Consider the following 144,179-nt stretch of genomic DNA (forward strand, 5'->3'; position numbering starts at 1 on the left):
AGTTGCGTACACTCCATGTAAACATGTACATGCACAATACATATATACCCAAAAATAACATATAAACATGCCCTAGCCTATAACCTTTTTTGTACACGAATTTGATGTGGTGTTTTGCATGTAGGCTCTTTTCTCTCTCCTCTTTACATACACACAAACAAATGATATAAAGAAACTAGGGTGCTACACAATGGAAGCTTTTGTTAGTTGGGGAATGTAAGGGAAACTAAAAGTCATTAAATTTTGATTTATTGTGTTATAACTTATGACTCCACCTAGTTTTTCCATTCATTCATTCATTTAGGATTCAGGAGTAAACATATATTTTGTCTCTTGTTGCACCCTTGTGATCTATGTCTCTACAATGATCTTTCTTTATGGAGAAGGAAAAAAGGGAAAAGGAAAAGGGAGGGTCTCATATACACAATGTAGTACAAGTGGCTTACATGCAATCATGTTAATGACCAATAGGAGCAACAAGAGGCCCCAAAAAAAAAATCCTCCCCTCCCCCTCCTTTAATGATAATGATATGTACAAATACTCCTTTGAAACCAAGCAAGCGTGTCTGTAGTGATGCTTTTCTTATACATGTATACACCAGGTTGAGGGAATCAATTATAGACTGGCAATAGGATTCATCCATATTCATCTTTGATTTGTGTGTCTCTAAACATCCCATCCTATCTTATTTTCCCACCTCTCCTAACACCCATATAAGAAGTCAACACAACATCTCCCCACAACCCACATATTAGATTTTATGAAAGGCTAAATAGGTATCTAGAAATTTGGGTAAGACTACCCTAGCCTATATAGTGGAGGGCAGTTGAAACAATCCATTTGTTCTCTTGTATTTTTTTTAGCATATTGGGAAGCAAATTCAATAATGGAGGCTCATAAATTTGGTTATAGTCATGATAAGGGTAATGCACAATTGCCTCCTAGATTCAGGTTTCTATTGGAATTACAAGTGGGAAAGGTAAACTTCTAAGAGGAGGGGGGTGAATCAAGATTTCAAACTTGGACCCATAAAACTTTCACCATTCATACATCACATGCATTAACATACTCAAATAACATGTAAAGTAAATGCATCTAAAACATTTAAGAAATGAAACACACACACTTAACACCAAATATGATTACCCAGAAACCCTCCAATGAGAAGGGAAAATTGGGTTGGGGATGACACCCACAAATCTTCACTACTATAGCAATAAAGTGTAGCCAATTAAGGTTACAAAGGTTTGACCATAAATCATGATCTAAATTGTGAAAGGCTCGCCCTATTAAAGGGTTATAGAGATTGTTAAGTCCCACCTTGTTAGAGTATTTCAACACCCTGTTAGAAGTGTGCCTGGTTAAAGGACTTCAGAACACTCACTTGGAATGTCACCTTGTTAAAGGATTTGGTAAGGCCTATTAGGACCACTCTGCTTAGGAGATTTAATTGAAGCCACCTGTCAAATGTCTCAACATAGATCTTGGGTTGGCACTTGCTTGCTTGATAATAGATCACCTCTATTCAGTCTCTAATTAATACTTCATGATCTAATGTAACAATGCTATATCCTCTATCCTCTATTCTTCACTTAACTAATTCTACAATTCACTCTCACTATTAAGTCACCTTGAATGCTTTGTAAACTGTCTTGTTTGCACCTTCAATTTGATCATCCACCCCTTCACAATGTTCATAGTTCTCTTCTCTCTTATAAGAAGTTTAGGGATTCATCCTCCTTAAGAAGATTGAGGTGGCTTAGGGTTAGGTATGAATCTATAGTTGAGATTCATCCATTTTTCCACTTAAACCTTCCTATTTTCTAATTGGTTGCATGTAATTACATAGGGAATCTAAATGTAGATTTGTCCTTATCTCTAAAGAATCAAAATCTAACCTTATGTTGGCCGAAAAATGGTTTACATAGTTGTTTGTGTCATAACAAACAAATATGTCCAATTTTTCTTACTCGGCATATGTAGTCATTGATGCTCGGTATATACTGGAATTCTACTTCTAACTCGACACTTGAACTACTTGGCATCTACTGTTCACTCGACACTTGAATCACTCAGCATGGTCTATCTACTTGGCACTTGAGTGACTTGACACACATTGCAACTTGACATGGTCTTGTATTTACATATTATACTCGACATGCATTACTAGTTCAGCATGAACTAAGTAAATGTCTTAACTATGTTGACACTCAATTGTCAAAACCAATCTGAGATCAACAATCTCCCCCTTTGACATGAGTTTCAAAAAAACTTAAATATATACAAGCAATTTGATCTTCTTGAATATAACATATCCATGACTTAGCTTATATATAGAACTTCAAAAAAATTAAAATTTTGCAATAATCCATGTACCTCAAAATGTATAACTCCCCCTGAGTTAATATTTTTATTATGTATCCAAAATTTGTTCTCCATTCTAAGTAGATTTTTCTCTACTGACTGATACTCTTTGACTTCAATGCACTTATACTCTTTATGCTCTACCTTTGCTGATATCTACTCTGCTCCATTTCTATCTCTGCATTGTATTTCTCAAAAATGTATATCACTAGGATCAAAATTTAATTACTCTTGATTTCTCTCCCTTTGTTCAAGCTTCCCCTTTTTCTTTATTCTCTCTCCATATTTCCATTTGTATCTCTCCCCCTTTCTTCTTGCATATTTACTCCTTTTAATCTATCTCCCTTGCTTCTTTATCTCCCCCTTGCTTATTTATCTCCCCCCTTTTTGACACTTATGTCAAAGGGTCTATACACTTATAGCGTATTTCTCCAAGAATGATTTATGGACTTCCATGATTATTTCCAGAGTTGCATCCTAATTGTCACATGCAACATCCAATGACTTAACTTGGATAGCGAGCTCAACTGCAAGGTGCACTAGGCCATCAAGTGTAGAAAGATTGGGATCTTTCTTTAACAATGTTTCTACATAGCCTAATTCTTTGTGGAGTATTTCCATGTGCGGGGTGAGAGAGGCTTGAATTTGTGTCAATTTGGCTCTTATATTAGCCTCTTCTACTGTTAACATAGATAATTGACTCTATGATTGAAGCAATGTATGGAAATGCTTCTCACTTTGAGCTAGGTTCTTAGGTAGCTGTGTACTTGATATGCTTAAATTCCTCTCCAGGCTCAATATTCTATGTTTGTTGTCTTGGGTGAAGAGTGTCAGATTACATAGTTTGGTGTATAATGAGAAGATATTCTCAAGTACCTTCTTCACATACTCAACCTTGGTTGCTAATGCAACTTGTGTCAGTGCTATATCACCAGATATTTTTTCATTCACTTTTCCTTGAAACTTTCTTTCAAACCATTCCAAGAGTTTGGCATTTGTATCTAGGTCTTCATTATTAACCTTTACCACAATATCTGACAATTGTTCCAATAGTGGCTTGGATTCTTTAGGAGTAGGCAAGTTGAATGCATCTAAAAAGATGTCTTTGATTTGTTGCAGTGCTTGCTTTTGCCTATACTCCTTTCTTAGCATTTCTTGATGCTTCTTCTTCTCTAATACTTTTTGTAAAAAGCCTATTTGATCAATAGTCATTATGTCATAATCAAATGTAGTAATCGTTATCTCTTTATCTAAAGTGATATCACCATAGTGGATTAACTTTTCAACTTTAGAAGAGCTTGATCCTGGCACTGAGATTTGCAAGGCTATTACTTCTATGCTTAGCTTCTAAAGAAGTTTTGTAGGTGAGGAGCCTGATGTTGGTAAAGTTACCAATGCTTGAATGGCCTCCTACTCCTTTACCTTTGGTGTTTGTTCACCTTCTTCAGTCTTATCCTGATCTATGACAATGATATGAGTTGCACCTTGTGTCTATGCTTTAGGTACAAATGTATCTATTTGTCCTATTTGCTTTGTTGCTATCTCCTTTTCCTCTTCTTTGGTAGTCTACCCTTGCTCAACTATGTCTTCTTTGGCACTTGTGTCAATCTTAATTGATGTGTCTACTATTGTTGGAATCAAAGGTTGATCATTAGTAACTATAGGGATGGCAAAAGGTGGTTCTTGTGTATTCACTTTATCCCTTGTAATGTCAGTTACTGCATTTTGGAGTTCTTCTACACTAATCAAAATTGGATTTGTACAAAGTTGAGCTTGCAGTGTAGATTGGTCTAAGATCTTTTTCAAATCTTCTGTAGTCAATAGATTGATGTTCTAAGTTGATGCATCAGGGACATCCTTGACTACTGTAGTATCTACATATATACTTGTGTCATGAGGAGGACTAGCACTTGGCATTTGTGTGTCATGCACACTCTGTTCCTCATGTTGCTATTAGTTGTTGTTGTATCAGTGTCCATCTTCTTAGTCTCCTCCTTTGTATTTATCTCTTCCTTGCTATCTTCTTTGTCATCCTCTTCTTTATCATCATTTATTCCCTCAAAGGGGTTCTTCTCTCCTTGCTTCATAGTTGTTAATCCATAGATTAATTCCACATTTGAGTGGATTTGTTCACAACATCTTCAATGTCATTTTGGAGAATGCTAAAGGCTCTATACTTTGGTGTAAGCCTTCCTCCATATTTCTTATTTGCCTTAGAAATTTTCCCTTTTGTTAGTTCTGGCATTACTTGGGCTAGAGTAGTCTCCCTTATTTTCTTTTCCAAATTTAAACAATAATGCCATTTTTGCTCAACTAAATCATACAATGGCTTGGGTACTGAGTTGGCAAATTCTAATGATGTATTCTTAAATTTGGACATCATTCTGTATAGGGATTCTTCTACTACCTTTTTCTCCTCTTTTCCCAAATTATCAAGATTTGCATTCTTAAGACCAGACAAATCTACATTATTTATGATGTTTTCACATATATTTTCAAGATTAGAAAGTGGTTTATGACTTACCACATTGAATTGACTTGTATCTTCTGATTTAGTTCTCTTTTCATCTGAGTCAGGTTGAGCAATGTATTTCCTTCTCTGCTTCTTCTAATTTTTGCCTCCTTGTTTTGTCTACTTTGTTTTTTCCTTGGCCTTTTGAGTGGTAGCTCGAGTGCTAGCTCTGGTGGCTGGTGTTGTTGGCTTTGCTGGACTAGGTTTTGCAACCTTCTTAGCTTTGACCATAAGCAGTGCCTTGGACTTTCTTTTTTAGGCTTAGAATGTATTGGTGCTTCTTTGGCTTCTTCTTCCTCAACACCCTCTTCTTCTTCTTCTTTATCCTCACCCATGCCTTGTGTCAATGCAAGAGGTTCTTTAGTTTGTTCTTGTTCTTCCTCTTCATCCTCTTCATCACCTTCCTCTTCTTCTTCTTCAGCACCTTCATCAAATTTTGCCTTAAGTTTCTTCACTAGTTTGTCTTTCTTCTTTAGTGTGGAGGTTGTCTTCAACTCCATTTCTACTTGCCAAATATTTTGGTTGTTTTATCAACTTCCTTTGCAAGAAGTGTAGCAATGGCAGCTGAGGCTTCATCAACATTTATCTCATAACCTAAGGGTCTTAGCCATCTTACCCTAGGTATAGCAGCCTGCACATATGTGTAATCAATATCTACAAGAAAACATATATCATTGTAGTATTGCTCAACCAAGGAAACTGGTATTCTAATCCTTGGCTTCATAGACTTCTTAAAGTCTTCAAAATAGCTTGTCATGATAGTTTCAAAGTTCTCACCCATATGCTTAATGTACTCATTTATCTGAGCAGTAACTATCTTGTTTGTCTTCCATCCTATTTTTCCAAAAGATGGGAATGTATTCTGTACATAGAAAAATATGAAAATTAGAATTGATCCAAATTTGCACTATGCACTCTTAGTCTTCCTAACTACTCCAAGGTTCTCCATTATCTATTCTAGTTGAAGCTCAGCTAGATCATAAGTATGATCTTTCTTCACAATTTTGTATCCTAAATCCACTTCAATACACATCACACTGTTTAGTCTGCTTGATTGATAAAACTTGTGAGAAATAACCCTTATTAAAAATTTTATCAGTGGATTTTTAATGATTTCAATTATCATTCCATATTTATTCCACTTTGCTCCTATATTCTTTTCTATTGCCTCTTTAGAGTCACTTCACGGAGTCTTTGGCCGATCTAGAGTTGGAAAAGTAGTCACCCTATGTATTATTCTCTTGAAAATCTTTATTGGTCTTCCTTCCAGCCATAAGGATCCATCATGAATTCAGCTTAAGACAATTCTTATCCATTCAGTTTTGAAAATAGTGGGAAATTCTAGAGCACGTGTCAAACCCTTCCTTTCAACAATTTTGAACTATTCTTTTAAGACATCATTTTCACACAATCTATCATAGGCTTCCCTTATCTCCATATCTCCTATTCCACCTATTTTGTAGTTATAACATTTTCTAACATCTTGGACCATAATAACTTTTAGGGGAATCATGGATAACGCACCTGATAAGTCTTGTTTATAAGCAACATCTAGAATTGCTTTGAAATTTGGTTGGTTTACCTTATTACTGACTAACTAGACATTCAAGACCTCTTTTCCTTCTACATTTCTTGAGCTAGACATCATTATGAAAAACTAGGGTTTTTACAAATGCAAACTACTTAGCTCGGCTTGTGAATAAATACCTTTAAATTCAAAGAATGGGAGTGAAATTGTTGCTAAGATCTTTGCAGTCACTTCAAACAAACTTCTAAATCATCTTTTTCTCTTTTAGCTCTTGCTCAAATTTGAAATGACTAGAAATGAGCGAAAAACAACTATATACCCTTCAAAAACCCTTGCAATTAATGCTTAGTGCTTGTACAGCTGTAAACTCAACATCAACATGATTTTAGATTCATTCGACATCTATAAATATTACCATCACTCGGCAGCTACTATAGACTCAACATCAACTAACTAGCCTAGTAGCTTGGTACCAACTATTATTTTACTCGACATCCATTGAAAACTTTCCTTGCTCAACAACAACACAAAAACTTAAAAATTTGATCTTGAATTTTCAACAACATCTTGCATCTTCATTCATACTAATGTAGTATTTTCTGTACTAACTTCTTTTTGAACTGATGTATGATATAATACTTTGAATATCAGTCCCACATACCTCTTATTTTCTTAGTTTGATGAGGTCTGATCACTTGACCCATTGGGTGAAGTGATCCCTTCTCCATTTGATGTACAACAACCATCTTTCTTCTTCCATGTCTTATTCATCTCATTCCTAGTGTGTTCAATATCTACCTTGCCTTTGCCTTTATCAAATTCACAACTTGGTTCCTTTGACCTAGTTGGACAATGCTTACTAATATGACCAATCTTGAAATAGCTAAAGCATGTGGTTTGACTCAACCACCTTTTGTAATTACCACTAAAGTGAGTCCTAATACAATTCTCAGGAATATGTCCATATTCTTGACAGCAATGGACTCTATATCTCATATTATAATCCCAATTATAAGAGTTTCCATAGCTTCTTACCTTTGCTAGCTTGTTTGATGACCTCATGGAGTTGGATCTGCATTCAAAGGCTCTATGTCCATACTTCTGATAGTTGTAGCAATATCCTTCAAATTTTGGTGTATGCATGGTTTTGGTTTTGCATTCATGTACCTGATGACCTTGTTTATTGCACTTATGAAAATGAGTCATGTCCTTAGGCTTAGCATTTATATTCTTTCTCCTACACACATTAGTAGTATGTCCTTTCTTACCACAACTATGACATGTAGGTTCAAATGGAATTCTTACCATTGTTCCTTTCTTCAGCAGCTTTGGATGATTCTCCTTCTTCATTGCTTGTGTAGCCCAGTCCTAATGTATCTTTGTTAGATCTAGGGGATTTCAAAAATTTCTCAAAGTATTTGATGGCTTTCTTGTTGAAACTTTCAACAAATTCCTTTTCTATTTTCAGGTCATTCTGCAGTTGTTCATTCTGCAACTTCAATGTTGTTATCTCAATGTCCTTGACATTCAACTCATGATGATAATTCATAATTTGGCTCAAGGTATCCAATTGCATCTTTGAGATCCTAGATAGCTCTGTTGACTTCTCTTCAGTGTTTTTTCCATAATTCTTTTTTCTTCTTCAATCATGGCTTTGTCTTCCATGGCTTTCTTCTTTTGTTTAGTTACTTCACATAGCAGTATAGCTTGTGATTCTTGCTCCATCTCGAGATTTCTAATTTCTTTAGCTTGTGCTCTATTCTTTTCCATTAGATCTACAATTGTTGCATCAAATTCATTGGAGTTACCATCTACAAATAGGTTTGTGGTGTCAATCTCTTTGTATTGTGTGTCATTTTCTGCAATGGCAATTTCTTTCCTTCTCTTCAAGGAGCTCTTTAAGGAATCTTTGGATTCATTCAATTGATGTAGTATAAGATTTATTTCAATCTCCTAGTTCTCAATGGTCTTTCTCAAGTTCTAGACTTCCATTTCAAGATCCTTCCTCTAAGCTACAAAGCTTCTTCTTTTGAGAACTTGGCTCTGGGGTGAATCAAGAGTTTAAACTTGGACCCATAAAACTTTCACCATTCATACATCACATGCATTAACATACTCAAATAATATGTAAACTAAATGCATCTAAAAAATGTAAGAAATTAAACACACACACTTGACACCAAATATGATTACCCATAAACCCTCCAATGAGAAGGTAAAACTGGGGTGGGGATGACACCCACAAATATTCACTACTGTAGCAATAAAGTGTAGCCAATTAAGGTTGCAAAGGTTTGACCATGAATCATGATCTGCCCTGTGAAAGGCTTACAAAGACTGTTAAGTCCCACCTTGTTAGAGGATTTCAACACCCTATTAGAAGTGTGCTTGGTTCAAGGACTTCATAACAATCACTTGGAATGTCACCCTGTTAAAGGATTTGGTAAGGCCTTTTAGGACCACTCTGCCTAGGAGATTTAACTGAAATCACTTGTCAAAATGTCTTAGCATAGATCTTGTGGTTGACACTTGCTTTCTTGATAACATATCACCTCTATTCAGTCTCTAATTAATCCTTCATGATCTAATGTAACAATGTTGTATTCATTATCCTCTATTCTTCACTTAACTAATTATGCAATTCACTCTCACTACTAAGTCACCTTGAATTCTCTACAAACTATCTTGTTCACACCTTCAATTTGATCATTTAGCCCTTCACAATGCTCATAGTTATCTTCTCTCTCTCATAAGAAGTTTAGGGCTTCGTCCTCCTTAAGAAGACTGTGGTGGCTTAGGATTAGGTATGAATCTACGGCTAAGATTCATTCATTTTTCCACTTAAACCTTGCTATTTTTTGATTGGCTGCATGTAATTACATAGGGAATTTGCATGTACATTTATCCTTATCTCTAAATAATCAAAATCTAACCTTATGTCAATTGAAAAATGGTTTGCATAGTTGTTTGTTCCATAACAAACAAATATGTCCAATCTGTGTTACTCGGCTTATGTAGTCACTGATGCTCGACATATACTGGAATTCTACTTTTGATTTGGCACCTGAACTGCTCAACATCTACTATTCACTCGGCACTTGAATCACTCAACATGGTCTATATGTTTGACACTTGAGTGACTTGGCACACATTGCAACTCGGCATGGTCTTATATTTACATATTATACTTGGCATGCATTACTAGTTCGACATGAACTAAGTAAATGTCTTAAGTGTGTTGACACTCAATTGTCAAAACCAATCTGAGATCAACAGTTTCGTCCCACTAATAAAGAGCTCGTAATACATTATCTCATGAGAAAGGTTTTAGACAATAATTTCATGGGAGAGGGCATTACTAAAGTGTCATCCTCATTGCATCATAGGGTACTTGTAGATCTTTTAGTATCAATAAATCTTGGTCTTTTATCAAGAACATGTAATACACATGTGAGAAAACTCTTATCATCAAGGTTAAAGTGTGACCCCACATATATCTTATCAACAACTTATGGGTTTAGTATCTTTATTATTGATAGAACTATCAGAAACAAAGGTTGAACTAATAGTGCACCCTATGAATATCTTTATTGTTTCCTCTTGCATCAATTGTCTTCCTCTTTTTGAAATCATTGTGCTTATTTTCATATCAATATACTTTTTAAGTGCTTGTAGAAATTGTGGCTCATTAGCCAATGTGACCTCTCTAAGTGTACTTCCAAGTTGTTTACGTGTGTGTGTGTGTGTGTGTGTGTGTGTGTGTGTGTGTGTGTGTGTGTGTGTGTGTGTGTGTGTGTGTGTGTGTGTGTGTGTGTGTGTGTGTGTGTGTGTGTGTGTGTGTGTGTGTGTGTGTGTGCGTGCGTGTGTGTGTTTATTTATTTATTTATTTATGTATGTATGTATGTATATATATGTATATATGTGCAAAAAGACCCTAAATTATAATGTTATCACAAAAAATGTTTAAACTAGAAAAAAAATCTCTGCAAGCAACTTTCTTTGTATCATCACTTATGTCATATGATTATTGGCCTATTATTATCATTATTTTCAATGTGGTATAGTATAACCCAAATTCTAGTTAAGGGATTTGATCAATTTGAACATTGAAAAGATCATCTTCATCCTATAGAATGAATTCTTCTATAGAGATATTGACATCTTAATGAGGGTTGATGGGAATTGTGGTGAATAGGATTGAGGGGTATAGGTTGACTAATTCAATGTTTGGAAAGGTTCCCAATAGGTTGTAAAGAAGACAAATCATAGAATCCTTCTAGATTGTATAATAAGTGATTTCATAAATAGATCAAACTCTGATCACAAGTATTTTGGACAGGTAGCAAATTATAATTAAATAACAATCAAAATCCTTGTGCTGATATTTATTTTATCCCTGAACAATCCCAAAGTGTAGATGTTTACATGTGAACAAATGGAAGGGAACACAAATCTCAATGGGTTTTTGGCCTTGGATGTGTTTTGATATGGGAACTTTATTAACATCTAGCATTCCTATGTTAAAATGGGAACTTTGGAATAGGTTATATATACCCATCAAAATATAAAGGTTAGAGTAATTTTGTGAGATGTTGTAGTTGCAAATACCCAGGTAAACAATGATGCAAATTGTGGAAGCACAGACATGGCATATGAATAACTTGAGGTACACACTCACATGAACACAAAAGTATGTATATCAAATTGAGTCCAAAATGGAGACGAAAAAGTATTTAGGTTTTTACATACTCACACTATTTTGGGTATATATGCACGTGTTTACAAGGCAAAATAAACCACTTGCATAAAATATAAATATAGCTAGCATAATGAAATAAATAAAGCTTAAAATAAAAATATTTATAGGGTAATGAAGTAATAAAGCATTTAATAAACAATCAAAGTTGATATACAAATAGTAAATTAGATACTTAATTTATTGTTGAATGTATATGAACATTTAATCTCTAGTTGACTTTAATGTGTGTGTGTAGTATCGATGTGTGAATGTATGGGTAAGTATACCCGTTTTAAAAATATCTTAGATGTATGATAATTTAATAAATATATTTTTTATTAAATAAATCCCCTTAGATAAATGAGCAAGGGATATATTGTTCACAGTACAAGAATCTTATTATTTGTCTAGAATTTCTCAAAGCCTTTTAAATGACTAAACTTTTCTTGAGTTCACCTACATGAGGAGGTAAAAGCACAAACACGAGTCACCTTTTATAAAGAAAAAGGATCCGAGAACACAAACTGCTCAACTTTAATGACATAAAAATGGTATTTGTGTTTGGAATTTGAAGATGATGTAAACTGATGAAATGTGTGAAATTGGACAAATTTTATGCCTATAGAATTTTAATTTTTTTGAGTAATAATTTATTCATTTATTTTTCATTTTTAAGTCATTCTTTAACTACGAAAAACATAGGTTGTAGTTCCTATCAAACAAGTATATGCAAATCATCCTTTTTTGCTCTGATTTGGAAATATGTTGTAGATGACATGTATGTCTAGGCCACAAAAAAGAAATATGAATTTTTGATATATATTTTCTTTGTTATAAGTACTTGAGGTCAACCTTATAAAAAACCAACAATTTTTTCCTTGTGTCAAAACTTCCCTATCAAATCTACGCCTTGTTGAAAGAAATTTACATATTCTTGAAGACCACTCTCTCTTCTAGGCCTAAATATTTATTTTATTTTATCTTATTCAATTTACTATTTATTTTTCCTTTTTGATGGAGCATCTTCTCAAATGTTAAAATACCTACCTAGAATATTTTGAAGTTATAACATATTATAACTAATGAAAATACCTAGGCAAGAGCCTACAACGCAATGGTAAATTGTGAGTGTCTTATTGAAGAGGTCTTAGGTTCAAATCTACTCATGCTTAACAAATAATAATAATTAATCTTGGCTTCGGCCTCTTACTATAAAATAAAAAATAAAATTTAAAAAAAATTATTCAAAAAAAAAAAAAAAAAAAACTAATCAAAATACCATGAAATTTATATAATGATGATATTGACTTCGAGATCTATAAAAGGGTATTTCTAGTTTTTGAAAAAAGCTGAGTTTTGATAGAGAAATGAGATTTGACCAAAACATATTTAGAGGTCCTAAAAGGTGACACAGATCTATGCTTTTACTCGAGGACATAGCTAATATTCTAAAGTATTAAACTAAAATTTATGTATTAATTTGAAATTTAAGCTATAATAGGGCTTGTTTAGATAATTTTTGAGGTCCTTTAAACAAATCAAACATTTCTCTCATTAACCTACATTATCTCAAAATTGGTCTTCATAATTGTGAAACTGAATTTGATGCATTGATCCAAGTTGTAAGTCACAAGAATAATTTAGCGAAAATTTGACTACTGGAATTTGATCACTTTGGTAATTTTATGTTGTAATTTGGTAAGGAACTTGAGTGTTTACAATCACATTTGGAGCATCGAATTGATGCAAAGAAATATAGGGCTTGCTAAGTTTCAATGAAAAAATTGCATAAAGTAGTGTACTTTCCCCAATATTCTCAATGCAATCTCAAGGCTTACATAGCCCAAATCAAATTCCCAACCTTCCTAGTGACTCAAAAGGCCCTATTATAGCTAGTGTGAATGGGAAAGAATGAATGAACGTTAGATATTAGCTTCAAATATTATGAGATTACTTTATAAATGCTCATTATTATTTTTACTTCATGTGTTTATATTTTATTAATGGATGAAAGATTGAATGAATGGTAGATGTTAATGAGGAATCTAGAGTTGTGTTAGGGGATGGGGTCAGTTAATCTACCACCTTCATGTGGTTGGCCTGCTTATGTTGGTCTTGGCCAGTATTGAGAGGGAGGAGAGGTGAACCTGTACTAGTTCCAAAACTAGATGCTCCTTTAACCAATCTAAACAAACTAAGTGCAAGCCACTTAACAACTAAAGCCAAGATAAGTGCACTAAAGTAGAAGCAAGTAAGTTTACACACAAAAGCATTCATCAAGATGACACAAAGATTTATACGTTGAAGACCTTGATTAAAGGATGAAGACCATAGTGGGGATAATGTACCCACTATCCCTTACACTACATGTAAAGAGTTTCCTTATTAGGAGCTAAAATTGTTTCTTTTGGAAACACATCCTGTTAGGAATATTTGTAACCTGTCAGGTTTACACAAGCATGTAAAAGCTACATTTTTATAGGATTTAAGAATCTCCTACTGGGAGACACCTTGTTAGAGGATTTTACAATAATTTTACTACAAAAGCTTGTCCTATCAAGAGCTACAACTAGATGCAATGGTAAAAAAATATCAAATGTATAAGACCTGAAATGTGGCACTGACTTGCCTTGTATATCTCTATTATGTATCCTCAAAGATGCATTGATCTCCTTGTTAAATTATTAAGTTCTCTAGTCTCACCTCTCCCCTTGGTTGTTTCAAATAGCCTATCATTGTATCTTCTTTCTCTCTATGGCTTCTTTGTATTCTCCCAACAATAATAACAACCAATAACAACAGCCAACAATGACATTCTCGTTTTTTTTTCTAAGCACTTATATTCATTTTGAAATGTCAGGAAATAGATACCCATAAAAAATATCCTACTTGGATTCAAATTCAAATTTTGAATTCCATGTCTAGTCTTCTCATGTGAGACCCATGACCCCTACTCCTGGGGTCTAGACTAGTAGCCCTACCAGTCTGTCTATGAACCAATAGTAGCCTTTGTGCTTTCCTACATACAACATTTTGATCTTTTCTTCTGTCACATCCATTCTTCCAATTTATATCTCATGTCACATCCATGGTGTCTCACTTTATCATTGAATTGGATCAACTTCCCTTCATTCTTATCTATTGGTGGTGGTGTAGTGTATATGAGTGCATACCAATTTACCCTTCCACTAGTGATCATAATACATTGTGACATATTCTTTATTTGATCAGTTGCCGATCAATTTTCCCATCAACAAGAAGACTCTTTATATTTCACAATCTTCGTGCCAATAAGACTTTTAGGATCAACAATCTCCCCTTTTGCATTGATGGAAAGACCTATTTTCTTATTGTAAAAACCACATGTCTTCTTGTTCTCCTAGTCTAAGCATTTTTATCATTACTCTGTGAGTATTCTTTCACCTATAGTGGTGAAGACTATTTTTTCGATAGGTTATTTTGGCATCATTTTATTACAACTTCCCCTTACAATGTGCTTGTCTATTTGTTTTATTGGATTCATTCCTTTCACTCTTTCTTGATCTCCTTTCTTTTTTATCTCCCTTTCTTCATGTCGAAATCTCATCTCTCCTACACATTCTTCTCTTTATTTCATCATCTACACACATCTCATCCTTCTTTGTTCTCCCCTTTGTATAAATTTATCTACATTATATCTATTTCTCCCTTTTTTGTCAATTTTATCTTTCATTCTATGTATTTATAATCTCCCCCTATCTTCTATCTCATCTATTCCTTATATCTCTCCCTTGCATATTCATGTTCTCTTTTCTATTTAATTCTCCCCCTTTTTGTCATCAATTAAAAAGGGTTCTATAGGTTGTCAAATATATCTTTGTAGTGACCTTGTGTGCTAGCAAGATGGGTATCCCATGATGTTTCAAATTTGGTGAGAGAAATTGTCTCACTCCTAATGTTTGCCAAGATCATTTCAAGTTCACTCAATGTGTTTATTGATGCTCTTGCAACTAGTGTATCTGCATCTACAATTTGGGCTTGGATGATGCATGTCATGGGGGATAGCATGCATTGTACTTCCATCTATCTTATTGCTCTTTTATCTTGTTCTTCTTTGATATGATGAATGAGGTATGATGTCCCTTGAGTCTTGAACAAATAATCAACTATATAATCAATGACTACATTGAAAGTTCCTTTTAGTGCTGATATCTCTTGGCAAGATTGTTGTAGTTTTAGTTGTAAGTCTGGTGCGAGTGCACTAGGATCGTATTTATTTTGCATGATCGGTGCAGTAGATTGTAGTATTTCTATCATTTTTCCATCTTGTTTAAGCAAAAAATGCACTATTCATGGCATGCCATTGAAAAAGTGTGCAATAACAAGCCATGGTATGCAACAAAATAGCAAGATAAACATGAATTGACAATCAAAGTTGAAAATGTCTACTTACTTGGAGATCAAAGAGCCAAATATGGAGGAATATCGATAGGTTTGAATGATTGAATTTCCTCCAAATTTGAATCCACAAACAACTATATTGACTCCTTCAACTTTGTAAGTGATGGATATTGATGAGCATTGAATGGATTTTTTGGCATGGATAATGCCAAAAATGTGGTCTCTTTCCTTCAATACACAAGCCATTTTTATTGAAAACTCCAAGTAGAAACCATTTTTGTCTAAAATGTGGTCTTAGAAAGCCATTACACATCATTTTTCCCATGTAGGGGCAAAAACATATTTATTGGAGGCAAATTCTAGGGCCAAAAGAACAAAATGACTTGCATTGGAGGAAAAACATGATAAAAAAGCACCAAATCTAGGCATTTTTTCTCTAAAATGTAGCTCCAAAAGATCATAAAATACAACATTTTTGGCATGGATTTGGACACCTAAGGCATGAGAATGCCCAAGGAGGTAAAAATGACCATAGATTGATAGATTCCAAGCCATAACATGGACGGATTTGGAGTTTCTAAAGAAAAACATGTTCTTGGAGAGCAAATTTACACAAGTTGTTTTGCCCTTGGAAGCAAAATTGGGTTCTTAGATTGCCAATGCATGTATAGAAGATGAAAAAACACATTCTAAGATGGTCAAAACATGTTTTAAATGACATTGAAAGGAGTCTTTCATGCAAATCACACTCTTGGAGTACATTTGCAAATTTAAAACTTGTATTGGGATTCCTAGATGCAAATCACACTCTAGGAGTGATATTACATGTTTTAAAAACTTGTCAAAACAAGCCTATAGTGCATTTTTGCACTCTACAAGGGTCACCACATGTTTTAAAAAGGCTCTAAGATGTAATTCACACTCTAGGACACCCATTGCACATTTTTAAATGCATGCCTTTGCATGCTTGGATGTTTTAAAAAATATTTTTAGTGCAAAATCGTGGTCTCTAGAAGCATTTACATATTTACATCTAAAGAGGCTGAACAACTTAAGTGATCAATTAAGCACATGTCTAATTGATTTTTGAGGAAACTTTACTTAATTGGGTCAAGAATAAAATTTACATAATAGAATTGACAAATGATGTGCAAATATCATTTCAAAAAGTAATATTTACCTTTTATTTTTAAATAAAACATAAATATACTCAAAAATAAATCAAACTATATAGTTAATAAATTCACTTATGTGAAAAATTTAAAAAGCAAGTCAACTCAAAAATATAAAATAAAATGCTTTATACTTAGTTTAAGTGATAAATTTAAATGATAAATTAACTTAGAAACATAACATAAAGTGATTTTATGTTATATTTTTCAAAAAGTGAATGTTAACATTAAACTATAACATGATTTTTTAAATCATCCAATTGCATCTTGAGAGTCCACCTTTTGGAGACTAAAATGGTTATATGTTTTGATTTCCAACTCCAATTAAGCCCTAAGATAGACCAAATCAAAGGGAAAATTGAAAGCAATGATTTGAGTTATGTGCACAAGTTCTTATGCGCAAGTTCTTATGTTTCATATTTCTTGAGTTCTATGTCATTATTTGCAGTACTTGTTTCCTATTATTTTCATCTATTGAGGTGTGTTATATCGAATGGTGTGATTCCCTATGCTTATGCGACATCTTGTTTTATTAGGAGTTGACTCCTAACACATGTGTATACCTATCTTTATGTGCACGTGACTTAATGTTGTCCTTTTCTTGGATTTTGGTTTACTCTTTAGGGACTGGACATATATTGTAATTAAATGCTTGACTAGTTGACTTGTGACTTAGCTAGATATATAAGAAGCTTGGTTAGATGTAGGAAGAGGGAGCATTCTTAGAGAGATTAGAGATGGAAGATGCGAGCTTGGACTTTGAATTGCAATTCTTATTCTACATAAGGCTGCAACTCAAAAGGTCTCACAACCATGCATGTTGTTGTTTTATATGCGAAGTTAAATAATTACACCTATGAATATGCTACATATGGCCTTGTGTTCCCTATTGTTATATAATTTATGTGTGTAACTCTGACTGAGGAAATGTTGGTAGGTTTCAGTTGAGTTATTTCTCCCTTATTCCACTTTTCACTAGATCCTTGCATCATGAGATATCTATTATGAGATATGAATGATCTTGGATATATTTACATTGAGATGGATATTAGATTCTTGTATGGATGTGATAATCTCTTCTATGCTCTATTATTATACTTTTGTAAATTTCAATCATTTTTATTTTATGAGATTCTTTTGTGAAATTGATTAATCATTATATTTCAATTTTCTTTGAATGAAACATTAAGGTAGTTTATCCAAGTGTAGGGGGAAGTGGCTTGCAATGGGTATCAAGGCCCTAAGTGACTGCCAAGACAACTCATTGTATGTTGAATTAATAAGTGACATCTTAATTAAATTTGGGAAAATTTTCAAATATTAATAAGATAATTATTTTCCTCATCATACCTTGAGTGCTATTAAAGGCTGGGATGGAGCTTGAGATGATACTTGATTATGGTCTTGCATAGTTGACACCCTTATCTGTATGAAAGGATATTTGGCTCCACATAGAGTCACTAGGGGGATGAGGTTCAAAGAGGCTTCCAAGTAGCCTTAGAGTTGACTTAGGTGATGACAATTCCCTATATGCATATTAGATTCCTATGTTTCTATTTATATTTTTGTGTTAATTACCTCTGGGATAAGTTTTGTTGTTTGTATAAAACCACTTAAGATAGAGAGTTTTCAAAATCCCTTGTCTTGAAATGTATTGTTGGTTCTATGGTTTAATTATCCCTTGTGGGACTTGACATTATCTCCTCAATGTGGTGGGATTGGGCCCGATTAAGTTACCAAAAAGTTGGGTGGTGGTGATTCTTTTATCATTGAGGTTTGATAGATTTGTATTGGTGGTGGATGTTTTATTGTTGTAGTTGCACCATTCTATTTTGTGTCTTTTGGAGACTTTCTCTTATCCGTAGTGAATGTTTTCATGTATCTAGTACTTTATATCTTGATATCTATTGTAATGATGTATTGTATTGCATTGTACTCGTCTTATTATTGCACATCCTACAATATGTGCAGTTGATGAGTGAGTTGGATGTACTTTATTGTATTAGTTGAACTTTATATATTTAGTTATGAGACCATGTATTTTTTATTTCTTTATGGATGTGGACATTGTACTTATGATCAAATCTAATTAATAAATTTGCACAAATGTGATTCAATGTTAAGGAAACCAAGAGTGAAAATATAAATTGTATTTGTATTGCTTTATGTGCATGTGACGTGTTTTAATATATTGCTTCCACATTGATATTCATTAATGTTGTATAAAATTTTAATTATTTTTTTGTTAGGCAAACTTTGTAACATGTTTAATTTAGTTTCTCTATGGTTCACCAGTAGGGCATTACACTTTCTTCCCCTTCTTCCTTACATATCAACCATTTATCTATTTCACACATCAAATGGTGAGAACTAGTCTTAAGTTGGTGTATGATCATTTTTGTTCTCCATTTGATATTTGCTCCTTTATATGTTTTTTCTCGTGGTATCTGGTGGGGTTAAGTTCTTTGATATATTAGGATAATTTGTGTTCGAGTTGTTTTGACCATATGATGTTTCTGAATTTTTGCCTAGAATTTTTTAATTTTTTCATTGATTTTCGAACATTCTTGTATGTTTGATGCAAGAGCATCATCGATTGCATTGCTATCCTGCATGTTTCTTTTCTTGTTGCTTCCAAGCTCTTAGCCTTTGTCAAGTTTGTAGTTGCTTCCAAGTCCACAGTTGATGTCAAGTTCATGGTTGATGCTGACTTCACAATGGTTGCCAAGTTTGTAGTTGATGTTGAGTTCTTAGTTGTTGTCAAGTGCATGTTGCTATCGAGCTTGTCTATGTGTCGAACATTGTCATGTGCTAGTTTTTCCTTGGTCCTTTGACCAAGTTGTCTGTGTCTAGTTCTAGTTTGGGTTGGCCTTGCATATTTAATTCTGTGATATGTATTTGTTGAGTGCCAACTTGTGGCTTGGTTTGCATTTAATGTAAAGGTTTATTTAGATGGTAATTTTTAATAGGCCGACTTGCGTCCGTGCAAGTATTTAAAGGGGCCTTGGGTAGAATCTTTCGACGATTGGTAGATATGGAAGGGTAGAAGTAGAGTGAGAATGTGAAGATCACGATTAAAGATTGAAGTTTGAATTGCAATGTTAGTCATAACCTGGAAGGCCTTATAGATGGGCATGTATGTTGATGATTTGATGAATCAATAATGTGTTTTTCTCTTCTATCTCCTTTGGTTATTGTTCTTTGTGTGGTGTTCCCACTGTGTTCACTCTTGTAGGTGGCTTTGGTAGCTGGGTGTGCCTTTGGCCCTAGTTATCCAAGTCCTCCCTATGTCAAGTGGTAGTAGAGCTTGAGGTTTGTCCTTGTGGAGATGGGATCATGTAGAACCTTGAGTTGATTTGGTTGTGGGGTAGTAGATCTGAGGATTTGACCTACAACTTGCAGAGGGTTTTGATCTTGCAAGAACCTAAGTGTAAAGATGGTTTGAGGTAGAGGAAATGTTGACAATGTTGTATTGGACACACTGAGACAAATTGTAGCCATATTAGATGTTGTGGAGACAACCTAGAGGAGAGGACTGCATCTTGATGATGTGAGTGATGATGAAGTAGTAGCACCAAACCCTAATCTAGAACCTAAAGAAGATCAAGATGAGGCAAGATTATTAAGAGTATTACTTAGGGAAAATTCAGAGCCTATTGTAGAAGTTGTTCCTTATGATGAAAAATTGGATAGCAATGTTGTCTTGGATTGGATCTCTGATATGGAGAAGTTCTTTGCGTATGAAAACACTCCTGGTGATAGGAAGTTGAAACTTGCAATTACTAGGTTGAAAGTTCACGCCTCATTATGGTGGGAGAATTTGCAAACTGATAGAAAAAGGAGAGGAAAGGAGAAGATCAAGACTTGGCCAGAAATGGTGAACAAGGTAAAGAACAAGTTCCTCCTTGTTGATTACCAAGTTATCTTATTAAGAAAGATGCAAAATTTGAGATGAAGAGACATGACTATAAAGGAGTATACTAAGGAATTCAATAGATTGGACATTAGATCTAGACATATGGATGATGATGTTGAGAAAATTGCAAGGTACATAAATGGATTGAGATCTAGGATTCAAGATGAGATAAGTTTTGTGAAATTGAAGAGTATCAATGAAGCATATCAATATTCCTTGAAAGCTACGAAGATCTTGACAAAGAAGAGTGAACAAAGACAAAGAGGTAGAGGTGGTAGATTCCAAAGAGGTAGATGTAGAGCTTATGGAGAAGGTGGTAGATTTGACAATTCTATGCAAGATAAGGGAAAATCTGAATGGAGGAATGATAATAAAGGCAAGACTGAGTGGAAAGGTGGTGATTCTTAGTAAGGAGGCACCGGTCCTTACCGAGGAAGAGGTAATTCTTATTCTTGATGTAGTTTTCATGGTAATTGTTTCAGATGTGGTAAAGAAGGGCATAGATCCTTTGAGTGTAGATCCTCTAAAAGTGGGCAAGGTTACAAAAATATTGTGGTTCAAGGAGACATTGAGGGTTCTGTGAGGCCTCGCCTCGACCCATCGTAGCATAGTGATACCTTATTATCATTTTGATACTCACGACTTGAGATGCTGAGACATTATCTGATGCTTTGAACATATTATATTATTTCATGCTGTGTGATGTTATTTTCAGATATTTGATGTTTGTCATTTAATGTTTTATGTATATGTATGTTGATGAAAACAGTAAATGTAGGATTGATACTTTGATTTAAAAGATTTTAAATGGTTAAGAATTAAGTAGGATGAAATAAACCCTAATTGATCTATGTTTCAATTTATGTGAATTTTTGATACGTATACATATGTACATGTGATTTTACGGGACTACTGATGTGTGCAATGAGTGTGCAGATATTTTTAGCCAAGAAAATCGATGGAGGAATAGAACTGATCCCTATGTGCTAATTTTGGAAACCTTGTTGTTCGTAATTCAAGTATTGTATTATGAGATGTATGTATGTATCTTTCTGTGTTCAGTGAATGTTAATGTTCGTAACTATGTTCTTTTAGTGTCGCTCGACACTCGTGAATTGTTTATGTTCTTCAGTGTGCTGATTTGGGTTAGCTGTGTAACCTTTGGGCCTAAGTCGAATTAAGTTAGTATCTTTTGCTAATTTGGTTCTTAATCGAGTTTAGTCATCCTTAATCCGAATTAGTGCTTAATCTACATTTTAGAGTTGTTAGTTGGTCCTAATTGATTTCTAGCTTTTGTTTGGTTCCAAACCTATTCTTAAGGCTTTAAAACATGAAATATTTATACCCAAGGGGTATGGGTATGGGTTGGGGGTCTTTTCCAACCCCCAAGCCCCTTTTATTGACTTTTGAGGTCACTCAAAAATTCTCTTTTTGCCTTTGAGCGAAAATTGACTATGGCTACCATGAGTTGCTTCACCTCACCTCCACTTAGTGGTTAACCATAGTATGGGTTGAGTTAGGAGCTTCTAAAATTGTAAGTGGGTGGGAGAAGTTATTGATCCTTTTGGTGGTTGAGTTTGAGGCTTATTTAGAGGCCCTTCTTGGATTAGTGGAGGTTGTTACCCAATCTCTACATTTAGAGAGGAGTCTTGGAAGATTGAAGCAAGGAAGGGAAAAGCTCTACTCAAACTTGTTCATTTGCCATTACCTCTTTGTGAAGGTAGGAATTCTCATCTCCCTTGTTCAGAATTCATGTTTGTTTCATGCTTATGCTACCTTGTTGTTGTTTGAGTGTTTGTATGTTTGTGGGTATGTTGGGAAGCTTTGAAAAGCATGTTATTTTGAATGATTTCTTTTCATGTCTATGTTTGAATTTTGAGATGTTCTCGCATGGGTGTTTTGGCATTACTCACCCTTGGAGAGGGTAGAAGTGGCCAATTTCGGGAAAAGGCATTTTAGTTGGACTCCAACAGTGTAGAGTCTCTTCTCAGGACGAGAAGAGGGAGAGAGGGTAGGGTGTTATGGGCCCCTACCTGTCAGCACAAACCACGTATGAGTTTTGGCATGTAAGAATGGAAGAATGGAAGTTCTTGATTTATAGCCCCGATTGGGCACCTAGTTTGGTGTTGTGTCTGACATCTCCTATTGGAAATATCCACCTTTTCCTAGTTTTGATTCATTGTGAATCCTATTGTGAAAACCTTGTATGAATATGCATGTTTGATTTGTCTCTTGGTCATGCTTGTTGTCACTTGATCAGATTCTGTTTCCTCCACGATTCGTAGAAATGTGTTGCAAAATTTTGATATGAAACCCTTGATGAGGGTCATGAAGGAAATTTAATTTAAGTGTTGTAATTCATGATTGAAATCCTATGTAATTTGTATCTCAAAACCTTGTTGTAATGGCAACGACGTCGGGTTTTCTTCCTGGTTCTTTCCCGACTGAGCCTTTGAATTAGGTTTGCCAATAAAAATGGTGATTGAGTAATGTTGCTTACCATGAGATTTAATCATAATTTTTCAATTATATGGATGCTCATTAAAAATAGGATGAATGATGATGGTTTAAGTAAGCAAAATTTTCAAGTTCCTTATATGTTCAAAATGAAAATTATGTTAAGGAAAGAAAATAATGGCTATGGTTGATTTATTGCAATTCAAGTTGTATAGGAGATCATATAAATATGGTGTTAATGTGCTACAAACTATTGTATCCATGTTTTAATTCTATTCAAAATTTAGACCACAAAATATATATATATACTTTGCCTTGTAATTTTATACTTAGAAGATATTTCAAAAAAATGTTGCAAGAGAGTAAAAACTCTCTGTCTTCTGTATGGGATAAGAATTGTTACCTTTTTGGTAATAGAGAATCTAAAGATTCCCTCTTTATACCTTTTTCTTTATTGTTAATTAAATTTAAAATTAAAAACAATATTAAAATATCCATCGAAAAAAAAAACAAAGAAAGGAAAAATATAACTAAATATCCTAGTCTTACCTAATAAACTTTATAACTTAATGCTTACCCCCCCCCCCCCCCCCCCCCTTAGTCTTTATCTACCCATGCTTCTCCCTAGGCGTTGACTTGTAAAGTGTCATCATGTTGTTGATGATGTCACCTATCCCCCATCTTCATCCTAAAAAATGGGCGCTCAATCTTGAAGGGGGAAAGTATTAAAGTTTGGGTTTATGCAAAGTATGTGCCCCCACAAAAAAAGAAACTTTTGTTCTCTCTATTGTCCCATGGATCGCCTCAGTCCAGGAGGTCAGCGTACCTTGTCCCCTCACTTGGACAGCACGCTGGACCTTGGGAAGCGTAGGGGGGGGAGTAGGGTGTAGGGTAGGTGTTGTAGGGGAGCTTAGGGATGGAAGAAAGTTAGCTATAGAGTTAGATAGGGTAGTTAGTATAGGTGTTAGTGTTAGTAGCTAGTTAAACTTAGTTAGTTGTAATTAGTTTAGTTTATTAAAATTGTATTTATTATTTAGTTTATTATGTGTTGTTATTTTAAAGTTTTAAGTTAGTATATGTTAAAGTTAATTTATATTCATTTAGTTAGTAAGTAGTTAATTTAAGATTTGTTTTAGATTTTCATTTGTTTTGTTTTGTTAGATAGTTTATATTAGTTTATGTTTTATGTAGTTAGATTTTTATTGAATTTAGTTATTAAGTTAGTTGTTAATTATGTTTGTTTAATTGTTATTTGTTTTAAAGTTATTTGTTTTAAATTTTTAACATATTTAGTAGTAATTTTAGACATTGAAGGTTTTAGCAACTTATTGTGAACTATTATCTTGTTTCATTACGTTAGTATATGTTAGACAAATAGAAAATGTTGAATTGTTTTTTTTTCTTTATCATCTAGTCAAAATTTAAGTATAATTTATATTGTTAATATCTTTAGAAATGTTTTATTCTTAAATAGCATTATGGGTTTAAGTAAAATTGAGATTTGAGTAAAGTTAATTTAAGTATATATATATATGAATGGGTAGACATGATATTTCTTGTAATTAGTTCTTGATTAGATATTTCAATTAATTTTAATCCAAATTTATTTAAATTGTTATTTGAATAACTTTAGTATGTTATTGTGAAGTTAATGTAATAACGTAACTTATGATCGATATCAATCTAATAACGAAAGTTTCAAAATCTTAACGATGTATTTCCTCCACAAGAGTTTATAAACTTATGATGTAATGAAGAGAATCTTTTCTTGAATTCTGATCGTAGACTTATCAACTTGAGCATTATAATAATTATTAATTCAGAAAAAAAAAACTTGTGTGTGTTTTTGCCCCGCGGTTTGGGCATGACAAGTTCACCAAGTGGACCTGAGGCTGGAGAAAATCTAATGGTGTGAACAAACTTATGTAATAAGGGATGTGATGAGGAACCTGTCCTAAGGAGAAGTCTTTTCAAGACCAAATGTAAGATGGCTAGAAATAATCGCAAGGTGATCATTAACAGTGGAAGTTCTACAAATTTGGCATCTGAAGAATTAGTTACAAAGTTGTAGTTGCAAAAGTTGAAGCATCCTAAACCCTATCATGTTTCATGGATCAAAGATGAGCATTAGGTATTGGTAAGTGAACAATGTATTATGAAGTTCAAGATTGGACATTACTTTCATGAAGTTTTGTGTGATATTATGCCTATGGATTGTTGTCATATTTTGTTGGGTAGACCTTTTCAATATGATATAAATGCTATACATGATGGAATGTTGAATCAATATACTCTTTGGGTGAATAAGAGAAAGAAAATATTGTTTCCTTTGATTGAAAGTCCAGATGAGGTTAATTGTACTACTGTGAGAATTTGCATAGTTACTAGAAAGCAATTTGAAAAGGAAATGAAGAAGAATCAAGTCTATTTTGCTATAATTCCTAGGAAGTTGAGTTGTACCAATAGCAGTTGAGTGATAAAAAAATAGTGGTGACCGAATAACAACTAGTGATGGCCGAGTAGCAAAAACTAGTGAAAGTTGAGTACTAGTAGAAATTGAAAATTTGTTGAATGAGTATAAAGACATTGTTGTGGAAGATATTCCTAATGGTTTTGCCACCTATAAGAAGTATAAGTCATTGTATGGATCTGATTCCTGGATCTAGTTTGTCGAATAAAGCCCCATATTGATTGACACCTACAAAGAATAAAGAATTTAATAGACAGTGCATGACTTGTTGTAGAAAGGTTTGATCAGGGAAAGTTTGGGTCCATGTGTTGTGCCTACTAAATTAGCACCCAAGATGAATGGAGAATGGAGAATGTGTACTAATTCTAGAGCTAGTAACAAGATTACATTAAAATATAGGTTTCCTATGCTGAGGATGGATGACATAATGGATTGTTTGAGTGAAGCAAAGTATTTTACCAAGATTAATTTGAAGAGTGGTTATCATCAGATCATAATCAAAGAAGGTGATGAATGGAAGATTACTTTCAAGACAAAAGATGGTTTGTATGAATGGTTGGTAATGCATTCTGCTTTGACTAATGCACCTAGTACTTTCACGAGGTTGATGAATAAGGTTCTCAAGAGATTTTTGGGTAAGTTTGTGATTGTTTATTTTGATGATATTATGATATTCAGTAAGACTAAAGAAGAACATCTTGAGCATGTTAGACAAGTATTCTAGAGATTGAAAGAGGAAAAGTTGATGATTAACTTGAAAAAATGTTCTTTTATGCAAGAAGAAATTGTGTAATTGGGATTTTTGATTTCAACTAATGGGTTGAGAATGGATCATGAGAAGGTTAAAGCAATTTTAGAATGACCTACACTTGAGAATGTGGGTGAGGTAAGATCATTTCATGGTTTGGCTAGTTTTTTCAAAAAGTTTATAAAGAATTTTAGTTTTATTTGTAATGCTATGACTAAGACAATGAGAGGATATAAAAAAGATTTCAAGTGGACACATGGAGCTGATAACAATTTTGAGACTTTGAAACAAAAGGTTGCTAAGTTACCTATATTGGCTTTGCTTGATTTCAATAAAGTATTTCAAGTTGAATGTGATGCAAGTGGTAGTGCAATATGAGTTGTATTGAGTCAATTGTTGGAATTACAATAGGAAAGGTAAACTTTGGGGGGGGTGTGAATCAGTGCTTTAAAATTTGACCCATAAAAATATTCACCACACATCCATCTCATACATTCATTAAGTAAACTAAAATACCATGTAAAGCATATATATCTAAAGCATGTAAACAAGTAAGCATTCACACATATATGACATAAGATATGATTACCCAGAAACCTTCCAATGAGAAGGTAAAACTGGGGTGGGGATGACACCTACAAATCTTCACTATGATAGTAATAAAGTGTATCCAATGAAGGTTACAATGTTTGATCATGAACCATAATATACCCTATGAAAGGTCTGCCTTATTAAAGGCTTATAAAGACTGCTAGGTCTCACCTTGTGAGAGGATTTCAACTCACAATTAAGTAAGCACCTTGTTAGAAGTGTGCCTAATTAAAGGACTTCAACTCACAATTAAGTAAGTACCTTGTTAGAGGATTTCAATACAACTTGTTAAGACTACTTTGTTAAGAGATTTAACTAATTCAACTATTAGAATGTCTCAGCATTGATCCTCCGGTTATCACTTTGTTGCTTGATCACATATCACCTCTATTATATTGTATACTTGATCCTTCTTGATCAGATGACTCTCTACTATTCACTGATTCCTTCCTTTGTTCTCTTTTAACTGATTTTGTAATACAATTCAAATCATAATACCTTGGTCAACATGAACATCTTGGTTTGTGCATGCAAAACTCTCCTTGATCATTCATTCGTTCCCTTTCATGCTCATATAAAGTTTAGGGCTTGTCCTCCTTAAGAAGACCTAGATGACTTAGGGATAGGTATGAATTAATGGTTGTGATTCATCCATATTGTCGCTTAAACCTTCCCTTTACCTGATTGGGTGCATGTAATACATAATGTTGAAAATCTTTTAGAATAACTAGGGGGGGTGAATTAGTTATTCAAGGTCTAGATGTACAAAATAAAACCTTTTTCACAATTTAGTAAACCCATAAAATATTCATACCCATGCATGCATTCATTGTGTGTCTACTAAAACTTATATGTTACTGTCAAATCAACTTGCAAAAATTTAAAGAATGAAACACAACACATTTGACACAATGATTTAATGTGGAAACCGAATTTGGGAAAAACTACCAATAACATGCTACTCTTTTTTCACTCTTCTGAAGTGATGCCCTGTAAAAGGCCAACCCTGTTAAAGGTTACAATACACACTGTTAAATGTGACCTGGTTAAGGGATTTCAATCACCTTGTTAAAAGTGAGCCTTGTTAGAGGACTTTAGGCAATTCACTTGGAATGCCACCCTATTAAAGGATTTTCCAATGACTGTTAAGTCAACCTTAATCCAAAGGATTTACCCTAGACTGATAAAATTGTTAGAGAGTAACAATAGAGCTTTGATCTGATACAACTTACAACTTCGCTTGTAGATCATAGATCTTTGTTTAGTCCTCAATTATGCTTGGCTTTCATGCTTTTCAACTCTAATAGCTTGTTCACCCTTCAAGCATTCATCTCCTTAAGCCTTCTTGCTTAGTACACCATTGCAGACACTTCTCTTGGGTCACTTGATGAAGCAAAACCCTTAATTCCTTCTCCTCCTTAGGTTCTTGCCCCAATCTCTCTAACTCTTTTGCTTCATGACCAGACATTCCTATATATAGGAAATTAGAATATTTTCACACTCATTATCCATCATCTAAATTAGGGTTTTGGATGGATTAGGTAGGATACAATGTATCCACCCCATATCTTGTCTTCTCTAGAAACTTCTCTTAGAATCCATTTGAATTCGCCTAAAAATGGTTTACATAAAATTATGTGCCACTAGCTCATCAATCTTTTCTTCCTCCTAGTTCACAAGTTTCAAGAAAACAAACTTGTCAGCTTTTATTTTGTGAATCTTTGATCTTTGTCATAATGCAGCAACTCGACATTATCAAATTTTTAATGCTCGACACATACTGCATCACTCAACATCAACTATAAAATCACTTGACATCAACTGGATTTTACTAGTGCTCAGCATCTACTATCTTGCTCAACATCCACTAGAATTTTCTTTCACTCGGCTCCAACTGATTTTTTGCTTAGCTTGTACAAACTTTTCTCGAATACCTACTATCCACTTGGTCAAGTTTAGCATATAAACTTTTTTTAACTTATTCTTTTAAACTTTCTAAATGTACCTAGCCATTTTGTAACCTTAACTAGATCATCAATACATAATGTCATCACTATCTTAACTGATCCTTGTACTTCATTACATAATCATAACTCAACCTTTCCTCTAGGTGCTTTTGTTACATCTTGTTGATCAAATCCTCCTCATCAATCAACTAAGTGATAGTACTTGAAACATATAAGCAATTATCTTACCAACAAATAGTAGGTTTGACATCAGTGACAAAATAATGATTGAAACACATAGTCTTCTTCAACAATCTCCTTCTTAATAATACTATTTTCAAATGATCTTTTCAATCAGATATCAACACATAAGGATTCCAACTTAAGATTTGTCCTTATCACCAAAATATCATAATTAAATCTTTAAGTTGGCTCAAAAATAGTTTACATAGTAGTTTGTGCCAATACAAACAACTATGACAAAACTATGTTACTTGACATTTGATGTCTCTGATACTTGGTATCAACTAACTTCAATACTGTCACTTGGCATCTGAATGAATCAGCATGCACTACTTTCTTAGCTCCTGAATCACTTGACGCATACTATCTGTTAGATTAAATTATTATTATTTATGCTTTTACTTAAGTTTACTTAGGATAAATGCATTCATTTATTAGTCATCTAGGAGTTGTTGACAACACGGGAGTTTTTTCCTACCTAGTCATACTTATCTTCTCACCTACATGGAGGATAATCCACCTTTTTTGGACGTATGTTTAGTTGTCAACCTTATCTCCTAGTGCTTTCTAGCTTGTTCTACAAGCTTTCTAGAGGCCTTTATAAATGGGCTCTCCTAATGTACTTTCATATCATATTGTACAACAATTTCATTTTTCGTTATTGCAATATAATTTCTCTCACTCTTTTGAGTTTCTCCAAGCCCTTCCTTTCCTTCTTAAGTTTCTCTTCAGTAGGTTATTTGTATGCAGGTGATCTTGGTGAGCTGTAAAGTTGGCTTTCATCAACTTCTACACTGTTTGGTTGGCACTTGAGTGACTCAACACATGAGTGACTTGGCACTCACTATTTACTCAACATGCTCTAATCTTATATGTTGTGCTTGACATATGTTACTTGTTCGACATAAACTAAGTAAATGACTTAAGTGTATAGATAGTCACTAGTCAAAACCATTTTGAGATCAACAATCTCCCCCTTTGACATGAGTGTCAAAAACACTTGAGCATACATTAATACTCTTATTCTTACAAGCATAACATAAATGACTATTCAACTTCTATAAAAAATTTCAAAATATCAAAATTTTGCAACATGACTTATACCTCAAAATCTTATAACTCCCCCTCAGTTGTTTGATCTATTATGTATCAAAATCTTACTCCTGCTAAGTAGGTTTGCCTCTATTGATACTCTTTCTCTATTTTTTTTCTTTTTGCTCTGCCTTTTGTGTCGTTTGGGGTTTAGTGCTTGCTTGCTTGCTTGCTCGTTGCTCCCCATTTTTCTCTTACTCCCCTATACTTGTTCCCCCATAGCTCTTCCTCCCCCTTTTTGACACTGATGCCAATGAGTTATAAATGAATAGTGTATTCTTCTAAAAAAGATTTATGGACATCAAGTATTATTTTAAGAGCTACATCCCAATTATTACATGCAACCTCCAAAGACTTAATTTGAATGGCTAGCTCGGCAGCAAGGTGTACTAGGCCATCTAATGTAGAAAGGATGGGGTCTTTCTTCATAAGAGTTTATGCATAGCCTAACTCCTTGTGTAGAATTTCTATGTGAGGAGTCTATGTAGACTTGATGCTTATTAGTTTAGCCCTTATGTTGGCTTCATCTACTTGTAGTGTTGCTAACTGACTTTGGGTTTGCAACAGGGTCCTAAAGTGTTTCTCACTTTGAGCTAGAGTGATGGGAAATTTAGCTTTGGATGACTGCATTTGACTTCCCAAGCTCAAGATGTGATTCCTTATTTCTTGTGTGAAGAGTGTAGGATTACACAGTTTGGTGTATATAGAGAAAATGTTCTCTAGTACCTTCTTCACACTTTCTATCTTAGTTGCCAATGCAACTTGTGTTAGTGTTATATCACTAGATATCTTCTCATTTACTTTATTTTGAAACTTCTTCTCAGACCATTCTAATAATTTGGCATTAGTTTCAAGGTCTATATCACTTACTCTTTCCATTATGTTGGTCAATTGTTCAATGATCAACTTAGTTTCATCTAGAGTAGGTAGACTGAATGCATCTATGAAAATGTCTTTGATCTCAACCAAAGCTTTCTTCTGCCTATGCTTCCTTCTAAGCAGTTATTGATGTTTCTTTCTTGCTAGGTCCTCTTGAAGTATACCCATCTGCTCAATTATTATTGTGGTAAGATCAAACTTGGGCAATACAATTCCTTCATCTAGGCTAACATCTCCATAAGCTATTACCTCTTATGCCTTAGATGAGCTAGGACTCAACACTAAGAATTTCAATGGTGTTGCATCTATCCTTGACCTTTGAAGAATTTAACTGGAAGGAGTTCCTGATGCTGGTAATGTTACCAATACTTGTATTACTTCTAGCTCCTTCGGCTTGGGTGTCAAATCTATCTCTTCAGGCTTGTCCTTTTCTGTCTCTTTTATTTCAATTGCACCTTGGACTTGTACTGGAGGTACAAGTACATCAACCTAACTTGTTTGACCTGTTGACCCATCATTGACTGGTGTTTCCACCTTATCTTCTCCATTTGTCAACACCTTTTCATTTTTAGGTTGATGAACATTTACTAAGACTAGAGTGTTTTCCATGTGTGCACTAACAGTGCCACCTACTGTCTCCTTCCTTTGATATACAACTAATGGTTGTGAAGGCTATACACATGTGACTTGAGGAGTGATTGTAGTTGTTTCTTGTGTTTTCACTTCCTCCCCTGTAGTTATAGACTCTAACTTATGAATTTCATCAACACTTACCAATACAAGGTTGTCACATAATGTGAGGCCTCGCCCCGACCCATCGTAGCATAGTGACACATTACCCTTATTTTTTTGTTATTCACGACTCGAGATGTCTAGACATTATCTAATGCTTAGAACATATTTTATTATTTCATATTGTGTGATGTTATTTCCAGATATATTTGATGATTGTCATTTAATGCTCATGTATATGTATGTTGATGAAATTAGTAAAATGTGGGATTAACACATTGAATTGGAATCTTTATGATTAAGGATATAAGTAGGATGCAAGAAAACCCTGATTGATGTATGTTTTAAATTATGAAAAGTTCTAATACGTATACATATATGTACATGTGATTTTACGGGACTACTGATGTGTGCAATGAGTGTGCAGATATTTAGCTGAGAAACCCTACAGAGGAACAAAACTGATCTCCATGTGCTAAAATTTGGAAACCCTGTTGTTCGTAATTATGTTCTTTCAGTGTCGCTTGACACTCGTAAAATGTTATGTGCTTCAGTATCCTAGTTAGGGTTAATTTTTTAACCTTTGGTTTCAAGTTAGTGTCAATTTTCTATTAGGTTCTTAATTAGGGTTAGTTATCCTTATTTCAGATTTGTGCTTGATTTGCAAGTTAGAGTTGTTAGATAGACCTATTTTTATCTCTAGATTTTATTTGACTCTAACCTCTTCCCTAAGGCTTTAAAACATGTTTTTTTTCTAACCTATGGGTGTGGGTATGGGTTAGGGGTCTTTTCCAACCCCTAAGCCCCTAGCTTTGACTTTTGAGGGCACTCAAAAAGTCCCTTTTTGCCTTTGTGCGAAAATTGCAAGTGGTTGTCATGAGTTGTCTTACCCCACCTCCTTTTAGGGTTTAACCATGGTGTAGGTTGTGTTAGGAGTTTCTAGAGTGGCTAAGTGGGTGGAGATAGTTATTGCTCTTTTTGGGTGGTTGAGTTGGAGGCTTATTAGAGGCCTTCCTTGGTCTAGTGGTTTGGTTACCCAATCTCTACATTTAGAGAAGATTTCTTGAAGCTTGAAGGAAGGAGGGATACTCTACTCAAATTTGTTCATTGCCATTACCTCTTTGAGAAGGTAGGAAACTCCCATCTCCCTTATTCAGTTTTTATGTTTTGTTTCATGTTCTTGTTACCTTGTTGTTGTTTTACTGTTGTATGGTTGTGGGTATGTTGGGAAGATTTGTAAACCTTGTTATTTTGGTTGTTTTCCTTTCTTGTTTATGTTTGCAATTTTGAGTTTCCTTGCATGGGTGTTTTGGTATTACTCACCCTAGGAGAGGGCAGAAGTGACCAATTTTGGGAGAGGTCTGTTTAGTTGGACTCCAACCTGTGTAGAGTCTCTTCTCAGGATGAGAAGAGGGATAAAGGGTAGGGTGTTATGGGCCTCTACCCATCAGCACAAACCTGGTATGAGTATGGCAAGTTAAAATGGAAGAACGGAAGTTCTTGGTTATTGGCCTCGATTGGGCATCTGAATTGGTGTTGTGCTTGACTTCTCCAGTTGGAAGAATCCACCTCTCCCTAGTCTTGATTCACTGTGAATCTTATTGTGTAAACCATGTATGGTTATGCATGCTTGATGTTCTTTTGGTTCCGCTTGGTTGTCACCCGATCAGTTATTGGTTTCTTCCATGGTTCTTGAAATGAGATTTAGAAGACATTACAAACCCCTTGATTTGATCATGAAGAAAATTTGGTAAAATTATTGAAAATTGGGATTGAGATCCTATTGTAAATTGTATTTTTTAAACCTTATTATATATGGCAACGAAGCCGGGTTTTCTTCCTGATTCTTTCCCGGCTGAGCCTTGAATCAGGTTGATAATAAAATAAGTGATTGAGTAAATTTACTTCTCTTAAAATTTTTGTTTCCTATGTTGTCATATGAATGTGTATCAAAGATAAGATGCAACAATGATGTTCAATTATGCAAGATTCAATTTGTGATGTATGGTGATGCCTCTATTCATATGGACGGTAGAGAGAGATGTTGCTAATCCATGTAAATGTATGGTGTCTTTATCAAGTTTGAAATGATTTAGTTCATGGTTGATTGTGTTGAAAATAAATTTGCAAGAACATGTAGGAAGAATTATGTCAAGAGATCCAAGCTAAAATTGAAATATGATAGAGAAATAACCTTGTGTATTTTGATACTCCCTTCAAAATGAATGGAGCATTATCATTTTGATCTCTTATTTTCTCAATTGCCTTAAGACTAGTTTAGTCATTATGTTGTTCCAATGTTGATCCATCAGTTTTATTAGATAGTTAAATGAATACGTAGATGGTTATTTCATGAAATGTAGTTTCATTGAAATGCATGGCCATTTGAGGTTCATGGAAATAATAAACTAGAAATTTATAAGAGAATGCATACACCTATTGTGGTAATATAGTTGCAAAGAGAAATATACAATGAGTTTCAAGAGAGAGAGAGAAGACAAACTGTCAAATATCCACCTACAGGATGCTGGAAATTGTATGGGGGAATAATTTATTCTCTTGTTCAACAGAGAATATTCCATTTTGATTCCCTATTTCAAATTTTATTAATAATCAATAAATTAATTATGAATAACTAAAGTAATACTATGCTAATTCCTAACATCCTAAATATCTATGTCTTACCTAATAAACTTTTTAACTTAATGTTACCCCCCCCCCCCCCCCCCCCAGTCTTTATCTACCCATGCTTCTCCCTAGGAGCGAACTTGTAAGGCGTCATCATGATGTGATGACATCATCCTGCTGTGCCCCCCCCCTCACGCTGGACGATGCATTGTGTGGGTTTATATCTTTATTCACCCTTTTACCTTTTTCCTTAGAAAGGAGGCGTTGAATTTTAGTGGGCATGTCTACTTGACCAAGGTACTTGGCCTACGTTTTGCAGACCTTGGGCGGCGTGGGACAACCTTGAGATCCACTCAGGCTTGTTTGAAGGGACAGCTAGGTTAGTTAGGGTAGATGTTAGGAAGTTAGTATAGGTTAGTGCAAGTTAGTATTAGTTTCAATTTTTTTTTGTTGTTAGTTAGTTGTCTTTGATAGTTAGTGTAATTTTGATGCATTATGTTTCTAAGTTGTGTAATTGTTACTATTTAAAGTTTTAATTTAAGTTGGTAGCAATTTAAGAGTCTTTTTAATTAGTATGGGTAGTGTTAGATTATATTGAGCAAGTTAGATGTTAGTTTAGTTTAGATTGGTAAGAATGTAAATGAAGCCTTAAAGTGTTATTTAGTATGAAGTTATCAATTTTAAATGAGTTTAGTTAACGTGATGAATATGTAGTTTTAATTCTATTTTCGTTTAAGTACTAGATAGTATTAGTGTTATTAAAAGAAGCTTGGTATTTTAGTTTGTTTACCCATTTATACTGAATGAATAACTAAATGAAATTTATGTTTTATTTATTTATCATTCAAGTTAGTAAAATTTAGTTTATTAAAATGTGATTATTAGAAAGCGATAATAATTAAATTAATATGGATCAAGTATTTTATTAAAGTTATTTTGATTTTAAATTTTGCTTTATAGAGTTAGTTTATGATTTGGTTAGTGCTTTAAATATTTAATTAAATATAATTTTGTTAGCTTTAATCATGTTTGGTTAGTAATGGTTACAATTAGATTCTGAATTAAAGAAATTTAGGTTTAAGTGTAATTATGTAGAGAACTTGCACTAAAACTTTTATCTATCATTTCAACATCAGCATGCTTAATTATTAATTATTATTCAAAAAAAAATTGGAGTTTGTTTTTGCCCTCGTAGTTTGGGCATGACATTTTGGTATCAGAGCCTGTGTTTCAACACTAGAAACCTTAAACCATTATGCTTCCTAAACTTAACTCAAACTTTTAATTGTGTAGATGCCGCCTGTTACTCGCAACCAGCGAGGCAAAGGTCATAAGACTGGGGGTGGTAAAGCGGGATAGGAGGGTGGACCTCCACCTCCACCACCACCTCCACCTCCACCTCCACCACCACCAAACCCAAACTAGGACATAATTGATGCACTCCAGACTTTGATCGGTGTAGTTAAACAGAGAGTGGTACCTATAGTTCAGCCAGTCCAGTAGATTCCAGTAGTGGAAGCAGAGGGACCCGGAGGAGGAGGGCCCAAAGTTAGAGAGAGGACTAGGAGTCCCCCACCGAGACAGATAGAGGGTCAGGGTGATCACGAGGAAGAGTCCATACACCAGAGAGAACCCCCTTTTGACAGACCTCCTAGACATGTAGGGGATGACATCAGGGAATTGATTCGACTCAGACCACCATTGTTCACCGGTACCACGGAGGGTTCAGTAGCCGAGGCATGGTTGCAGAGCTTACAGCGGTGCTGTGGGTTATGCCCTTATGGGAGTAACCTAAAAGCACGACTAGCAGTTCATCAGTTGAGAGGGGATGCCTCCAACTGGTGGCATCAGGAGGAGATCATTGGCGGAGTGAGGATGGACACCCTCACATGGGAATCTTTCTTAGAAAGATTTCGTGAGAGGTACTTGTCAGAGCATTTTCGGCAGAAGCGGATAGAGGAGTTCCATTCTCTTTATCAGAGAGGCCTTACAGTGGCTCAGTACGAGAGTAGGTTTCTCGAGCTCCTTCCCTATGTGGAATACATGAAGGACGAGAAACTTCTGGTGCATTGCTTTATCATGGGTCTGAATTTCTCTCTTCAGGGCCCAGTTAGGATGGCCTTCCCTACCACCTTCAGATAGGGAGTGGAGATAGCACTAGTTGTTGAGGATACTCAAGGGAGGCAGGAGTCACGAGATCGGCCTCAGAACCGAAACTCCTTCCAGCAGAAACCCCCTTGGAAAGGGAATCAGAATTATACAGCAGGGTCCTCTAGGGGCCAATAGTCTCAGCAGCCAAAACTCCAGTAGCAGCACCAACAGAAACCTTCTCATGGTTATCAGGGCTCTAAGCCCAAGCAGTGGCAGTCACAGGGTCCTAGGCAGGAGCAAAAAGTACAGGCCCCACAGTCTCAGTTAGTGAAGACTCAGCAGTCTTCTAGGGGAGGATTCAACGGATCTAGCAGATCAGGAGGCCCACAGTAGTCTGGGTCACAAGGTGCATGATCTTATACTCGCAGACCATGCTACACTTGTGGTGGCATGGGTCATATAGCTAGGGAGTGTCGGCAGGGACAGGCATCCAGTGGTCAGATTAGGGCTTTTTCAGAACCGACAGTTGGTGACATGGGTAGATTCCATAGAGTTTTTGCAGCGGTTGACAACCGCCAGGCTAAGCATCAGGCCACAGTTATCGAGGCTAGAGGTATTATACAGGGCCATATGGTTGCAGTTTTATTTGATTCCGAGGCTACTGACTCTTTTATATCTCCATTTGTGGTGGAGCATTGCGGGCTAGTGGCAGTTAGACAGGATGTTAGATGGGAGGTAGAGTTAGCCTCAGGAGCTAGAGTGTCAGTTAGTTCCATGGTGCGGAGTTGTCAGATGCAGATTGGAGACATGTCCACTAGGACTGACCTACGCATTACCCCTCTAGGTTCTTATGATGTTGTCCTTGGCATGGATTAGCTTTGTGCCCACAGCGCCAAGGTGGATTGTCGACAGAAGAGGGAGGAATGTGTGGATGATGATGGTATCTCTAGGGAGATCTTCGGAGTGAAGAGGCCAATGTCCCTTCGTATGATTTCCACTATGCAGCTTAGACGGTGCATGCGAAAGGGTTGTCAGTTATTTGCTATCACTATCAGTGACCGAGAGGAAGAATCAGAAAGGGAGCCATCCCTTGATGATTTTCCAATCCTTCAGGAGTTTGCAAATGTGTTTCCCTCAGAGCTTCCTGGTATGCCTCCACCGCGGCCAGTGGATTTCCACATAGACCTAGTGCCAGGAGCTGAGCCAGTTTCAAGAGCACCTTATAGGATGACTACTCATGAGCTTAGTGAGCTAAAGGCTCAGTTGGAGGAACTCTTGGAGAAGGGGCATATTCGACCTAGTGTGTCTCCTTGGGGTGCACCCGTGATTTTTGTCAAGAAGAAGGATGGATCACTTAGGTTGTGTATCGATTATCGGCAATTGAACAAGGTGACCATCAAGAACCGATATCCTCTTCCCAGAATCGATGATCTCTTTGACCAGTTGCAGGGTGCCCAAGTATTTTCAAAGATTGACCTAAAGTCAGGTTACCATCAGTTGAGGATTGTGGATAGTGATATCCCCAAAACAGCTTTTTGTACTAGGTATGGCCACTACGAGTTCACCGTGGTACCTTTTGGTCTTATGAATGCTCCAGCTGTATTCATGAGCCTCATGAATGGAGTATTTCATACCTTTTTGGATAAGTTTGTGGTTGTGTTTCTTGATGACATTCTGATTTATTCTCATGATGAGAGAGAGCATGAAGAGCACCTGAGACAGGTATTGCAGAGGCTGAGAGAGAATCAATTGTTTGGCAGCTTGTCGAAGTGTGCATTCTTTAGACCCGAGATACATTATTTGGGTCATGTCATATCAGGTGATGGTGTCTCAGTAGACCCATCAAAGATCAGGGCTATCATGGATTGGCCAGTACCCACCAGTGTTACCGAAGTGAGGAGCTTTATGGGCTAGCAGGTTACTACCGACACTTCATTTCAGGATTCTCTAGGTTGGCACACCCCATCACTTCTCTTCAGAGGAAGGGGAAGAAGTACAAGTGGATGGAGAAGTGTGGTAGAGCTTTTGAAGAGCTCAAGAGAGCCCTCACGAGTGCACTGATTCTCGTCGTACCAGATCCTGTTGCAAATTTTGTGGTGTGCACCGATGCATCTTTAGATGGTTTAGGAGCAGTCCTTATGCAGGAAGGATGGCCTATTTCCTTTGAGTCTAAGAAGTTGAAGACTCATGAACTCAATTATCCTACTCATGACCTAGAACTAGCGGCAGTGGTTCATGCCTTGGTGAGATGGCGACATTTCCTTCTGGGTCATAGATTTGAGCTTCATTCCAATCACTAGAGCTTGCAGTACATATTTTCTCAGCCGAACCTTAATGCTAGGCAAAGAAGGTGGATGGAGTTCCTATGTGAGTATGATTTTGATGTTCATTACATCAAGGGAAAGGAGAATGTGGTTGCAGATGCCTTAAGCAGAAGGCGCCATGAACTTTCATCTGTGACTACTTGCACCGACTTGAGAGAGCGGATCTTGCAACACTTACCAGCTGATGAACTTTATGCAGAAGTAAGTCAGTTAGTACATTCTCAGAAACCCTTGGAAGGGAAGTTTGTAGAATATTCTTTGGAGTCCGATGGACTTTTGCGTCATAGGGGACGAATGTATGTACCTTCCATTGGAGGTTTGCGCGAGCTCATTGTACTTGAGGCTCACAGAGCACCTTATGCAGCGCACCCCGGTGTTAAGAAGTTACATGCTGATTTGAGGCAGTTGTATCATTGGCTAGGCATGAGAGTGCAGATTGCTAGCATAGTTGCGAGATGTCTTGAGTGCCAGAGGGTGAAGGCGGAGCACTGTCATCCTGGCGGGCTTCTCCAGCCGCATGAGATTGCAGTATGGAAATGGGACACTATATATATGGATTTTATTGTTGGTCTTCCTATGTCATCTCGTTGCCATGATGCCATTTTGGTGATAGTCGACACATTGACCAAGGTTGCCCATTTCTCACCCGTGCGTACTACATTTACAGCATGAGACATAGCTCAGGTGTTCTTGCGGGACATTGTTAGACTTCATGGTGTTCCCCGTAAGATCATATCTGACAGAGACTCTTTGTTCACTTCTTCATTTTGGAGAGAGTTGCAGTCGTCTTTGGGCACTAGGCTCAATTTTAGTACAGCGTACCATCCTCAGACCGATGGCCAGACCGAGCGAGTGAATCAGGTTTTGGAGGACATGCTACGTATGTACGTAAAAGACCATCAGGTGAAGTGGGAGGAATACCTTCATCTTGTCGAGTTTGCCTATAACAATGGGCATCATTCTTCCATAGGTATGCCGCCGTATGAGGCTTTGTATGGGAGACCGTGTAGGACACCCTTGAGTTGGGATAGGATCGAGGATCGAGTATCTATTGGTCCCCAGTTAGTAAAGGAGATGGAGCAGCAGGTGACCTTGATTAGACAGTGCCTGAAAGAGGCACAGGATAGGCAGAAGAAGTATGCAGATGCGAAGAGGGTAGATCAAGAGTATCAGGTTGGTGATAGAGTGTTCTTGAGGGTACGACCACACAAGAGTCCGATTTGATTCAGAAAGGGCTCTAAGTTGGCACCCCGATTTGTTGGGCCGTCCGAGATCCTTGAGAGGATAGGACCTCTTGCATACCGTTTAGCTTTGCCACCTAGCCTGTCACGCATCCACGATGTGTTTCATATTTCAGTACTTAGAGGATACATTTATGACGAGTCTCATATTATTGATTGGGATGCTTTATAGGTGGAGTCAGACGGGCAGCTAGCACTGGAGCCTATCCGCATTATTGCCTGACGGACCCTAGCACTTCGAGGCCGAGAGCTGGACCAAGTTAGGGTCCAATGGGATTGTTACGATGAGGTCACAGCTTCATGGGAGGATGCAGCGCAGATGCGATCTCAGTACCCGTACCTTTTTGATGAACTCCAGGAGGAAGTTCATGCCTAGTGGGGGAGGATGTGAGGCCTCGCCCTGACCCATCGTAGCATAGTGACACATTACCCTTATTTTTTTGTTATTCACGACTCAAGATGTCGAGACATTATCTGATGCTTAGAACATATTTTATTATTTCATATTGTGTGATGTTATTTCTAGATATATTTGATGATTGTCATTTAATCCTCATGTATATGTATGTTGATGAAATCAGTAAAATGTGGGATTAACACATTGAATTGGAATCTTTATGATTAAGGATATAAGTAGGATGCAAGAAAACCCTGATTGATGTATGTTTTAAATTATGAAAAGTTCTAATATGTATACATATATGTACATGTGATTTTATGGGACTACTGATGTGTGCAATGAGTGTGCAGATATTTAGCCGAGAAACCCTACGAAGGAACAAAACTGATCTCCATGTGCTAAAATTTGGAAACCCTGTTGTTCGTAATTATGTTCTTTCAGTGTCACTTGACACTCGTAAAATGTTATGTGCTTTGGTATGCTAGTTAGGGTTAATTGTTTAACCTTTGGTTTCAAGTTAGTGTCAATTTTCTATTAGGTTCTTAATTAGGGTTAGTTATCCTTATTTCAGATTTGTGCTTGATTTGCAAGTTAGAGTTGTTAGATAGACCTATTTTTATCTCTAGATTTTATTTGACCTCTAACCTCTTCCCTAAGGCTTTAAAACATGTTTTTTTTCTAACCTATGGGTGTGGGTATGGGTTAGGGGTCTTTTCCAACCCCTAAGCCCCTAGCTTTGACTTTTGAGGGCACTCAAAAAGTCCCTTTTTGCCTTTGTGCGAAAATTGCAAGTGGTTGTCATGAGTTGTCTTACCCCACCTCCTTTTAGGGTTTAACCATGGTGTAGGTTGTGTTAGGAGTTTCTAGACTAGCTAAGTCGGTGGAGATAGTTTTTGCTCTTTTTGGGTGGTTGAGTTGGAGGCTTATTAGAGGCCTTCCTTGGTCTAGTGGTTTGGTTACCCAATCTCTACATTTAGAGAAGATTTCTTGAAGCTTGAAGGAAGGAGGGATACTCTACTCAAATTTTTTCATTGCCCTTACCTCTTTGAGAAGGTAGGAAACTCCCATCTCCCTTATTCAGTTTTTATGTTTTGTTTCATGTTCTTGTTACCTTGTTGTTGTTTTACTGTTGTATGGTTGTGGGTATGTTGGGAAGATTTGTAAACCTTGTTATTTTGGTTGTTTTCCTTTCTTGTTTATGTTTGCAATTTTGAGTTTCCTTGCATGGGTGTTTTGGTATTACTCACCCTAGGAGAGGGCAGAAGTGACCAATTTTGGGAGAGGTCTATTTAGTTGGACTCCAACCTATGTAGAGTCTCTTCTCAGGATGAGAAGAGGGATAAAGGGTAGGGGGTTATGGGCCTCTACCCGTCAGCACAAACCTGGTATGAGTATGGCAAGTTAAAATGGAAGAACAGAAGTTCTTGGTTATTGGCCCCGATTGGGCATCTGAATTGGTGTTGTGCTTGACTTCTCCAGTTGGAAGAATCCACCTCTCCCTAGTCTTGATTCACTGTGAATCTTATTATGTAAACCATGTATGGTTATGCATGCTTGATGTTCTTTTGGTTCCGCTTGGTTGTCACCCGATCAGTTATTGGTTTCTTCCATGGTTCTTGAAATGAGATTTAGAAGACATTACAAACCCCTTGATTTGATCATGAAGAAAATTTGGTAAAATTATTGAAAATTGGGATTGAGATCCTATTGTAAATTGTATTTTTTAAACCTTATTATATATGGCAACGAAGCTGAGTTTTCTTCCTGATTCTTTCTCGGCTGAGCCTTGAATCAGGTTGATAATAAAATAAGTGATTGAGTAAATTTACTTCTCTTAAAATTTTCGTATCCTATGTTGTCATATGAATGTGTATCAAAGATAAGATGCAACAATGATGTTCAATTATGCAAGATTCAATTTGTGATGTATGGTGATGCCTCTATTCATATGGACGGTAGAGAGAGATGTTGCTAATCCATGTAAATGTATGGTGTCTTTATCAAGTTTGAAATGATTTAGTTCATGGTTGATTGTGTTGAAAATAAATTTGCAAGAACATGTAGGAAGAATTATGTCAAGAGATCCAAGCTAAAATTGAAATATGATAGAGAAATAACCTTGTGTATTTTGATACTCCCTTCAAAATGAATGGAGCATTGTCATTTTGATCTCTTATTTTCTCAATTGCCTTAAGACTAGTTTAGTCATTATGTTGTTCCAATGTTGATCCATCAGTTTTATTAGATAGTTAAATGAATACGTAGATGGTTATTTCATGAAATGTAGTTTCATTGAAATGCATGGCCATTTGAGGTTCATGGAAATAATAAACTAGAAATTTATAAGAGAATGCATACACCTATTGTGGTAATATAGTTGCAAAGAGAAATATACAATGAGTTTCAAGAGAGAGAGAGAAGACAAACTGTCAAATATCCACCTACAGGATGCTGGAAATTGTATGGGGGAATAATTTATTCTCTTGTTTAACAGAGAATATTCCATTCTGATTCCCTATTTCAAATTTTATTAATAATCAATAAATTAATTATGAATAACTAAAGTAATACTATGCTAATTCCTAACATCCTAAATATCTATGTCTTACCTAATAAACTTTTTAACTTAATGTTACCCCCCCCCCCCTAGTCTTTATCTACCCATGCTTCTCCCTAGGAGCAGACTTGTAAGGTGTCATCATGATGTGATGACGTCATCCTGATGTGCCGGCCCCCCCCCTCACGCTGGACGATGCATTGTGTGGGTTTATATCTTTATTCACCCTTTTACCTTTTTCCTTAGAAAGGAGGCGTTGAATTTGAGTGGGCATGTCTACTTGACCAAGGTACTTGGTCTGCATTTTGCAGACCTTGGGCGGCGTGGGATAGCCTTGAGATCCGCTCAGGCTTGTTTGAAGGGACAACTAGGTTAGTTAGGGTAGATGTTAGGAAGTTAGTATAGGTTAGTGCAAGTTAGTATTAGTTTCAATTTTTTGTTGTTGTTAGTTAGTTGTCTTTGATAGTTAGTGTAATTTTGATGCATTATGTTTCTAAGTTGTGTAATTGTTACTATTTAAAGTTTTAATTTAAGTTGGTAGCAATTTAAGAGTCTTTTTAATTAGTATGGGTAGTGTTAGATTATATTGAGCAAGTTAGATGTTAGTTTAGTTTAGATTGGTAAGAATGTAAATTAAGCCTTAAAGTGTTATTTAGTATGAAGTTATCAATTTTAAATGAGTTTAGTTAACATGATGAATATGTAGTTTTAATTCTATTTTCGTTTAAGTACTAGATAGTATTAGTGTTATTAAAAGAAGGTTGGTATTTTAGTTTGTTTACCCATTTATACTGAATGAATAACTAAATGAAATTTATGTTTTATTTATTTATCATTCAAGTTAGTAAAATTTAGTTTATTAAAATGTGATTATTAGAAAGCGATAATAATTAAATTAATATGGATCAAGTATTTTATTAAAGTTATTTTGATTTTAAATTTTGCTTTATAGAGTTAGTTTATGATTTGGTTAGTGCTTTAAATATTTAATTAAATATAATTTTGTTAGCTTTAATCATGTTTGGTTAGTAATGGTTACAATTAGATTCTGAATTAAAGAAATTTAGGTTTAAGTGTAATTATGTAGAGAACTTGCACTAAAACTTTTATCTATCATTTCAACATCAGCATGCTTAATTATTAATTATTATTCAAAAAAAAATTGGAGTGTGTATTTGCCCTCATAGTTTGGGCATGACACATAATTTGGCTTGTAGTGTGGATTGGTCAAGTATCTTTTTCAAATCTTCCTCTATTAGGGGATTGATGTTCTGAGCAATAAGATTAGAAACATCCTTTTTTGTAGCAAATTTAGCACATACACTTATTATTAGTGGAGGGCTAGCACTCGACATTTGTGTATCTTGTACACTCTGGTATGGTTGTTGCACTTCCTTAGTTGTTTCTTGATCATCAATGTTCATATCAGTGCCTTCTCCAACTATGCCTTCTTCATTTTTATCCTTTTCATCATCTTCTACCTCAATAGGTTCTTTCTCATCATCTTTGGTTGTGGCTAGTCCATATGTGATCTTCCACATTCGTTTGAACTTCTTTACAACATCCTATATGTTGTTTTGCAATATGTTGAATGCCCTATACTTAGGTACAAATCTCACAACATATTTCTTTATGACTTTAGACATTTGTGCCTTGCTAATTTCTGGCATAACTTGAGCAAGGGCTATCTCCCTAATTTTCTTTTTTGTGTCTAGACAATAGTTCCATTTCTGCTCAACTCTATCATATAGATTTTTAGGTATGAAGTTGGCAATTTCTAGAGAAGCCTTCTTAAAATTAGCCATCATGCCATATATTACCTCATCTAATTGATTCTTTTCATTCTTTCCAAGGTTATCAAATTCTGTGTGAGAGAAACCTAGCAAATAAACATTGTTTTTGATGTTCTCACATAAATAATCTAGGTCTGAGGAGGGGCTATGACTCACCACTTGGAATTGGTTGTTGTCATCATAGTCAGTCTTCTCCCCATCATCTAATTTAGCCTGAGAAACATACTTCCTTCTTGGTCTTTTCTGAGGTCCACCTTCTTATTCTTTAGGCTTCGTGATGCAGGAACATCCTGGGTTGCACCACTATCCTGCATGTTTCAGTTTTTGAACCATTTTTGTCTTGCTGTTGGAACTGTGTTTTCTAGTTTATGGATTCCTGTTGCAAGCTATGTAAATAATTTTCTGTAATGAGTTAGAGGATTTGAATTTTAAATATTGAAGAGGGACTAGATTAATATCTATGATCCAAGGTGCAAGTCCTAATTCATTATAAGTTAGGAGATATGGTAATTTTACTAGAGTATCAATTTCTGGTAGTTCTATGTGACAATTTTTTGTGCTTGACTTTCAGGATGGATGTGCACTTATCCTTGGTGAATCAAACTTTATGCATTTAAGGGGTTGTAGAGGACCCAAAGTACTACCCATAGTTCAATGTGTGAGTTCTAATTCAATCAAAGCTAGGAGATATTGTGATTTTTTCTTGGATATCAATTTTTAGACATTTAATTGTTGATGCAGGCCGACTTGTGGCTCTTCAAGTATTTAATTTTAGTTTTTAGCATTCAAGGCCAACTTGTGGCTTAGATTAGTATAAGTAGGGGTCTTGGGTGGAGTCTTAATCATAATTGGAAGGTAGATAATTTTGGGGAGAGAACCGAGGGTAGATATTTGATGGAATTTGAACTTGAAGCTAGATCTTGGATTTGAATGTATTTTATATCTGGTCATAACCCAAAAGTCCTTACAATTGGGCATGTATGATGATATTTTCATGAATCAACAAAGAATATTACTCTCTCTCTCTCTCTCTCTCTCTCTCTCTCTCTCTCTCTCTCTCTCTCTCTCTCTATGGTGTTGTTCTCTTTTGTGTTTTCTTCCATTGTGTCAACTCTTGCATGGTGGTTTGGGTAATTAAGTGTGCCTATTGGCCTTAGTTACTCTTGACCTACCCTACATCATGTGGTATCAGAGCTTGAGGTTAATCCTTGCAGTGATTGGATTGTATAGAACTCTATTTTAGATATCAGTTGTAGGGTTTCAAATCTGCAGATTTGACTTACAACTTGCAAAGGGTTACAATCTTGCAGTAACCTAATTTGCAAAGATGGTTCATGGCAAAGGAAATGTTGATAATGCTATATTGGATCAATTGAGACAAATTGCAGCCAGATTAAATGTTGTGGAGACATCCCAAAGGAGAGGAGCACATCTTGATGATGAAGTAGTAGCACCAAACCATAATCCAAAACCTAAAGAAGATCAAGATGAGGAAAGATTATTAAGAGTGTTGTCTAGGGAAAATTCAAAGCCTACTATAGAAGTTGTTCCTTATGGTGGAAAATTAGATACCAATGTTGTGTTAGATTAGATCTTGGATATGGAGAAGTTCTTTGAGTATGAAAGCACTCCTAATAATAAGAAGGTTAAGATTGCAGTTACAAGGTTGAAAGGTGATGCTTCACTATGGTGGGAGCATTTGCAAGCTGATAGACAAAGGAGAGGAAAGGAGAATATCAAAGCTTGGTCGAATATGGTGAACAAAGTAAAGAACAAATTCCTTCCTACTAATTACCAAGTTATCTTGTTGAGAAAGATGTAAAATTTGAGACAAAAGGACATGACTATAAAAGAGTATACCAAGGAATGTTCAAAATTTGTAAAGAGTTGTGGAGTTTGTCAAGTTGAAAAAGGAGTGAGTCAAAATACTGGTTTGTATACACCTATTACTATTCTTTAGAAACCTTAGAGTGACATCATTATGGACTTTGTTCTTGGATTACCTAAGACAGTGAAGGGGTATGATTCCATATTTGTTGTATTGGACAGATTTCCTAAGATGGCTCATTTCATACCATGTAAGAAGACATCAGATGTTGAGCATGTTGCTGAACTTTTTTTCTCTAAAGAGATTATGAGATGGCATGGACTACCAAGAAGTATTATTTCTGACAAAGAAAATAAGTTTGTTGGTTATTTTTGGAAGACTTTGCAGAAGAAAATGGGTACTGAGTTGAAGTTTAGTTCTACATTCCATCCATAGGTAGATGGACAGACAAAGGTTGTGAATGGAAGCTTGGGTAATTTGTTGAGATGTTTGGTTAGGAATAAGCCAAGTAATTGGGAGATGGTATTGGCATAAGCTAAATTTGCATATAATAATTCTGTGAATATGAGTATAGGGAAGACACCTTTTGAGATTATTACTGGAATGAAGCTTAGAGGAGTATCAAATTTGAGAGATATTGCTTGTGCAGAAAAGAGAAGTGTTGCAGGAGAAGAATTTGCTAAATTTATGAAATCTTTACATAAGGAAGTGAAGTTGAGGATAGAACAAAGTAATCAAAAGTATAAGGAGAATGTTGATCAGTCTAGGAGACATCATGATTTTCAAGTTGGCGATGAGGTGATGATTCATCTGAAGAAAGGAAAATTTCTAGTTGGAACATATAGTAAGCTAAAGATGAAGAAGTTTGGACTTGTAAGATCTTGAAGAAGTTTGACAGTGGAAACACTTATGAAATTGAGTTACCTGATGACATGGATATATCTCCTATATTCAATATTGTTGATTTATACAAGTATCATGAGTCAGATGATGAAGTTATTGTATCAGAGGACTATCTTAAGAAACAGATTGAAGAATTTGAATAGATATTAGATCAGAGAGTTGGGAAGAGCACAAGGGGAAAAGATTATTATGAATATTTGGTGAAATGGAAGAATAGACCTATGGAAGATGTCTCGTGGATTTCTCAATCTGAATTGGATTCAGCTCAAGTTGTGACATCTCAATGATTCTGGAGAATCATTTCTTCCAACCCTAGTTGTCTGATGTAGGAGCATCCTGGGTTGCACTACTATCTTGCATGTTTCAGTTTTTGAACTTTTTTTGCCTTGCTGTTGGAACTGTGTTTTCTATTTTTTGGATGCCTATTGCGAGCCATATAAATAATTATTTGCAATGAGTTAGAGTATGCACATTTCATGGACTGAAGAGGGCTTAGAGTACTATCTATGATCCAAGGGCAAGTCCTAATTCATTATAAGTTGGGAGATATGGCAATTCTCCCAGAGTATCGATTTCTAGCAGTTTTGTGTGACAATTTTTTGTGCTTGACTTTTGGGATGGATGCACACTTGTCCTTGGTGAATCAACTTTTGTACATTTAAGGGGTTGTAGAGAACCCAAAGTACTATACACAGTTTGAAGCGTGAGTTCTAATTCAATTGAAGCTAGGAGATATTGTGATTTTTCTCGAATATTGATTTATGGACATTTAATTGCTAATGTAGGTTGACTTGTGGCTCTTCAAGTATTTAATTTTAGTTTTTAGCATTCTGAGCCAACTTGTGGCTTAGATTAGTATAAGTAGGGGTCTTGGGTAGAGGCTTAATCATAATTGGAAGGTAGATAATTTTGGGGAGAGAATTGAGGGTAGATAATTGATGGAAATCTAAACTTGAAGCTGGATCTTGGATTTGAATGTATTTTATATTTGGTTGTAACCCATAAGGTCTTATAGCTGGGCATGTATGATGAAATTTTCATGAATCAATAAAGAATATTGTTCTCTCTCTCTCTCTCTATGGTGTTGTTCTCTTTTGTGTTTGCTTCCATTGTGTTAACTCTTGCATGGTGGTTTAGGTAGCTGAGTGTGCCTATTGGCCTTAGTTACTCTTGACCTACCCTATGTCACTTGGTTATCTCTTTAACCTTCTGTGCAATGACTTATGTACTAGCCCTTCTGGTAGGTACTCTTGGTTTGGGTTAACTTGATTTGCAACCTTCTTTGGTTTTGTCACTACAAGTATCTTTGCCTTTCTTTTCTTGTTATCAGTAGGAGTAGGTGCTTCCTCAACTTCTTCTTCCTCTACACCTTCTGCAATTTTAGTTTCTTCTTCTTGCTGATCCTCCCCCTGACCTTGTGTTAGAGCCAATGGTGCTTGAGCCTATGTGTTTTCTTCTTCTTCTTCATCTTCTTCTTCTTCCTCTTCCTTGACTCCTTCACCAAATTTTTCTTTTAGTTTCTTCATCAATTTGTTCTTCTTCTTTATCACAGAAGCAGTCTTCAACTCCATAGTGATTTTTGATTTGGCTAGTTCATAGTTACCAAATGCTTTGGCTTCTTTGTCCACTTCTTCTGCCAATAATGTTGTGATTACTGCAAAGGCCTCATCAACATTTATCTCATAGCCTAATGGCCTTAGCTATCTCACTCTAGGAATTGTTGCTTGAATATATGTGTAATCAGTGTCAACTAGGAAGCAAACATTATCATAATGTTTCTCCACTGGTGAGACTGGTATCCTTAATCTCTTCTTCATAGATTATTTGAAATCTTCAAAATAACTAGTCATTACTGACTCAAAATATTGCCTAATTGCTCAATAAATTCTCCTATTTATACTACAATTGATCTATTTGTCTTCCATGCAACCTTGTCAAAAGTAGGAAATGTGTTCTACACATAGAAGAAAATACATGCCAAAATAGATCCAAATTTGCATTGAGCACTCTTTGTTTTCCTTATTACTCCTAGGTTTTCAATTAATTGCTGCAATTGTAGCTTAGCAAGATCATAAGTATGATCTTTCTTCACAATTTTATAGCCCATGTCCACTACAATGCAAGGTACATTGTTTAATCTGCTTGATTGATAAAACTTATGTGCAATTATCGTCATTGCAAAAGCTATCAAGGGATCTATGATTGTATCAATTTTCATTCCCCTTTTCTTCCATACAACCCTTGTGTTCTTTTTAGTGACTTCCTTCGATTCACTTCTCATGGTCTTTAGCTGATCTAGGGTTGGATACCCTATTACCCTATGAATAATTTTCTTTGTGATTCTAAATGACCCATTATCTAACCATACTGATCTGTCATGAATTTTTCTTAAGACAATCTTGATCCACTCAATTTTGAAGACATTTGGAAAATCTAGGGCATAAGTTAACCCTTTCTTCTCAACAATGTTGTATTCTTCCTTCAATATTCCATTATCACATAATCTTCCATGTTCTTCTCTAATTTCCATGTCACCTATGCTAGAAATCTTGTTGGTATAACAATTCCTGACGTCTTGTATCATTAAGACTTGCGGTGCTATCATAAACAATGCACTAGAGGGATCCTGCTTGTATGCTATGTCTAGAATAGCCTTGAAAATAGGTTGTTTTATCTCATTACTAATTAATTGAACATTTGAAACTTCTTTACCCTCTACACTTTTTGCTTTGGAAGAACTAGATGCCATCACATAAATCTAGGGTTTACAAAATTTGAAACTGCATAACTCGGCACACAATAAATACCTTACAAATTTTGATAAAATGGTGTTGAGCAGCCATTCAAATCTCATCCAAAAGCTCAAATGAAATTATCCAAATCGCCTTTATCTCTTTGTCTTCCTCCTCAAATTCAAATGAAGTTAAATGAGCATAAATTGATCAAATATCCCTTAAAACATTGCAATTAATGCTAAGTGCTCACACAACTGTAAGCTTGGCATCAACTAATTTTTGGCTCACTCGGCATCAACATGTCTTTCTATTCACTTGAAAACCATTACAAGCTCAGCATCAACTAACCAATTTTGTTAGCTCGGCATCCACTAGCGTTTCACTTGGCAGCCATAGGAAACTTTTCATGCTCAATAGTAACATGAAAACCTAACTAAACTTAAAGATTTTTCCTTGTTTTCTAATAACACTTTGCAGCTTTATCCATGCATATGTAGTCTTTTCATAACTAAATCCTTTGGAACTAATGAATGGTATAACTTTTAAGTATCAGTCCCACATACCTCTTGATTTCTTAGTTTGATGAGGTCTGATCACCTGACCCATTGGGTGAAGTGATCCCATCTATACTTGATGTGCTACAATCCTCCTTTCTCTTCCATTCATTGTTCATCTCATCTCTGACATTTTCAATATCTGCCTTGCCTTTTCCTTTATTGAACTCACAACTTGGTGCCTTTGACCTTGTTGGAAAATATAGACTGATGTGACCAATCTTCAAACAACTAAAACATGTAGTTTGACTCAACCATCTTATATAATCACTTCTGAAGTGTCTTCTAATACAATTCTCATAAACATGTCCATACTCTTGATAATAGTGACAACTATAACTTGTATTATAATCCCAATTATAAAAGTTGTCATTGTTCTTTATCTTTGTTTTCTTGTTTGATGACCACATGGGTTTGGATCTACACTCAAAAGCTCTATGTCCATACCTCTGATAGTTATAACAATATCCTCCAAATCTTTGAGTGTGCATGGTCTTGGTTCTACATTCATGTGCCTGATGACCTTGTTTGTTACACTTATGGCAGTGTCCCATGCTCTTATGCTTAACATTCTGATTTGTAATCTTGCTCCTGCACACATTAGTAGTATGTCCTTTCTTACCACAATTATGACAAGTAGGTTTTGAGTTCTTACCTTTGTTACTTCTTTCTTTAGCACTTTTTGATGATTCTCCTTCTTCAATACTTGTGTATCCTAGTCTAGATGTATCATTGTAAGATCTAGGAGATCTCATCAATTGTTCAAAGTACTTCATAGCTTCATTTGGTTTATTGAAACTTTCAACAAACTCTTTTTCCCTTTTCAGATCATTGCTCAATTGTTTATTCTGCAACTTCAGTGTTGTTATCTCAATGTCCTTGGCATTCAGTTCATGGTTGGCATTCATCATTTGACCCAAAGTTTCTAATTGCATGTTAGCAATCCTAGTTACTTTTGATGATTTATCCTCTAGTCAACTACTTAAAATTCTTTTGTCATCTTCAATCATGACTTTTTCTTCCATAGCTTTCTTTTTTTATTTGGTCACCTCACATAGTAATATGGCTCGTGATTCTTAGTTTGTCTTAAGATATTTGATCTCTTCAGCTAGGGTTCTATTCTTTTCCATTAGATCTACAACTGCTACATCACATTCATTGGAGTTTCCATTTTCAAATACCTTAGTAGTGTCCATCTCTTAATATTTTGTGTCATTCTCCTCAATAGCAATTTCCTTCCTTCTCTTCAATTATTTCTTTAGATCTTCTTTTACTTCATTCAACTGATGTAGAATCAGATGTATTTCAATCTCCTGGTTCTCAATAATCTTTCCCAACTTGTAGACTTCCATTTCAAGATCTTTCCTCAAAGTTGTAAAGCTTCACTTTTAGAGAACTAAGCTTTGATACCAATTGTTGGAATTACCATAGGAAAGGTAAACTTCTGCACGGGGTGGGGGGGGTGTTTAAATTAGTGCTTTAAACTTTGACCCATAAAAATAGTCACCACACATCCATCTCATAAATTCACTAAGTAAATTGAAATACTATGTAAAACATATATATCTAAAGCATGTAAACAAGTAAGCATTCACACATATATGACACAAGATATGATTACCTAGAAACCCTCCAATGAGAAGGTAAAATTGGGGTTCTTCACTACTACAATAATAAAGTGTATCCAATGAAGGTTACAATGTTTAATCATGAACCATGATCTACCTTGTGAAAGATTTTTCCTATTAAAGGCTTACAAAGACTGTTAGGTCTCACCTTGTTAGAGGATTTCAACACCCTATTAGAAGTGTGCCTGATTAAAGGACTTCAACTCACGATTAAGTAAGCACCTTGTTAGAGGATTTCAATACAACATGTTAGGACTACTTTGTTAAGAGATTTAATTGATTCACCTTTTAGAATGTCTTAGCATTGATCTTGCAGTTAGCACTCTGTTGCTTGATGACATATCACCTCTATTTTGCTATATACTTGATCCTTCTTGATCAAATGACTCTCTGTTGTTCACTGATTCTTTTATCTATTCTCTTTTAACTAATTTTGCAATACAATTCAGATCATAATATGTTGGTCACCATGAATGTCCTAGTTTGTGCATGCAAAACTCTCCTTAATCATTCATTCATTTCCTTTCATGCTCATAGAAAGTTTAGGGTTTGTCCTCCTTAAGAACACCTAGGTGACTTAGGGTTAGGTATGAATCAACGACTATGATTCATCCATATTGCCACTTAAACCTTCCCTTTACCTAATTGGGTGCATGTAATACATAGAGATTCCAACTTAAGATTCATCCTTATCACCAAAATATCATAATTAAATCTTTAAGTTAGCTAAAAAAGGGTTTACATAGTAGTTTGTGCCAATACAAACAACTATGACAAAACTGTGTTACTCAAAATTTGAAGTTCTTGATACTCGATAGCAACTGACTTTAATACTATCACTCAGCATGCACTACTTTCTCAGCTCCTAAATCACTCGGCACATACTATTTGCTTGACACTTGAGTGACTCAGCATATGAGTGAATCGACACTCACTATTTACTCGACATGCTCTAATCTTATATGTTGTGCTCAACATATGTTAGTTGTTCGACATGAACTAAATGACTTAAGTGTATAGACACTCATTAGTCAAAACTATTTTGAGATCAACATCAATAAGGTAACCCGTTGCTTTCTTTAGTGAAAAATTGAATGATGCTAGAAGAAAGTATTTTGTGTATGATCAAGAGTTTTATGCAATTGTTCAAGCCTTGAAGAAGTGGAGACATTATTTGATTCCTAAGAAGTTTGTGTTGTATACTGATTATAAAGCTTTACAGTACTTGGGAAGTCAACATAAGTTGAATCAGAGACATATGAAGTGGGTTGAGTACTTGCAGAGTTTCACATTTGTGATTAAGCATAAGTGTGGAGTCACTAACCTAGTTGCTGATGCATTGAGCATAAGACATTCTTTGTTGATCAAGATGAAGGTTGAAGTTCTTGGTATTGATGAGATGAAGGAGTTGTATGATACTAACCCTAATTTTTCTGAGGCATGGAGAGTTCAAATCACCAAACCTATCAGATCACATGAATAAGTATGATGAGTATTTCATTCAAGAAGGTATGTTGTTCAAAGGAAATCAATTGTGTATACGTAGAAGTGATATGAGAATTAAGCTGATTAAGGAAAAGCATAGTGGTGGATTGGTTGGACATTTTGGAATTGATAAGACACTGATTTTGTTGAAGGATAAGTATTATTGGCCACAAATGTATAAGGATGTTCAAAAATTTGTAAAGAGTTGTGGAGTTTGTCAAGTTGCAAAAGGAGTAAGTCAGAATACTGGTTTATATACACCTATATCTTTTCCTGAGAAACCTTGGAGTGACATCAGTATGGATTTTATTCTTGGATTACCTAAGACAACAAAGGGGTATGATTTTATATTTATTGTTGTAGATAGATTTTCTAAGATGGCTCATTTCATACCTTGTAAGAAGACATCATATGCCGAGCATTTTGCTGAGATTTTCTTCAAAGAGATTGTTAGGTTGCATGGATTACCGAGAAGTTTTATTTTTGACAGAGATAGTAAGTTTGTTGGTTACTTTTGGAAGACTTTGTGGAAGAAAATGGGTATTGAGTTGAAGTTTTCTTCTACATTCTATCCACAAAAAGATGGAGAGATAGAGGTTGCGAATAAAAGCTTGGGTAGTTTGCTGAGATGTTTAGTTGGAGATAAACCACATAATTGGGAGTTGGTGTTGACACAATTTAAGTTTGCATTTAATAATTCTATGAATATGAAGTACAGGGAAAACACCTTCTGAAATTATTATTGGAATGTAACCTAGATGAATATATGAATAGAGGGATGTTGCTAGTGAAGAAAAGAGAAGTGCTGCAAGGTTAGAATTTGCTAATTTTATGGATTCTTTGCAAAGTAATCATAAATATAAGGGGAATGCTGATAAGTCTAGAAGACATCATGATTTTAAAATTGGTGATGAGGTGATGGTTCATTTGAAGAAAGACAGATTTCCTAGTAGAATGTATAGTAATCTAAAGATGAAGAAGTTTGGACCCTATAAGATCTTGAGAAAGTTTGACAGTGGTAATTCTTATGAAGTTGAGTTACCTAATGACATGGATATATCTCCTATATTCAATATTGTTGATTTGTATAAGTAGCATGAGTCAGATGATGAAGTTGCTGTATCAGATGATTATCGTAAGAAGTAGATTGATGAGGTTGAATAGGTATTGAATTAGAGAGTTGGTAAAAGAACAAGAGGAAAGGATTACTATGAGTATTTGGTGAAGTGGAAGAATATACCAGTTGAAGATGCTACATGGATTTCTCAAATTGAGTTATATTTAGCTCAGCTTGTGGCACTTGCATGATTTAGGAGAATCATTTCTTTCAAACCCGGTTGCCTAATGTAGGAGCATCATGGGTTGCATTGCTATCCCGCATGTTTCTTTTCTTGTTGCTGCCAAGCTCTTAGTGTTTGCCGAGTTTGTAGTTGTTGCCGAGTTCATAGTTGCTGTCGACTTCGTGGTTGATGTTGAGTTCACAGTGGTTGTTGAGTTCACAGTTGATGCTGAGTTCTTAGTTGCTGCCGAGTGTCTATTGGTGCCGAGCTTGTGTATGTGCCGAGCATTGTCATGTGCTAGTTTTGCCTTGGTCCTTCTATGACTAAGTTGTTTATGTCTAGGTTGACCTTGCATATTTAATTTTGTGGTTTGTATTTGTTAAGAGCCAACTTGTGGCTTGGTTTGCATTTAATGTAAGGATTTATTTAGTTGGTAATTTTTAATAGGTTGACTTGTGGTCGTGCAAGTATTTAAAGGAGTCTTGGGTAAAGTCTTTGGATGATTGGTAGATATGAAAGGGTAGAAGCAGAGTGAAAATGCTAATATCATCATTAAAGATTGAAGTTTGAATTGTAATGTTGGCCATAATTCAGAAGGCCTTATATCTGAGCATGTATGTTGATGATTTGATGAATCATTAAAGTGTTTTTCTCTTCTATCTCCTTTGGTTGCTATTCTTTGTGTGGTTTTTCCACCGTGTTCACTCTTGTAGGTGGTTTTGGTAGCTGGGTGTACCTTTGGCCCTAGTTATCCAAGTCCTCCCTACGTCAATGTTAACCTCCCATTTTTTCATCCATTTGTCATCTTGCTCCATCCACATGTTCTTTCTTCCATCTAGATTTTCTCTCATAATCAATTAAGGCTAGCAATGTTGTTATGTAATTAGGTTTCTTATAAGTATCTTAACCATACTATAATTGAGGCCTCTAATAGAAAAATACCTATTTCTACCAATATGATATCATGCATGACAATAACTTTAATCTCGAGGCTACTGATGATAAGATGTTTTTAAATTCTTTCTACTTGCTTCCACTTCTAATTTGACATGTTGCTTCCTCAAGTCTCACATCTATAAAGTATCGTCGGTAACCAACAAATTGAAAAACATCTTCTTGGTTTTCCAATCTCATAACTTTGCACTCCTACATTTGTTTAAGGAATATAATGCCTTCCAACCTTTTTGAATTCTTTTGGTTCTGCATGTTTCCTTACCGAGTTTGTTGTTAAAATTGATTCCCAAATACTTGTACTCACTAACTATCTCTAACAGATTGCCTTAAAAAAGGAAAGTGTTTTGAGTCTTCTTGTTTCTCTTTAAAGATAAGACAATCACTTTGGTTTTACTTGTATTCACTTGCATCCCAACCTCATGACAAAAGATTAAAGGGTCTTCAAGTGTTCACATAATCCATCTCTTGTTTTTACAATTAGAATAATGTCATCTACAAATAGAAGTAATTTTATTACATATTTTACTAACTAAACTCCTTCCCCATCTGTTTTGTTTAATTATTTTTCTAATTTATCAATATATATTAAAAAAATTACCAGAGCGAGTAGAAAATTTAATTCTTTCCAAGTTTTCTTCTTTGGACAAACAAAATATACGACTTTGTTTTTTAGTTAAAAGTAAAAAGCTATATTGACATTGGAGGCTTTTGCATAATACATTTTATATAAAAAATAATTTTCTGAAATTGTTCTCAGTTAAGTTGGGAGTAGTCAAGCGTTTAAATACCTAATACTCGAGAAAATTCAAACCCTATGTGCCCGATTTCAGTTAGAAAAGTAACTGCTACTTTGAATTTCAACCTTCCAAGAAAGAGCTTTTCTCGATCCCAATCGTACGGTTCTTGGCGTGCATATGCCTGGCAGCGACCTTGATGGATTGTGCAAGACATCTTGATCACTAGGTATAAGATAAGTGGGGGGTTCACTCCTGTTCAACTTAATTCCTTTCCACATATTTTTTCATGCCTATCAGTCTGGGAATTGTTCCATAACTAGTTTTTTAAGTTGATTATAATTTGTAAGGCTTTAATGTCATGACAAAATCCAATATGTAGAGAGCTTAGGTTTCACTGGTATATGAAGGATGTGTGGAATTTCTTGGCTCATCTCTCTTGTTTTTTCCCTGTAACAATTCGCCAAGCGATCAACTATCAAGAATAGTTGGTGCTACATGTTAGTGATGTGATTTTATTTGACACGTTACTTTTTAGGATGCTGAATTACAGACAATCATCAGGAATATATGGTTTTACATCTTAGTGATCTGCTTTTCCTTTGACCCGTTAGTTTTTATTATGCCGAATGCATTCCCAATTCGCCTTATGTCGATGGTATTAATTGGAGGAGGATTTGGACGCGGTATTTCTATTTAAGTGTCTTCTCAAATGTACGCTCTATGGACTCGGTTGCAGCCTAAATTCCATGTACTTTAATCCTTAAACAAATGCAGTGTATTCCTCATCCCATGGAACAAGGTTTGCTGTTGGATGTATTAAAGCGTGTAAATTTTGTTTTAAGCAACGTGTGTTATAGCACTTTTTGGTCTCTTTTGATATAGTTTAACTTTAAAATTTAAAATAGATACGAGATATTTTCATTCGGCAGGTTTTGATTAGTGTAAGAACATAATTTCACTGTTGCCTGATTTTCTTTTTCATGTTTGCTCTCATATTGTTAATTCGTATTGCTTAAAGACCATGAAACACAATTAATGTTACTTTGCTTTTCGAGTAGTTGGCATAAGTTCTTAGTCCTCATTAATTACCATTGCCAGTTTATCCAATCATGAATCATTGCATCGGGGCTATCTGCTCTGTTTCTACTGATCTAATTATCGGAGGGCTAGATTAAGTTTTACATACCGGGATAATTGTCAGATATAGATAATTTTATGTTGAATATTTCATGATAGAGAGGCGAAACAATTTGTTCAGCATACAAATAGCACGAGCAAACAGACAATTTTCATTCACTTCTAATAACAAAAATTAAAAACACTGGGCACAGATACACAATTTCAGCTCTTCCTGTGTATAATACTATAATGTGAAAGAAGCCATATTGAGGTTCATGCCTAAATAAAAAAAGTCACATGTTGAAGCAATCGTGACATCTCACAAAACTTGGACCAGATGATCATCTAGGAATCTGTCTCATGTGAATATCTTATTGGTTAGTAAATTGATAGACGGTTTCGATGTTTTTAGTTATTGCCTTATATGATTCATGAGGTATCTTATTTTTATTTTTCATGTTTTTTTAACTGACGCCAATTTTGTATCTTATTGCATGTAAAATTTCAAAAACAAATTGAGAGAAGAAGATTATTTCCATGTTTTTGCAAATTTAATCACTTTGCACATTAGGGAGAAACTTAAACTGTTATCTCTATGCAAACTTACTGGTTCAGTAATTTTTTAGGTGCAGTCATTGGTGATATCATTTTTGTATGTTGAAGATCAGAAAGATGCAGGACTGCAGATCACAAGGCCAGCGTCCAGTTAAATATAATTACATGCGTCTTTGCTTGTAAGTTATTATATTTAATTAGTTCTGCTATTTTGACTCTATGGAATCACTTTGTTTTTTGAACAAATGGGGTAGCCATTCACATGCTTGTGCATAAGGTTATAATATGACGAACAGGAACACTTAAATAGTGCAGTTCTCTTTATGCATTTTTAGAAAAAAAGCACGGAATTTACTTCTACAAAATCACAATTAGATCTTCAAGCTTCTTCTATTTTTAATAATTAGTGGCTCTAGTGATATCCAGAGCATTAGATATTATGAGGAGAAAATACTAATTTTACATAGCTCTCTCGTATCTTGGGGCTGGGGCAATGGTATTGCAGCAATCTCTTTTTGAGAGATGAAGACAATGTTTCCTCAAAGGAGATATTTTAAATTGCATTGCTAAGTGATTAACCCCCACCCTGTTTAGGTCATACCAAACTTTAAAACTTCTTGAATATGTACGAATTATATGTAGACTATATTTGCACGTCTTGGTAAGTGGCTAAGTTGTGGTTTCCATCAATAATTAGGTCCACTACAATTATCAGGCATTAACAAGAAGAACCTTTCAAGACATTGAACAAAAGGCATATGTTTTTTCTTTATTTTATCAGCTCAATTCTAAACATCACATTATATGTGAATCTTCCCTTTTTGTGGTCATACACTTAATGAACTATATAGTGTTGTGTCATTTTTGGGAAATACTTTCGATTGGACCATGTTGCTTTGTAAGGTTCATTTTACTGTACGAGTTGTTTTTTTAGAACTTACAATCTAATGCTATAATAGATGGTCTTTAGTATTGGAATATTGGATGTTTCTTTAATGGCCCTCTTAGTTAGTCTTTAGTTTATTAGGCAGTTTTTATTTTCGTCTTTAGTTCACGATTGTTTCTTTTAGAAATATTGACTTTGTAAATTTCTATAAGGAGCTTTCATCTCGTCTGTTTAATAAAACCTTGATTTACCATAATATGAAATCAGAGCGGGACGATGGGATTTCATAAAATTTGGCGATTTTTTAAAGAAAAATTCGAGCCTCTCTCGATTTGGATTTTTTTCGTTTTTTTAAAAATAAAAATTGTTGGGGGTATGATATGAAACTTTTTGGTTTGTCTTTGAATATTTTTGTTGAAAATCCCAAGCCTGGTCAAGGGCTTTGATTGTGAGATTTCTTAGTTTGAGCAAAAGTCTTTGATTTTGAAAGGTTGCATGTAGTTGCATGTGCATTTTGTGAATTACATGTACTTGCGTTTGCTGTTTTACCACGCGAATTCTCTTGTTTTGCCGCATGAAGGTTTCTCTGATGGGTTTTCATACTTTTTTCCCTCCAAAATTTTCTAATGGGTTTTCATAAATTTTCCCTTAAAAAATTATTTGTTGGGTTTTAATAATGTGTTCCTCAAAAATTATGTCAGATTTTAATAATTTTTTCTTCTGAAATTATCTTATGGGTTTTGATATTTTCCCCTTCAAAAATTATGGGTGTGATGCAAGGTAGATTGATAATTAGGACTAATGACTTAGCTAATCATCAACAACCTCGCACAAACAACATAGGATATAACAGAAATCGAACTCCTATTATTCATCAACAATTGATTACATGCAATGTGCTGGGCTGTAAGGCCTTCCCGGTTACATTCAATTACATAAGCAATTACAGTAACAGTTCTGCAAGACCTCGCAAGATCCAAACAAACCCTAGCTAGTCTAGATCTGTAACACCACAACAATCTGGTAGAAACCCCAAGAAAGATCTAAACTTGTGTTCACAAGCCACCAAGCAATCTTTTTGTTTCCCATGCCCACACTTAGCTACTAGCTTTGCTCATAGATTCACAACTCCATATTCCTTCCTTGAATCTCTGCTACTACTCACTCACTTACTACAATACTACCCAACCCCTCCTTTTATACTTGCACAACCAAAAGCGGCTTGCTGCAAATAGAATCATCTAGAACCCAAATAAACACAATATGCCTTAGTCGGCTTACAACAATTATTAAATGCACATAGGAGAAAGAACCAAGACCACAAATAGGTCCACACACATCCCACGATCAATCCACGTCATGATCACACGCAAAACGAATTAAATACCCAAGTTGGCTGATCAAATCTCTTAAGAACACCTAGTCGGTGAGCTATCCCTCCGAGCAACAACAACCACCAAGTGTGCCAAGTATACACCGAGCAACCACGTCCACCAAGCTCCCTATTTATTCAACACGAGTTCCATTGAGCATATCATCAACCTAACAACAACATGCTCACTGAGTTCCTTCAGTCACCGAGCTCTCTGGGTGAAACTACAACCAAGAACTACCCCAATAGTGACCGAGTAGCATCACTCCCCTCTCCAAGAGCCAAAGCATACAGGATTGCCAACTACCTAGGATGCTCCTACATCAGGATGGGTGTTAATAAATTTTCCCTCAAACAAACTGGTTGTTAATAAATTTTCCCTCAAAAATTATATGTTGTGTAACAACCAGTTTTCCCGAGTCTTAATTAACAACTATCATACTCAAAAAATATAGTTATTACTTTATTTTCATAGGAAGACAGTTATATCACTCATGTTCATGTGAATGAGATTGATGGTTAAAATCAGTTAATCAAAATTTCTTAACTAAGAACTTAAAACACCATCAATGAATTACTATAGAAATTAAAATCCACATACTATTGAATTTGAACCGATAAATCATTGTAAGAAGGCTTCTGCAATCACCTAGATTAGTCCACAAATACCACTATAACAAATTCATATAACGACTACCATCCAATACCGCTATATCAAAATCAAATGACAATTACTATTAAAAATTACTATATAAAATTAGGGCATCACAAACCATTGTATCATTTAGGACATCGATTACCATTGTATCACTTAGGGCTTCCAATACCACTGATTCAATTAGGGCTTCCAATACTATTGATTCAATTAGGGCCTTCGATACCATTGTATCATTTAGGGTTCCAGTTACCACTGAATCAATTAGGGCTTTAGATTCCTTTCCTTCCGATTATTTAACTGTGGCAATAACTTAAGATTAGAAAATATGCTCAAATTCGTTATTCATATAAATGAAAAACAATCCATAAATCTATCTCTCGCATCTAGGCATAAAATATCTATAACGATGAAATAACTCAATTAATTTTACTTTCTTGCATATACATCATAAAAGTGATAATATTTGTTTCCGACAACCATTTGAATGTATGGCTTATCTTTGTTTGTTGTACATCCGACAACTTGGGGAGAGGCGAAACATTGTCAAGGGCTTAACCACTCAACCTTGGACCTTAACTTATTCCCCTCACAATCTCTGACAAGAAAGGCCCTGCCTACTCGGAATTGGACTTGAGAACATCTGCCATCTACTGAGCAATCCTGGTATCTACACCACCCGACTTGATAGTAGGAGTTACATTAACAGGATCATGCATGAGCTATTAAATAATTCATATTAAAAAAAAAAATGATAAACATTGATATGTCATAACTGATTACTGTTTCATGTTATTGCAAATTCCTTTCTCTCACCTCATCACCCATTTCTTTGGCTACACAGCCGGGTGAGTCCTAGGTGTTCGGAATTCTCAAAACAATTGATTTTGTCAATTATACAAGAAGATTACATGCATCCAGCATTTCACAATCTGTGATTACATGAATATGTTCTTTAAAGATTCCAAAATTTGATTCTATTATCCAATGGCAAAATGATTTATGGATCCATACCATGGTTACTTGGTTATCACCTATCATGAACAAGGCTCATTTAAAGAAGTTCAATTTGTAAATTCAAACAAGATATCAAACTAGATATCATCATGATGAATGCTGAAACTTGCTGCAACTACTTTATGCATAGATTCGCTGATTAGTATGCTTATCACAATTGTGACCCGAAGATAATGTTCTTGAGACAATATGGAAAATATCATTGGATAGTATACTTCATTTCAATTTTTATAGTACTTGGAAAAACACCTTCATAAGGGTTATATCTACATTATTTTGAAGGCTTAAGGAAGAGGATAGCAAGGAACAAGAAGTATGCAGCAAACTCATATTGCTGCTCTGAGATAAATTTGGAAAAGAAAGAATCTTGTGAATCTATTTGGCTATTATAAAATGATATAGATATGGCATTGCATGACCTGATGAAGTGTGGAGTTGTCTGAGACTTATAATTTGATTTGAATCAGTTTCCCTCCAGTTGCCTAAAGACGTCACCTCAGTGCATTTGATCTTTTATTCATAGCCGAAATATTGGTACGACAGGAATATCAAGTGGCTGCTCGAACAAAACTTTTCAAGAGATATTACAGGGGGAACGTCACAAAAGATTATGGAATCAGGAATGATGAAGATGATAGAAATAACGCTGGAAATTGTAAATCCAAGCATACAAGAGTTCGGATATGAATATATAAATCTGTCTGCTACACACAGCTTCAATAGCATTGCAGATATGTGGAAACGAGTAACAGGTATCGATTAGGAGGAGGCCGTAATAAGCAAAGAAGGATTTTTACCTTCCAAAAGGAATTCGGCAATGAGCGTTCTGTCCTTTGTCTTACCCGACTCAATACATTAAAAGGTCTAAGGAGACTTTTTGGCTTCCGAAACTTACAAGATTATTAGCCCAAATAAACGCCAAGTGCTAAATCAATTAAAAACAAGGGAAGAATAAGGGATGGAAAAAGAAGAGTTGGAAGGTTATAATTCAAATATTATTATAATTTATATTTACATACGTATATGTAAATATATTAACGTGGTGACATCATTTTATTATCTTATTATAATATAATGGTGCTGTAATGTCCCTGCTCAAATCTGACCTCAAAATGCTGATTGGAGGCTCAAGGAATTTCATCAAACAACTCACATGCAAGGGTCATACGACCGATATAACATTTCAGTTTGCTACAATGACTCTTTTCTTCAATTAGCACCAATGAGAATGCTTACAAATGACTCTAAATTGACTAAACAATGTCCTAGCACAAATGTGCAACTTAATTTGACAATATCCAATGCATATATATGGTCTAAGCATGAGAAATGAACACCTACAGCCAACTGGTATATTCACAAACAGTTGGTATGCATACTAAATCTGAGTTTGAATAATAATATGGAAATGCTTATTGACAACTTATCAACTACCAGCAACCTATATCTCCAATTTGCAATACAAAGACTCAATACAATGCTCATTAAATGATTTTTACATGTGAAATATCCACCTACAGCCAAGTGACTTTTTATCAAACACTTGGAATGCATCCATCTAGAATCTAGAAGACTATGAATAATGTTACTAATCCAAAGTAAACTCCAGCACTTGTTTTATAAACCAAAATGCAAAACATTGCCAAGACTCGACAATTTACAACTTTTCCGAAGTTTGCTAATTTCTGAGTACAAAATCAGACTTCAAACATATACAAATATGACATGTAAATGAGCTCCAAACAATGCAAAGAAACTTGGAATGAAGTTTCTTTGGATTGGGGATGAAGTAGCAAACAAGAACAAAGGAGAGTGCACCTTATGAGTGATGGAAGATGTCTCAGCCCTAGCCGCCCCTGCTGGATATTTCAGACTTCAAAAATAAAATAATAGCAGCTGCAACCTCTAATTTTAATCACCAAACATCATTGTCCATCCTCTAGAAATTGATTGCTCCAATACCCATAAGCCAAAAACAAGTATATGAATTTTAATGAATTTATTTGTGCTTCCCAGCCAAATTCGCCCCTATTCTAGCAGACCTTAGAAAATAAATATAAATCAGCCTCTAAAGATCTCCTCCAGCTCCAATAATGATCTCCATCTCTTTAGAAGTCAAGCACTACTAATCAAGACCAAGATCAATAGATGTTATGGCTGCAATAAGCTAAATTGTGGCTCCCTCAAGCTGATGTATAAGACTGTAATTTATTCCAGAATTGATAAAGATGCAGATTGAACCTTGAATAACAATTTTGATGAAGTCTCAATACACCAAAATGACTCCAGCAATGCACCAATTTATCTCTTCAAATCGATACCACCAAAAATTTGGCCAAAGGCCATAAAATTTGCTTTAAAGTACAAGTAGAAACTCTGAAGCAACTTCCTCAACTTTGCAATAATTCAAGTGATATTTCACACCCTCAAAATTGCGTACCAATTGAGAGTTTTCGTTCTCAATGGCCAATTGTGACTACTGCAGAAACCCTAGGCTCCACAATGCACATCAACAACAAACAACATCAACAACAAATCTGGATGATAGACAATGAGCTCTCAATGCCTATTTATTCTTTTTCCTCAATAGGTCGGCCTCCTTCTAGAACTTTCTCAAGTCACCTTCTAGAAGGAATATTATAATATTATTTTAATATTGCACTTTATAATAACCCAACTCCTAAAGTGCAATATAACATAATAACGTAAAATAAGGTTTCCAAAATTAGAAACATCCATGGTGATAATAGGAAAACCTTCATATGACCAAGAAATGAGCTAATCAAGCAACTGGGTAATTGCCTCATGATCCTCTTATCAAGTCCCATTAGCCTACAAGGATCAAGAATAGGCTAATTCCTTTGAACTCCATTGCTCACGAAAAAGGGGACATTACAGGTGCATTTCATTTTTATATCTATATGTACGTATATACATATATATTATAATAATATGGTGAAAGATCATATTAAATCCTTAGGGGTACGTTTTATATTTTAACTCAATTATTTTATGTTTCTTAATTTATTTATTTAAATAGCTCATGTGGGTCCCACAGATGTATCATGTTTCAAGTCGCTAGGTTCTCAACCCATCTGCTCAGCGATGGTGATGCTTTAGTGCCTAATTCTTTTCTGACAATGTTTCTACCTCTTCGACGTGTCTCCTGCAAGGAAATTCTCCGTAATTAAACTATATTATCATAATAAATTATTTAATTGTAAATAATCATAACGGTTAACCATCTTCTCAGTTCCATGAATTCGTGATAAATGATCAATTAACTTGTCCTCACTTGAAATTATAACGACTAACCAATTTACTCTTTCGCAAGATTATAACAAATTAAACTGCTAACTGACTTCATGTGAACCTCAATGGCTATATTTTAAATTAGGTCAAAAATTGGTATGTAACATTGGGTTTTAATTATTTTTCCCCCAAAATCATTTGTTGGGTTTTACCGTTTTTCCCTAAAAAACAAAGCTTTGTATTCTCTGATTTGTGTCTCAGATTTTGTTGTATGGTTTTGATCGATTATTTACCTCAAATTTGTGTATGTATTTTCCAAATTTTCTTCTAAAATATTATGATTTTTTGCAATCTATTTTGAGTCATAGCGCTTATCCGCAAAAGTTCTTTGGTGAATCATCTTGTAGTTTGTTTTGGGGCATAGTGCTCATCTACAAAAAGGATTTGGCAATTTTCCTCAAAATCGTGGTTTCAGTTTCATCTCAGTGTCTCTAGCTACAAGGAGTGATACCTTTGTTACCCAATATTAGATTCGATGGCTTCTTGGCCATTAACATTTTGCATATTCAAGAAGGGTCTCAGCAATAGCAGAATGTTTTGAAGAATATATGACCACAAGACATGTAGTCCTCTGCATGGTAGTTAGACAAGGACCATTATCTGTAATGTCCCCATTTTTAGCAAGTTCCTGCAGTTGGCTTGATCAGTTCACCATCGCGGCCCTCGTGAGCTGACAGTGGGATTTGAGGGTCTCAGTTGTGGGGTTATAGGCTTTTCAACAGCCTATGGTGTGTTTTGGCTCCATTTGAGGGACTTACTATTTATAATAAGTCAAATTGTTGGTCCCGATGAGCTCAGTTGAGTTAGAGAAGTTGTGTGATGCTCTTAGTTTTTATTTTGGGCTCCAAGAATCTTGAAGAGAGCGTCTATTTATAGTAATTCACCCATAGTTCATTCATCGTCTTTCATCATTAGGATCACTTTGATGTTGTCAGATTTCGATTCTGATGCTTCTTCAGTTGTTTTCGAAGACGGGTGAATTATTATTATTATTATTCATCCAAATACGTTGAGGTTGCTATTTTTATTGGTGTTATTGGTTGGTCACCTTAGTATCATAGCTCGTTGGAACCAGAACGAAAAGTTTTAAATCGTTGGAAAAAAAAACAGTGGCCTTGCATGTCAGAATATTAAGTTATGGTGGAAAAGGTCATTTTTGGAGCCAAAAGTAATTAATAAATTATATTAATTACATTTTATTATATTTTAATGTTGTGTGTGGGAAGCTTCTTAAGTGAAGTACATTTGGAAAACTTGTGTCATTTTGAGATTATAAATATGAGGCCATTTGATGGGAAAGGCATCCAATTATTTGATTATCTTTCTTTGTTGTCTTTGTGACACTTTTGAAGTTCTCAAATTTTGTGCCCTTGCTGAAGTATAAGGGTTTGGGATCTACAGCTGAAGTATTGTAGATTCAATTCTGAGATTGCTTGGCAAATTGTGCTAAGGTATACGATTTGTTATTTCTCCTACTATATTAACTGTTGCTAAGGAGAAGTTTAATTTTTCTTATTGCTGGAGGTTGTTCCTGGACTTTGTGAAGGGATTTACTGGAATTGTTATATCAACTTGTGTGCTCGTTAATTTGGAGTTGGTTGAGCACCAATTCATATCTGTTGTTGGGTGTTATTTTCTATCTGCACTCTAGGAGCAACATTTTCCAAATCTATAGTTGCATTTGTTTTTCGAAGAATTCTTTATTGCTGCTAGTATTCATTTCAGAGGCTTTCAAGGCATGTCTTACCTGTAAGTTCATGGATTGTAACTTCTAATTTTTCTAGGTATTGTCGGTTTAGATAATAGGGGATATTTTATCAATTGGGTTGTTGGTATTTTGTGAAAATACTCAGTATCTAAGCTGATATTGAAATCTAGAATTTTTCAGCGGTATATTTCCTATGTAATATCTAAATATTTGGGTTGAAATTATTATTGCAAAATCTTCTAGTTTGCTGCTATATTGTTGTATGAAAATTGCAAAACCTCAAGAACAAAAAAAAAGAAATCAGTTCTTTAGCACAGATTGTTTGAGAGCTAATCGGGTTATTACAGTGGTATTAGAGTTTTCTTGCAAAGTGTTTGACGAAATGTCAAACCACTGAATTATAAAAGAATTTGGTATTTGACGAAGTTATAACCAGTTGGAGTTATTACAGTGGTATCAGAGCGATTTCCTGCCATCCTGTGGGCTAGGAAAGTTATTTTATTTTCAGATTTGTTGTTGCATTTGGAGTGACCATCACTTTAGCATTTTCTAGCCATGGACAAACATAGGAGGACTGGTAGTTCTAGAAGTCAGTGGAGTAATGAGGAAGTTATAACGAAAATGAATACTTTGCGGGAGAGAATGGAGAAACTTAAGCTTCATCAATAGAGGTTGGCGTAGAGCTTGTCGGATCCAGAGACAATTGAGACGGCAGCGAGGTATATGGTTTCTTCTTTTAGAAGGTCGACATCGAGGTTGGAGGGAAGGAAGCTTGAGTTTTCTTCGACGGGTGTCTATGACGTAGATGTACCTATATTTAGTATGACACCTGCTAGTCCTATTTGTAGTGTTGATATTGGACTTATTTCACAGGGACATGTGGTTGTGTTAGTGGCAGTGGAGGATAGTGGCACTGAGAATCAATAGATTGAGGCTCGTAGAGCTGTTGTTGTAGTTAGTGCAGAGACAGTCGATGCAGTTGTTACCATTGATACTTCTTTCTCTCTCGAGGAGGGGATTATTATTGGAGATTTGTATGTGAGTTATCATAGTGTTGCTCCAGTACAGGAGGTAACTGCTTAGGTGGGACCGATGCATGTACAGAGTCACCCAACTGTGATGTTGGTGTTACAATAGAGTCAGTAGATGTGGGTTCATGCTCTAGTGTTATTGATTCACAACCTGGCATAGAGTCATGTGTGCAGAGTCAGGTGACGGTAGTTGAGGCTTTGTAAAGTGGTGGGGATGCAGATAGTATGGACACATCTGATGATCCATTTGATGATGCTATGAGTTGTACTGGGTATGACACCCCTTGTTAGATATTGGGTGATGACTTTGAGGAGTTTTTTGATGGGTCCTAGGATCAATGTTTACAGGATCTTACTATTGTGGTGGGAGCTGAGACATGTGAGGAGATTGATATTGCGAGGGCTTCCATTTCTTTGGATGTAGAGTTGATTGAGGTATATAGTAGTTGTATCTCGCATACAGAGTTGTGTGAGGACGATAGCACCCATATGAGCGATCTTTTGGTGGACAGTTCTGATTTATCTTCCTATCACAGTGCAGTTAGTGAGACAGAGAGCTTGCATAGGAGGCATGGGTTACAAAGGCATCATGTGACAAGTCAACTGAAGGTGAGTGAAAATGACATCTCTTCATCTTTTGAGCATTATAATGCGATCCCGTAGATGCTAGCTACACATGGTTGGGGTGCTCCTGTGTTTGATGAGCAGAGTGATAGTACTGTTTCTCTAGTAGAGGTTAATGTGCTTCGAGAGGCTATTAGGAGCTTGAAGCATAACTGTTCACAGCTAGTTGCTGATAGGGATTACCTTCTCGAGTGGGGTAGCACCTGCTATTAGACGTTGTTAGGGAAAGAGGAGGAGGTGGCTGAGCTCACCCAAGAGCTTGAGGTGATTGTGGACTCTCTTCTTCAGTATACTCAGTTGGCTCTTCAGGAGTCACACTCACGATTGGATGAGGTGACCGTGGAGTTGGAGCATGTTCGGTCCACACCAACCCCAAATCCAGTTTAGTTGCATATTGTGGTTGGTGGTGAGTTTGCTTCTACAATTGGGGATGAGGGATGTGATGATGTGGCAGAGACATTCGTTCATGATATGGGTGCAGTAGGTACAGAGGAGGTGAGAGCATCAGTGGAGACGAGATCTCATGGTGATTTGCTTCCTTTTGCCGGAAACGGATCTATTTCTTTATTTCATACAGCTGGTACCTTTGGATAGTTGGCAATGCCACATTTTCAAAGGGATCAGCTGTGGGTTGCAGGGGAGCAGGTTGATGCTTCCACATATAATTTCTACTGCATAGTCTTTCATGGAGTATCTTTTGGAGACTTCAGATGTGCAGGAGGATTCATATAGAGTGTCTGAGGGTACTCTCATCCGAGGCTCTCATGCTATTCGGAGGCTGGTGGGAAAGATTGTAGAAACTTTGTTTACCATGCTTCTCCACAGGGATTTTGAGGTTGGGTTTGCTGAAAGGATTGCCCAGGATTCTACCCGATCGGTATTTCGAAGTCAAAGATTGGAGCCATCTTTTGATTCTCAGATTGATACTGATGAGCCCTTGATAGAGATCGAGAGTTTTTATCGACATTACATTGTGAGGAGTGCTCATCATTGTTCTTTTGACCCATAGGTAGAGGATTTGGTTTCACGTTGGTGTGGGTTGGCTCAAGTGTCACACTATCCATTATGGGATGGTTTAGCACCATTGTTTGCAGATGGGATCAACAGCTACAAGTTAGACCACTTGCAAGATCGACACACCTAGGACACTTTATCAGTGGTTGGAGTTGATGATATTGATTCAGGTACCTATGGTAGTTACCATCTCCATAGTGCAGTTGGGTGTGAGTGTCAGTTTGATGGGTACTCAAGTGTGGACAGAGTTGGTATTTTAGTTGAGTTGAGTTCCGACGAGTTATTGCCTTCATTAGCGCCTAGGGTCAGTTTTTAGATGATATTGATGATGATGTTTGTTATTTGGTTGTTGGTGCTACAAGAGTTGCTTGTACACAACATGGATAGTACGTAGTTCTACCCATGGGATCTAGGTGGACTGTGATGTTCATTTTGCTCTAGGATTGCTTGGGGACAAGCAATCTTAGGGAGGGAGGACTGTAATGTCCTCGTTTTTAGCAGATTCTTGCAGTTGGCTTGATCAGTTCACCATCGCGACCCTTGTGAGGTGACAGTGGAATTTGAGGGTTTTAGTTGTGGGGTTATAGGCTTTTCAACAACCTATGTTGTGTTTTGGCTCCATTCGAGGGACTTACTATTTATAATAAGTCAAATTATAGGTTTCGATGAGCTCAGTTGAGTTAGAGGAGTTGTGTGATGCTCTTAGTTTTTATTTTGGGCTCCAAGAATCTTGGAGAGAGCGTCTACTTATAGTAAGTCACCCATTAGGTTCATTCATCATCAGGATCACTTTGGTGTTGTCAGATTTCGATTCTGATGCTTCTTTAGTTGTTTTCGCAAGACGGGTGAATTATTATTATTATTCATTCAAATACGCCGATGTTGCTATTTTTGTTGGTTGGTCACCTTAGTATCATAGCTTGTTGGAACCGGGATGAAAAGTTTTAAATTGTGGGAAAAAGAAATAGTGGCCTTGCGTGTTAGAATATTAAGTTATGGTGGACAAGATCATTTCTGGAGCCAAAAGCAATTAATAAATTATATTAATGGAATATTATTATAATTTATTGTTGTGCGTGGGAAGCTTCTTAAGTGAAGTTCATTTGGGAAACTTGTGCCATTTTGAGATTATAAATATGAGGCCATTTGATGGGAAAGGCATCCAATTATGTGATTATCTTATCTTTCTTTGTTGTCTTTGTGACACTTCTGAAGTTCTCAAATTTTGTGCCCTTGCTGAAGTATAAGGGTTTGGGATCTACAGCTGAAGTATTGTAGATTCAATTCTGAGATTGCTTGGCAAATTGTACTGAGGTATACGATTTATCATTTCTCCTACTGTATTAACTGTTGCTAAGGAGAAGTTTAATTTTTCTTGCTGCTGGAGTTTGTTCCAAGAATTTGTGAAGGGATTCACTGGAATTGTTATATCAACTTGTGTGCTAGTTAATTTGGAGTTGGTTAAGCGCCAATTTATATCTGTTGCTGGGTGTTATTTTCTATTTGCACTTTGGGAGCAACATCTTCCAAATTTATAGTTGCATTTTTGTTTGTCGAAGAATTCTTTCTTGCTGCTAGTATTTATTTTAGAGGGTTTTGAGGCATGTCTTACCTGTAAGTTCATGGATTGTAACTTCTATTTTTTTTGGGTATTGTTGATTTAAATAATAGGGGATATTTTATCATCAAGGTTGTTGGTATTTTGTGAAAATACTTAATATCTAAGTTGATATTGAAATCTGGAATTTTTCAGCTGTATATTCCGTATGTAATATCTAAATATTTGAGTTGAAATTATTATTGCAAAATTTTCGAGTTTGCTGCTATATTGTTGTATCAAAATTGCAAAACCTCAAGAACAAAAAAAAAAGAAATCAATTCTACAACACAGATTGTTTGAGAGCCAGTCTGGTTATTACAGTGGTATCAGAGGTTGCTTGCAAAGTGTTTGACGAAATGTCAAACCATTGAATTATAAAAGAATTTGGTGTTTGACGAAGTTATAACCTCTTATGCCTTAGATGAGCTAGGACTCGACACTAAGAATTTCAATGGTGTTGCATCTGTGCTTGACCTCTGAAGAATTTAACTGGAAGGAGTTCCTGATGCTGGTAATGTTACCAATACTTGTATTACTTCTAGCTCCTTCGGCTTGGGTGTCAAATCTGTCTCTTCAAGCTTGTCCTTTTCTATCTCTTTTATTTCAATTGCACCTTGGACTTGTACTGGAGGTACAAGTACATCAACCTAACTTGTTTGACCTGTTGACCCATCATTGACTGGTGTTTCCACCTTATCTTCTCCATTTGTCTCATCCTTTTCATTTTTAGGTTGATGAACATTTACTGAGACTAGAGTGTTTTCCATGGGTGCACTAACAGTGCCACCTACTATCTCCTTCCTTTGATATACAACTAATGGTTGTGAAGGCTATACACATGTGACTTGAGGAGTGATTGTAGTTGTTTCTTGTGTTTTCACTTCCTCCCCTGCAGTCATAGACTCTAACTTATGAATTTCATCAACACTTACCAATACAAGGTTGTCACATAATTTGGCTTGTAGTGTGGATTGGTCAAGTATCTTTTTCAAATCTTCCTCTATTAGGGGATTGATGTTCTGAGCAATAAGATTAGAAACATCCTTTTTTGTAGCAAATTTAGTGCATACACTTATTATTAGTGGAGGGCTAGCACTCGACATTTGTTTATCTTGTACACTCTGGTATGGTTGTTGCACTTCCTTAGTTGTTTCTTGATCATCAATGTTCATATCAGTGCCTTCTCCAACTATGCCTTCTTCATTTTTATCCTTTTCATCATCTTCTACCTCAATAGGTTCTTGCTCATCATCTTTGGTTGTGGCTAGTCCATATGTGATCTTCCACATTCGTTTGAACTTCTTTACAACATCCTATATGTTGTTTTGCAATATGTTGAATGCCCTATACTTAGGTACTAGTTTTTTACTCCTGATTTATAATCCATATGCTGGCAAACGTCTCATTTCTTTCCATTGAAGAATTAATATATTCATTTGTTGAAATCATCCATAATAATCACTTTTATTTAAAAAACATTGATACAATTATTTAATTTTATTTTAATTCATAATTTGCAATCTTAAAGCTTTCCATAATTCTTGCCATTTTGAAAGCTTTCATCACATTCGCGTTCTAATTAATCTACTTTAAGCGTCTTGGATTTGAGTGTTTCATCCAGGATCAGGTACACCCACCTCGGTTTTGTAGAGTCGGAAGCACATGGGATTTGGATCGCATTGATCAATCCCATCAAGTTGGCCTTAACTGGTTGGATATCCCGGCATTGAGCAGGCAAGGCTCGTAGGATTCCAATCTGCGGTTTTGGGAACCAATAGATTGGCGACTCTGCTGGGGAGAGTTGCAAAGAAAACCCTACGAGTTTTTGATTGTAGACTAGTAAGAGTTAGATTCAATTTGATTTTTTATTTTGATCTGGATTAATAATTTTTTAAATTTAATATTGTGCATTTCAATTTCCTTGAAGATTTCGATCTCAAAATTATTTTATAAATCTAATTGCTTTGTGGAGATTGTATATTGTAGAGCATTGTATGTCTTTTTTAAACCTTTGCCACAGGTGAGGTATACTCTATACTCTGCTAGAAGGAAGAACTCAGATTCTTACAGATTATTCATTTCCTCTATTTGGAGGTGGCGACTCTATTGTATTTTGATTGGTACTTTAACAGACATAGTGACCAGATCATCAGTGACTATTGAGGGAATAAACTCAAAAGGAAATTGTAGATGGTCTCTCAAATGTATCTATCATTTGAAAGAAAGCCTTTTATTCTAGATGGCATCAGGCCATTGGATTTCAGCAAGTTTGCTTGTGAACTTAGCAGGTTATCCCCAAAACTTTCACAGTTGGTACCAAAGTTCCATGGAGAATGGGATGAATCGGCAATTCAACATTTGGATGTATTCTATACATTTGTAGAAGACTATGAGATTTGTGTTGAAGATCAAGTAATGAAACTGTTTGCTTGGACTTTGAAAGACAACGCAAGACAGGCATACGAATCATTACCCGCACAATGCATCTCATCCTGGAAACAATTTGAACAATGGCTCCTTTGTGAATTTCATGATATAAGCCATGAAGAAGAGATGTGTTATTAACAATATGATGATCAAAGCTGCAATATGGAAGAGGATCATGAGATGTCTCCACTTGATGCCTTCTTCAATTTAGAAGGATACGAAGGCGAAACTTCAGCGCATTTGTTTTTGAGGGTGATGAACGCTTACCATGAGATTCCATCAAACATAAAACCTCCTTACAAGGAATTTCTAAACAAAATTGTCAAGTTGAAAATTTCGCCAAAGGACCCTGACGTGAAGCTCCTTCTTCAGGTATGGGATCAAGCTATTACTGATTAAGTAAAAGATACTAAAGTAAAGCAAGAACATAATGATGTTTCAGATTCAAATGTAGAAGAAATCGAAGAAGAATCCGATCATGATAAGATCAGTGAGGAATTAGATTGTAAAGAAAATGGAAATGATGAGGAGGATTCTCTTAGTATGGACGAGATTTCATTCGTGTTAGACATAGAATATCAAAAGTATGTCGAAAAAGGTGGTCAAATTTTTCTTCCCATACACAAGGAAAAACAAATAGATGTGTTGTATGAAACATTCAATGAACAAGAAGGTTCAGCCATCTCTACAAATCCGTATCCCTCTCATGAGGAGGAAATCAATGAACTAGAAGGATCATGCACTTCTCAAGAGGATGGCAAATTGGTTGAAGATGAGTATTGTAGTCCAAGTATAGAGAGAGATATTTTTAGATACAATTTCAAAGAATTTTATGATCCTATATATGATGAACTAGCAGAAGGGAATGAAGAATATAGCCCTTCTACATTTCTAGATTTTGAGGACAATATGAGGATTTGGGAAGAAGAAGAAGATGCATCCAAAGGGGACTTCCAAATTATTTCAGATCTTTTAGGCAATAAGACAATAGAAAATCAAGACATAATATCTTCTGAAGATGAACTAGAACAGTATGTGATATATGAGCATGAGAAAATGTCGGATGAAGGATATCATAGAAATATACTTGAGCATTCTATGTTTCTAAATCCGTTGTTCAAAGATCAAATATATTAGCACTATGATGAGAGTAACATACCTAATGATTATATTGAATTGGACACAATTCGTGATATGTATTTAGAAGATGAGACATCTTCCAGTTCATCCTATGAACACGGAATGCAGTTATGCGAACATGGTGCTGAAAGTTTTCCAAATATCCTACCTAATCAGATTCTTAATCAAACTGAAGCAATATTTTCTATGACAGATCAAAAACATAAGGGTGTTCTATTCAACATGGATTACAATGTGCGTGAAGATTTGTCAAAGGCTAAACAAGAATCAGATACTAAGGACTGCATTGATGAAGCACGAACAGTATGTATTACTCATAAGAATAATGCATTTGATACAGGTATGAAGCATATGCAGCATACTGAGGTAAGTATCCCTGAAGAGTATGCGATAATATTTGTTAAAGAAATGCTTACGGAGATTCTTTTAAATTCTCATCACAGCTCTTTTGAGGATTTTTCTTGTCTATATACTAATCAAAACAGCAAAGCAAGAAATCATATAGTTGAATTAATTAGTGGTGAAATTTATTTCTTTTCTATTAGTCCTGTTGATAGGACAAAGATAAATTCTAATCTGAGACAAGTGGTGAATGAAATGCACAAGTTATGTAATGATTGTTTTCTAACACTTGTTAATAGATTGGATTTTTATAATACCATATTCAACAGGTTCAAAGTATTGCAGGATCAGAATCGGTTATTTGATCGAGGAAAGACGTGATGTTTATTTTTGGGGGGCCCGGGAGCCACCCAATTTCATGTGCATCATGCTAAGCATGGGTGCATGGTCTACTCCTCCAGAGATAACTGAGATCTCGCTATCCTCACATGGAGTATACGTCCCCAGAAAGAGCCACTGATGGAACCCTAATTTTCACAAATTTTAGTCCTAAGCACCACGGAAAAGACAGAATTTTCAGATCTTACCCATCTCTTATATTCAAATAATATGCCATGATCAGGATAATGTGGAGAAGAAAGTTGGTTCTATGTACATTTCTTTTAAGACTATACAACTACATCAGTGGTTTATCATGAAGGAAATATATATGAAACTATTTTTAGAATACATGGATCATATGTTTTAACCGTAGAGATATTAAACATCAGCAAACTATGGTCTCACATCACAAATTGAAGTAGATGAATATTATTATACCACATCCAACAAAACATCAAGTGTATATATGGAAGACATTTGGAATTTATACAGGAGTGATGTATGTGTGAGCAAATATTTACTCTCTAAAATACATTAGCATGAAGCGGGAAATCTATTCTAGTCAAAGGTTATTATTTTCTTATTTGAGCAAATGCCAGATTTATACTCCAGTATATAATCTTGAACTTGGTTGTGAGGATCAATTTTTCAACTGCTGGTAGCTGGTAACAGCTGCTTGGTGTGAAGGTTGAGGTCCTTGATATAAATTCAAAATCCAGTTTTGAATCAGAGGATACAAGGACCTTGAATATGCTTCCAAGTCCCAGCAAAAGAGGTACAGAAACAATGGTGTCTAAAATACCATCATCTTCACAACTTGTATTTGTTATCACAGGGAATGATACTATATCTGCTATGCATGTTGCACCTAGTGGCAATCCTGCTTCACTAGTCTATTCCTACAAGGTGATGATCCACACATACTAGGGGCAAATAGGATATGTTCAAAACCACCATGTAACAAACAGATAAGTCATATGTTCAAATTCTCCACAATAAATGTGTTTCTTTGGTTTAGGAAGATTGGTGTAAACTGTTAAGGATGATTGCAACATACTCCACCCAAGGCTGCCATAGCTCATCCACTCTCTATTTCGAGTGTCATGAAGCACACATATGATAATGAAATTGGTAGTTTGTTTAAGAAAGTTAAGTGGATATCACTGGAATCCTTATTCAAAGCCAATGGACTCAAGACCTCGTTAATTGATGGAGGATGGGGAAAGTATAGTGGGTGCAAAGCAAAAGACATATATTTGATACAGTACACTATTGGTGCAACGGGAACCCTAAGCTAGTTTTGCTAACAAAGGGATCTGCAGCACACAATGTAGGAGCAGCAAGAAAAGCATATGATCTTGATCCATCGAGTGTCATAGTTTCATGGCTTCCTCAATATCATGATTGTGGTCTCATGTTCCTTCTATTGATTGTTGTTAGTGCTTCAACATGTATTTTAACTTCTCCATTCATCATCACCAGAAGGCCAACTTTGTGGCTCGAAATGGTGAACAAATACAAGGCTACCTGTACATCAGTACCATCTTTTGCCCTTCCTTTAGTGCAAAACTACATGAGCAGTGGATCAAAGGGAGAGCCAAAGATTAAATTGAATCTAGTGTCCCTTAAGAATCTTATAGTGATCAATGAGCCTATATATGGTAGTATTATTGAAAGTTTTGTTAAGAAACTTGAGGTATATGGTCTGAGTGCTTCTGCCATTGCTTTGTCTTATGGACTTACAGAAAAATTGCACATTTGTGTCCACTGCATGGGGGGCCAATAAAACTCAAGCTCCTACTTACAAAGGCCTTTTCCCTTGTGCTAGAATTTGCTCACAATCAAAACTGGGCATTGAGATGATAGTTGTTGATCCAGAGACTTGTGAAGAAGTAGAAGTTGAAGCAGAAGGTGAGATTCGGATCTTCTCTCCAAGCAATGCAAAACTTGAGATAGCATTTGAACACACACAACAGTAATAAAGGAGGCGAGTATCAGGTTTTAACATTAAGTGTCCCTTTTCTGAAAATGTTGTTGTCAACCATCATAGCATGGAAAATGCGTAGTGCCGGTAACAATCCGATGTTGATGATGGTAGTGTGCAGTAACAATGGTAATATTTCGGGAAGCCTTCACTAGTAAAGACGACATGGAGGTCACGATATATGCAATCCCTTGATCGAATCTGTTCCTTAGCGTCAACAGCAACCACTACATCTTCGGGTAAGTATTTCCCGTGAAATGTTTGCTTGTATAATTTACTTACAAATGTTTTGTATATGCTTTGTGACAGGTGTGCGATGAAGAATATGGTCCATGCGAATGAAGAAGTCAGGCGGGGAGAATACACGCAAATAAGGAGCGGAATTTTTCTTAAGCGGAGGCACTGTGTATATGCGTGGATCTTAGCTGCCAAACTTGTGAACATTAGCGAGAGAGAGATAATGTACGTGACTGTCTCCATTTGTGGGTAATAAGCATGATTTCGAGAGGGAAAATGGTGCCCTGTGTCCTAAAATATTGAACTTCCAGAGTGCCGAAGGAGAGATCCAAGCATCCCAATTTCAAAGCATCTTGCCAGAAATTCTTCAAAGGTTTCATTTTCTTGGACTATAGTCTTGGCCAGGGTTTGAAGATAATAAAAGCCCGATAAAATACAAGGCCAAAGTTTATTAAACCACCGATTATTTCTAATAAGGATTATATTAAAATTTTATATTGGTGGTTATATGTTAGGAAGAGGTGCGATGGTTGAGGACATACCTCTCTGTACATTATAAATATAAGATGTAAAATCTTACAAGGGAGAGATACGCAATATTATTCGTTCATATTTTTAAATTTTACATATCCTGTGCTTTATGATATATTTTATTCTTCTAGTGGTAAATAAATGAATTTTTGAACTAAGCTTGTGGATGGTGGATTTTTTATTGAATTCTTGTGCCAGTCTGGAGTCGAGTTGTATTGGATGGATCATCCTTAAGGAGTGTCTCTAGTATGATTTTATTTCCGGATCATTAAGAAGTATATTTAATTTATTTGCATTAGAGTTTTAATTTTTTATTAAGTTGTGTAGTTTATTAACATTTTTATTATTATTTTCTGTAAATATTTTAATATTGGGATAAGTGGACTGGGTCATTATTGCACTTTAAATTTGATAAACATAGATATCGTGGAATATTTAATTGTTTCCGTATTTATGTCTAATTTGTCTCTGCAGGAGTTAAAGTGCATTTTAGATTAATTTAAATTGCATATATATAATTGATCCGTCGCGTCAGAATTATTAAAATTGTTATAGTTAAATGTATTAAACTTTATAAAGTTGTACGTCTCAACTTATAATGTTGACTCTGATTGCCCATTTAATTAGGCACTGGTCTTTTACTCCTGATTTATAATCCATATGTTGGCAAACGTCTCATTTCTTTCCATTGAAGAATTAATATGTTTATTTGTTGAAATCATCCGTAATAATCACTTTTATTTAAAAAACATTCATACAATTATTTACTTTTATTTTAATTCGTAATTTGCAATCTTAAAGCTTTCCATAGTTCTTGCCATTTTGAAAGCTTTCATCACATTCGCGTTCTAATTAATCTGCTTTAAGCGTCTTGAATCTGAATGTTTCATCCAAGATCAGGTACACCCACCTCTGTTTTGCAGAGCCGAAAGTGTAGGGGATTTGGATCGCATTGATCGATCCCATCAAGTTGGCCTTAACCGGTTGGATATCTCAGCATTGAGCAGGCAAGGCTCTTAGGATTCCAACCTACGGTTTTGGGAACCAACACTGCTGACATATTCACCAAACCTCTTGTAGAGTTGAGAGTGGAATACTCCAGAGGAAAACTTGGTATGACAAAATTATAATTGTAACTCCTGAGATAAACTCTCAGTTTTGTGTAATAACTTGGTATTACAAAATTATAATTGTAACTTTTGAGATAAACTCTCAGTTTTGTGTAATATATATATATAAAACTTATATTGTTTAAAGAGTTACTGTTGTGCACATGTTGGTTGTTTATGAAAGGTGACGATCTTTCATTTTATGAGATGTTAGATCTCTATAGTAAGGTGGCAACCTTAACAATAGATTGATCTATTATCATAGACTTCATTCAATTGTTGTCCTGGAATATGTTGGATAGTATGATAACAAAAGTATCATGATTGACTTCTATTGTTGACCCGGGATAAGCCAGAAGTCATGGTACCTACTTGTGTTGTGTTTTTTTGTTGAGTTATTGATCCATTTGTCATAATAAAACTAAGGACTTGTTGTCTTGGACTGTGCCAGAATTCATGATAGACTACCTTAGTCCTGGAATGAGCCAGAGATCATGATTCTATATTACCTTAAGATCAAGATAAACATCTGATAGAGTATACCCAATTATTGTCTCAAAACGTGCCAGATAACAGTTAATTGTGTTGATAAGCATTTGAAGATTAGATTGATGAAATCTAGATCATCATTTTTTGTGAGATAGTCATATCCTTCCTCGATAAGAGGGAGTGTTGAATTTGTAGCATTTTTTGGATATCTTATATTTGATTATTGCTCAGAAGGAACATTAGATACTCATATACGTATACATGTATATATATACTTATCTATATATGTATATACATATTTATATATACACACATATATAGAGTATCTTAATTGACTATACAAATTGATTCGATCTGTTTCAATCTTTGTAATAATGCAATGATCATACTATGATGATTTCAAACAATTGCAATCTTTCTTTAATGGCCAGGACTGGATCGGATCACTCGCCCATTTCTCTCACTTTAGACCCCATTGATATCAAAAGAAACTTCCCCTTTAGATTTGAGAAAATGTGGACCTCCCAGCCGAATATTTTTCTCTGTATCTTGGATTGGTGGAATATCCACATAGAGGGTTTTGCTATGTTCAAGGTGGCTAAGAAACTGAGAAATTTTAAGTTGAATATTAGAAAGTGGAACAAGTCTGATTTTGGTAACATCTTTCACTCCAAAGCTCAGATCTTGGAGGACCTTGGCATCATTTAGGATGTTATTTAGAAGGAGGGGTATAATGAAGAGAGGCTAGAGGTGGAAAAATCTATCCTTTCTGAGCTTTACAATGTTATTAGTCAAGAGGAGGCCTATTGGAAATAGAGATCGAGGGTTGTCTGGGTGAAAGAGGGGGACCAAAATACTAGGTTCTTCCACACCTCTACTCTGAAACATAGAGTTCATAACAAAATTAGCAACATCAAGAAAGGGGAAGTTGTTTTGGAAGAAGAAAATGAAATAGTTGTTGAGGCTATTTCTTTCTTCACTGATCTGCTTTCAAAAGATCCAAATCTGGTGGATCATGATCAATTGGAAATTTTATTGAATATTCTAACTTTGATCCAACCTGAGGAGAATGCGATGATTGGGGCTATTGCTTCTTGTAACAAATGAATTTTCATAACCAATTTAAAAAACCTAATAATCTGATTTAATAAGTAACTGATTCCATTTCACATGACAATGACTTCTATTAACTATGATAAAGTAACTTCTTTCTATTCTAACTGTAATTCATGTTCAACTGATAAAACGAAATAAATAAATAAGTGCATTGCTAACATTCTAACCATTTCTAACTGATAACATATTCAGCTGAAAATAAAGTAATGACTAACTTCTATATCAACTAATAGATTCATTCAAATTATGCTATTAGAAAACTAAACTGTCTAATTATTCTTCTAAGGATTAAAGGTAAAAGTGTAAAAGAAACATACAAAAATAACGGAAGAATACCTTTATCTTGTTGTTCAAGCCTCGACATTGGTGAGAGGAGAAGCATTGACATAGGCTTAACCTCCCAACCTTGGACTATACTTATCCACACACATCCTAACTTAGTAGAACAACCCTCCCTACCTCGAGATCGGGCTTGGGATGTTCTTAAGTCCAGCCATCTAAGCTACTTGGTGGTTTGAGTGCCCCATTAGTTATACCTATATAATTGACGTCTATGGACAAACAAATGATCTCAAGATTGGCACATATGCCTATAACTACCTTGGTCTAGGATTTCAGTTGGGTTCGTGAACCCGATCACCACCATTCGACTTGTCAACAAATTCCATTACTAGGACATGCATGAGCTATTAAGTGTTTTCATTACATAGTTATTCATATTTGATTTCATTCTTGGTTCTTGCAGGTTAACTCCACCTCTTCACCATTCATGGCTTCTTTGCCGGTGAATCCTAGGTGCTTGAAAGATTATGATCATTCTATTTATTTTACACCTCTTCACCTTTCATGGCTTCTTTGCCAGTGAATTCCTCGGTGTTTGTAAGATATGAGCATTCTGATATTGTTCACACCTCTTCACCAATTCTATGACATATTGCCGGTGAATTCCTCGGTGTTACAAATACTTTGAAAATGTTTTGGAAAATTATGATAACACATGCATTAATGTTGATTCATGCAATTCAATTAAGTTTTCTATCATTGAAATTCATAAATGAGATAATCTCAAAGATGCTTGTTATAAATCAGAAAGGATCTCAATGTATTACAAGAAAAAGTAACAGCAAGATACCAAAGATTATCTCAGTCTGCATGTAAATCCGACTAAGGGTGGATAGAAGGGAGTTATGCTCTTGAATACACATTTAATCTCAGCCTATTTGCTTATACTGTATGGCAGCAATATTATAATCAGTGGTAATCCGAACTATGATTGGCATTACTTCTTTGATATCTTTTTCAGGAAAAAGAAAAGGAAAAGCTGACTACAATCGGTCTTGGATTTAGCAGAGAATGTAAGACACATGACTTGGGATTTTATGTGGCTCTTTCTCCCGTGGCTAGAACTCTGGTTCACTTGCTAGCTGATATTACAGTCATCAGAAGAGCTAAGCAAAGTTGGGAAGTCGGGGATGATAGAAAATACTGAATAAGTCCAGCTAAGATTGTCTAGACCAGGCTTAGAATTGATTCACAACAGACAGAGAAAAGGAGAGGATAGCTGAATGGAAAGAGAGATGATCTCCAAAATCGAATCATGGCATTCTTTAATGGTTGGCCGAGTCTCCTTGGCTACCATCAGTTATCAAGATGACCATTCGAATACATCATAAATTCGAATTTGAAAAGGAGAGAAATAAAGATCGAAAATAAATGAGTTGAGGAGTTTTAAACTTATTTTATTGTTATAATATGCTCTTATATACATTCACATAATTATATTGATGAGGTGACATCATTAGATTATATTATTATAATTTATTGGTGCAATTTCATTTTTATATTTATGTGTTCGTATTTAGGTGTTTATTATAATGATAAAATAAGAAAATTTAATAATACATCTCTAAAGGTATGAATTGTATTTTAATTTAGATTATTTTATGTTTTTATTATATTCTTTCCCTAATAGCTCATGCAGTCCCATAATGTAACCTGTGGACAAGTCTTCATATCCTTTCCAAGGGAGTCTTAGGTCATACCTGTCGATCTTGATGACTGAACCAAATGACCATCCTATTCCGATGATCCCTTTTAACAATGCTTCCTCTCTCTTCAGTCTTCTCTTGCAATCACCCAAACAAAACATTCTCGCCAAAACATTAATTCAAAAATATATTGATCGTTAATTCAATCAAACAACTACTAGTCATCTAATATCAGTTATAGGTTACTGATCATTTCATCAACGTCTATAATAACTAACTCATTTCACATGATTATGAAAAGGAATAATTCGTTAACAGTTGGTACAACATATATAAATAACTAACTCATTTCACATGATTATGAAAAGAAATAATTCGTTAACAGTTGATACAACGTATATAAATAACTAACTCATTTCACATGATCAGGAAAAAGAATAATTCGTTGAACCAACAGTTATGATCAAATAAAAAATTAGGGCAAAAATTTGGGATGTGTCATACTTTCCCCCTTAGATTTTTCATCGTCCTCGATGAACATAACAACAAAACTTAAGCAATACTTATTCAGTTTATACAGGAAGAAAAGAATAATTCGATTTCCAGCTTCAGAGAAAAGATGGGGTATTTTTGAAAAATGTCATGATAATCCTCCCAAGTGGCATTATCCTCAGCATACTAGTCCCATTGGACCTTGCACTAAGTCACCTCTCGATTTTGTAAGTGTAGCTTACTCACCTCAAGTATTCTAAGTGGCCTTACCTCTACCACTCCTGGTTCTCGCACCTGTAAATATTTCCAATCAATCATAGGATCATGTTGGGTAATGTACTTTTTAAGATATGACACATGGAAGACGTCATGCATCCTTGAAAGGGCTGGTTATAAAGCAATCTTGTAAGCTACTGGGTTCACAACTTCCAGTACTTCAAAGGGTCCCACATATTTTGGGGCTAATTATCATTCTTGCTAAACTTGATAGTAGTCTTCTGAGGTTTAACCCTTAATAATACCTTGTCCGCTACTGAGAATTCTCTAGGTGTTCTTCTGGCATCAACATAACTTTTCTGTTTGTTGTTAGCATCCTTTAATCTTTGACGAATCTGGATTACCTACTCTTCCATCTCTTGAGGCATTTAAGGTCCCACAATGATTCTATCTTCCAACCAATTCCAACTCACTAAAGTTATACATTTACGACCATACAAGGCCTCAAAGGGAGGCATTTTAATGGTGGACTGATAGGAGTTGTTATATGCAAATTCTACCAAGGGTAAGTATGTTTCCAATTAGTACTGTCGGTCCATATAGTATACTCTTAGAAGATCTTCTAGTACCTGATTTACGCTTTCCGTTTGACCATTTGTCTCAGAATGATAAGCTGAACTAATGTTTAATTTAGTACCCAAGGCCGAAAATAATGTTTGCCAAAATCTGGAAGTTATCCTAGCATCCCTATCGGAAATAATTTTCTCTAGAATTCCATGTAGTCTGAAAATTTCTTTCATGAATTTATGGGCAATCCCTGGTGCCCCATCAGTTAAATTTCCTGGTATAAAATGAGCAACCTTTGTCAATTTGTCAACCATGACCAAAATGGTATTATGTTGATTTCGTGCAATAGGTAATCCTTGTACGAAATCTATGGATATTACTTGCCATTTCCACTCGGGTACCTCATTAGGGTGTAATAGACCAGCTGGGTACCGATGTTCTTTTACCCTTTGGCATTCCAAACAACCTGCGACAAACTTTGTTATCTCCCTTTTCATCCCTTTCTAGATATATAGGGGTTCAATATTAGATAGCATTTTTGTTACCCCGGATGTCTTGAATATGGGGCTGAATGGAATTCTCCTAAAATCAATGTTCAAAGTTCAGGATCACTGGTTACATAGATCCTGTGGTGATATCTTAGTAATCCATCCTCTTCTAAGCTAAACTCTGAATACTTGGGATGTTGTGGGTCCCTGATAAGAGCTAGGTTGACTTCTGCATAAAACTCATCACACTTAAGTGTTGTAAAATCTGATCCCTTAACCTGAAGTTTACTATAGTTATTGCAGAGATGTGTCTTCTCCAACTTAGGGCATCTGGCACCTTGTTTTCCTTGCCTTTAATATAACTTATATCTAACTCGTAATATGCTAAAAATTCTAGCCACCTCCCTTGTCTAGCATTTAGATTTGGTTGGGTGAAAATATACTTCAAACCATGATGATCGGATCTAAGTTCAAAAGTTTTTCCAATTAAGTAATGTCTCCACATTTGCAAGGCATGCACAATTGCTGCTAATTCAAGATCATGGGGTGCATAATTCTACTCATAGTTTTTTAGTTTCCTAGATTCATAAGCAATAACCTGTTCATCCTGCATTAACACACCTCCTAATCCTTCTCCGGATGCATTTGTTATAACTACAAACTGCTTCTATGGGTCAGGAACCCTTAATAGAGGTGTTGTAGTTTTTCTTTCAGAAACTCGAAGGCTGATTGACATTTTTCTGTCCAGATAAATTTCTTCCCCTTCCTCTGAAGTGAGGTGATTGGATAGGCTATCCTTGAGAAATTTCTGACAACCTTTCTATAGAATCTTACTAATCCCAAAAAGCTCCTAACCTTGGATACATTTCTAGGTGTAGGCCATTCCTTAATTGCTTTTATTTTTGATGGATCTACTGCTATACCCTGAGCCAATATAATGTGCCCTAAATACTGAATTTCCCTTTGAAAAAAGCGCACTTAGATAATTTCCCATACAGTTTATGTTCTCTTAATTTTTGCAGAACTATTTCTAAATGCCTTTGATGTTCTTCCTCGTTCTTAGAATATATTAAAATATCATCTATGAAGACCAATACAAACTGATCCAGGCAGTCTTGAAATATGCTGTTCATTAAGTTCATAAAAGCTGCTTAGGCATTGTTTAACTCGAATGGCAATACTGTAAACTCGTAATGTCCATACCTAGTTTTGAATGTAGTTTTATGTATATCTTCGTCCTTTATACGAGGTTGATGGTACCTTTACCTCAAGTCAATTTTTGAAAACACTGTCGCGCCCTTCATTTGATCAAAGAGATCATCTATCCTTGGTAATGGGTACCGGTTTTTGATGGTGACTTTATTGAGCATTCTATAATCTATGCATAATCTCATGGTTCCATCCTTCTTCCTCACAAATAGTACTGGAGCTCTCCATGGTGAGACACTGGGCTGGATCAATTTCTTATCTAGCATATCCTGAAGTTGGATCTGTAATTCCATTAATTCTGTAGTTGTCATCCTATATGGTGCCTGAGATATGGGTTCTACTCCTGGTATCAAATCTATGGTGAAATCAAATGCTCGGGAAGGGGGTAGTCCAGGAAGTTCTTTTGGAAACATGTCTTGATAATTCTTTAATTAGGGGTACTTTTCCTTGAAGGATTCTTTTAACTTTCCTTTGATTTCCCCATCTTCATAGATATAGTCATCTCCATAAGTGGTGGTTTTAGGTTTCCTTATGTCCTCAATCCTAACTGCAAAAATCTGACAACCCCTTCTTCCATATCTTTTAAGTTGCATTGCAAAAAGCTATTTTGATCTAATTTCATATTTAATCCCTGTAATGCTTGTGGGTGTACTTCGATCATCCACACAGTTTACAGTTTTAGCAAGACAATCTTGTCATGTCCCCTAATTTCTTATAATAGAATTTAATAAATAAATTGATAAAATAATATAAGTAATAAATTATATAATTAAAATAATAAGAAAAAAGATAAGGTATAAAATATTATTATATAAGTCAATATATATTATATTATTACAATAATAAAATATATTACACCAATAAGGACATCAAATATATAATTATTTCTAAGTTATTATTATAAAGAAAACATGTTATTAAATAATATTATTAATAAATAAACATAATATTAATTAATAGTCAAGGTATTTACATGTTATATAGTACAGTTACATAAATTAATAATTTGTGACTTAAAAGAATAGTTACGACTGTTCAAGAATGTTATATTAAATATTAGTGGGACTTTTGGAGAGGGGGATACAGAAGGGAGGAAGAAGCAGATAGACTTGGAAAAAAAGCATCTACGTACAGACATCAGGAGGAACGACAAACTCCTCAGCACCAAGCCACGTAGGAAAGGGAACAATACCATCCATTATCCAGCACACACAGAATACAAGTTTTTCAATTGAAAGCAAGAGAATATAGTCCACAACGTATAAGACATCGCATAGGGGGAGAAAATCATCGGTCCAGATTGGAAAAAAAGAGAGGATACTCAGAAAAGAACGACGTCAAACCCAAAGGCCACACCATGACACAAGACAAGGAGAATCAAACAATCATAATTGGCCTAAGTTTGACGTTAGGAAGAAACTCTATGTAACCATCATGGTCAACAGCAAATAGACGACAACATTACCAATATACCTTTGAGTTGCAATGGATTATACTTGCCAATAAAAAGAGGACTACTTCCAGCCAGTCAAAAGAAGAAAATCCAAACAACAAGCATAGCAGGGACATGTATAAATCATAATCTGTGAACACTTTGGGAAGAGTTAAACATTAATATCATTAGCAAATAAAAGTAGCCGGAAAGAATAGATCACCGGTAACAAATGCAAGAATATAACACACATCATTCAGGGTACATTTGCATAGTGAAAGATAAGAACCAGTGGTTGCAGCAGAATTATACACACATGGTCAAATCAATATAGCAGTTCCACAGACCACTTCAATAGAAGATAACACATCTAAAACAAGAGTAATATGATGTACAAAGGTATAATATCAGATAAAAGAACAAGTGAATATTCAAGTTTATATAGTTGGAGCAGCTTTTGAACAACTAATTAATATACAAGTAAGAGAAATAGGACTAAAACAAAACAAGGGAACATTGGAACTCATCAGATACATCCTAAGACAAGCAATCAGTTAAAAGCCTTCTTCAACTTGATAGCAATAGGCAATCCCCACACAGACAATAATAAGGATCATAAATGGGAATCTAAAGGGGACTTTGGGTGACACAAGGTATTATAGAATTATCAGGGTTTAGATAAAATAACTAATTGGCAAAATATTGCATGTACTTGAAACATTTCACAAATCTTATAGGATTAGACGAGGAACATCACAGTGGTATTAGAGCATGATCTTACCATCCTATGGAAAAATAGTGAATGCAAATCTATGATGGAGAAAATGATAAAACAAATATTTACAAGAATAAGGTATGATGAGAGATGTGAAGATGTAAGATAGCTATGGAAAAGCATTAGCGTATTATTTCAAATTAATGATTATTACAAAAGCATATGTTATATCTGCAAATGTAAGGGAAGATGATGCTAGTTCAAATGAGAAGCATAAAGAGGATAACAAAAAAAAAAAAAAAATATATATATATATATATAAAGAATAACACGTTGGAAGAAGTTGATGAACCATGTAAGAGAGCACCATAGTCTAAAAAGGGAAACACCAAAATGTGTGAATGGTATTGACAATTTTATGGCATGAAAGTAGAAAAACTCCAAGAGAATTGTATGACACTAAGCCACTATGAGACTTGGGAAGAGATAAAGTCTCTCCCAACAATTATAGAGATGGCTAATCCTAAAGGGATATCCATAGAGGCCTTAGGATGAGATAAAGTCTCTCCTAAGGATTACAAAGAGGGATAATCCTAAAGAGATATCCATAGAGGCTTTAGGGAGAGATAAAGTCTCCCTCATGGATTATAGAGATGGGTAATCCTAAAGGGATATCCATAGAGGCCTTAGGACGAGATAAAGTCTCTCCTAAGGATTAAATAGGGAGGGATAATTCTAAAAGAATATCCCTAGTGACCTTGGATGAGATAAAGTCTCTCCTAGGGATCATAGAGATGAGTACGTCCCAAAAGGATACTCAGTGAGGCCTAAAGGAGAGATAAAGTCTTTCTTAAGGATTTTGAAGAAAAGGGAAAAAAGGGTATCCATAAGAATTGAGAAGAGACAAAGTCTCTACCAATACTTATGAGGATTACTAATCAAGACTTGTCATGGGTCAAAGAAAGGAAAATGAAGGATCATGAAGTACACACTATATAAAGATAAGTTCCTCTTTCAAAATTGATCTTAGTAATTTAAAATCTAATCTTGTGATACTTAAATTTATATATTTTTTTAACTATCTAACCCCAAATTGAAATTGTTGTTGCAGGACTGTCAAATCAAATTATAAGGAGAGAATATTGAATTGCTTGAGGACAAGCAATCTGAGGAAGGGTGGACTGTCATGTCCCCTAATTTCTTATAGTAGAATTTAATAAATAAATTGATAAAATAATATAAGTAATAAATTATATAATTAAAATAATAAGAAAAAAGATAAGGTATAAAATATTATTATATAAGTCAGTATATATTATATTATAATAATAATATAATATATTACACCAATAAGGACATCAAATATATAATTATTTCTAAGTTATTATTATAAAGAAAACATGTTATTAAATAATATTATTAATAAATAAACATAATATTAATTAATAGTCAAGGTATTTACATGTTATATAGTATAGTTATATTAATTAATAAATTGTGACTTAAAAGAACAATCACGACTGTTCAAGAATGTTATATTAAACATTAGTGGGACTTTTGGAGAGGGGGATACAAAAGGGAGGAATAAGCAGATAGACTTGGAAAAAAAGCATCTACGTACAGACATCTGGAGGAGCGACAAGCTCTCGAGCACCAAGCCACATAGGACAAGGAACAATACCGTCCATTATCCAGCATGCATAGAATACAAGTTTTTCAATCGGAAGCAAGAGAATATAGTCCACAATGTATAAGACATCGCATAGGGGGAGAAAATCATTGGTCCAGATTGAAAAAAAAGAGGATACTCAGAAAAGAACGACATCAAACCCAAAGGCTGCACCATGACACAAGAAAAGGAGAATCAAACAATCATAATTGGCCCAAGTTTGACGTTAGGAAGAAACTCTACGTAACCATCATGGTCAACAGCAAATAGACGACAACGTTACCAATATACCTTTGAGTTGCAATGGATTATACTTGTCGATAAAAAGAGGACTACTTCCAGCCAGTCAAAAGAAGAAAATCCAAACAACAAGCATAGCAGGGACATTTATAAATCATAATCTGCGAACACTTTGGGAAGAGTTAAACATTAATATCATTAGCAAATAAAAGTAGCCGGAAAGAATAGATTGCCGGTAACAAATGCAAGAATATAACACACATCATTAATAGTACATTTGCATAGTGAAAGATAATAACCAGTGGTTGCAGCAAAATTATACGCACATGGTCAAATCAATATAGCAATTCCACAGACCACTTCAATAGAAGATAATACATCTAAAACAAGAGTAATATCACATACAAAGGTATAATATCAGATAAAAGAACAAGTGAATATTCAAGTTTACATAGTTGGAACAGCTTTTGAACAACTAATTAATATACAAGTAAGGGAAATAGGACTAAAACAAAACAAGGGAACATTGGAACTCATCAGACACATCCTAAGACAAGCAATCAGTTAAAAGCCTTCTTCAACATGATAGCAATAGGCAATCCCCACATAGACAATAATAAGGATCATAAATGGGAATCTAAAGGTGACTTTGGGTGACATAAGGTATTATAGAATTATTAGGGTTTATATAAAATAACTAATTGGCAAAATATTCCATGTACTTGAAGAAACATTTCACAAATCTTATAGGATCAGACAAGAAACATCACAAATCTACCTTAGCCTTATGTTCACTGAGCCAATTGATTCCTATGATAATGTCGTAAGACACAAGAGGTGCTACACATAAGTTCAATTCTATTGAAAAATTTGGAAAGTCAACCTAAGCTTCAAATAGACACTGCTCTACCTTAGCCTTTGACTGGTTTGCATACTCGACTGTCCATGGTTTTTCCATAAAGCTAGATCTTATTGGAAAGTTACTTAACAGTCTAACTGATATGAAACATTCAGAAGCTCCAGTATCAATTAAAATGGACACAGGGTTTTCGTAGATCTTACCCAGAGTTTCAATGGGGCCTATTTGCTGTTTTGCCTGTCTATTATCCAGGGCCGCATGAATCCTCTGCCGAAAGACTTGCTGTTGTTGCGGTAAAGGTGGTCGTCGTGGCTGGTTGGCGTTGGGTTTTCTGGGGCACTTATTAGCATAATGATCTCTTCCACATGTAAAACATCCTCCAAATGATTCCTTCTTTTCATTATTCTTGTTATTCTTATTGGTATTGAAATTGCTTTTAACATCCTTAACTCCATTACCCTTTGTCTCTGGTTTACTGTACTTGTAGTCCTTAAATTATCTTTTTTGGTGCCTGAAATCAGCACCCTCTGAATTCCAGGTTGTCTTTCTCTTGTTGTCTCAGATGGAGTCATCCTTCCTGATCTTGTGTTCTTGCTGAACAACCTTCTCTAGAGCTTCTTCCATGGTTCGGGGAGTGAGAACATCAATAGCTCCTCCTATCCTATTATTTAAACCCATGATGAATTTCCTCACTTTCAGATTGGTATCCTGCTGATACAGTGGTACATATTTTAACAATTGGGTGAACCTCTCCTAGTAGTTATGTACTGAAATGTCTCCTTGCTTTAAGTTTTGGAAGTCTAAAAGCTTATGATCATAAAAGGTTTGAGGCAGCCAGAGGTTCTGGAAAATGTTCACAAATTTCTCCAAGGTGATGTCAGGGGTTTTTATGTTCTACTCAACTTTGTTGTTTCCCCACCAAGTTGCAACGTCTCTGGTAAAATGATATATTCCCCAAACTACTTTTGAGGTTTTAGAGAAATTCCTGATTTCAAAATATTGTTCCATCTCAGTTAACCAAGCTTCTGCTTCCTCCCCGGACTCAGAATCAGAAAACTTGGTTGGTTTTATTTTCTTAATGTCTGCTGATAGATCAGCCACTATTTCTTATTTCTTTTGTTTTTCTGATTGTTTAAGTGAGGAGGTTTTCTTGTTATGCTTGGAGACTTTTGTCTCTACTCTAGGAGGTGGTGAGGATTGAGTTTTCTCGCAGTTCTGTCCCATTTGGGCTGCCATTTCATTCATTCTTCTTTCCATATTTTCAAACTTCAATTGCGTTTCTTGCAAGATCTGAAGTAACAAGTCATTAGAAGATTGGGTGTTCTCACGAATTATGTCTTGATCTACAATGTTCTTGTTGCTGTTCATTTTATGTTTATTGTTCCCACCTGTTAATTTACAAATTGTGTCAATTAAGTGGAGGAAAGAAGAAATTTTCACAAAAAGAAAGTCTTGCAAACACATGAATTGCAAGAATTAATAACTTATTTTAACTTAATACTTTGTTGCTTCACTTAGAGCAACCTTATTTACAAAATTTCCTCTATGGAGGATGTTTACATCAAAATTAATTAATCTTGCTTTGCAGCACTTGATTTTGGCTCAGATTGGTACATATCTCACACCATCCAAGATCTATGGAATTGTAAAAGAGAATTGCTCTGCCAAGCATTCCAGTTTTGGATCAACTTGTTTTTGTATGCTGCTTTGCTAGCAGGAGTCCACTTGACTCTTTTTTTCTTCATCCGTTGTGTTGCCTTGTTTAGAGGTTCATTGTCTCGAGGCATGGAACAATAGGTGTAGTCATATTTTGGCATGTTTTTAATTAGATAGGGAAAGATGGGGTGTCAAGTCTTCTTGCGGAGTGTTTTACGTACTTGCATCCTGTGTAATTAGTCCAAAATCTTTCAGGTTTCAAAGAAGGTAGCGTGCGCTAGGTTCAATGTCGAACCCAATGCTCTGATACCATATGTAACAAATGAATTTTCATAACCAATTTAAAACACCTAATAATCTGATTTAATAAGTAACTGATTCCATTTCACATGATAATGACTTCTATTAACTATGATAAAGTAACTACTTTCTATTCTAACTGTAATTCATGTTCAGCTGATATAACGAAATAAATAAATAAATGCATTGCTAACATTTTAACCATTTCTAACTGATAACATATTCAGCTGAAAATAAAGAAACGACTAACTTCTATATCAACTAATATTTTCATTCAAATTATGCTATTAGAAAACTAAACTATCTAATTATTCTTCTAAGGATTAAAGGTAAAAGTGTAAAAGAAACATACAGAACGACCCTCCCTACCTCGGGATTGCGCTTGGGATGTTCTTAAGTTCAGCCATCCGAGCTACTCGGTGGTTTGAGTGCCCCATTAGTTATACCTATATAACTGACATCTATGGACAAACAAATGATCTCAAGATTGGCACATGTGCCTATAACTACCTTGGCCAAGGATTTCAGTTGGGTTTGTGAACCCGATCACCACCATTCGACTTGTCAACAGATTCCATTACTGGGACATGCATGAGCTATTAAGTGTTTTCATTACATAGTTATTCATATCTGATTTCATTCTTGGTTCTTGCAGGTTAACTCCACCTCTTCACCATTCATAGCTTCTTTGCCGGTGAATCCTAGGTGCTTGAAAGATTGTGATCATTCTATTTATTTTACACCTCTTCACTTTTCATGGCTTCTTTGCTCGTGAATTCCTTGATGTTTGTAAGATATGAGCATTTTGATATTATTCACACCTCTTCACTGATTCTATGGCATATTGCCGGTGAATTCCTCAGTGTTATAAATACTCTGAAAATGTTTTGAAAAATTATGATAACACATGCATTAATGTTGATTCATGCAATTCAATTAAGTTTTCTATTATTGAAATTCATAAATGAGATAATCTCAAAGATGCTCGTTATAAATCAGAAAGGATCTCAATGTATTACAGGGAAAAGTAATAGCAAGATACCAAAGATTATCTCAGTCTGCATGTAAATCCGACTAAGGGTGGATGGAAGGGAGTTATGCTCTTGAATACACATTTAATCTCAGCCTATTTGCTTATATTGTACGGCAGCAATATTATAATAAGTGGTAATCCGAACTATGATTGGCATTACTTCTTTGATATCTTATTCAGCAAAAAGAAAAGGAAAAGCCAACTACAATTGGGCTTAGACTTAGCAAAGAATGTAAGACACATGACCTGCGATTTTATGTAGCGCTTCCTTTGGTGGCTGGAACTCCGGTTCACTTGCTAGTTGATATTACAGTCATTGGAAGAGCTAAGCAAAGTTGGGAAGTCGGGGATGATAGAAAATATTGAAGAAGTCCAGCTAAGATCGTCCAGACTAGGCTTAGAATTGATTCGCAGCAGACAGAGAAAAGGAGAGGATAGCCAAATGGAAAGAGAGATGATCTCCAAAATCGAATCATGGAATTCTTTAATGATTGGCCGAGTCTCCTTGGCTACCATCAGTTATCAAGATGACCATTCAAATACATCATAAATTCAAATTTGAAAAGGAGAGAAATAAAGAGGGAAGAGAAATAAGGAGTTGAAGATTTTTAAACTTATTTTATTGTTATAATATGCCCTTATATACATTCACATAATTATATTGATGAGGTGACATCATTAGATTATATTGTTATGATTTATTGGTGCCATTTCATTTTTATATTTATGTGTTTGTATTTAAGTGTTTATTATAATGATAAAATAAGAAAAAAAAATATTAAATCTCTAGGAACGCAATAATCGTATCTTTAGGGATGTTGGCCTTCCTGCTAGAATTGTGTTTGGTAAACTTCAAAATGCCCTCATGGAAAACTATATGTTTATTGAAGGATCTAACCCTTTTGCAGGTGAAACTAGAAGCAATAATGATACTCAGACAAGAAGAAAGGAGTGTCACTGGTCTTTATCCCCGAAAGGTTGGCACGAAGCCAACTTTGATAGAGCGACCAAAGCAACCCGGGAGCGGCAGGATGTGGAGGGGTGATCAGAAACAGTCATGGGTATGGTATTGTGGTAGTTACTTTCCCCTTGGGACACCAAAGGAATCATTATGCGGAGGCATGTGTAGCCCTTCAGACAACTAAATTGGCTAAAGAGGTAGGGGTCAAAAGCCTATGGTTGGATGGGGATTCAAATAATATTATTATATGCCTAAGGGGAGATCATCCTCCGTCATGGAGTATTAAGAATATGATGGAGGAAACGAAAAATATCTTACTTTCCTTCGAAAGGGTCTTTATGTCACATGTTTACTGTGAGGGAAATGTGGCTATTGATTGGATGGCTAATGAGGCAGTAAGGAGGGACATGTCACACAGATGGCCTAGTGGAGAGGGATTTCCGATGGCCGCTAAAAGTATAATTGAGATGAAGAGAATCTAGGGGAAGATGGGCAACATAAAATGTAATTATGGAAGTTAATGTTGTTAATCAAACTTGTAAAGTGATGAAAGCTTGGCACGGGCTGATTCAGAGGCATCATAATTGGGGGACTTTGTGTAATGTTTTATGTGCAATTTTATGGGCAATTGGTAATTACTATTACTATTGCTTTACTGAGGTTGGAGACAAGTATAGGTTTTGTGAGAAAAACTAGTGTTCGGCTCACAGTGCTTAGAGAACATGGAGTTTTTTTTCTTTCTGCAACATAATGGTTGGGGAGAGGCATCATAGAGAGCCGGAGGGAGAAGTAGAGAAGTGGAAGAGGTGAACGAAGGTGTAGGAGAAGTTGAGGGAAGGCGACATCTCGTCCTTTATTGAAAAACTTCATGGCTAGAATCCGAAGATAACTGACCATATGGTTAGGTCATGGAGAGATGGGAAGGTGAAGATTGATGGGATCAACTTCCAGGTCAATGAAGGGGTCATCGCCATTAACTCTCCCAATCAGGGCATAAAATTCTACAGGGACAAGAAAATTGCCTGAATGCGGTGAAAGACTTTGGAAAGGACGTGAAGGAGACAAAGGAACTAGTGAAGACTGGTGCCTACTATGAGCGCGCATCTATTAAGAAACCGTGGAGGTTTCTCTTAAGGGTGATTATATCCTACATAGCGCTCGACAAGGTTTTGTAGGATTTGAACCCACCATTTCATTATCCTAAACTATTTTAGGTATGGAACAAAAATTTCCATCCCCTCCTACTTGTTTTTCTTTGCAAATAAAAGTATTATGGATTTTAAGAAGAAAGCCTACGCTAATCCTGTCTTCCATGAGGGTTTGTTATTACTCATATATGAGCATTTTAAAGCTCAAACTCGCGGAAGGGCTGTTGCCCAGAATGCGGATTCTTGTGAGGAGTCGGAGAGTTCTTACCTCCCTTCGGATATGGAGGATAGTGCTGGTCTACACTCGGACGGCGAAGAGGAGGTGGCTAAAATCATGAAGGATATGGGTAGGAAGAAGAAAAAGAAGCTAGGGAAAGTAACGGAGAGAAGGATAAAGCAGGAGGAAAACTCAGAGGAGGATTACAATGATGAGGAAGATGGGAGGGACACGCATAAGGAGGGCAATGTGAGAGAGGAGGGCACCAGTAAGGCTCAGGTAAGCAGGAAGGATGACAGCTCGGTAAAAAGGAAAAAGGGTGGCAAGAAGGATGCTGAGAGGGCTCTTGGTAAGGGTAAGGTGAACACTATCGTAGCTCTAGAAGAGAGAAAAGAGGAATAGGGCTCGGCTAAAACCACTGTTACTCTTGATGCAAAGGGAAAGAAAACTGCATGGAGGAACTTTCATGCCAGTACTACGAAAATGGGTTTGGGTAGAGAGCATATTTGTAATAACCCCAACCGGTTATAACTCTATAAAACACCAAATCTTTCTCAAATTCAGTTGTTTGACATTTTGGCAAACACTTTGCAAGCAAGCTCTGATACCAATGTAATATCTCTTGCCCAAACTGACTGATTTTAGCTCAAGCAATATTGTCAAACACTTGTATGCTGCCTTTCTCTGTTCTGATTTTTTGTGTTCCAGATTGTTTGATATAGTTTGAATGATACTAAGAAATTCAGAATGTTCGCAGATGTTATTACAATACCTCTTACAATGAACTAACATGCAAGTGCAGTACTTTTTAGTATTTTCAATGCATATACATGGAAACTAGATATGGAATGCATACCTACAGCCAATTGACATTTTGACAAACAATTGGCATACAACTATTATGCTGATCATATATGCTATTAGATGGACATTTCGTCAAAAAAATAGTATGCAACATATATCTCCTTTATTGAATTCATTCCCATGTACAATGTTGCTATGAATTTGCCAAGACAAATAGGCTTACAATAATGACTACAACAATGCCAAATCTGATTCAAAATTATATGCCTAAGATTACAATGCTAACTATTAATAGTTGCAAAAGGAACCTGATAATAGTGATGCCCAATGGATGGAGATGAAAGTTGCAATCATAATCAACCATAAATATTGTAGCGCGAGTATTGTAGTGTGGCACTGTTCATGCATACTGTAGCAACAAGGGAAAAACGATTAATTATGGATGCCAAAGATGAATCTTCAGGTCTGCATTCGATAGTCTTTCAATATTCTTCAAACCCTTTGGTTATTCCTTAAGCACAAATAGGACTCCAGAATGAAGCTCTCCTGAATGCCAAATTTAGTGGATATTTCACCACCTCAAATGTTGCAACACTGAAGAATTGATGCTCTCCAATGGCTAGCTGAAATAAAAAACCCTCAGTTTCTTCTCCCAAGTTCATATAAAATGCAATTGACAATAATAGGATGCCTAGCAATGAAGCTTTCGCCTCTATTTATTCTTTTCCCTCACCCTTCTAGAAGGAAATAAAATATTATTTAATTGCACTCTCTAGAAGCTTCCCCCTTTCCAATGCAATAATTAGTTGTACTTCTAGAAAATGCACTCTCTGGAAGCTTCCCCCTTTCCAATACAATAATTAATTGTGCTTCTAAAAAATTAAATTAATTAAATATAAAGTCACATTTTAACTTTAATTTATTTAATGACTTTATAAGGAATTAGTTTAATCAATTTCTCCTTATTTCTCCACTTAGCCTTCGAAGAATGTAAAGGCTAAGAACTCCATTGAGGGTCTAAAAGATGGGGGACATTACAATATCCACCCGGAGGTTTTGGAGGGAAGGGATGACAAAATTCAGTTGGAAGAGCTCATTGACCCGACTTTGGTGATTCTTAGAGAGAACGTGCGAGAAATGGGTATGAACCTCCTAAACAATGGCTGCAATAGTTTGGTGGGCAATTTCCGGTCAATTAAATGGATCTTCCATGAAATTGAAGAGATTAAGTTCAGGATGCAGGGGTAGGAAAGGCCGAAAGAGGGGGATGGGAATGTCAGAAAAATTAGCAAGCTGGATGCAAGGGTTTCTGAGATTGAAAAAAGAGTGGAAAGGATGGAGAGCTCTCTCCATAGTTTGGCTAACCAGAGCCTCAACATAATAGAAGGTCTTAATGATAACATCATCCAGTTGCACTCGATAGATGGCAAAAAGGGGAAGGAGGAAAAGGACAAAGAGGAAACCAGGGTGGCTAATGAGGATGATTCTTTACAGGGTGAGAGCCCAAGCAAAGGAAGGAGAGCAGAAAAGATGAAGAGGGAAGAGGTCTCTTTGGACGATAGCCAATCGAAGATTGATGAGGCTGAGGCCATGGGAGAGTTGGAGCTCAAGAAAGCAAAGCTGGCTAAAGAATTGGTGCCCTGATTGTTGCTCCTGGTTTTTTGTCTGTACCCTAGCTTTTGGCCATATGTTTTTCATTTACGTCTGATGGTCGGGTATGGCCTGTTGTTTGGTTGCTAGACCTGAACATTTAGTAGTATTTTGTAGTTAACTAGTGGGTTTCAAGAACCCTTGTAAAAAACTTGTTTTACTTAATCGAAAACATCATAGTCTGTAAATCATGAATATGGTTCTCACTATTATCATGCTATATCACCGACTGAGGTCGAGTATTGTGAAATATTAAATGCTGATCATGATCGGAGTCTTCGTGAAGCACGTAACCACCGAATGTGGTTAAGGATAATCAATCATAACTAATGGTTAAGGGTTGTCTCGTGTGGAGACCTGACCCTACAGGCCCAAAGGGCACCTAGAGTCATGCTATGTTCCCTGGGGACGTGTCCTTGGCCAAAATACCCTTGTTTCCGATATGGGGGGACGAGTAGGGGACATCCCCTAGCCGCCCCCAAAAAATGCAAATTGCTAGGGGATGTCCCTGAAACTCGGGATGATTGGGAAAAGAAAGGGGGACGGATGGATATCCTCGGTACCCATATTGGGTACGGCCGGCCGTCCACAAATGTTATTTAAAATTATATTTATATATTTTAAATTTTTGTTTTTAATTTTTTTTTAATGCAGAAAAATAATTTTAAGGCTCCTAACTAGCTCGTCCAGCTGGGCCCACCCCTCCAAATGCCCTAAAAGGTTTGAAGACACCACATTTTAGTTGTTTTGTCATTTGTTTGGTTTTTCATTTTATGTTGCAGCTGGCTGGAGTTTTCATTTTGCAAGAAGAGGCAGAATAGAAGCAGCAGTTTGCTTCATTTTTCTATGGTTTGTTTTTTATGTTGAACGTGAACATGATTATGATACATTGATACTTATTTCTTTATGGCAGCCCTCTAGCTTTTGGGCGAATAGCTTTGGGCATATTTAGATTTAGATTTTCAGATTTATCGTGTTTATCAATATGATATTGTTCACTGATATTGATATGCATTTTGACAACTGAGTACTGAAATCGGATATTATTTCTTAGATGGCATTCAAATGTTGTATGTTATGGTTCTATAATGTTTAAATGACATGCTTTGTGCTTAGTTTCATATGAATGACATATATATTTACAAATTTTAATGTATATGTTAAAATTTTCCTATATATATATATATAGCCGTGCCCGTTTGCCGTCCCCCTCTGTCCCCAAAATTGCCAAAAAAATTTGCTGTCTCGAAAACCCGTCCCACCATCCCCGTACCGAAAACTCGGTGGAACATAGGATTCATGTCTCTACATGAGACACAACCATTCAATACTCATAAATTTTGTGTGGCATGATTGTTTGACACATCAAAGAACTCATGTTATTACCTGCGATCTGCATATATATGTTCACCTGCAATTCGGAAGAAAGCATCAGCATTGTTTAATTGAAAGATTTAAATACAAGTAAATTATTAGAATTCATGTTAAGCAATCTATCTTTATCCCAGCTGTGATTGATATCAGAATTAGAGCAGTCAGATCTATCATCATCTGGATATAAATTAAAGGATAAAATTCTACCTTTGATCTCATAATCCTTGACAACAATGCATTCCATATTAGAAATCAAATAGTATCTATCAGGTCTGAGCCAGCATTTCAAGTATATTTGATCTTATCTGGGAGTAGGGAGAACCCAGATTTCAATACCGTCTGGTATAAATTTCAATATTTATGATGTTGCAGGATGAGGTTAGGTATAGTTGTTAAATTCTGGTTATAATCTGAATTGAATTTGCCTGGCTCAAATCTAAGCTTTGGATTTTGGTGTGATAATAACAATGCTTCCAAATTAGGAATCAAATAGTATCTATCAAGTCTGGGCCAGCATTTCAAGTACGTATGATCTTGTCTGGGAGTAGGGAGATTGATCTCAATTCATTCAAGCTGTAGTCATCACTGTTGAATGTATAACATCAGTCTGATATTTTGACCGGTTAGTGCTCAGAATATATATATATATATATATATGTATGTATGTATGTATGTATGTATGTATGTATGCAGATCAGTGTCAGATGATTCAATCTGATCTTGGTAGTGTTCGACCCAAGATGCAAGGTGATCAAATTGTGTAACTGTCACATTCGATCTGCACATAATCATGACTAAAGATGGTGTATGATCTATGAATATCCTTGTGAATATATTTGCTATCGTGGGCAATGGAAATCAGGCTCATTCTGTATGCCATCAGTGATCATGATTGTGATAACAACTTTGTTAATTATGTTTTGGAAAGGGATGTCTCATGTAAAGACATGGCTCTTGGACATGTAGAGTCATGTCCCTACATGAGACTGCCCCTTCAACATGTATATATATTGAGTGTTGTGGATCGCTAGAAACATATCATTACACACATATTATTACTAGCGATCTGCATATGATATATTTGCAACAAATAAAGAACAATATCAGTATTATACATTGCTTAGTCTGAACACAAGAGTAATAGATCAGAATAATCTTCAAGCTCTACATACTTCAGCTACTGTACTATTGCTGAATAGAAGGTTGTGTAAGAGTACTTATTCATTGTAAATCAGATCATTGAATCAGAAGTTAAACTCTACCTAGATTCTTTTGCTTAACATGGTATCAGAGCTTGGTTGGTAGAACAAGCTTTATTCGACAGTTGCTGATTCAATATCACTGAAATATTTCTTTTCTATAACAACCATGGTAAACAATATAAGAGTTGAGGATAGACTGGAAGGTGCCTCTAACTTCGTTTCATGGAAAGTTCGAATCACAACAATACTCCAAGAACGTGAATTGGAGTCATTTATAGAGGAAAACAAGGAATTACCTAAAGATGAATCATAATTAATAACTTGGAAAAGATGGAATAATAAGGCCAAGAAAACTTACAACTGCTTATGATGTGTTCAAAACTATTCAAGACACATTTGAGATAAACAATGCAAGCAGATTGCTTACATTAAAACAACTCCTCCTAAACATCAAGATGGACAAAGGAGATACAATCATCTCGTACTTCTCCAAAATCTCTGAATTAAGAGGTCAACTCTCTATCATTGGAAACAATGTTGAAGATGTTGAATTATCTCTAATAGCTCTTAGAGGATTACCAATATCATGGGAATCGTTTATTCAATGCATCAGTCGTCCATCTATAGCCAAATTTGATCTACTAAAAAATGAATGTACCCAAGAAGAGGTTCGATTAATCTCAAGAGGTATCATCTCTAATAAAGAGGAATAGATTACAACATTGCAAATAAATTGAAGCAATAAAAAGGGAAAATTCAAAAGGAAGAGAGGGAAGAAAACTTATAAGAAAAGAGACCTGTCAAAGACAAATTTGGACATACTCACATGTATTGTCCAGGAAGGAAAAAAATCCTGTCAACATGGCCGAAGTCAAGAAAGTAGAAGACAAGAATGAAAAATACTCATTATTCTACCTTTCCCTATCTAGTGAAATAAACTCCAATAAAAACACCTGGATAGTTGACAGTGGAGCTTCCAAACATATAACTGGATTTAGAGATAAAGTTGAGACTCTTGACTAATATTCAGCTGAAGAAGTGACAATAGGCAACAACTCCACATACCCTGTGAAAGGAATTGGGACCTGTTCAGTACATCTAAGTACCAGAGTTAACTTGCACCTAAAAGCTGTCCTATTTGTTCCTGGAATCAAAAGAACCTTATCTCTATATCCGGTCTAGCAGTTCAAGGATATCGAATTGCTTTTCAAGAAAATAAAGTGTTGTGTTGGATGAAGAATTCAAACATTAAAAATACTATTTCTATTGGAGTTAGAGAAGGATTTATACAAACTTTGTAATTCCACAAATCTAGCACTAAATCATGAAACTAGAAATACAAATGAGATTTGGCATAGGACACTAGGACATTTAAACTTTAGAGCATTACCTTCTATAGAGAAAATTGGAAAAGGTCTAGCCAACCTTAAACCTGAATATGAAGGAATATGTAAAGGATGTGCATTAAGAAAGAACTCTAAAACTCCTTTCCATTCTAGTGAACATAAATCTAAGGGTATTCTTGAACTCATTCATACTGACCTATGTGGACCCATGTTAGTACCTTCATTAGGAGGATTTTCTTACTACATCATCTTTGTAGATGACTATTCTAGGAAAACCTGGATATATTTCTTAAATTAAAAGATTCAAATGATGTCATACTCAAATTTAGAGAATTTAAAGCTTTAGTTGAAAACCAAACTGGGAAGAAGATGCAAATTTTAAGATTTGATAATGGAGGAGAATATATCTCTAAGAACTTCAAAGATTTCTGTATATTAGTTGGGATTAAGAGGGAGTATACTATACCATATAATCCTCAACAGAATGGAGTAGCAGAAAGAAAAAATAAAACTATCATTGAAGCAACTAAAGTAATGATGCACAATCAAAATATACTTACATCATTTTGGGCAGAAGCATCTAATATTGTTGTATATATTCAAAATAGATGTCCTCATGCAATTCTAGAAAACATTACTCCTGAAGAGTTTTTCGTAGGAAACAAACTTGACCTAAGTGATCTTCGAATCTTTGGTTGTCCAATATATATCCACATTCCTAAGGAGAAAAGAACTAAACTAGAGCCATTAGGGACGAAAGGCATATTCATTGGCTATAGTGATTCTTCTAAAGCCTATAGAGTATATGTGCTAGGATCAAGAACAATTGAAATAAATAGAGATGTCAAGTTTGACGAAGATACTGCATTCAAAACTTCTAAAGATATAGAAGAACCTAATGATGATTCCATTCCTAATAATGATGAAAGTTCTATGATTGAGAGAGAGAGTGGCATAGAAGATAATGGACGCACTGCATCTGATCCTGAAGAATATGCAAATCCACTTAACAAGAAAAGATCCTTATGGGCAAGAAAAATGTTTGAAGAAAACAATGTGGGTACCCGATGAAGTACTTAGAGAAACCAAGAGGACAAGAAATCATTCATGTTATGTTACTCACATAAATGAATCCACTAAGATTGAACCTTCTGATGTCGAAGAAGCTCTAAAAACTCAAGCTTGGAAAGATGTCATGATTGAGGAATATCAATCTATTATAAAAAACAATGTTTGGGATATTGTGCCAAGACCCAAAGACAAATCTGTTGTCTCCTCAAGATGGTTATTCAAAATCAAGCAAGCTCTTGATGATAGTATTGAGAAACACAAAGCTAGATTTGTGGCCAGAGGATTCTCACAAAAGGAAGGGATTGACTATGATGAAACTTTTGCTCTAGTTGCTCGGTACACATTTGTTAGAACTATACTTGCAATAGTTGCATCCAAAGGTTGGAAGGTGCATTAGATGAATGTAAAGACAACATTCCTGAATGGAGTTATTAATGAAGAAGTATACTTGGAATAGCTAGAAGGGCTTGTCTTCCACAAGAAAGAGTCACACGTATGCAAACTGAAGAAAGCCCTTTACGGTCTTAAACAAGCACCTAGGGCCTGATATGAAAGAATAGATAGCTACCTTACCAAACTAGGGTACTCAAGAAATGAAGCACACCCCAATATATACTTCAAGAAATTAGAGGGAGATATGTTAATACTAGTTCTCTATGTTGATGATCTTCTGATTACAGGTGAAGATCGTCTCATTATCAAATGTAAGACAGACCTCATAGCTGAATTTGAAATGAAAGATTTAGCACTTCTACACTACTTCTTGGGATTATAAGTAAGACAAGAGAGAATTCATTTTCCTAAATCAAGGGAAATATACCACTGACATATTGAATAGATTTGGCATGATGGACTGCAAACCACTATCCATACCTATGGAGACAAATCTCCATAAACTCAAAATTGAAGCACACGTGTTTGAGGCCGTTGATCCTACATATTATAGACAAATAATCGGATCATTAATGTACTTAGTGAACACTCGTCCAAATATTTGTCATGCCACAAATGCACTAAGTTAGTTTTTGTGTGAACCTAAGAAGATTCACCTCATGGCAGCAAAATACATCTGGAGGTACTTATGAGGCACTATTTGACTTAGGCTGAAATATGAAAGAGTTGAGTTACAGCTTCATGGATATTTAGATTCTGATTGGGCCGGATGTTCGACTGATCAAAAGAGCACTATAGGATGTTGTTTTAGTCTTGGATTTGCAATGATATCCTGGTTTAGCAAGAAGCAATCGTCTGTTGCTCCAAGTTCCACTGAAGCAAAGTACATAGCCGCATCCATGGCAGCTTGAGAAGCAGTGTGGTTAAGGAAGTTATTGGTTGGGCTATTTGTAAAGCCTCTAAAACCTACAGTCATTCATTGTGATAATCAAAGTTGCATCAAACTCTTAGTGGATCCAGTCTTCCACAACGGATCCAAACATATAGAGATACCTGTTCACTACATTAGAGATATGGTAGATAAAGGTGTTATCAAGTTAGAATACGTCAGAACTGAAGAAAAATTTGCTGACATATTTAGCAGACCTCTTGCTAAAGTGAAAGTAAATTACTTTAGAGGAAAACTTGGTATGGTGACATTGTGATTGTTATTGTAAACTCCTGAGACTAACAATCTCAGTTTATTTTGTGAAATATATATACGTTCTCTTGAATTTAGAGTTACTATTGTGCACATGTGTCTATTTGTGGAAAAATGACAATCTTTCATTTTATGAGATGTTAGGTCTCTATTGTAAGGTGACGACCTCAACAATAGATTGACTTGTTATCATAGACTTCATTAAATTGTCCCAGAATGTGCCGGATCGTGTGATAACAAAGACATCATGATTGACTTAATTTTTGTCCCAAAATGTGTCATATCCCCGTTTTAAGATAAAATTTTAATAATAATTAGATAATACAATATTATTAAATAAATAATGATAATAAAGTTATATTAAAACTAATACTAAACTATAAAAATATGAAATAATAATTATTTAATCTATATTATCAAAGAAATAATATGTAGTATGATATTTTAAATAATTAAAAAATAATAAAATTACAATGAATAAATAAATAAAAAAAATTAAATACAAGAGACAATATTGTAGAAAGTATGTTAACTTTCTAAATAGAATTTAATATTAAATAATAATAAATACAAATAAGTAAGTAAATAAATAATATAAGAAAGAATAATATACATTAACTAAATCTAATGAAAAGTCAAGAAATATTTAACAAATAGACATGACTCTTAAAATTAAGATATAAAAGGGAGGATAGTTTATTTTAGAGAGAGGGAAAAAAAAGAGAAGATAGGAGTTCAAGAATGGAAAATGGAAGAGGAAAGTAATATGAAGAAAATAAGGAAGTGACTTTCTGAAAAGGTATCAATGATAGTGAAAGGATGTGAACCTTCAAAAGGGTCATAATTATGAATAGTTACGACTTTTCAAAATTGTTGTAATTATAAAGTATTGAGACTTTTCCAAAGGATTTTAGTTATGAAGTGTTGTGACTTTTTGAAAGGATTATAACAATGAAGTGTTGTGACTTTTCAAAGTATTTGTATTGTGAAAAGTTGTGAATCTTGGGAAAGAAGAAACAAAATAAATATTTTATCCTTTCCTTATAATTAGAAAAAGAAGATTTTAGAAAGTAAATATAGGGTTGAGATAATCTAGAAGGAATAATTTATTGAAGGGTTGACTAATGATAGAGCCACGTGGACCAAGTAAAGAGGAAGGTAAGAAAGGTATGTTTATGGATTATATTTGTTTAATTATGTTTATGAATTTATTTATGTTAATAAATCATACTTGTGGATAATTTATGCAATATACATATGTATATGTAAAGATGGAATTTGAAATGGATAACACATATGACTTAATGGTCAATGGTTTAAGATCAAGAGAGTCCCTTTTTAGGGAAGAGAGTGATCTTAATATGGTTAATAGCTTAAGATCAAGAGGGTCCCTTTGGGAAGAGAGTGATCTTAATATGGTTATAAGGCAAGAATATTCCGTAGATGCTAACATATGCATATGTGTCAAGGGCCCTGGATAGAGAATGTCTCTTCTAGGAAAGACCTTAAAGGGAGCACTTCATAGAAGACGGAGAAGTAATAGGGATCTAAGGATCCTCAAGAGGGTTATTGATCCGATGGAGAGACACCTTTAAGGTTGGTTAGGATAGAGGGTAGAATAGGGAAATATATTTTATTATTGTATAAATTCTAATATTGGTTTTGCAGGTATTATTGTCCTTGCTAGTGGGGACATCACAAAATGAGCTAGAGGGCATGATATCATGTGTGTTGATTTTTGTCATATTATTGATTCTGCGCTATGCTAGAAACTATGACAATAAAATCGTGATAGTCTACAAGTCTTGAAATGGACTAGAGATAATGATAGACTATATTTAGTACTGTTCTAGAATGTACCATAGATCAGATGATTAACATCCTTCTAGGATGTTTGTGTTGATAAGCATCTTATTGATAAGATTGATAAGAGCCTAAGATCACCATCTTGGGAGATAATCATATTCTCCCTCGCTAAGAGGGAGTGTTGAATGTATAGCATCAGTCGGATATTTTGACTAGTTAGTGCTCAAATTATTGATACACACACACACACACACACACACACACACACATATATATATTTGCATATCAGTATCAGATGATTCAATCTGATCTTGGTAGTGTTCGACCCAAGATGCAAGGTGATCAAATAGTGTAACTGTCATATTCAATTTGTGCATAATCATGACTAAAGACTCTGTACAATCTGTGAATATTCTTGTGAATATATTGTTATCGTGGGCAGTGGAAATCGGGCTTATTCTGTATGCCATTAGTGATCATGATTATGATGACAACTTTGTTAATTATGTTTTGGAAATGGACGCCTCATGTAAAGACATGGCATGTAGAGTCATGTCTACATGAGACTGCCCACTCAACATGTCTATATATTGAGCGTTGTGGATCACTAGAAACATATCAATACACACATATTATTACTAGCGATCTGCATATGATATACCTGCAACAAACAAAGAACAATATCAGTATTATACATTGCTTAGTCTGAAGACAAGAGTAATAGATCAGAATAATCTTCAAGCTCTACATACTTCAGCCACTGTACTATTGCTGAATAGAAGGTTGTGTAAGAGTACTTCTTCACAGTAAATCAGATTATTGAATCAGAAGTTAAACTCTACCTCGATTCTTTTCCTTAACAATTACAGGCTCAGCTTGTTAGTACTAACCATGATGTGACTTTGGCATGAAATTCATAATATGGAAATCTAATGCATTGTGTTATGTGGTAGTGGAAGGATTGCAGGAGCTAATGAGGGTGAAGGTATCAATTCAAAAGCAAAGGCATCAATAATGAGATGAAAAGAACCCAATTATCACTAGAAGTCGAGATTCAAGATAAGAACCATTTGAAGAGAAAGAGAGCAACAGAGGAAGAATAGTGAAGATGAAGCAAGAATATGAGACATCACAATTTAAAGCTTAACAATGATTTCTCATCAACATGGGGTATTTATCAGGTTTCTATAAGAGTTTGCTGAGGTGGCAGCCCTTTGCTCAACCAATATAAATATGCCAAGTGAACCCATGAAGATGATTAATGAGATTGTGTCCAGGTTCATTGAATGTGAAAAGGAGTATGAGGATGAGGAGCACATTTTTTGAGGTGATGAGATGGCATAGGTCTATGTAACCTTTTTTTCTTATTGGCTAAAAATAAATGCCTTATTCTAGTTGGCCCATTTGATGCTAAGTGGCATAGACTGACATGGCCCTTTTTATTGATTCTTGGAAGCATTTGAATTTTCTCATTGGTCTACTAGGTGGTGGCTTCTTCTACATGTGCTCTATTTTCATTGGTCCACTTGTTACTGCACCTTATTTGGTTGTTATGCATTTGAAATTTCTTATTGGTCCTTGGAAGGCAATGTCATTTTTCTACTGGCCGAAATGGTGGTGCTTAATTGTAATTGGGTGGGCATTTAATATTTGTAGCTATGGTTATGGAAACCCTAATTGGGGCTTATGTAGTTTAATCTTGGCCCTTGATTGCAAATTAATCTTGGCCATTTATTGTAATTGAGCCCCTATATAAAGTACATCATTTGCAAAAGGGAGTTATGTTGGAGAATTGTTGCCGAAGTACTACCAAAATTGTTCTTGATTCATTGTTGGTCTCCATGGTGGATATATATGATCATTTTGGAGGTATTGCATAGTTCTTTGCATTTCTCACTAAGATTAGGATTTCATTTCATGTTGCTTAGAAGTAGTTTAGTTCGATGAGAGTAATTGTGGAACTTTACTTTCTTGACTTGAACAAATCTGGGCCACTAGCCTCTTGTTGATTGTAAGAGTGCCTTGTTGTAACATCCCTTCCTTGAGATAAAATCTAAATAATAAGTTATAATAATAAAATAGAAAGAAGAAATAAATTCAAACTTATATTGTCTTAGATACAAGATAAAGATATGTAAGTATTCAAATACAACTATCAATTATTGATGGTATCATTCCATATATAAAGAGAAAATATAATAGATATCAAGAAATATTAATATCAATCTATATTTATCAAAATCAACTAAATAAAGCAACACCCTTAAGTAATAATATTTATTAAATTAAATTGACTGCTTCCTCAATTTGTTTTAAATACATTTAATAAATAATTAAATGGGCATTATTTCTTAATTTAACGGGCATTTTGAAAATAAGACGACCGACATAAATAGGGCGCGGTCTTTCGTAGAAGGCAAGCCCACCCTATTTAAGAGGTCGGGCAAATGAGATAAAAGGACAAGAGAGTATAAAAAAACATTAAAACCCAAACACCAATAAGGAGGCATGCATAGCATAAGATAAATGGCCATAAGGGACAATGCAGCAAAAAATAATATTAAAAAGAGGGAATTAAATAAATACACAACCAGCTTAAAAGAAGAGAGTGGGAACATGACAAAGGCAGCAAATTATAAGGAACTAATATGGAGAAAGGAACAAGATGATAGAAAAACAAAGAAATATTTCTTAACTAGCCATGGAAAGATGCACCAAACCAAAACAATATCTCCATCCACAAACTTGAACATAATCTTGCCTTTGGTATGCTTGAGATTGCTGAAGTTTTCAATTGGCCAATGCCTTTTAACGGAGGAATATTGATCCATTGGATGGATGTAATTAAGTTAAACCAATAATTGATAAAAGTTTGGGATACAATTTATACATAGCATCAAATACTAATAAGGTAAACTTTTTATTTAAGGTTATATATATAGGAATTGCAAATAGATAATATATGAATGCCATTGTGTTTAATTAAGAAATATATTTTATGTTCTATCAAGAATTCAAGTGGATACTTATGGGAGGGAAGAGGTTTATCTAAAATTCTATAGTGTCTGTATGAGAGATTTATAATCTCCATCTAACTGATATGACCATAATAATATGATTTCTATAATGTTGGTGTGTGAGGTCCATGTAATTTCCATTTGACCGACATGCCTAAGGAATATGTATAATGTTGGTATGTGAGATTAATAATCTCCATCTGAGGACATGCCTGAGATTTTCATCATCTCTATAACATTGGTATGTGAGATTGCTATAATCTCCATCTGACTGACATATCTGAGATTAGTGTGCTAGAATATTCTGATGATGTCAACATATGCATATGTGATTGGCCTCGGATAGAGGATTTCCTGCCAAGAAGAATCTTAAGGGTTGCACTGAAGGGAAGTCAGTGGAATAACTAAGGGTTAGGAAACCCGATTCAGAGATGCCTTTAAGGTTGGGTTTAAGATAGAGGGTAGAATAGTATAGTTAGATTTATTATTGTTTTAGTTCTAACATTTATTTTGCAGGTATTACTTGTCCCAAATTAGCCCTAATAGTGGGGACATTATAGTGGTATTAGAGTTATGATCTTGCCATCCTGTAGGGTAAGCGCAATTATAAACATTTGAGTCAATAAAGATCATACTATTGAATACATATAATAATAAAGCCTGAAATTATATGATGAATCTATACAAGGGATTTCTCTTGATCTAGGAGAGGCAGAGTAAATCCTCTCGAGATAGCTAGATTCCAAGATGAGTACGAACATGCACTCCCAATGCCTTGAGGAAGCCTACTCGTAGATAAGTATCCAATCCCCCGCGTTATTGAAATACCATCCTCTTAAGGAGGACATGCAAGAAGTAAAAAGTACTTGAGCCTAATATGCTAAATTATTAATTCTACAAGGGGTTATTAATCATTCTCTTAAAATGATTTCATTTTTGATGCATAATAACGTACATTAATCCTTGAAAGAAAAGATCATCATTCAAGTCATTCATCAAAATATCATTAAATAATTTATCAACTACAACAATCATATTGGCTTAAAACCCCTTTTGGTGACTCATTGAGAATAACTCAAAACATTATGAAATCTAATAATCGGTCTATGATTTGTAATTCTTTGTTATTCAATTATCAATCATGCTTAATCAATCACTAAATACTAAATGAGAATCAATCTTAAACTCACCAATCTGATCAACATATGAATAATCAGAATGGAATCACTCATAGCATTCAATATAAATGCACTTGATTTCATCCTTCAAACTCTCAGTTGTATCACTAAACTCAAACTTGGAACTTGAATAAGAGTCATGGATCAGTTGTGATCTAATGAAATAAATGAAAATTGTAATTGCTTGAGGACAAGCAATTTTGGGAGGGTAGGACTGTAATATCCCCTCCTTGAGATAAAATCTAAATAATAAGTTATAATAATAAAATAGAAATAAGAAATAAATTCAAACTTATACTGTCTTAGATACAAGATAAAGATATATAAGTATTCAAATACAACTATTGATTATTGATATTATTGTTGCATATATAAATAGAAAACACAATAGATATTAAGAAATATTATTATCAATCTATAATTATCAAAATCAACTAAATAAAGAAACACCCTTCGCTAATAATAATTATTAAATTAAATTGTTTGCTTCCTCAATTTGTTTTAGATACATTTAATAAATAATAAAATGGGCATCATTTCTTAATTTACTGGGCATTGTGGATAAGCTGATGGACATAAATAGGGCATGACCATTTTTAGAAGGTAGGCCCACTCTATTTAAGAGGACGGGCAAATGAGATAAAAGTAGAACATAAAAAAAACATTACAACCCAAACACCGATAAGGAGGCATGCATAGCATAAGATAAATAGACGTAAGGGACAAGGCAGTAAAAAATAATATTAAAAAGAGGGAATTGAATAAATACATAACTGGTTTAAAAGAAGAGAGTGGGAATATGACAAAACAGAAAATTATAAGGAACCAATATGGAAAAAGGAATAAGAGGATAGAAAAACAAAGAAATATTTCTTAACTAGTCATGGAAAGATGTACCAAACCAAAACAAATATTTCCATCCATGAACTTGAACATAATCTTGTCTTTGGTATCCTTGAGACTGCTGAAGTTGTCAATTGGCCAATGCCTCGTTAAAGGAGGAATATTGATTCATTGGATGGATATAATTAAGTCAAACCAATAATTGATGAAAGTTAGGGATACAATTTATAATAGTATCAAATACTAATAAGAAATATATCACCATTCAAAAGTAAGGAGAGGTAAAGAATTAAAGAATTTATAAGGAGATGACAAAAGGATTTGGCATTTATAACATGAGGACTAAGGAAGCCCACTAAAAATGGTAAAGGCATTACACACCTACTCTATTAAGGTTTCTTTATAAGGTAAATTATTTATTTAAGTTATATATATATATATATATATATATAGAAATTTCAAATAGATAATAGATGAATGTCATTGTGTTTAATTAAGAAATATATTTTATGTTTTATCAAGAGTTCAAATGGCTCCTTATGGGAGGGAAGAGATTTATCTAAAATTCTAATAGTGTTGGTATGAGAGATTTATAATCTCCATCTGACCGAGACAACCATATTAATATGATTTCTATAATGTTGGTATGTGAGGTCCGTGTAATCTCCATCTGACTGGCATGCCTAAGCGATCTCTATAATGTTGGTATGTGAGATTAATAATCTCCATTTGACCGACATGCCTGATACTTTCTTCATCTCTATAATGTGTGTATGTGAGATTGCAATAATCTCCATCTGAATGACATGCCTAAGATTGATGTTTTAGAATATTCTAATGATTTCAACATATGCATACATGATTGGCCTTGGATATAGGATGTCCCGTCCAAGAAGAATCTTAAGGGTTGTGCTCCAAGGAAGATAGTGAAATAACTAAGGGTTAGGAAACCCGATCTAGAGACATCTTTAAGGTTGGGGTTGACATAGAGGGTAGAATAGTTTAGTTAGATTTATTATTGTTTAATTTCTGAGATTTATTTTGCAGGTATTACTTGTCCCAAACTAGCCCTAATAGTGGGGACATTACACGTGTGGTTAACCGATGAATGAAAGCACTTCAACTAATATTCAATCTCTAGTTTGCATTCTTTTGAGGAAATTGAAGAGGTATAGATATGAAAATCATTAGAGTGTACCTAAGAAGGTTGCACTAGGTGGGTTGAGTCGTTGATTAAGCTACATCTAGTAGAGTTCAAGTCATCCACGATTCCTTGCATTCATAGTTTGGAGTAGAAGTCGTATGAGTTAAGTTCAAGTTGAGAAGTCAAGATTTCAAAATCAAAAGTATATCTTATAATTACCTGCTCTCTACAGCTGTATGGAGTCATGGAATTGCACATTGATGAAAAGAGCAACATTTGTATGTTGTCATTCAGAAGGAATACATTTTTGCTCTATAATTGCATGTAGTCATTCAGCATCTGTAAACTTTATTCCATAGCTGTATGAAGTAACACGACTATCATTGATGAAATGACTAAGAAATGTATGTTATGTTGGGAGGTTGGTGCCTTTGTCCCCTCTAGGTGAAGGTACCGTTTAGCATAGATGGATGGATTGATTTGTGACATGTGCTTAACCGCCTCTCATGGATACAGCTTGAGCTTTTGGTGTAATGACAGCGGTGATTCCAACAAGTGGTATCAGAGCGCTGGGTTATGGGTTCAAATCCCTCAGGTCATTCTGAGGGGGGATTGTTGGGAGGTTGGTGCCTCCGTCCCCTCTAGGTGAAGTTACTGTTTCTCACTCTTGTTTAATGTTGTTCACTTAGATGTGGATAAGCATAGTTAAAAAATTTAAGGTTAGCCTCTTGAAAGGTTATTGTCTTCTACCTATCATGCTTTTTCAGAATCATTAAATTTCAAAATAGTATACCCCCGCTTCACAAAGATTCTTAATGTGCTATTCTCAAATTCTCTTTTGCAACCCTATGTGGTAGTTTACTCTGAATTTACCCCTTTTCTATGTATTCGATCCTGTTACTCTAGACTTTCCAAAAAACTGCCTTAAATTAGAGGCTTAGGAAGTAAATGTTCACCTATACATAAGCAGCTATAAAAGGGCAAATTTAAGCAGAAAACAAAAGAGTCGCAATGCTGAAAGTATAGCATACAGATGAAAGTGAGCTAAGGTCACTCCTAACTCAATTATAATGAACACAATAAGCTTTGCTAGCAGCTCTAAGCATGCCGTCCCTGTTAGAATGTCCCTCTGCTTCAACCACATGATTGGTTCTGGTCTCTTCACATGAATATTGCCATCCAAAAGAAATAGATCAGATGGGAATAAATTGAGCTATCTTGACTTGTGAATGTCAAATCTTCTTCATCACATCAGACCTCTTTATTATGTCCACAACCCATGCAGCTCTCCAAAATTTTCTCTATGCTCATGCCTAAAATTCAGTGTTGTTTCCTCACCCTTCATTTATCTTTCACTAAACAAGATTTAGTCCTTTCATCACCCATAATTTCCCAAAATACATCCCCCAAACTTCTACAGTCCATTTCAGTTTGTGAATTTCTTCTACAGCACTCCCATTGTCACTTACAACCCTTAATTTAAACCATCTGACTGCAGAGGTAGACTCATAAAAAGAAGACCTGATTTTCTTGTGAAAACAAATAGCTTAGATCACTCTCAATCCTTCAATATAGACAGATTTTTATGGATCGTCCATGTGGTTGAGAATGATTGGAACACATCAATGCAATGAGTACTTGTCCATGAATGAATACCATAATCAAAAGCCACAAACACACATGGGTTATTCGTTCTTTGTCCTTATTGGAGACTGCTTGATGCATAATTATGCAAATACATAAGAACAAGGAACTACAGCCACCCTTTAAATGATGAAAGCTCTTGTCCCTTCCCATGGGAGTTAGCAACTAGTTATTGGATGAGAATCCACACCAGGGATCAATGACTCAGTTTGTGCTCACTTGTTTTGAAGTTTCGTGTTTAGATGTTAGGTGTCTGATCACGTTTTACTTTCAATTCAAATCAACTTTTATTTAATGTTAATGGATAAATGTTATGCTGTGATTCCCTAATCTGTTTACTTAAACAGGACTTCTTAAATTTGTGTTTTCTTTATTGGTTTTATACTTAATGAAGCTGGTTTACTCTGCTGACAGACACCTTCCTTGTAATTATTCACTCGGATTAATACAAATTTAATTTGAAAATTAAAATGTTGTAGCAGTTGACTCTTTCATTGATCTAATGTTCTTGAGTTGACAACTGGCTATTGGATGAGGGCCCACACTATGAACTAATGCCTCTTAATTTTTGGCAGTTACACTCCCTGAATGAGGAAAGTCAATGTCACCTTTTTAAGTCTTAACCTCCCTGTATTCACCGTCCCAGTGAAAAATAGATTGTTTTGTGAACACTCTTTTGGAACCTTATGTATAGATATTAGTGTCTAATCACTTTTCACTTTCAATTCAAATTAACATTCTTTTCATAGTAATGGATAACTGTTGTGTCACACTTTCCTATTCTGCATCTCAAATAGGGCTCCTGAATACTTATTGTCTTCTTTACTGCTCTTATGCTTCATGAAGCTGTTCTATTACGTTGATAGACACCTTCCTCATAATTAATTTCTCTGATTAATGCAAATTTAATTTGAAAATAAAAAAATGTACCAGTTGACTGTTTCATTTGTTGTAATGTTCTTGGAATTGCATTTAGGATCTAGTACTTGTTTGGCATGTCATTTTCAGTTATGGACATAATGACCATCATAAGGTTTGTTGTCAGTTCATTGTATAACTACTAACCCTAACAGACTCTGATCGTCCCATGTTCTTCCATAGAATTGTTTGACCCTTAATCTATAAACATATTTGCAAAGAACCATATATCGAGTTCAAATCAATGAATATTTCTATTTGTTTTTTGTAGCTGTCACCAACACACCTGAGCTTATGATCTATTTCTCTTTGTCTGTTCCAACTTCCTTCTAATATTTACCAGCTAATTTCCTAGTCATATTTTTGGGTGTTACTTTTATTTTTTCTGGTAAATTATGGCATATAGATTGTATTGTTCTATGATACAGTGCTTTAGACACTTTGTTGCAGTCCTGTTCATTTGATAAAGAAAGTTTCTTACCTGCATTATTCTTGTAGGCATGGCACACAGTGCTTTAGATAGTTTCTTTCAATCCTGTGCATCTTCTTGATCAGGAGAGGTGATATCTTTAACAACTTACCTGTTGGCCAGGAATGTTAATGGTGCATTTGCTTGTCTTTTCTTAGGCAGTTAGGTGCTCCTGTTATGAAAGCGACGGAAGATACATTTATGCAAATTCTAGAAGAAGCATTAACAACGCTGTATGGTTTGATAGGAGGAGCTTTACTGATAGACTTGATTGACTTCAAAGCATTAACTGGTGTGGCCACCTTGCGATGCAGAAAAGGGTACGTAATATTCAATATCATGTTTTCAAATATTTGAATGCCTGTCAATATATTTTATTGATCATGAGAAAAAACACACAGGCTTGCATATAAAACAAGTCAGAGATATACTAACATATAAATCTATATAGTTTTATTTTGGTCTTATTCCATTTTTTTAGAAAGTCTGGCTAATGTTAGATATCCCACTCCCAGACAATATCTATCCAAATGCTGATGTACTCCAGGAAGACTTTGCTGACATTGATGCTCTTTTCTAATACATAGCTTTTCCATGCTTTCTATTATGCACAGTGATGTGCAACGTATCTGGGCTGCAGCAACATTTGTGGCTAAGTTCAACAATGTTCCATGTCGACTAAAGGTGCTAGAAGCATCTTCTTCCCTTGTGCCAGATACAGAGTTCAACAAATAGTCAAGTTCCTGTTTTGTGACAATTGTTGGGTGGGCATAAGCTTAAGAATATATGTCGTTGTAAAAGGACAGGTTTTTATGAAATTTTGCCTTCAATATGAAGTTCGCATCAGAGCTAACAGACATAGTAAAGGGCTCCTTTTATTGCTACTTGTTAAGATGCTTACTTTGGAGCATGGTTCATTCATTTTCCTTTTACATGTTTTATTAATTCATCATTGAGGCAATCCTGTTATATTTCATTATTTCTTCTTTCCTATTTCCTTCAATTGTTCAGATTATAAATAACTTACATTTGTGGGCTTGCTCAATGTCATAAGAAATAAATTATAATTGATACAGTGTTGCTATATTCCAAGCCATCTTCTTACCTCTTATTCATTTATCAGATTGTGAGTAGTGCATATCTGTGGTTCAACTCAATGAGTGCAAATATATCATAGCCAATGCATTATCAAGAACAGTGTCAAGACTGTATGCTGCAATCCTATGATGCTACTGAATGCAGTCAAACCTTACTTATCGGTTTGGGTGTGGGTATAGATGCGAGTACAAGAACCCGGTACGTGGATGTATAGAATTTTTGGGGGTGTTCAGATGCTTTTGGGTACACGTGCATATATACAAAAAATTTAAAGAAATATATAGATTTGTAAAACTAAATCATTTGATAGTATGATATTTCATTATTGATCAATGCCAAATGCCAAAGATAAAAACTAAGGGTTTCTAGCTGTTGCCCAATTTTCAGTTCATTCTTTTTTTGCTTTAGGTTTGAGTCAAATCAAAAGTGTCAATGTCTTGAGTCTTGAGTCTAGAGTGCCCATAGGATGACCTCTCTTCTCATCATCCCTTTGAGCTAACCTAATGTGGAAAATCATGCGAGCAATGCACTAGTCCAAGGCTAGGTGATTAGGTTTTGGAGGGTTTGTTATGCGTTCCTCTGATGAGAAGAAGATTTGGATATTTTACTGATTCATCTTTTTCTATTCTTAATCATGTTGAAGACAAGGATTCACGTTATGTTACAGTTTTCATGGAAGACATCACAGGTGATCGAGCTTAGAATGTAGAGAAAGCAATTTGTGCTGTAGAAAGTAGTCAAAACCCTTTAACATGAAAATGTAAAGTTAAGCGAACGTGCATTGTCGATTCAATGCATGGATGGTTCAAATGTGATCGTAGCAAGTTACATGGGTTGGTGGACAGTCAATTAACAAAAGAATGTACGCAATTGGTCAGTTGAAAAGTCAACCGCTTACCTATTAGTTGGGCCCCCATTCTTTTGGTTTTAAGCGATGATCTAAGGCTTTGTGAGATCGTAAGGCTTAAGATAGAGGAGTTACGATGATATGCGATATGATACCCTAATCGTAAGATCGAGTAAGGAAAGAAATAGAGATATGACGCTACGAGGGACTGTGAAATCGTAAGTAGTAAAATGTGAGCTTGCGAAGATATGAGGTGTAAGATCAGGAAGCTAAGATTGTAGAGTTAAGAAGTTATGCTAGTCATATGGTCATAAGGCTTGAGTTGAGAAGCTACGACGGTCGTGAGATCGTAAGCAAAGAAATGTTAAAGTTGAGTAAGGCCAAGTGCATAAGCACATATCATAAAGTCTTTCAATGTTACAAATTAAAGGTTGGTGGAGGATCGTAAAGGCAAGTGCTGAGTATCTCGATCTTACGATATATCATGTAGTTGTAGCATCGAGGGTGTGTATTTTCAAGTTTTCAATCTTACAATCATCCTACTGTCGTGTCATCGTAAGTGTCTCATGTTGAAAGGTCTTCCGATGTTATGAGATAGGGGCTAGCGTATGATCACAAGGGCTAAAAAGGGGACTCTTGACCATACGAGAGCAAGGGTATTGTGAGATCGTAAGCAGAAAGGTTAAATTGAGTGGGGCCAAACGCATAAGCATAAAGAATTGAGCACATGTCGAAAGGTCTTCCAATGTTACGAAATGCAGTGGGTCGTGAGATCGCGAGGGCAAATTTCCAAGCTTATGACATGACAAAGGGTTTTTAGTTTCATGGCAATTGTCAAATCTCAATTGATCAACACTTGGTGTTTCCCCGCTTTTCGAAGATGCACGAGAAATAGCCAAAGCGGGAAAACTTGGTGCCGACATGTGGAATAGGTGGACCTGCATTGCAAAAGACTAAATATCGTATCGTCGCATCGAGAAGACATCGTATGAATGATAGTTGTGAAGCTGTGATGCGGTTAGTAATTTGAGTCATTACTATTTCGTGCTTAAAATAATTGTTAAAGCTTGAAACTACAGTGAAGATGTAACATGAAAAGAGGAGATATCATTCAATTGTTAGATTTTAAAGGATCAATGACGCTCGCTTTCCCACTTTTCAAAGATGCATGAAAGATAACTAATGCGGGAAAGTGAGCGCTGGACATGTGTGTACAGAGGGACCCACAGAGGAAATCACAAAGGAAAAATAAAGAGGTCTATTATGTTTTAATTGTGATTGTTGATTCGAGATTGATGATGAGAATTCAAACCTACAATGACCATAGAGATACAAATTATATGAATGTGGCGCCAAAAGCATAATATGGAAGAAATGAAGATTTTTACAAGGTTTCTCGAAGCCACATGAAGATAAACAGTCATAGTGTGTTTCTAGAAGTGTCATGGAGTCAGGATCATCGATGGAAAAGATGCAATGTGTCTATATAATGTTGCAGATTAGATATTTTTATGTTTTAATCTTTTACTCTTCCTATTATGTGACTGTTGCTCTGCCAAAACCAAGGGATGACAAAATACTATAAATGTAATATCTTTTGATAATACAAAGGTTGGCAAACTTGATGGTAAATCGGCTCTGTAATTTCATTTACCTAATTTGCTTTTCATGTTTTGTTGCCCATAGATTAGTTCTGCATAAAGAGTTGAAGGACAATTATATGTGATTCTATGATAAGCATGTGGATTCTATTTCACCATGGTATTTATAGTATAGGTAATTCCATTTGCTTTTTTATATATGATTTTGCTTCTCCTCTTGCTTGTTTTATGACATGTTAAATAGTTTCATTGGAAATTGAATGATAAATATGGATGAATCTATTAGTAACTTGTTGGATTCCATTTCATTCAAGACTGATAGTTAAAACAATTCCATTTGCCCTCATGTGCATCTCTTCTTCCTTTCCTCTTTTACATTTAGATAATTAATCTGCATTTAAGTAGGAGCAAGAGTTGAAAATTCTCAAGATAACCTACTATAGTCATTCCATTGGGTGTGATAGGTTGTCCAAATCCTACTATAGTCATTCCATTGGGTGTGATAGGTTATCCAAATCCATTTTGCCTGAATTGTTTGTGTCGACAAACAATTTGGTTAGCCTTTATTGCTCTTAGGTCAAGAGCTTATTCTATCAAAACTTCTGATCTAAGAAAAGCATACTCATTGCATATCATTGCAAATCTTAAGGGAGTTGTACCTTGTAATTCAGAGGGCAGTGATAGAACACATACACTGACCCATTTGTTGGTAACATTCTTTTGTCTGTCCAAAGCATTGGGTATTAAAAGAGTCAGGTTATAAAATCTAATAGGAGAACAAATTGTTAACCAACACTAGCCAAAAGCAAAATGAAAAAACAAGCATTTATTTTATTATGTTTTTTTATTGACAAAGTGTTTTGGTCCCATGGATGCATTTGGTTGCGCATCCTCTTGGACTATCTGTGTTTTTATGTGGCATCTAGACACATCCCCAATCCAGTATGCATCCGAACGTGCATTGGGATCCGATATTAAAGCCCAAGGCGTTCATCCACTAATATTCAAATGTTGTGGAATGACAAATCCATAACATGTTATCTTTTTTTGGAAATTTAGAAGCTTAGACAATACTTGCATTTTGTTTGTGTTGCCATTGGGAAATGAATGGACTCATTAGTAGCAAGATTGTGCAAATAATCTCCAAAATATAATATCCCTAGAGAGGAATCAGTTGTATTAAAGAAGTTCAATTATGACAACAATCTAATTGTTACCCAAATGGATAAGGGGAATATCAAAACACATGCTTTACATGGTAAAAATGTTGGACCATCTATCCAACAATGGTACCTATAGAACATTAAATAATAACCCTATATCCATTAGATAATAGTGTAATTACCTAAGTTGTTTAGCACTAATTGTTTTTTGGGATTCTTTCATCCACTCATCTATTTTAGTATTACGTCAAACAATTGGCATGCATTTACTAGTGAGGAACATTAAGCATACTATTTATTAATCTTGACCAAAAGTCCATATTGGAAGCTCAACCCAAACTACAAATTCCTATAACTTTTGACCAATGGCAATGGTCTCATAGATAGAAAAGGGAGGCCAACCATGCCTTAATAAATATCTTGTACTTAAAAACTTGTACGTCTCTAATGATATGATAAGATACGTAAATCCACATGTAGAATATGAAAGTACTTCATATGCAATATATTGAGAGGATATTTTCCCAATTTGTCTCACAATAATTTTTAGAATACAAATAGATTTCTTTATGTAATAAACTTCATATTGATCAGCAAATAAACAACAAATGCTCAAATAGAAAACATCAAAAAATTTCTATTGTATTATAATATTCAACAATACAATAAATGACCAATAAAAGTCATGTAAGTTCATAATACGTTATTGCATTCTACATCAGCAATAAAATAACACATACAAATCCAATCTTAGAAGCAACAATAGTTAGATTGGAAAAACATAGAAAGGAACCTGTAACACCAAATGTGAACTCTAATGTGAATCCACCCCTAATGTTGAACCAAGTTGATGTTTGATCCAGCTAAAAGATCCTAAAGGTTTATGTCCTTAGGCTCTGGAAACTAAAAGCCAATGCTTTCCCTTTCTCCAAGAGAAGTTTGTAACCAAAGATAACTTTAGTGACTAATATTCGCCAATTGGCTAATCTCACTCATCGAGGACCCCAAATTTGCTTTATTTTTTTGCACTTTTGGGGTGTCCGTGTCGCCCGCACTTTACCAAAATTGCGTCCCATACTTAGGCTAATCGCCAATAATAACACATAAGTATTTATATTTTAGCGATGTCTTCGCTAATGTAATCGAATTTTTCTACATAGTGAATTAAAAATTTTCACCTACAATCTTCAAAGCTTGTCTTCATTGATGGTTATAGTCGCCAATATTTGGTAAAAAATTAACTTACACTACATATTAAGTATGTATATTTGACATGTGTCTCTATTTTGAAGACTTTTCATGAAACTTTTTATCTTTTCTCACTTTGCCGTGAAATAGATTTGATTGGGGAAACATGTCCTTACTTTGGGAACTCTCTTTAAAACTTGGTGTCCTTTTAAAAGTTTGACTTGAAATAAGATTTAGGCCACTGATTTAGGATCATCCAACGATTAAAAATAATAGGGGTGCATCCTCCAAACCACCATTCAATAATTTGGAGGAAAACTGTAATTATAAAAGTGGACTAAATTTAACCTTGAAGTTTGATGTCATGTCCCTTATTTTCTAATAAATTCAATAATATAATGAGTTAAAGAAATAATTAATTTTATAATCTTAAAAGAGAACATAATATTATAATAATTATGTTGATCATAATATTATAATATGATAATAACAAAAAGGAATAATTAACAAAGAAAACATAATATGATAATAATATAATAATAATAATATTATTATTAAATATATTATAATAATATTATAATATAACAAGAAGGAATATCTTAATAAAAGATGATTATAATAAAATTAAAAAGGTGATGTGAGATATAACAAAATTAAAGAAATTCAACATTGATACTAGAATCTTAGATAGATGATTATATTTAAACAGGTATATATTAAATAAAAATAATGGATAGCTAAGGGCCGACTTGAAGAAGTATTATGGCTCTTTGAATAGTCACAACTCTTGAGCATGATATAAGATGCAAGAAGATTTGAAAAGAGAAAGGATAGGAGAAGATAATATCAGATAAGAAGAGATAGATTTTAATGCCGTGAGCACTGAGCAACAACAGTAATACATGGAAAGCAACGATCCTATTATAACTTACTTTAGGAAGCACTTAACGCCAATAGCAAAGGCGAACACTCATATTACGTTCTAAGTAGCCATTAATATATGGAAGCAGATAGAATATTTAAAAGGCGCCCGAAGCAACCATTAGACAACTATTCCACTTTAAATAGAATTATTCGAAGATAGACTGAGTATTTAAATCAGCAATACAGTAGTAGCAATATAAAAGGTGATGTGGAGGAGAGTCATCAAGGAAGAAAATAGGCAGTGTAAGTCAGAGACGGAACAAGAGTGCAGAATATAGAGAACCATTACATGAGAAAACAAACAAAAATAGCATTGAAGGTCCACCTCAGTAAATTAATGGTGACATACAGTGAACTACATGCCTGGCATCATAGAAAAATTCTTAAATGTAATTGAATACAAATCAAAGATATACAAAGATTAAATACAAAGACGGGTCAAGAAATTAAAGAGGACTACTGAAGGAATTCAGACATTTGTCGTCAACAATAGGAGGGAGAACATACACAGCCAATAGAAAGACTCGGGGGCAATATACATACCTTCAACAATATATCCATTCAAAAATTTCTCCTCTCTCAGAATCGACATCATCCAATAAGAGGGTTTAAATTCCAGTCAGCCATAACAAGATAAAACAATCATTCATTCCATAGTTCTCAAGGCATAGTGGAAATAGTTGTCAATATATAATGTAGAAGTTCATATTGTATTCACATCAGAATATATGATAGGAAAAAGGATAGGAAAAACTCTGAAAATAAGGAATACTATCAAAGTTTAAAGAACCTTAGTGTCTAACTGGAGGAACTGGGGACATTACATTTGATAATTAATTAGGCTTCATATAATAATAATAATAATAAAATTATTGTTTCTAGGTATGTGTACTTTTTTTCCATGATTTTCATTAATAATGAAGATTCTCAAGGATTTTATAGTATTTTCATATGATTGAAAAACAATCGGCAATAAAATTAAAAAATTTCCTAATTAAAAATATAAATTTACCAATAGAAATTAATTTTTTCCCCTTGAACTAATGTTCGATTTGCCAAAATTTTATACTTTTTTCTAAAGGGGGATCTTCTTGAAGTTATCCCTGTGACTATAACTACTATAAAATCCAAGTATGTTGAAAATGAATGGGACTTCCTCCTTTAATGTTCAAATAGTGACTCTTTGGCTGCCTTCTCTTGTCTTTTCATCTTCTTTCTCTTATGTCACTTTTGTTAACTTTAGAATATTAAGTTGATCCCTTTTAATTAAGTTTATGTTATTATAAGTCAATTTTAATATTACATGAATGTCCTTAATTTCCTAATGTCCCAAAAAGGGGAGAATACACCATATCTAGGGGTTTAAGAAGAAGTGCAAAGCCAATGCCTAAACAAAGAAAGAAGCCACCAAATGTAATATCCCTAATATTATTAAATAAATCAAATTAATACCTTAGGTTTGATGACCCGGATATTCAATTTATTATCCTTTGAGCTCTTTTTATTTATTGGTGGTTAGTGTTTTGGTCATAGTGACACTTTTACATAATCCATAGGGATGTTATTCGAAGCCATTATAAGGTTGGGATAGTTGTAGTTGTAGGTATGTTTGATTTGATTTTTTTTTTTTTTGTATTGCGAATTCTAGTTGCAGTTCTTGTCTACCATTTTGGAGGTGGAAGACCCTCCTTATTTGGTATTTGTAGTTTTGGTGGGAGTAACTCATCACCCTATTATGTTTTGCTCTTTGTTCCAAATTTTGTAATCTAAATTGCTATCATTGTTTAAATATGAAATTCTATTTACGCTACTACATGTCAACGACTATCAATTCAAATTTTTCTTTTTGTGCCAATTCGTAATTTGAAGTATTGAGTGTGTACCAATTTTTTTCTTCAGACATTGATCGATATCATACTCTAGCAACAACAATAAATTTTTATGTTGAGGAATCCCTGCAAATGTCTGCACTACTTTACATATTCATAGCTCACCTGTCACAATGACTTACTAATCTGTCTCTTGCATCTACCTATCGTATGAACCCCACAACTTCTTGTACCACATGAGCTCCTGGGTCGTCGTATGTCCTCCAAGTTTAAACGTACAACCCAACTGGGCACCATATGTCAAACACCCTCTCGCATGCTTAATTCCATTCCATATTGTTCGTTAATGTACCCCCTTAGCCAAACTACTTGCACACCTTATCATGCAAACAACATTCTACCTTCTTTGAATTCATACAAACAATTGAGAAAGGAGTCTAGTTCTGCTACACTAAGTGATGAACATTACAATGGTATCAGAACCAAATTCCTGCCATGCTGTGGAACACTTTAGAAGTAGATTGGGTTGAGTTGCTAAAGAAAATTGAGAATGATTGAATTGATGGTGGATGGTAGATAGACATATCCCTCAAGGACTACATAACCTAAGGTTGAGGTACCCATCCTCCAAAGGAGATGGAGTCTACAACATCAACCTTAGTTGGGAGATCGATAATAAGTTACTTAGCATTGTGAGCCCTACGAAGGATGAAGTTATGCCTACACTATAGCCATAGGAGGATTTGAACTTTATTCCTTCAAATGTAATATATCAAATTTTCAAGACAACCAAAAACAACAAGATGATGATTGCACAAAATTTGACGAACTAACACCTAATGATCAATTTGACAGAAATGTGGGATCTATCGGTGACACTTTGAGTGATTAGGCTCTACTAGTGGTTGATTGACATCATGGAGATGCTATTAATGATCTCTTGCATGAGTAACTATAGTTGGTTGCATATGTAGTTTATGCTTCGGTTGGGAAAGAGGGGTACACGACTGGAATCTCTACATGTGAGGGGCTACCTCATAGAAACAAGATTTACCCGAACTATGAGATCTCTAAAGAGATTGATGAGCATGATGACATGAAGGATTTGGATTGGAACATAGATGTGTTCTATGATTGGCTTCTTTAGGATTGTGACTTTGAGCATGATAATGTTATATCATTATGGCACAACAAAAGCTTCAAAACAATTTACTCGTCTCACCTACATCCAATTGTGCGCATGCCATCATATTGCAACATGGAGATTCCATGATTAATTTTGGTATCCCTGATATTTGTAGTGGGCAAATGGCCTAATGATAAATTTCTTGAGGGTAAGCGATCATTGGCCAACAAGGATTTGTGATGTCCCCAAATATTTAATAAAATAGATTAATAAAATTAATTAATTAAGTGGTCCCAAATATCAAATAAAATTATAAAGGACTTCTATAATTAATCAATTAATTTAGTTATTAAATAAATAAGGGCAATAATAATGTAATAGTTCAATTAAAATTAATTGATGTATGGCTTTGAAACATAATAATAATATTTTTTAAACCCCCTTTTTGAATTATTAGTTGTAAGTTTGGTTGTCTTGGCTTGTTTGTAATCCTCCAGGAGACATTTGTAAGATTGAAGTTTGGCATATTAGTGGGTATGGCGAATCTTGATTTTTTTTGTATTTGCGAATTTTTGTTGGAGTTCAACATTGTTGTTGTTTTGGAGTTGCAAGATCTTCCCTATTATGCAATTGTTGTTTCAATAGGAGTACCTCCTTGACCTAGTTTACTATTGGAGTTATCACTTTAGATATTTCACTCTGTGCTTCATTGTCGTTCTAACTCTATCATGTGGAAATATAATTACAAATATCTAGTTCTTGGCCATTCAATGTTGGTGTATACTTTGAGTTGATGATTCACTCTTGAATATGCCATAGTATTATGATGGAAAAATTATCTATGATAAGCTCCTTAGTAGAAGCAACATTTTCATACAAAGAGTTTGGAAGTGTGTCAAAGGGTGTTGAGTACTATTGATTGAGGGTTGAAGGTGTCAGAGGTGCTTTTCCCTCAAGTTCTTCCCTCAAGTTCTTCCCTCGGTTACTTCCCTCAAGCACTTTTCTCGGTTACTTCCCTCGAACTTCCCTCAAGAACTTCCCTTTGGTACTTCCATCGGGTACATTTCTCTTGGGTACTTCCATTGGGTACATTTCCCTTGGGTACTTCTGTCGGGTACATTTCCCTTGGGTACCTCCATCGATACTTTTTTCTCAGGTATTTCCTTAGGTCCTTTGTCATCAGCTATTTCCCCAAGGTACTTCCCTTGGGTACTTTTCCGTCAGGTGCTTCCCTTAGGTACTTCTCCCTTGGGTGATTCCCTCAGGTATTTTCCCTTAGGTGATTCCCTTGAGTATTTTCCCTCGGGTACATCACACTAGTATGTGGTATGTAGTGGAAATTCATGTGTTGTGCAATTCGGTGCATTGTAATGAACTTGCACCCAATTTCATCAATTCATCATTGGTTGCTAAAAGGGCTTTGCACATGTTGGAGCATGGGGGATTTGGGGTCAAAGTGGAAGGAGGAACTTTACTACCTTGCACTCATGTGGTTCCTTGATTGATCATCACCATAATAAACTATAGAGTGAGATGATTTCTTTGTGTTAGATCTGGATGAGATATCTATCATACTCGACATTCAATGGATGGAGACCCCCTTGACGAGTACACATAGAGTTTCAAAAGGATGAAATTTTTATTCGAGGTGGAAGACAAAAAGGTGGCACTAAGAGGGATGCCAAATAGATGACCAAGAGAAATTTCAGTGAAGAAGATGGAGGTAATTTTTAGACAAGATATAATTCAAACATATAATTTTGACATTGAAGATATGAAGAGGAGAGCAACCGACATTGTACCAGAGATGCCTACCATGGACACATTATTTTAGACTTCGAATGAATGGAAGAATCATTTGTTGGTTGAGTTCTCATAGAACACCTTTGCATGCTAGTTAATGGATGGTTACATACAATATGAGAGGTACAAGGTGGTTGATGATGTCATTTACTACAATGATAAAATCCCTTTGGTACCTGACTAAAAATTGAAGGAGATGATCATAGGCGAGATTCACGACCCATCCTTAGCTGGATTGCAAGGATCGAGTTCACGATTGCTTGAGGGCAAGCAATATACGGGTATGGAGTACTATAATGTCACCAATATTACTAGAGAAATTTAATTAATACTTTAGGTTTGATGCACTGACATTAAATTATTATTATTCATGCCCTTTTTTATTTTATTATTGGTAGTGGATTGGTTGTGTCAACACGTTTTTGTAATATTTTGGGATGTTACGTGAAGCCATATATAAGGTAGAAATAGTTGTAGTTGTAGGTATGTGTGATTTAGATTTTATTTTGAGCAAATTCCAATTTGAGTTCTTGTCTATCATTTTGGAGGTGGAAGACCCTCCTTATTTGGTATTCACAGTTTCAGTGAGTAACTTCTCACCCTAGTGTAATCTGCACTGCTCTATATTTTAGTTTTTGTAATATTAAGCGTTATCATTGTTTAAATTTGAAATTCTATTTATGTTGCTCCATGCTGATGACTATCAGTTTAGCTTTTCCTTTATATGACATTTTGTAATCTCAAGTATTGATGTGCGTGCTTCAGTTGTTCTTTAGGCGTTGATTGATACCATACTATAGCGACAATAGTAAACTTTTACATTGATGAAACCCTTCAAATATTTGCACTACCATACAATATTCATAGCTCACTTTGCATGATGACTTACTAATCTTATGCTTCCGTCTACCTATCGTGTAGACCCCACAACTTGGTATACCATACAACCTCCCATCTCACTGTATGTCTTCCAAGGGTCACCGTCTGACCTAACTGGGCATCGTACGCCAGTCACACTTCCCTCCTCCATGCCAAATTCCATAAATGATATTAAAAAATATTTCCTTTCCTCAACTTTGGTTCACACTTTATTTTAGTTGAGTGATAAAGTAACTTTTAAAAAATTATTAATTGAAATAACAAAATCATATTTTCTAGCCTTAGGAAATTCACCATGTATTGAAACTAAATATTGCACATTGAAGCAAAGGAAAGGCTAAGAAGAACTAACTACCCAAATATCATTTACATTAAATATTAATATGCTAAAAATAACCAAAACTATCCAAACCCTAAAAATGATGGGGTCCCCATTTGCAAGACCTAAAATGGGGCATGTGTTGTGGAACCACATGATGCTTAACATGTTAGCTTAGATGAGATTACAACTGTGATTGTTACAACCATTAAATGATAATCAATATTAGTTAATAAACTTGCTTGATATCCCATGTTTCTAAGTGATTAATATTGATTATTGATGTTCATAAATAATTATTTGATTCAATTATATAGATAATGCTTAATGTGATTAAATACATAAGAATTCTTATTTTTCTAAAGTTCCCTTTCACAAATAGATGTTATTTGATGATGTATATGTATTGCAACTTTTTATATGTATGATCTAGTACACTTGACATGTGATGTTTGAGTGATCGCTTGTTGTGAACATTGACTCCACTTGGCTCCACAAGACTGACCATGCCTATAATATTTCCTAACAATGGTTATATTGGAGTTAATCATATGACCATGCATGCGTTTAGAGCCTAATTGTTGTTCCTACTCTTGGACGAGAAGCACAATATTTTTTATGGCCACTTGCCAATTATTGTACGGTAACTTTTAGCTACCCTTGGAATATGTGATGAGACTACTCTTGCACATAGAAACAGTTACATTATTATTATCATCAATATTGTTGAAATATTGTGTAGGCATTTTTTTAATTGGCAAGAGACTGAAGCCAAGATTAATTATTATTATGTGTTATGATTAATTATTATTGTTATTATTTATAAAGCTTGAGTAGATTCGAACCCAAGACCTCCCAGATAAGAGGCTCACAATTTATCATTGAGTTGTAGACTCTTTCTTAGCAACCTTAGTAAATCACAAAGGTGACTAATCATTGCTAAAACTAACTATTAGAAACAAACAATAACCTTAAGAAAATCCCTAAATAATACCTATTAATATAACTTATCTTAGTAAAATCTCCTCCCAATGTGCTCCCTTATAAGCTAAACCATCTGCCTCTCTATTGCCTTCCCTGCAAATATGTCTTATGATTATTTCTTCAAATATCCACTATGGCTAAAGCATATTCAGGCTTGGAATTAAGAATCCAATTTGGGGTTTCTCTTTTTCTTAATCGTGGTGTAATGTTTTTAGTTCCCTGATCTTAAGATATGTAATGTGTCATAGTATCATTGATGAGAATGTTAAAGTGTTCGATCTTACGATTCCCTTTGTATTGTATGGTTGTGTGTCATGTTGAAGAGGTTCTAGGTGTGCAATGTTATGAGAAAGAAGGTAATTGGAACATCGGGAAGGTCTTTGAAAAGTTGTAAGATGTTATGATGAAGCCCTGGCTGTAAGATCGAAAAGTGAGATTGAAAATGCTATGATGCTACGAGTACTTATGATCGTAAGATCGTAAGGTGACAAGTAGTATAGTGTCAGACAAGTGACAGATATTCAATCTTGATTGGTCAATTGTTAAAAGTACACTATGTGGATGCTTAGTTGGACCTGTGGGACCAGAAACTTATTTTACATAAGTTATTTTTTAACACAACAATTTGCGATCTCCAATCTTACGATAAACAATGTATTGTAAGATCTCAAGCTAGTGGATAAAGTGCTACGATGCTACGAAGAGGACTATGTCTTGAGATCATAACAGTAAAAGATAAAGTGGACGATGCTATAGTAAGGAGAGGTAACATTTTCTCATAGTATCATAGGGGTCTGAAGGGTAACTTGAGATGTTATGAAGTGATAGATAATCCATGATCTGGTGGATCCTGTTCTCCAATCCTACGACAGATAGTGTCCTATAAGATTTTAAGGGTAGCGAAAGGATGCTACGATGCTACGATAGGCAATACATTAGGGGATTGTAGAAGTGAAAGTTGATGTTGGCGATGTTACGATGAGGCGAAATAATGGTTTCTTGTAGCATCGTATAGGTAGAAAGGATGACCGTCGATCTCACAAAGTAGTTAGCTAAGCCACAATTATAGGATTGTGAGTCGAAGATAAATAAGATAAGATGCTATGCAATGCAATATAGACTGCTTGTCATGAGATCGTATAGATTTTAAAGTAAAGCTTCAATGCTATGGTAACTGTCTATCGTGAGATCATAGAGCTTTTGATCCCCGCCTAAGATTTTACGAGGATTTTTGAATTTTAGGATTGTAAACCCTAAGTCGACATGAAATATGCTATTCACATTTCTGAGCTGGAAACGACAACGAACTTCTCAACCAATGATATTTGAATATGGTATAAGAAGTGCATTGCTGGATAATAATGGTGGTGCTCCCCTAAGGTGATAGAATAAGCTGATTTTATGGCTCGTGCATGCTGAAAATCAATGGAAAGATGAAACGTTGATGATGTACATTCTACTATAAAGACATTCTATCTTTCAGTTACAATTTACCATTTACAGAAAAAGAGAATTTGAGTAGTTTAGAGTTTTCAATGCATGCAAATAATTATTTTCAGTGCCTAAGAACAGAGTTTTTATAATATTTTCTAGCATATTTTCAAGAGGTCTGATAAAGAGGTAGAAGAAATTCAAGCGTAAGACATGGAGGTTGTAGAAACTTCAATTTCTAAGGGAGGGAAAATGCAACAAAGAAAACCTAATAGGTTTGTCAAAGAGTGGATTAAGCTTTTCCTTGGTTCCTCAAATGCTAATGCTACAGATGGCCATGCTTTACTTGACCCATTTTCTCTTTCCAAAGATGTTGTATGCCTTGGTGTCATGGGTTTTGAGTTGTTCAAATACTTCTACCATAACAAAGAAAAGAAGATCCCAATATGTAATCCGTGGAAGAACTTGGTGAAGTTGATATTTCCAGAGGTTATCATCAATGTGGACTTGATGAAGGCCCTATTTTGTTCCTACAATCCAAACACCAAATCCTTCCATAGAAAAGATGGAACTATTCTTTGTACACTTAATCGTGCTTCGTTCATTGAAGCTTTTGGATTGGATGGACCCTGGGCCACCCTATAGATTTGGAGGATCTGTAGAAGAATTTTGAGAGAAATACCAAGGCCTACACTGGGAATTCTATGCAACAACATATCCCTATGGATTTAAAGAGTGTGGGTGATTACCCTAAGAAGGTGGAAAAAATGATGCCTTTGGAAAAGTTTAAACATTACTTTGTAAAAAAAAAATATGGTGTCCACAAGATGGTTGAAAAAGATGGAACTGACATGGTATATGGAGCTGAATTTATTATTGCCAAAGACATGCAAGACTCCTACCATGGGGCGGAGTATGACTATGTTGAATACATTTTGGAAGTGATGAAGGAAAACATTTCTTTGGCTTAGTGTGGAGAGTTAAAAGACTTTAAGTTCCATCACTATTCACTGTTGACGCACCCGATCCTGTACAAGAATGTGGGGTATGTGAGCTTTGATTTAATTGATCATACCACTGATGAAAATGGAGAGGTTCCAGTTCAATTGTGGACATGTGTATGGGACAACAATTATCATTTTTTTGATTATGTTTCATTCTTTAATAATTTTAGTGCTGTGATAATGAGAATGTTAGGTCTAGGTTACTTAAGGGCACTTGAGATTTTAAAGAGTCTGTTGAGACCAACCTTGCTTCCTGAGGGTAAAATATTAGACCATAAGTGGGGGGTCATTTTCTTATTTCCAACTTTTTCTTTGATGAGAGTCTATTGTTGTCTGCAACCACCCCACATATTACTAAAGTTTATTCCCCTTAGGTTTGGTATAATGGAATTCATATGGTAGTTGTTTATGGTCAATAGTGAGTATCTAGGGCCTTAGGTGCATAAAGGAATTTTCTTGTGTAGATGTTTCAGGGTGGGAGAATTTCCAATTGGATTTATGATCCTAACAATTGGATGAAGAGAACCCTTAAAGAGATAAGGAACTATGTGCTGCTCGACACCAAGGAGCTACCACATGATTATCTTATTCCAAATATAGTTGCAGAGGGTGAGGAAAATGATAAACTGGAAAAGTTGGATGATGTTTTGAGGGTGGAGAGGGACATGAAGAGAGTAGATCCCAATTTCATGGGATTCTATATGGATATCCCCTATCCTCATAGGATTAGGAAGATGGTTACTGATCATGCTGAGATCATGACCAAAATGCTGGAGGGACCTATGGGAGAAGAAGAGAGGGTGTGTGCAAACAACCCTAAACCTGATGTGACTCTAGAAATAGAGGAAGATGACACTTCTGAGGTATCATGGATCACAAAAGGCAATGAGAGACATAAATTTGTCCATATCCCTAAAGAGGTGAAATAGAGGACCCTACAAATTTTACCAAGAAATAGTCAATATTTTGCTGACCTAAGGCAAAGCTATCTCTAGGATAGGATTAATGCAACTGAGATAACACTCACAGACTTGGAACTAGCAGCAGTAAGGCTGGATGATAGGATCATTCAGGCCCAACAATTCATAGAGGATGACAAATTCATCAAATCAGTTGAGTTCAAGAGTTTTTTCTATAAGGTGAAATAGGGTGAGTTGGTGCTGAAGATGGAACCAGGTGAATTAGATGAGAAAAAGTTAGACCTGTTTGAGAAGCTACAGGCCTATGATCCTGAGAGTAAATTCATGACTCTAGAGGAGGCAAGAGACCTTGTGCAAAGGAGTGGTATGTTGTTGGTACCCAGATGAGATTTGGAGCAAGTATTTATGCATGTTCATATAAGGAGACATGAGAATGCCATCTCATATGAGGCATTTGGTGTTGATGGACTGTAGAGAGGAACATGATTCAACATAGATACCGAATCTATGGCAGTTTGGAGCATGGCTCTATCATCAAATAAACCAATTCTGATGGATGTGCAGAGCACAGAATAGGGTAACATGATTGTGTGGATTGTGTAGGGCACATATGTTACAAAAATATCAAAGGCCATGAAGCATTTCTCATTCATGAATGAGGCCAAGGTAGAGGAGATTGAGACCAGACTTTCCAAGTCCATACATAATTACATTAATTTAAGGAAGCTCTATGAGGATGAGATTAGAAAAATCCATGTGTATAAGGAGAAAATCGCAGAGCTTGAGGTTAAGGTCCAAGAACTAGAGGCTAAGGTTGCATTTCTTAGAGAGCAACTTGTAAATGTAGAGCAAGTGGTTGCTACATAATAGAGACAAGAAAAGGAAGATCAAGAGCAACTAGCTAGGGACCCAACTGAGGCCCTAGTAGAAATAGATGGTTTGGAGGTAGAGGATACAATAGAACTGAAGAGAATGAATATTGATGCTCCACCTACTCAGCAAGGAGATGACATAAGGGAAAATATCCTTAAGAGTTTGATGAGTCACAGGGTTGAAACTCTGAAGGATATATCACAACATGTTCACAATTTTTATGTTGCTTTACAAAGTATTGAGCAATTTTGCAATGAGGCACTTTCATGGCTATCACCCACATATAATTTGTGGGGGCCATATACATAGTTCTTCAAGAGGCTCATTGTATTGATGGCTAAAAATCTATATTTTCCTAATAAGATAATCACAGTGAAGGCGGGCTTAGCATTAGTCAAAAAACTAATTAGCTTCTTCACTAGTAAATTGCAATTTATACAAGGGATGCTAAAAGTTTTATCTCAAGGAATTCAGCCCTGTATACCACCAATTTTGGATGCTACTAGTATAGTGAGGGATTGGTAGGAATGGTCTGATTCCTTTGGTGCCATTTTGACTTAGGAGGCCACTATGGCAATTTTTGAAGACAACTTTGATTCCCCTTATAAGAAATTAATAAATTCCTAGTTCAGAGTAGAAATAGAATTGAACAAGTTTTCTGTTGAGTCTAAAGCCATTAAAGATGCCATGTGGACTAAAGCCACACCGGACCTACTTTTGATAAGCGGGGGGAGAGATCAAAGCCCTACCAGTAGGAGGTAGCTGAGATATTACTCATTGAGGACAACAAAAGGCAAAGGGGAGTAAAGTGAAAGAGCATGACATAAATTTTCACTTGCTGACATTTTTAACTACTTCCTCTTTTGGATCATATCTTGCCACTTTTTGTAACCATTGATGTTTTCACATGTGTTCTCTTCCAATTTGTAGCTTGTTGAAATCTCATATAAGGATTTCTAGGATGTGGAGTTAAGGTTGGCTATATGTAGAATTTTCTTATTCTTACGTCTTTTTTTACAGTCGGTCCATTTCTTCTGTAGCTATATGAATGCAATCAATTTTTGTATACTTGAATATATACAATGAACACAGAGTATTAGTGGTCTAGTTCTGAGTTATTTTCAAGTCTCTATTAGTATTGTAAGCATTTTCAAAGAATATCAATACAAGCAAGAAATTCTCTATATATCTGTGTCTTTGAGTTTTGTCTCCTTTCTTATATATATCTATAATCTTGAGATTGAAATCTAACAAGTTTCATTCAATTTAATTCAATTCATATAAATTGTATATGTCTTACTGATTGCTACTGATTCAAAGAATTAGATAATCACTCTCTATAATTGATAGGGTTTAGGGTCTATAAGAAGGATTTGGTAAGAATGAAATTTAGAGCTCATTATTGACAAATTTAATCACAAGTTGATTAAATAGGCCCAAGTTTGCTGGTTTTGTCTATATATCAATGGATAAGACACTAGTCAATTAAAGTTCAAGAACAAATTGATGATTCACCTAATTGCATAAAATACAGAACAAACAAACAATCAATTTACCATTCTATGTAATGATGAACTAGAAGTGTTGGTCATTACTTATTTTCTTTTTCTTTTCCCTTTGATTATAGTTAGCTACTATGATCAGGAAGTTTATAAGAAAATCATAGAGGAACATTGACTGTTTCTTCTATAGGGGATAGTCTTATAGAGAAGAATATCAAGTTAATAAGATCAATCCCTAAGGTTTGCCCACCTTGGCCCTGCAGAGCCTAAAGTGAAGTGAGTCTTGATGACTCTGTCAATGTTGGCCTAGAACTAAGATTTAGCCCTGCTAAATATAGGATTTAGCGGATCTTTAGGCTTGTCCCTATCTTATGCTTCCTAGTATTAGGTTTAAACCCACTTGATATGTTCCTTACCCGTAAGAACTCCAAAAAAATGGTGACTCTGTTGGGGATTACTGTGTAAGAAATATTGATATTTTTGTGCTATAGTTTTCTAGTGTATTACCTGGTGTAGAGTTAAGGCTTTCTAGTTGGCCTTGTGCCAAATCTATTGTTATAAACTTTGAAGTATTATATTTCTTTCTCAAACTTCATTTTAATACTTTCCCTTCATAGGGTGGTGACTCAGGTCTAAGGTTTTGTAGCTAGTGCTATTAATTTAAAAAAAAATCCTAACCAGTGGCTGAGAAGAAGAAGAATACACGTGCCTTTATAAAGGACCAACCAAAAATACCATTATTTACTGAATTACCTCTTGGAGGAAGAAAGAACCAAAACAAGAAGAAAGTTGATTCTAATCCTACATGGATTCCTAGAGGTAATATTAGCCCAATCACTATACCACCCTGTGGTAGAGAAAGAGTCATCCTCTAAAAGTACTGAATCAGAAGAGGCTACACTATTGAGAGAGACATTCACAACTCCATCTAGGGAGCAAAGGTTTTTCCATGATTAAAAATATGTTTCCTGTGGGGGATATGCCTTATATACCAAGCATGGTAAATGAAATGAACCACAGTTGGGGTTTTAGGGAGAATATGGGTGCAAGTTTCAATCCTAGAGAAGGACCATATGTAGCTAACCTTATAGATCTAGATGACCTAGTGGATTTAGAAGCCACTACTCTAGACCATGAAGAATTGTATCCAGAGCTTATCCTTCTTAGGAGGAGAGTTGCAAAAGAGAAAGCCAAACACATTCATTTAGAAAATGAAAAAGAACTAATCACCTTGAATACCATTATTGAAAGAGATAACTTACTTAGAAGAATGACTTCCCTACAAGAACAAAACAAAAGATTAGAGGAGAGATCTTCCAAGGTACACTCTGATATATTTGGAGATATGGAGGTCGTAAAGTCTAATGTTCAAGAGCAAGAACAACTTCTTAAAGAGAAGGAAGCCCCTGTTATTGCACAAGTTCAACCTTATAAACCTCTTGAAACTAGAGTTGTAGATTTGAATATGAAAGACTCTGATAAGGGAAAGCAGAAGGTCGTTGGAATACAAATCAATGAGCCCCATGTTCCTAGTAAGCCCAATTTCCTTGTCATGTCAAAGCTTGATCTAGAATTGGAAAAGGCTAAAAAGGAAAAGGAAGATCTAGCAAAGGAACTTGAGAAAGTAGAGAATGAAGCTCAAGCAAGTGAGACTATGAGAAAGATCCAATTTATTAAATCTAACTCTGCACTAGATTTTCAGCTAGACCAATCCTCACAAGTTGCCCCTATTATCCCTAGCATTGGCCCTCTGATAATAGGCCAAGACTCTACACAATTAGCCCCTATTTCAACTTCTGCTAACACTTGCCAAATCCCTGTTATACAACAAATCCAACAGACTCAAATTCCTATCCAAAGCTAGCCTGCTAGAGCAAGAATCTCAAGTGCTATAGTTTTCCAAAGGAGACCAATCTATATGGAGAAATACAAACAGGTGTCCTTCTTAGGCATCCATGGTTTTCCCCATCCCATCTCAAATGACCTTAGAGACAAGGTCACAAAGTTCGCTAGAAATAATGGCATCATTGGTGAGGAGCAGCTCAAGAAGTTCATTGACATGCTCAATGATTATGAGGTGGAACATGAAGATGTAGTGATGAAACTCTTTGTTCATTCACTAACAGAGGGTGCCAAAGATTGTTTTAAATGGTTGCTTGATACAAAATTAGTTCATGGAACGATCAAGATAAATTATTCAAGGAACATTATTACGATAAGACAAATGTTGGTTTCATGCTCAATGACTTCAACAACATTAAGAAAAATCCTAATGAGTCAACTTTTGATTTCAATGTCAGATTTCAAAATGGAATGTACAAGTTATTCCAAGTGATGAGGTTGAATGAGGATGTTTATCTTACTACTTCAATGCTTTTGATAGTAAGATGGCCTATGATCTCAGGGAAAAGGATTCTAAAACATTGAGAGATGCTTACAAAATGGCTATAAACATTGAAAATAATAGAAGAGCTGTTGGTAAGCTTGGGAAAAGGGATGACCCCAAGTTGTTTAATCCTAGAAATAAGAAAGAGGGTGAAAAGCCTATTACAAGAAATAATCCTGAAGAGGATACAATGGGGCAAGTTTTAAGTTTGTTGAAGAAACTAAATCCACCAACTTACCAAGAAAGTAAGCCAAATACTACGGAGAAGACCCCTTTTAATAATAATTTTAATAGGGCACCTAGGATGTAGAACTATCCTTATACCACCCAATGGAAGAATGATACGCCAATCCTAAATCCCACTCAAAGAAACAAAGATAAAGGTACACTAGATCCATTACAGAGAAACATTGTGAACATGTCTTATGATATGCCATGGTGTATTATATGTTAGTCCCCTCACTCCTCTGAATATTGTGTAGTTTCTCAATCATTTGCAACAAATCAAAAAGATCAAAATAGAGAGGAAGAGGAAGAAGAAAATCATAAGCATGTGACATGCAACATGGTGAACCTTTGTGACAACATGGAGGAATCAAACATGGAGGAATCTGAGGTTGATGTTGTGGACTAGGGAAATATATATCAAATGCATCATCAGTAGGTATTTTTAGATGATGAAGATCATGATAAGAGTACTATATGTAGTGTATTGCTAGGTGTAGATCACAGAAATTTGAGAAAACCATCTGAGGAGATTGATAGAATTATTGCGAAGATGGTGGCTCAAATTCATAGTACTTACAATCTAAGAAATCAGACTATTAACAATGCTCCAGCTAAGCCAGTTGGTATTTTCATCAAAGACACTAATACTAAGGCAGTTGATGAGAATAAGAAGGAGACTCCTAAAATTTTTAAGCTCAAGAAAAACAATAATAAGAAGTGGGAGCCAAAGAAAAAGGTACATTTTCAAGGAGTTGAAACTATCAAGGAAAATGTATAAGGAAAAAGATCAGACTCTGACACCATCAAGAAAAAGGAGGTTCCTGTTGTTCAAGCACCTACAACCATAGGTATTTCTATAAAGCCTACAAGTTATGATCTTATTGACATGATTTCAATGCTATCAAAAATTACTATCAAAGTTCCTTTATCAGAAATGTTTAGGATAGAGGAGCACAAATGTAAGGCTTTATCTTCATTGGAGGGAATAGGAAAAAATAATCTTGTCACACAAGAACCAATAATCTTATCATCCGAGATAATGGGAGCGCATGTTCAAAATTCAAATCAAGAGACGGGTGGGAAGTCACAGGGAAGTGGATCTTAGACACCAGGCACACAGGAGGGGATCCAGGCAGGCAGTGGAGAGAAGTTAGTGGATGGGGACCCACGTGAGGACATACAAGGGAATCTCCCAAAGAAATGGGCCTCACTCTTTGGTATCAAGCCATATGGTAAGTCCTCTTTCCCTCCGATTAAGGTTGTGTCAGGTTTGGAAAAGGGTTCTTGCACGATTGCTATTCTAGACGAGATTGTTGACCACAATATTACCACTATGGCCTCAATGCTCATCAGGAAGTTTATTGGCTCGAGACCAAATATTGATGTGGTTCAGGCCTACACTTTGAAAAAATGGAGCTTGAAAGGTCAGGTTAGTGTCACTACAATGGATAAGGGTTTTCTCTCTTTTGAGTTCACCTGTCAAGAGGACATGGCTGACATTCTGTGTGAAGGCCCCTGGAGCTTTGGGAGGGCCACCCTGGTGCTTCAAAAATGGTCGTCTAAACTAGACTTAAACGAATCATTCCTTCAGCAAGCCCTAGTATGGGTCAGACTCCCTGAGCTGCCATTGGAGTTCTAGAATGAGGATGTCTTTAAGGGAGTGGATAGCTCTTTCGGAGAGCTTCTCTCCATCGACCCTATTACAGCTTCTAAGAGTAGGCTGACCTATGCGAGGATCTGCATAGGTGTAAGGGAAGGGGATGATATGCCTGAAGTGGTATGTTATCAGTCCAAACTTGGCACTCATATCCAACAGTTGGACTATGAGAGTGTCCCTTTTGGGTGTTTTCATTATCTTAAAATAGGTCATAAGGCTTTTCAGTGCCTAAAAGCTAAGACTGCTAAGAAGAAGAATCCTCCTTCTTCTTCACAAACGAGGGTGAAGAAAGTTTGGAAAAAGAAGACCACTAGACAAGGCGAGAAGGGCCTTTCTCCGGAGACCCAAAAAGCAACAAAATCTCCTAAGATGACTAACCAAGAGCCTCAGGGAAAGGCAAGAAATGAAAGGGAGTTAGTCAAGTCTGGACCGAGTTCCTCTTTACCTTTAAATGAATCTCAACAAATTGAGGATGAATAGGTTAAGGATAGGACCCTCATGCCTGGACAAGCGGAAGGTAAGGCGGCCTCGCAGAATGGTTTTCAGGAGTCTGGAATGGACAATTTCCCTAGCGAGGAAGAGCCTGAACTGGGTTCCACAGAGGAGGAAAAGGAAAGAGCAAATAAGGAAATTATCGTCTTTCAGGACCCAGAGGAAAACTTGGTTTCCACCAGAGAAGCAGTGACCAGAATAGGAAAAAAGGAGGACTTGGTGAAAGATCTCGACCAAAGAGAAGATCTTCTCAACACCCCAAAGAATGGTAACAATGCTTCTAGATCCTCGAAGTTTGATAAGAAGGGAGAGACACCCAGGAATAATAAAATAAAAAATTCATTTAAGGCTTCTCCTGCGACGACCAGGAGCAACTACAAACCAGATGTGGGCTCTACTACCAAAGTAGGCATAAAATCAGAGAGGGAGTCCAGAGAGGAGGAGACCAAAAGATGCTTGGCGAATGGGTGCCAAACCACTCTGAAGGATTTTTCTAAGAATAATAAATGAAGATCATCTCATGGAACATTAGGAGCCTAAATGGTGCCCATAAACATGAAATTATTAGGAATTCGATTAGAGACCAGAGACCTGACATTTTGATGATCCAAGAAACAAAAATGAAAAAAGATTCATTGAGAAAAATTAAGTTCAACAACCTGATGAGCGGGGAGGCATCAAACTTTGATTGAGCCTCTAGGGGTTTCTTGACTTTATTCAAGACCAAACTTTTCAAGATGGAATCAATTTTCAATGTAGGTAACATTCTTTTTTGTAAAGTGTTCCATATCCAGTCCAATGAATTTTCATTTTTGCTCAATTTATATGCTCCCAATAACAAGAGAGATAGAAAAATCTATTGGTCTAGAGCAGAAGGGCTAGTACAGAATAGCAACATGAAGCAAGGAATCATTATAGGAGACTTCATTACCCCTCTTCTAGACAAGGAGAAGAAAGGTGGTCTACCTCAAGACTGGGACAACAAGTATGACCTTTCTAACTTCATGAATGGTTTGGCTTTTCTGGACTTGGACCTTATGGGAGGTGCTTCACTTGGTCCAATAAACGCATAGGCAAGGATTGTATTTAGGTTAGACTAGATAGAGCTCTCATTTCTCCTGATTGGCTGTAGTCTTCCTCTTGCAAGTTAGCTCTTTTGCCTAGAGTTGGGTCTGACCACTCCCCTATTTCCCTCTTGATTGTTCCTTCTGATCCCTTTAGAACTCCTCCCTTCCATTTTGAGAAAATGTGGATTTCTCACCCTGACCTTTTAGAAAGAATTAAGGTCTGGTGGAGCATAGAAGTGGAAGGCACTGCAATGTTTAGGGTTGCTAGAAAAATCAGCAATGTTAAAAGGATGGTTAAAGCTTGGAATAAGTCAGATTTTGGTCACATATTCTCTCTTAAAGAGGATCTCTCTACTAATCTCTCTTTTATCCAAGCCTTTATTCAGGAAAATGGGTATGATGCCTCGAATAGGGATGAAGAGCTATCCATCTTGTTTGATTTACACGACATTATTAGCAAAGAGGAAAAGTTCTGGGGGCAAAGATCTAGAATCAACTGGCTTAAGGATGGAGACCAGAACACAAAGTTTTTCCATTTAACAACTCTTAAACATAGAGCAAACAACAAGATTTCTGGCTTGAAGAAAGACCAGCGTGTGTTGACAAAGGAAGATGATATATCAAATGAAGCTGTGTCTTTTTTCTCCTCCCTGCTGTCTTGAGATCCTTTGCTCTCTAAAGTGGACCAGGATGATATTTTTTCTTGTATTCCTCAGATCCTCCTCCCGCACCATAATAATCTACTTCGGGCCATTCCTTCTGATTTCAAAGAGAAGCTCTTTTTTCTCTTTTGACGAATAAATCACCTGGTACTGATGGCTTTCCCACCTTTTTTTTCCAAATGTACTGGCCTATCGTTATGAAAGATGTTGTGAAGGCGGTTCAGGAATTCTTTGGAGCCAAAAGTATTCTAAAGGAAATAAACTCTACATACTTAGTTCTTATTCCTAAAGTGCCAGGAGCAGACACTTTGGATAAGTTCAGACCCATCAGTTTATGCAACTCCTTTTATAAAATCATCTTGAAGGTGCTCACTTTGAGGCTGCTTAAGCTTCTCCCCCTGATTATTTCTTAGCAACAATCTGGTTTTGTTCCAGGCAGACAGATTTTAGATTTGATTATTATGGTGCATGAAGTGATTCACTCTATGGAAGCTAGAAAGAGAGAAGGGATGTTACTCAAACTAGACATATCCAAAGCTTATGATCGGGTTGATTGGTCTTTTATGGATTTGGTGTTGAAGGCTTTTGGATTTGATGTCAAATCGTGTAAGCTAATCTCCTAGCTGGTCACCACTCCCTCTCTAGCTATTTTAGTTAATGGATCCCCCTTTGACTTCTTCAGACCTACCAGAGGCCTACGTCTGGGGGATCCTCTGTCTCCTATTCTCTTTATTATCCTGGTGGAATGCATTGGCAGACTCATGGAGAAGAAAAAGAAAGAAGGGAGGATCAAAGGTTTTAAACCCTCTTCCAAATGCACCCCCTTTACACATCAACAATTTGTAGATGAGACTACTATGGGAGAAAAGGCCTCGGTCAAGGAGGCAAAGGCTATGAAAGACACTTTGGATACCTACTCTAGAGGGTCGGGGCAGCTCATCAATTGGGACAAAAGTTTTGTTTTCTTTATCAATACTCTGGAGGAAAGACATAAGAGAATCTCTAGAATCCTGGGATGTTAGGTGGGGAAGCTTCCTTCTACCTACCTTGGTCTCCCCCTGGGAACGACCCCCTCAGATTCCTTCTAGAATGGCATAATGGAAAGGTTTAGTAAGAAACTGGAAGGCTGGAAAGGAGCCATTCTTAGCCAATCTGAAAAATGTCAACTAGTTAAATCCATCCTTCAAAACTTGCTGATATATGATCTGAGCCTTTTTACCATACCGGTGAAATACGCTAAGAGGATGGAGAAAACCTAGAGGGATTTTTTGTGGATGGGAGCTGAAAGGAACAAAAGGTATTCCCTTGTTGCTTGGGACAAAGTTTGCCTCCCCAAGAATAATGGAGGTCTGGGAATCAGGAAGCTCATTCACCTCAATAAGGCCCTCCT

At 35.4% G+C, this 144,179-nt stretch overlaps 1 protein-coding gene across 8 annotated transcripts; it reads left to right on the plus strand.

The window, feature by feature from the left end:
- Nucleotides 1–56,952: 56,952 nt before the first annotated feature.
- LOC149535380 (uncharacterized) lies at nucleotides 56,953–117,782 on the plus strand. Of its 8 annotated transcripts, none has more exons than XM_089806639.1 (4): nucleotides 56,953–57,133; nucleotides 58,653–58,760; nucleotides 116,965–117,126; nucleotides 117,421–117,782. In XM_089806639.1, the coding sequence occupies exons 2-4, from the start codon at nucleotides 58,681–58,683 to the stop codon at nucleotides 117,539–117,541; spliced, it is 363 nt and encodes a 120-aa protein (XP_089662765.1). In that variant the 5' UTR covers nucleotides 56,953–57,133; nucleotides 58,653–58,680; the 3' UTR covers nucleotides 117,542–117,782. The 8 variants fall into 8 exon arrangements, with proteins under 8 accessions (XP_089662765.1, XP_089662762.1, XP_089662763.1 ...); XM_089806636.1 differs by having other exon boundaries at nucleotides 58,659–58,760; XM_089806637.1 differs by lacking the exon at nucleotides 56,953–57,133 and adding an exon at nucleotides 57,164–57,706.
- The last annotated feature ends 26,397 nt before the right edge of the window (nucleotides 117,783–144,179 follow it).

This window comes from Cupressus sempervirens, chromosome 10 (assembly GCF_028749045.1).
Source record: "Cupressus sempervirens isolate cs-2001-9-10 chromosome 10, ASM2874904v1, whole genome shotgun sequence".
Classification (NCBI taxonomy): Eukaryota; Viridiplantae; Streptophyta; class Pinopsida; order Cupressales; family Cupressaceae; genus Cupressus; species Cupressus sempervirens.

What these genes read in the sequence shown, in the direction of transcription:
- LOC149535380 (XM_089806639.1), top strand. Translation starts at nt 58,681, where the DNA reads ATGTTGAAGATCAGAAAGATGCAGGACTGCAGATCACAAGGCCAGCGT. An exon ending in AATTACATGCGTCTTTGCTT is followed by an intron (nt 58,761 to 116,964) that starts GTAAGTTATTAT and finishes GTCTTTTCTTAG; the next exon opens with GCAGTTAGGTGCTCCTGTTA. An exon ending in ACCTTGCGATGCAGAAAAGG is followed by an intron (nt 117,127 to 117,420) that starts GTACGTAATATT and finishes TATTATGCACAG; the next exon opens with TGATGTGCAACGTATCTGGG.